This window comes from Bombyx mori, chromosome 6 (genome assembly GCF_030269925.1).
Source record: "Bombyx mori chromosome 6, ASM3026992v2".
NCBI lineage: Eukaryota > Metazoa > Arthropoda > Insecta > Lepidoptera > Bombycidae > Bombyx > Bombyx mori.
This window is the reverse complement of record NC_085112.1, coordinates 2,929,347-3,053,445: the sequence shown is the minus strand read 5'-3', so window position 1 is coordinate 3,053,445 and position 124,099 is coordinate 2,929,347. Positions and strand designations below refer to the sequence as shown.

The window sequence follows — 124,099 nt, the reverse complement described above, 5'->3', positions numbered from 1 at the left end:
CCGCACACACATAGACACCCTCCAATCCCTACAATCCCGCTTTTGCAGGTTAGCTGTCGGGGCTCCGTGGTTCGTGAGGAACGTTGACCTACACGACGACCTGGGCCTCGAATCAATTCGGAAATACATGAAGTCAGCGTCGGAACGATACTTCGATAAGGCTATGCGTCATGATAATCGCCTTATCGTTGCCGCCGCTGACTACTCCCCGAATCCTGATCATGCAGGAGCCAGTCACCGTCGACGCCCTAGACACGTCCTTACGGATCCATCAGATCCAATAACCTTTGCATTAGATGCCTTCAGCTCTAATACTAGGGGCAGGCTTAGGGACCCCGGTAACCGTACTCGTCGAACTCGACAAAGAGGTCGACGTGCAACCTAACCCATGCATCAGCCCGCTGAGTTTCTCGCCGGATCTTCTCAGCGGGTCGCGATTCCGATCCGGTAGTAGATTCATTCGCGAAACAATTGCTCTTGAGTTGTTAGGTCTCCTTCGGAGGCGCTCGGGCAGTTGTTAGCAAATCCCACCCCTCTTGGCTGAGCCTTTGCTCGCCCACCTGTCCTGGTGAAACTGGAAAGGCCTTCGGGCCACCAGTAAACTTTCAATCATAAAAAAAAAAAAAAAAAAAAAAAAAACAATGAAGAGAAATTAATCAATCTTACATAAAATAACATTGTTTTGGTTGGTATTATTGTTTCGTCTTTGTCTGGAGTATTTGATATCATTATAATAATATGATGATGGAGAGAAAAAATCTAGAAAAAACAACACCCTAACATTATGAGACAAGAACAAACGTACCCAGACTCCGAATGCCAAATAAACTTTAACAAACATATTATTAACTTTGAACAGAAGGCATTGGATTCAAATTTGATTAGCTGCTAAAGTCGAAGTAAGCCATAAAACGACATTATTCCAATTCAAGCGCTTTACGCTTTTCAAAATCCACCGGAGACCGGCAACGAAAACGTGGCCGGGATAAAAAGAAAGACATTTTACAAACGCTACATTATCCATAAACAAGAATTCACAATTTTAGATACTTAATTAAAACCAATTTAAACCAATGTTGCGGTTCAATCTAGTGTTTTTTAAATGTCAATATATTGTTACGGACGTTTCGATTACTTTAGAGTTTTCATGGTCACTAAGGTGTTTGTTATACGTCGACGTTTGATTATAGAGTTAGCTACGTTCAATTTTCTATATAAATTATTTACAGATTTTTCGAACAGTAAAAGTGGTATAGGTACAAGTAATTTTGACACGAAATCGGGATTTTCGTTTGAAAGAGTGAGACAAGCGATATACGATGCTATTGATATTTCGAACTCAATGTCTCAAGGTAGGTTTTCAAGTTGTGCTGTTGACGTGTTCCGGTAACTGCTGAACACTAGGTGGGGCGTAAAATCACCCACCTAAAGCCACAGAAAAAAGGACATTGTTAATGTATTTAATACTGTCCCAATTCCACCAGCAAATACTGGGGGTATGATGGCCACTTGCCCTCATCCTTAAAGTCTTCTTCTCGATGCAACTTAAGTTCTGTGATCAGTCCTTCGGCAAATACCATGTACTAGGTTGAGTATTATTGAACATGAGTATCTATTGTATGCTCATCTTCCATGGAAAGCAATAAAAACATAACGGGCACGTAGTCGCAGTAGCTGAAGTAGCTATAGTCAGCTAGCCATTTTTAAGGCAAAGATTTTATGGGATGGTTAGTTAATAGAGGATTAGAATCAAGAAGTGCCCTTTTTTCACAACTACTCCCATTATCATCTACTTTTCTCGTGTATTCGATCTCCATTTTAGAAGTCCTACCCAGAAAAGTACATTATATAAATATTGCCATCGCGCCAATCCGATTTCGAAGAGCCAAAATGGGAGCTAAAAATATATAGGAGATATCTAAAAAGGAATTCACGCCTAAAACAACAAAAAGCTTCTATTCTATGTGATATCTCGAAGGCATATGTACTTTTCTATCCTTGTATCGAAGTGTTTTTGAAAGGCAACTTCAAACGACAATAGATATTCAGAAGCGCTTGTGGGTTGATTTTCTTTTGCTAGTTATTGAATGCGAATATTTAAATGAAATAAATATGACTGTATTACAATTCTAAATTCTTGTGTTTCTCTTTCATTGTTTATTTTAATAAACTGTATTTTAATGATTATTTTAATGATAAATTATATTTCACAGCTTTTAGTTTTAGACGATGAGACTTATCATTATCATTCTTTAGTCTAGTCGCGGAAATCCTATTATAATAATATATCATGGTTCATTTCTACAACTGAGCGGAATCTGATGACCTTTCATTTATATATTTATTTGTGACGCAAAATCTTTATACCCCTTTTACGAAAATTAAAGTATGACATTTCCCACATCTATAGATAATATACATAAGGATTGCAGAAAGCTATTTTTTTATATTGGCATAAAAAATACCTTAAATCAATAAAAAAAACATTTCACACACTACCATGTATTTGACACACACACGCTTAAATACTCTTTTGTTTATTGTCAAACTTTTCTTATTGTTTAAAGTCTGTGATCAAATTCAGAATCTTTAGTGTAGTCTTGGCAAAATTTGTGATTATAGAAGTATAATAAATAGTGTTTGATTATAGAATTATAGTAATGTTCAAACTTATAATTTCAATTAATTATAGTCGAACTTTGACTACTGGGGGACCACTGGTGTGTTAAAAACCGTCAAAAGCAGTCAAACATGCTAAAGTATTATATATACATGTATGTAGTACATACGCTCGAAATAACTTACCCATTTTTTTTAAGGGATTTTATGACCTGGTAACTGCGACCTTTAAGTCAAATATTATTTTAATTTATATTCATATTTTTAAGAAAAATTATATTATGGAGTGAAATGAAATGAAGATGATTAATTTGAGACATTAATCAACTGGGATGAAATGAAATGAAATGAGATGATATGGTATGAAATATAATCTCAGTAAAATGGTGGTCATTTACTAAGATTTTTTCAGTGGTCTTTTTGGAGGATCCCGAGAAGTTACGTCCAGCGGCTTTGTTTCATTTTCCCACATTTGTGCACTTTCACAGATATTAAACAGTTAATAAACCACCATTATTACACATTTAAACCCGAAGAAACACTAAATAGACAAAATAAAACAAATCACACAACTTCACTCCTCGCCTTCCCGCCAAAAAGTCCAATAACTTACCCACATTTATCAGTCGGGTAAGAACCATTTGTTAAATAAATTCTAATCGAAAACAACAATTTTGTTCAGTACTGCTTTGTTTAGCAATTCTACTTAACGTGACAGCAGTTAGATTATAAGTTTGCGTGATACAAAGCATTGAAAATATTCAATTAGATTTTTTTTTTTTTTTTTTTTTTTTTTTTTTATTGCTTAGATGGGTGGATGAGCTCACAGCCCACCTGGTGTTAAGTGGTTACTGGAGCCCATAGACATCTACAACGTAAATGCGCCACCCACCTTGAGATATAAGTTCTAAGGTCTCAGTATAGTGACAACGGCTACCCCACCCTTCGAACCGAAACGCATTACTGCTTCACGGCGGAAATAGGCGGGGTGGTGGTACCTACCCGTGCGGACTCCCAAGAGGTCCTACCACCAGTGATTACGCAAATTATAATTTTGCGGGTTTGATTTTTATTACACGATGTTATTCCTTCACCGTGGAAGTCAATCGTGAACATTTGTTGAGTACGTATTTCATTAGAAAAATTGGTACCCGCCTGCGGGATTCGAACACCGGTGCATCGCTACACACGAATGCACCGGACGTCTTATCCTTTAGGCCACGACGACTTTAAACGAATTGTTGCTGTAATACCAAGCAAAAATTCTAAATTTATTAAAGGAAAGAAAAAAGAAAGAAAAAACATTGGCATATCTTATAGTCTTATAGCGAACATTTGTTTTGAAAGGTTTCCCGAAGCGTCGCAAATATCTATTTGAAGTTAGTCCTTTCACTCTATCTACGGATTTAATCAAAGCAAATTGGGGTTTGTACTATGCTCCCGTGTTCCCCGCTGTACAGAGTCGACCCGACGAATTTAATCCTTGAAGAAAATGTTATCTATGTGTGATAAGAACGTTTTAGGATATTTATTTAGGGGAGTGTCGGGCAACATTAAGCAAAAGACTTTTGGACCATTAAGCCGTATTACTGTTGTATGAGTGTAAAAGTAGCTAAGCTACGTTGTTCGATTTATGTGGGTGTCTATTGAAGCGATATTATTTTGCACTACCATGTACCAGCGACGAAGTCATGAAGAGTTGCTGAACAGAAAAAAAACTTTTTTTTCTTGTGGCTGTCGCAAAATATCTACTCTTGGGACGGCCCGAGGTATTTCGATAATATTCGTTCAACTACCTCCAGGGGGTATTAACCCTGACGTTTCATAGTGAAGGAAGAGGACTACGGGCGCAACTGCTGCGTTCTTCATGCCACTTTGCCACATCGACCCGTGACCAGAAGTTAGGACCCAGCATTGCGTAAGATCTTCCTATAGTTGACTTTTAGCGGTTCTCGAACTTCAAGGAATAAAAAGTTATATATTTAGTGGATAAAAATAACCTTTTTTGGGATTTTGTTGAGTACTATTACAAGAATGAAGCCAGCGAAGACATGAAGTTAGCCAACGTTAGTCATATATCTTATAGTTAAAAGTCACGCTTTACCTTAGACTTGACTAATGACTATTTTAATTTACGTATGATAGGAGGCATTCTGAATAATATTTTAACTTCTGGATTCATCAGTCAAATAAAAATTAAAAGTTATAATTACCCTCGTTTCACGTAAAAGATAAAATCGGGGAACTAAATGCGAATCCACTAATACGATAATAATGAATAACGTACGAAATGCAAAAATTTGAACAGGACCTACACAAGTCATTGGAGGTTTACAAACGTGCCTCGAGTTTGGCACGCCGGATGGATGAATAGCCGACCGTCGGAACCCAAATCCATGTTTATTGCCACTGTAAAGGGCCTCTTCACATGGGAATAAAAAAGGCAGTTTAAATTTTGCAATTTCTTCAAAAATATTTTGCTTAATTTACATTATAAGCTCAGTTAAAAAGACTGGAATGTTTTGATATGACGCATTGAAATGACTACTTAGGTCGTTGTATACGGTAAGCGTGAAAAGGTGAGCCAGTGAGCTTATGCCAACTATCCGCCCATTTGGACCAATAACACATTGGAAGTTTTTTGACTACAGTATTACGACTATTTTTACCTTTAGCCTTTTTTTATTTCTTTTTTCGGGCCGTTCTTCCTACGAGGTGTCCGCGCCTAAAGGGCACGCGTAACTTAATATCCTTACACTCACTTAGGTGCTTGAGGAGTCCTATGTCCAGTAGTAGACATCTGTGGACTAGTAGTGACTAGTGGTCCCGCAGTAGTCGAAATTCGACTGTAATTAATTAGAATTGTAAGTTTGAACACTATTATTATTGTATTTTATACTTCTATAATCACAAATTTCGCCAAGACTACACTATAAAAAATATTATAATTTTTTTTTTTTTTATTCCTACCTATGCTGATGGCCTTGAGAGGCTATTTCAGCTTCACCCTAACGTTAGTAGGTGAGCTCGCGGGGCTCAACCGGAGAGTTGCTAACACTGACCCTAGCAAGAGCAGTGCTTCGCAGAATCTACTACCGGATCGGAAACGCGACCCACTGAGAAGATCCGGCGAGAAACTCAGTGGGCTGTGTCTATGGGTTAGTTCGCTCGTCGAGCCCTTCGTCGCAAGCGACGGGTTCGACGAGGACGGTGACCGGTGCTTGTGGTGCCTAAAAGCACCGTTAATGGATCAGGAGGATCCGTAATGACGTGCTTTGGGCGACGTCGACGGTTTACCATTCGGTCTACTGGGTCGGGTATGTAATTTCCAGCGGCTACGATGAGAGGGTTCTCATGTCGTGCCGCCTTCTCAAAATGGCGCAGCGATGCCGACTGCAGATACTTACTAACTGAATCGAGCTCCAGGTCATCGTGGAGATCCACGTTCCTAAGGAACCACGGCGCTCCGACGGCTATCCTGCAGAATCGTGATTGAATAACCTGAAGGGATTTCAAGTGGGTACGGGCTGCGTGAGCGAACACTACGCTTGCATACGTCATGACGGGGCGTATACAAGTTTTGTAGAGAGTTACCTTATTACGGAGGGACAGTTTGCTTCGACTACAAAGCATTGGATAGAGTCGTCCTAGAATAAATGCGGCGCGGTCGCGTACCGTTTTTATATGGGGACGGAATGTCATCCCTCTGTCGAGGGTGACGCCTAGATATTTGACCTTCGAGACCCACGGTATGGGCTGGCCGAAGAGAGTGATGGGACTAACGGCGGAGGTGTTTGCGCGCCTACTACGGAGTGGGATGCTCGAAGTGATAAAAATATTAACAAAGACAAACAATATTTAATCTATTCTCAATTTGACAACAGACGTGAAGAACAAAAGTTTTACAATAAATAGTATGCATGCGTGTGTGCGTCAAATACATGGTATGTAGTGTGTGTAATGTTTTCTTTATTGATTTAATGTATCTTTTATGCATTATTTTAAAAAAATATTAACATTGTGCACTTCTTCTCTATATTCTCTATAAGTGTGGAAAATTTCATACTCCTCCGTCCACGCAATTTTCGTAAAAATGGATACAAAGTTTTTGCTTCACGTATTAATATATAGATAGTATCAAATCTAAAGCGGAGTAACTTTTAATCTAAGTTACACAATAATAATGAATAATAAATAAGACCGTATATTATTATATTTAGAACATAATCGTTGTTCATTAAATTATGGTCATGTAAACTATTTTAAAACCGGATGATACGTATCGTGAGAACCGAATCTACAAAAAGTACCGAACAATCTGTTTTCACCCTGTATTTTGTTGCAGCATTCGTCACACAGCTGCCGCCAATAAAACTGCCACGTTAAAAAAATTGCAATAATTAATTTTAGACGTTAACGATGCGAAAACGACGTCCCTTGTGAATGAGCCGTAACGCAGACTCGGAACGGAATGAGGGAACGGAACAAAACAAAAAAAAATAACGAAGGTAAGTAAGTACACCGAAATCGGTAGTGCTCAAGCAGAGAACAACTTTAAGTACAGGTAATTAGACAAAAATTTAAATACATGTAGTTAGAATTCTTTTGAAATTCGATAGAGATTATTTCGTTTTGGTTCTATAAAACATATTTAAAGAAAATGAAGTGATTATAATTATAAAATTAATTAAATACTTCTAGTCTAGAGTTAGGCCTAAATATTTTATTGGAATTGTTTTAAGTTTTCGGTACTATCCACATTAAAAATAATATATTTAATGGGCTTAAAGTACGCTCTGTTGAAAAGAGCGTGAAAATATTGGGAGATTTTTAACATTTAAAATTTAGGAATCTGTTTGAAAAAGTTTTTATTATGTTAGAGACAGGTTTTATATTGAGAATCCTGTTAAAAAGCCTACTCAACTCAAGCTTGTTACTTGTGCGAGTGAAGCTCGAAAGGATCTTGGGCCACAGCAATCCATCCGTTTCAAAAATCTCATATTTTTTTGGCACTGAACTTTCGAAGAAGTAATATACCCATTAAAATTTTTGTTCAAATTTAACATTACCAACCATAATTTCGTCTAATGTATTTTAGATATGGGCCCATCTTAAAAGAATATTACTCTAAACAATGGCCATAATATATTATTATGTGTTCTAGAGAAGCAGAAGATTTTGTAATTTTATAATTATTATAAATAAAATGTTTAAATGTTAAAATCAGAATAAAGAATACCACGATGTGTATTTGTTGTGTTATTTGCAAAGTTTTTTGAAGTAAAAACTTCTTTAGAATCGTTGTGATTTCAAACCGGATGCAACGGAAAAAACGACAGGTAAGAGACACAAATACAAAAATGTGTAGGATGAAGCCAGCAAAGAATGAGACAGAAATATACATACTATTTAATACAGCGCCATCTGTGAGATTTTTTAATACTAACGTGTGTATGAAAGCTCTTGTAGTGAATTTTAATTTAGGATTATACGTGAAATTAAAATATCAATTCACAGAGGGCGCTACCTTACAATTATTTACTAATGACAAAATTTTATATATATTTAAGACGTTTATGATAATTGTATTTTAATTTTGGAAGGTTTCACTTCTACCATGTGTGAATTGCACACATTTTGTTTTTTTTTATGTAAAATATTTGATTCAATAACCAACTAATGTTTGCTGTTAGGATTAATGTACACAGCAGAGGAACTTAAACGATTTTACATATTCATTTCCTGTTTCCTTGGTAAGCGAGCAATGGAAAACACTCACGCAACACCCGCCCTGGAATCTGCAATTTTGCCTTTCCACAATAGTACATTTAAAATGAATGCAGGTATTTCGCGGCACAGCCCTCTCTCCTTTTCATTGATGAGGTGCTGCGAATTTGGGTCGCAGTATGTAATTTTGCCAGATTGAATAACAAAACCCCCAGTGTTTTGTTCAGTAAATTGCATCTATTTCAATGATATCTTGCACAATTTTTTCCTTGATGCCAACCCTTAGACACAGCCCACTGAGTTTCTCACCGGATCTTCTCAGTGGGTCGCGTTTCCGATCCGGTGGTAGATTCTGCGAAGCACGGCTCTTGCTAGGGTTCGTGTTAGCAACGTCGACAGGTTTGAGCCCCGTGAGCTCACCTACTAGTTAAGGTTACGCTGGAATAGTCTCTCAAGGCTACCAGCATAGGTAGGAAAAAAAAAACCTTGATGTGAAAAAACTGGACTAAAATGTTGTGTTTGGCTAAAATAAACAAAGTCTATTTAAATTTGTTTATTTTGAAATCACTGACTGCTGACTATGTAATTTACAAGTTGAAGAAGTGAAATTTATGACAAGAGAAAAAAAAGAAAAGATCTTTGAAATTGCTATGTAACGCAGACTTTGTGTGTATGGAATAAATAGGAAAGCTTTTTGATTCAATACAATTAAAGCTACTATGATATATCATATAGTACTAGAGGTCCCGCAGTAGTCGAAATTCGACGATAATTAATTGGAATTGTAAGTTTGTACACTATTATGATTGTATTTTATACTTCTATAATCTCAAATTTCGCCAAGGCTACACTATAAAAAAATATTAATAAAGACAAACAATATTTAATCTATTCTCAATTTGACCACAGACGTCAAGAACAAAAGTTTGACAATAAATACTGCTTCACGGTAGAAATACCTATGCGTGTATGGTATGCGTGTGTGCGTCAAATACATGGTATGTAGTGTGTGTAATGTTTTCTTTATTGATTTAATGTACTTTTTATGCATTACTTTAAAAAAATATTAGAATTGTGCACTTCTTCTCTATATTCTGTATAAGTGTGGAAAATTTCATACTCCTCCGTCCACGCAATTTTCGTAAAAAGGGATAAAAAGTTTTTGCTTCACGTATTAATATATAGATAATATAATAGGACCAATAATTATAGTTATTGCGAGATTTATGTATCGTATAGTATGACGAATTCTATTTATTTTCAGATTTATGGATTTTTTTTATTATTTTTTATTGCTTAGATGGTGGACGAGCTCACAGCCCACCTGGTGTTAAGTGGTCACTGGAGCCCATAGACATCCCCAACGTAAATGCGCCACCCACGAAGTAAACAAGTAGAAGTACACAAACTTACGAGGGAGGCTATCAAGCTGTGCCCTCTTCTGTAAACTTCTCAGTCACTGTGCGTGCTTTAATTCAGATATTTCGTTGCTTGTATAGCCTGAGCTACATAGCCTTCGTCAGGATTTTATGACCCATAAAAATAGTTTAGTAGCTCCAACACACAGCCTTAAATTAGATAGAACGATAAACGTATATATCATAAACATATATCACTGGTGGTAGGATCTCTCGTGAGTCCGCACGGGTAGGTACCGCCGCCCTGCCTATTTCTGCCGTGAAGCAGTAATGCGTTTCGGTTTGAAAGATGGGGCAGCCCTTGTAGCTATACTGATTGATACCTTAGGACTTTTATCTCAAGGTGGGTGCCATATTTTCGTTGTAGATGTCTATGGGCTCCAGTAATCACTTAACACTAGGTATTTTGATCTAAAACGTCGATTTCGCGTCTACCGTCGCGCGGTCAGCATCCTTTTTGCTTTGCTCCGTGTATTTAATTAGTTTTTTAGTGATTAATTACGATATTTTCCATTAGGACTTGTACAAAACCTGTGGCTTACTACCATAAATGCAGTGCAGTGTTCCAAATACTCTGGATTAAGTGTTTTCAAGCAGTAATTTCCTTTAAAAATTACAACATCGTACAATACAATACTGATACATCAAAACAAGCGCATAAACGCTGCTTTTTGTATGGTGCTTCCGACCTTTTAGACGAAACGGCGAAGGAAAAAGTTTACCAGTGATTGTGAGCTGTAGCTGCGCTGGATTTGTGAGCCAACTGAGTTCTCAATTGAATGGACATTGAGCTTGTTTACTTGAGCAGCTGTTTGCAATGAATAAGTCAAAATGCGCAGGTTGTCCTAATATTTTGAAAGGAGTGTCATTTATGCATTGTTCTCGCTGTGAGGACAAATACCACTATACCTGCATTAATTTTAGTAGGCAAGATTACACCGCCTTATCTAAAGAGTTGAGGGAAACGTGGGTGTGTCCATCATGTAAGTGCAAGGAGCCGAAGTCCAGTGATAATACAAACACACCGGTCCGCTGCACCGGAACCTCGACCCAAAGGCAGGACTCGGGAGTGGAGCATCAACCACAGCGCGACGCCCCGGGATTCGAGTTCGAGAACGTTACCTTACGCACGCGACCGCACAGCGGCTGCACCTGTGTCTCTGCTGAAAGTATTCGCGAAATAATAAGACAGGAACTCGATAGAAAGCTCAACTCTCGGTTGGATGCAATTCAGGCGAAACTTATAGGCTTCGAGGAATCTCTTGTCGCGAATCACACACAGAACGATTTACTCAGGAAAGAAAACGAGTCACACAGGGCTTTAATTACAGTGCTTCAAAAAGACAACGAGAAACTCCGAACTACGTCCCAAGATCTGTCTCTTCGCCTGCACGTGCTGGAAAATCTTTCGCGCTCTAACAATTTGGAAGTGCAGTGTGTACCGGAACACAAGGGTGAAAATTTACAGAACACCATTCAACAGTTGGGTAGAATTATCAGCTGCCCAGTGACCGATCCTGATATTCAGTACTGCTCTAGAATTGCCAAACTTAACAACAAAAGTCCTCGACCTAGGTCGATCATAGTGAAATTTGGTAGCAGGCGTCTGCGTGACAATTTTTTGGCGTCGGTAATCAAGTACAACCGTAACAGCCCTAAAGATAAGCTCAACACTAGCCATCTTGGTATCGGAGGCAATAAGAAGGATCCCATCTACGTAACTGAGCACCTCACGCCAGAAACTAAACGGCTTCATGCCGCGGCCCGGCGCGTGGCGCACCAACTGAATTATAAATTCGTCTGGGTCCGGGACGGGAAGGTCTTCCTCAGAAAGAGTGAAACTACGGGGTACGTGCATGCTCGCAGTGAGGAAACTTTGAAGTCGCTAACTTAATGATCAATCGCTTGGCTTCCAGCTCAGCTTTGTTTAATAGTTTTGTGTTTAATAATTTCTTAATTCCCAATTTATTTTATACTTTTTTATTTTGAGTTATATTGATTTGTCACTTATTTAATCCTTTTTTTTACTTTTTTTTGCATTCGAGTTTATTATACATACATATTATTATATTATATTATATATTTTAATGATACAAATTTACTACCAAAATGTACGTGGATTGAGAACCAAAACTTCTGACTTTTTTAGCAGGGTTGCTTGTGATAATTACGACATTGTCGTGATTACTGAGACATGGTGTGACAGCAGCGTCTTCGATTCTGAGTTGTTCGATGACAGATATGTAGTTTACAGACGCGATGGGGAGTCTAGCAATATTCATGGTAAGAGTGATGGGGGTGGGGTGGCTGTGGCTGTGTCCAAATGCTACATCTCCAGCCGGCTTCGAGAATTGGAATCGAACTGTGAAGACATCTGGCTACGAATCAAAAGCTTTAATGAGAGAGGTCAGCAAATGCACTTCTACCTATGCTCAGTTTACCTCCGCTCACCCCTTAGGCAGGATGTTCTTGACGACTTTTTGGTTAAATCCAATAGAGTCTTGGAACAAAATAAAATTGAAAACGTCATATTTGTCGGTGATTTTAATCTGTCTTGCATAACCTGGAATGTAACTAATAACATGCAGTCTCTTAACTGTAAGTCTAGTAATCACCTATTGCCTAATATGCTTCTTGATTTTTGCTCGATGAATAAATTACAGCAATATAACCACACGCTCAACAGTGACGGCAAGGTCTTGGATTTAGTGCTCAGTAACAGAACCAATATTATCAATTTATGTACAAGCAGCGATCCACTTTCGAAGGTTGACCGTTACCACCCACCTTTTGTTTTCAACATATCTGATGGTGGTAGGAAAAATTGTAACAACAATTTGATTCCGGACAACAATAACCGTCTCTATTTTTATAAAGCAGATTACGACAACGTCATCAGAGATTTAATAAACGTCGACTGGGACACCGAACTGGAAGTTTGTCCGTCTGTCGATGATATGCTTTTGGTATTCTATAAACATATTCGCATGGTTATCGAGAAACATGTGCCGAAGCGTTCACCAAGAAGCAAGAAGTACCCTCCGTGGTTTTCTTGCGACTTAATTAAACTTCTTAAGGAAAAACTGAAATATAGGAACAAGCTTAAAAAATTCAATAAAAACCCTTTGGATAAATTATCTTTCGAGTTGGCTAAAAAGCGAGCCCAACACCTTATGGTTACATGCTACAAAGACTACATTGCTCGTCTCGAATCAAGCTTACGATACAACCCCAAATTGTTTTGGTCTTTTATCAAGAACAAAAGAAGGAACGGTAGCCTCTTCCCTGCACTGATGACTCTGGAGGACAAGAGTGCCTCGAACGGCAATGATATTTGCAATCTCTTTGCCCATAGCTTCTCTTCTGTATACAACAGTAGTTCTTTACCCTCCTCGGCCCCTCACGTTGCAAAATTATTAAATAATTACTTGTCGGTTATCCAATTTGATGACGCACAGGTACTTAAAGCTTTAAAAAAACTAGATCTGAATAAGGGAGCTGGTTCGGATGGCCTTCCTGCAGTATTTGTTTCTAGATGCGCTACAGTACTTGCTCACCCGTTGCGTCTTATATACAACAAATCGTTAATAACCGGTGTTTTCCCAAGCGATTGGAAGCTGGCGTTGATTGTTCCTTTGCATAAGGACGGCCCGAAGGATCTTATCAGGAACTACCGACCTATTTCAATTCTTGCTGTATTTGCAAAGATTTTCGAGCAACTTCTCCACCCGATTTTGGCTTGGCATTTCAAAAATCTAATCAGCCCTCATCAGCACGGTTTCACGAAGTCTAGATCTACGTCAACAAACCTGACATCTTTCATTAACGAAATTGCCGTTGAGGTCGACAGGCGCTCGGCTGTTGATGCTGTGTACACCGATTTTAGCAAAGCGTTTGATCGCGTGAATCACAGAATCCTTTTGCAGAAGCTCTCTGATAACGGCATCGCTGAGCCATTGCTGAGCTGGTGTTCATCGTATCTCTCGACCCGCCAATCAATGGTCGTAGCATCGGGTTTTTTTTCTGACCCTTTCTCGACACCCTCTGGCGTGCCACAGGGATCCCATCTCGGTCCTCTATTTTTTAATATATTTATAAATGACATTGGTGATTGCTTTCACCACTGCAGACATTATCTGTTTGCGGATGATTTGAAGATTTTCAGGGTTGTAAATTGTGCGTCGGATGTGATATTCCTGCAGAACGACATTGACCGCCTGGTTTCATGGTGTTCACGCAACAATATGGACCTCAATCCGGCCAAATGCTATTCAATTCATTTTTCCAGAAGAAAAACTAGATCTCACTACAACTACACTATAAACCATAGCATCATAAAAGAGGTCGATAGTATTAGGGATCTCGGCGTAGAAGTTGACCGAGAATTAAGATTTCACGTCCATATTGAGAAGATCTGCTCGAAGGCTTTCAAGTCCCTCGGCTTTGTTTTGCGGAACAGCAGGGACTTTACTAGACCGGAAACAAAAATATTACTATACAACTCTTACGTTCGTAGCACTCTGGAGTACTGCAGTGTCACTTGGAACCCTTTTTACGACGTGTACAAAAAGAAGTTAGAGAGGGTCCAGAAGCGTTTTCTGTGGCACCTTGCTTTCTCCTGCAATGTTGCTAAAACCATTCAGAGCTACCCGGCTAGGTTAAAGTATTTCCACATGAGCTCTCTTTCGGAGCGGAGACGCACTCTCGATCTATTGTTCCTGCATAAACTTGTTAACGGAGAATACGATGCCCCTGATCTCTTATCTCTTCTGAACTTTAACGTGCCGCTGACGTCGACAAGGGCCTCGAAGTTGATGGTGTTCAGGGTTCCCAGATTCTACACCAACCTAGGTAAGAACGCGCCTCTCAGCAGACTAGTTGGGGAATTAAATAATTTGCATAACAAGTATTCTCTGGACGTTTTTGCTGGCACTGTTGACAGTTTTAGACGAGAAGTCTACAGCCTTGCTCAATGAGTTTTTTCAATAAGTAATAGCGTATTTGGTAGTAAATGTGTATTAATGTAGGGTCTTCATGTAATGTTATATATAGTTTTTCTTTGTTTTTTATATAATGAACCGCTTTTTTTTTTATGCATGCAGTCGGTACCTGTAATTGTGTTAGCATTTAGTGTGAAATCAATGTATATGATACCTGTAATGTTCTGTGCTGATGTATAACATGTTGGTACCCAATAAATAAAATAAAATAAAAATAAAAAAACGTGTTTTTTTTTGTAGTTTTATCATAATGTCATATTGTAGTTTTGCCTATATCGCTTCTAGTAGCTTAAAATAGATTAGACGAAAGTATTTTGCTCTAATTGTAGTATGAATTTTTTACACCAATGTCAGTTTTAATGCATGTAAAATGTATAAATAAATTTTCACTTTTCATTCATTAATCGATTTCAGTAAATGAAAATAAACAGGACCCATAACGTCCGGCTGAGGTAAATTTCAATTTGAATTTGTGCAAATTTTACCGTGTAGATATAATAAATCAATTTTATTTATTTATATATATTTTATTTTACGAAGAAATCATTAAATATTGATGTCGCCGTTTCCGCATTCGTATTGATTGAAGAGGTGTTCGAATCCTGCATGTAGGTATTAATAGTTCTTTTTTTTTCCCTGAATATGCTGATAGCCTTGAGAGGCCAACTTCTCCTTGACGTGTAGGTGAGCTCACGGGGCTTAAATCGGAGTATTGCTATCATTGGCCCTAGCAAGAGCAGTGCTTCGCAGAATCTACCACCGGATCGGAAACTCGATCCACTGAGAAGATACGGCGAGAAACTTAGTGGGCTGTGTCTATAGGTTAATTTACTCGTCTAGCCCTTCGTTGCAAGCGACGGGTTCGACGAGGACGGTGACCGGTGCTTGAGGTACCTAAAAGCACCGCTAACGGATCGGGAGGATCTGTAAGGGCCTGGCCACAGCTACTGGCGGTGCGTTTTGCGGTGCGTTGCGAGGCGCGGCGGGCGGCGTGATTTGCGGGGGTATGCCACAGCTAGACTAGTTGCGACGGCGGCGGCGTCAGAGGTGCACGTATTTAGAAAGCCCTATCAAATTTCCCTTTCAAAAGTGGCACGATATTACCTTGAAATAAGTGCGTTCTTAGCTGAAGATATTATTCAATTAAGAATAGGCACCCAGTTAGAAAAAGAGAGGACTTGGCGAATTTCACCCTATTTATTAGGTATTCTATTAGGAATATTAGGAATATAAGAACTATCCCGATAAATAGATTATTAATAGATTCAACCTTCAAATCTCAATTTACCATACGTGTTAATTGTTGATAAAGCCTATGCTCTTAAAAATTATTTGATGCGCCCATATCCACCGGGTAGTTTAAATGCGGAACAAATAATTTTCGACAAAATATTATCCCGGGCAAGTGTCACAATTCAGTACGCGTTTGGTATTCTAACTAATAAATTTCGTATTTTTACGAAAAGTGTAAAGGCAAACAAAAAGCACGCGATATTGATTATAAAGGTTTCGTGCCTTAAAAGAAAGTGATGGAGACAGAGATGCAGATTTTCAGCAGTTTGTTTCCCAGTTTGGAGACTCCAATATTCACAATAGCGTACGCAGATCAAGACGGAATAATCGAGCAACGGTTCAAGCATCTAGAATACGAAATCAATTCAAATTTCAAATTTTATTTCAATAATCCTATCCAAGAGTATCTAGGAAACCATTAGTACCAGAAAATTGTTGTTTTATTTCGTCCCACATTTTTTTTATAACATGCCTATATTTATGATGTGGATGTTTTAACATCCATATTTCTGGTCTACTCAGTATTTCACTAATGAATTGTTCCACATCCATTATATTTTATTAGCTCAACGCGCGGTAAAAACAAAATGATTTGTTTCGGTCGCGCGATGCCTCAATGCGTCCACCGACACCGCCGCGCGCGCCGCTCTGAACTGTGGCCGCCTCCATATTGTCTAGTACATTTGTTTCACTCGCACATGGCGCAGCTCGTCGCCGCCAGATGTCACGCGCCTCTCACCGCTCCTCGCAACGCACCGCAAAACGCACCGCCAGTAGCTGTGGCATACTTCATAGGTTGTCTACCATTTGTTTTCGCCGCTCCCGCTTGCCGCGCCTCACGACGCACCGCAATTCGCACCGCTCTCGGCTGTGGCCAAGGGGTAAAGACGTGTTTAGGGCGACTGTTAAAATGTTCTAATGAAATACGTACGTAACAAATGTTCACGATTGCTTCCACAGTGAAGGAATAACATTGTATCATAAAAAATAAAACGAGCAGCAACCATAACTTTCGTAAATACGTAGGGGGTCTTGTGATCTCGCACGGGTAGGTGTGGTATCTATCTATTTCTGACCACCATACCTATTTCTGACGTGAAGCAGTAATATGTTTCGGTTGAATGTGAGGCAGCCGTTGTACCGTGAAAACTGAGACAGAACTCATGTCTCAAGATTGATGGTGGCATTTACGTCTATGGGCTTCGGCTACCATTTAACACTAGGCTGGCCGTGAATTCGTCCACCCATCTAAGCAATAAAAAAAACATACATAGTTTTTGGAATAATCCTTTATTTATATTTTAAGCATTACAATTTAATTACAATGAAACGAAGTATGATCATGGAATTTTACGTTATGAATAATACACAATAAAGTGAAACCGTATTTTTAAAACACTTTGAGTCTACCTAACACCTGTCTCAGAATATTACGTACACTTCGTTCGATCCTGTCTTCATCAATACACGCTAAAGTCCCATTAAATGTTTCTTCTCCGAATGCCTTGAGTGCGTTGAGAACGTTTTCCAGCTTCGGCTGATGAGGAACTCTGGTGAAGACGACTACTTCACCATTCTCACAGTCCCTCATTAGAAGAAGATTCTGAAAGACCATCCATTGGTCCGGACTTTGTTCAATCACGACCGGTGTAGAGTTCCCTAAAGGATTTGCGAGAATAAATAAAATTTGTCCAGGAACATAAAATGAATATGATTACTAGAGATGAGTAAAAAGATTTTAAGAATATGTTATTCAGAAAACGGTATGTTATCATTTAAAAACTTTCCATTGTTTTCCTAAAATTGTTCAGATAACATTTTGCTTATGCGAACTATGTGTTACAAGTTACATTGTCACAATTCTGTAACGTTCATAAGTGCGTATTTAAATTATTTACTTATAATATCATTATAGTCGACTGTTAATATTAATTATTTGTAGAATTATTATGTAGGTAAAGCTACTTATAAATAGAAAATCTGTGCTAGCTCACCGCCAGTTGGCAGCGTTCCCAGAAGGCTGGCAGCATTTCCACGCTGGATAGCAATGCTAATTATTTGTTTAACTGTTAGTTACATGTTTATTGGTTAATAAAATTATAATTTAGTATTTTCAACATGCTCCTTACCTCCGAGGTTATCGTCGACAAGTATAATATTTTCAAAGACACCTTGATCAATGTTCTTGGTTTGTAAGTAATGTTTTCTTCCAATATTATCGTTGGCGTCATCTGTTTTAATTTCTAAAAGACAGCTTTCCCAATTTATCCTTCCATTAGAATCATTATACTTTTGGGCGATCGTTTTCAGATCCTATAAATATGGGATAAACTTACTATATGATAGGAAGAGATCATTAAATGCAATCAAAATTCTGGCTTTGTTTATCTTTTAATATAAATAATTTAATTAAATCTTTTTCACTCGTAAACTATTTAACATAGGCTGGCACGTATAGATAGGCTGGCACGGGCTAGTTATTGTTATGACTAATTCTGGCCCAAAATAATCAACTTCAAACATACCCGTTTGAAGGTTAGGAAGTAAATGGCCGTTTTTCGTGTAGTTCTGTAATTTCAACTTCGCATTTTAAGATAATATAGCTACGTTATGTGTATGATTTTTTTTATTGCTTAGATGGGTGGACAAGCTCACAGCCCACCTGGTGTTAAGTGGTTACTGGAGCCCATAGAAATCTACAACGTAAATGCGACACCAACCTTGAGATATAAGTTCTAAGGTCTCAGTATAGTTACAACGGCTGCTCCCCCATTCAAACCGAAACGCATTACTGCTTCACGGCAGAAATAGGCGGGGTGGTGGTACCTACCCATGCGGACTCACAAGAGGTTCTACCACCAGTATGAGTATTAGTTAGCTATTTAACACCAAGTTGGTTGTGAATACATCAAACGATTTAGGGTTCACAGTACTAGATAAACAGTAAAATGAACAACCGCAAATACCTTAGCAGATGTTTTCTTGATGTGTATTTTGAAGCACGACAATCGCTCGCTAGTTCTGTAATAAGCTGTCCGCCACACATCAGTGATGTCATCCAAATCAATTTTTTTACCGTTTGTCAAGAACAAACACTCTTCGCCTTCGTTATCTTCGGTTACGTTGTACTGCACATCGAATTCCGGTTTCATAATGAAATTTAATGATTCATTTGCTTGATGCTGTTCATCAAAACTATTTTTTATTTCATTGATGATCATGTTTTCTGGCGTCACATCATCACTTGCATTGAATTTATGACTTGCAACATTATCGTCTCCTTTCTTGAGTTTCATTAAAATAATATTCGGTTCTGTCGTTTGAGTTACTTCAATATCTCTTTTCTCTATATTATTATCTTCAGTATTGATAGTTTTTGGATTGCAACTACAACATAATGTTAAATCAATGATCAAAAGTATATAAAAGACTCGTTCTATAAATAGATTCATAATGCTTTTTTTCTATTAGCGTCTAAAGCGAATTTTAGGTGCACTGACAAAATACGTTTTGATGCTTGGCTTATAAGAGCAATCTTGTTGGTTGCATTTTACGATTTATTATGTCATCTATTGTTAGTGGACAATTGAATTAGTCATTGTTTGTTTTGTTCTAATTTAAACAAATAATTGTAGTAATACAAGCAATAGTTATGGGGTAGCCGCATAATTACAAGTCTTTTTTGAACGAATGTTTCGCGGCTTGTGCCTTGCCGATTCGCTACGACGTATAGGCGAGATTATTTCAAGTAGGTGCTTTTCGTTATTATCAACATTACCAAAAAGCGACCGACATAGCCCTAAAGATTAGCAAGCTGAAGTGGCAATGGGCCGTATATATGTGTCGTAGGACCGATGGCTGATGGAGCATACTTGTTCTACACTGGAGACCACGCACCGATAAGCGCAGCGTTGGGCGTCCCCGTGCCCGGTGGACGGATGAAATGCGGTGATATACTGGAGAAGATTAGATGCGGAAAGGGACCGTTTATTCTGATGGACTATGGGAAAGGCCTACATCTAGCAGTAGAGGTAGAGGCTGATGATATTTATGAACGTTACATAAAAATTGGATTTTCTAGTTTTGTATAGTGTGTACATATGCGAGGTAAATACAAATGCATTCAGATCACGATACGTAACACTTCTTTTTTCTTTATACTTGATTAATGTTCCTATAAAAATAGATCATTTTCTTTTACTCGATATGATCTTCTACTACCTCTGATAGTTACCCAACCCTTTGTTGAAGAAGAATTAAGAACCACCCCTAGAAGAACGAAGCTGCCAAACCCTTGGGTCACAACACTTGTTACCCCAGTATCTATCGTTCTTATCCTAAAAGAAAGCTTAGAGGGAGAGCAAAATCGAAGAAATTGAAGTTACTTAAATCATTTTATCAATAGCTTCACTGGAATGCTCTTATAAAATTCCTTGGTATTCCTCTCAACATGATGTAGTTATTTGAAATGACATACAGTAACAACACGTACGGTGTGCTTCATTAGAAAACCCAGATAACAGATGAAGAATGAAACAAACACCTGAAACCCCAAGGCAAATTGACATTTATCTTTAATGCACGAAGGTCCTCCTGGATGGTTACAAGAATCGTATCAGAGGTTATCGACCGGCGCCAAAACTCCTAGAGCCTAGGGCTCTATATAAATTATGTGGGTCCACAATCTAGGGAACATAATTTTTTACGATGTTTGGAAGGTTACATCTAATATGGCTTCATGAGATGAAGGCTATATTATAGAGATACAGTGTTTAACATTGATCAGCTGACATAGTGTAGAGTTTTTCCAATGAAATACGTATTCGATAAATAAATACGTTTTCGGTTGACTTTTAGGATGAATTAATAACATGTAGTAATAAAAATCAAAGCACCGATACTTAAAATTTGCGTTATTATTATTATTCAATTGAGACAGACATTAAGTCTCAAGTTGGGTGGCGGTTCACGTTATTATGTCTATAATCTTTGGTAGCCACTTAATACCAGATAGGTCGTGAGCTCGTTCAGACGCCCTAGGAAAATACTATTATACTTATCTATATATTTAATAATGTTCATGAGTTTGATAAGATATTAAAAACAAAATGATTATTTTATCTTACTAAATTACTTTTTATGCCTTATTTAGCAATAATCATTCGAAGCATCGGTGGTTCAGTGGTAGAATGCTCGCCTGCCACGCGGGCGGCCCGGGTTCGATTCCCGGCCGATGCAATCTTTTTGCGTTTTTATTCTAAGTCAAAATTGTTATACTCGTATTACTTTCATATTTCAATCGTACACTATCCAATGAAACACACAAGGTACATAGTTTTTCCAAATACATTTCTTTACTCAACCAAGTGCTTGCTCTTAATAGTAATTTGCTTACTATTGGACTTTGAGAGCGCGTGGTCAATCATCATCATTCTCCTGCCCTTCTCCCAGTCACCTGGGGTCGGCGCAACATGTTTTTTCTATTATATATCACTTCTTTTTATTCCTTCTCATGTTGCTCTAAGTTTTGGCAAAAAAAATTATGACCGGCCGCCTGCCAGACGTCAATCCTCCTTGGGAATGCTTTTGTTGACCTTGGGCCGAGGCTTTATTGGCTTTGGTCTTTCTTTGGCTCTTAGTCGCCTTCTACGACAACCATGAGCTAAGTTTGGGTTGGGGGTATTCTGAGGCGCCCACCACATCTTGGTACTAAATCAAATAAAAACTGAGGCCTTAGAACTTGTAAACATAAACTTGAATTATGATTAACGATTAGTAGGTAAAACATCGAATTGCTGATGATAATACCAAAAAAAACGGACCTTTTTTTTTTCACCCTTTTTTTTTTCCCACCCTTTTTTTTTTTCCTACCTAAGCTGGTAGCCTAGAGAGGCTATTCCAGCGTAACCGTAACTAGTAGATGAGCTCACGGGGCTCAAACCTGACGACGATGCTAACACGAACCCTAGCAAGAGCCGTGCTTCGCAGAATCTACCACCGGATCGGAAACGCGACCCACTGAGAAGATCCGGCGAGAAACTCAGTGGGCTGTGTCTGAGAGTTAATTTAGTCGTCGAGCCCTTCGTCGCAAGCGACGGGTTCGACGAGAACGGTGACCGGTGCTTAAAGTACCTAGAAGCACCGTTAGTGGATCGGGAGGATCGTAGTGCCTCAATCTATAAATAAAATATCTAAACTTTTGTATAAAATAAACTTAAAACAAACAAAAGGAATCCGTTCGACGGGGGACACATCAAAGGACAAACAAAATTGTTATTTTTATTTAATTCCGAGCATTTTCATATTTATCTATCTTTTAAACCTTCTCTGGACTTCCATAAATAATTCAAGACCAAAATTAGCCAAATCGGTCCAGCCGTTCTCGAGTTTTAGCGAGACTAACGAACAGCAATTCATTTTTATATAATAATATATAGATAGAAGAAGAAGATAGAACCTAACCTTCTTTCGTCTGACGTAGTTTAATAAAAATACAGAAGTATATTTTGTTCACAGCGCTCCACTAATCAACAATCTCCGGTGTTCCGAACTATACGACCGGCACGGCGTCATAAAACGTTCAAGCATACTTTTACAGCCACGTGTATTCCGAATTGTAGCCAGTAAACCAAGTTAAAATAGCGCTGCTTCGAAACAAGGGAACGTAAAACAGAGAGAGAGTAGCTAAGGAAATGCAATTTTACAAAATGCTGCTACGAAGGTTTAAGGTCCGTAATTTAATGGTACCTCGTGAACATTGTTCCTGAATTGCTCACGGCATTGGTAACAGCATGATAAACCTAACTGTGATTCCGATATAAAGTTAATAAACCCATATACCCCGATATCCGTTCTAGTTTTACTACATTAATTAATTAATTCGATATCAAAAATAACACTAGGAGAATGCAGAAGTTGAAAAGTAAGTATATGCTTTAATAACAAACTGAACCAAAAAATTTAACATAAATTTATTGACTGCCGAAGAGGGTAGGTTTTTTTGTAAATAACTTATTTTCCGGGCATTACGGTCGGTACGTTTGTGTGTCTAATTTCAAAATATTATGGGCCATTAGATTCGTCTCAGTTTTCCTCATTTAAAACCGAATAACTAAAAACTGTGAAATATTTACTTTATTTTAGACCGAACATAAAAAAAAAAACGATTGCATCAATAAAAAGAGCAAACAACTTATGTTAATAAAGGTATTGCAGGCGGAGTTTATGGGGTTGTTCACAACGAGTTATCGGAGGTTTATGCGTCCGTTATCAGAATACTACCAGAAATTGGTACTTATGTTACATGAAATACAAATAAAATGAGATTATTGGGCGTTGCAGTAATATGAAATTATAATACTGTGAATAATGTTTAAGTTAACACATTCGTATTCATCATCATCAGCCTTTATCTGCCCACTGCTGGACATAGGCCTTCCCCAATGCCTTCCACATAATGCGGTCCTCCGCCTTCCGCATCCAACGACTTCCAGCCGTGCGCACTAAGTCGTCAGTCCACCTGGTTGGAGGACGTGCCACGCTCCTGGTGCCCATCCGTGGCCTCAATTCGAGGACTTTCCTCTTCCACCTAGCGTCGCTGGCTCGACAGATGTGACCGGCCCATTGCCACTTTAGCCTTCTAACTTTGAGAGCTATGTCGTCGACTTTGGTTCTCCGTCGAATTTCTTCGTTCCGGATTTTGTCCCTTAGAGAAATACCGAGCATAGCTCTCTCGATCGCCCGCTTTTATTATTTCTTATTCGTTTCTTTAAATGTATCATCATGATGAATTATCAGTTTTCTAATTGTTCTTAAAACTTTCAAAAGCCTAATTAAAACAACCTTGACGGTTTTTTTTGCGTTTTTTATTGTCATTATGTTATTTACTGGTTCTTTACTGGTGGTAGGACCTCTTGTGAGTCCGCACGGGTAGGTACCACCACCCTGCCTATTTCTGCCGTGAAGCAGTAATGCGTTTCGGTTTGAAGGGTGGGGCAGCCGTTGTAACTATACTTGAGACCTTACAACTTATATCTCAAGGTGGGTGGCGCATTTACATTGTAGATGTCTATGGGCTCCAGTAACCACTTAACATCAGGTGGGCTGTGAGCTCGTCCACTCATCTAAGCAATAAAAAAAAAAAAATTACGACGTTTCAAATACTTGATAGTCTTCGTGGTTACCATAGATTATACACTTGAGATGTGGCGGGAAGCCATTATACAACACAAGATATTTGACAGATGCCTGAATCTCGCTTACGACATACTGGCCTAAAGGATAAGACGTCCAGTGCATTCGTGTTGAGCGATGCACCGGTATTCGATTCTCAGGTGGGTACCAATTTTTCTAATGAAATACGTACTCAATAACTGTTCACGATTGACTTTCACGGTGAAGGAATAACATCTATACTAATATTATAAAGAGGAAAGATTTGTTTGTTTGTTTGTTTCGAATAGGCTCCGAAACTACTGGACCGATTTGAAAAATTCTTTTTCCATTAGAAGCCGACATTGTCCCTGATGAACATAGGCTACTTTTTTTAATAATTTTTTTATATTTTTTTTTTTGGTTTCATATGTGTTTTAATGTTTCCGAAGCGAAGCGAGGGCGGGTCGCTAGTCGTGTAATAAAAATTAAACCCGCAAAATTATAATTTGCGTAATTACTGGTGGTAGGACCTCTTGTGAGTCCGCATGGGTAGGTACCACCGCCCTGTCTGTTTCTGCCGTGAAGCAGTAAACAGTTCACTAATATCAAGATCTGAGTTAAGTTTATTGAACTTACACGTATAATGAAATAAGCTTTTAAATGCAAGCCGCAAGCCGTTCGCTACGTAATGAACAAGTGTTATAAAAGCGTGGTTTCCCTGGAGCAAGAAGCTTTTAGAATTTTCGTGGCGAGCTTAGCGAGCTTTTTTCGTTTTGCGCTGCCCTGTAGCTCTTACATCAGCTTTCGGCTTTGAAATACGAAGAAATTCTGTCCGGTTATAAGGTTGATATTTTTGTGAAAATGGATTTAAATTTTTACCGGATTCTTATTATCTTAGTTTATCTACTGCTCTCTATTGTAACGTACATAATATTTAAATCGTTAAGCAGTCCTACAGGTCTTTAAAAAATTACTAGACTGATGTGCTAGAAGTGGGAGTTTTTTTTTATTGATTAGATGGGTGGACGAGCTCACAGCCCACCTTGTGTTAAGTGGTTACTGGAGCCCATCCACAACGTAAATGCGCCACCCACTTTATACATACAGCGTACATATTTTTCTTTGTTTTATTACCATAGAGATAACAACACATCAGATTATTAAGTTAAAAGTAGCATTTTAAAAACGCAAAAAGTTTTGTCAGTCGTTTAAATCCTTTTTAGTTCACGTTCGCATGAAACAAACAACACAGATGGTGCGTAAAAAAACAACAAATAAAATGCGATGTGCGGTTTTATCGTAGCCACGGTTTTCCGTATTTATCTGTAGCTCGAACCACGGGCATGTACCCATTAAATACTATTCGACACTGTTAATTCTGATCTCTTTCTAACTGTAATTTAATTTGCTTATCTTTTCTTTTTTTTGCTTAGATGGGTGGACGAGCTCACAGCCCACCTGGTGTTAAGTGGTTACTGGAGCCCATGGACATCTACAACGTAAATGCGCCACCCACCTCGAGATATAAGTTCTAAGATCTCAGTATAGTTACAACGGCTACCCCACCCTTCGAACCGAAACGCATTATTGCTTCACGGCAGAAATAGACGGGGTGGTCGTAACTACCCGCGCGAACTCACAAGAGGTCCTACCACCAGTAAAACGTATTTATCTATAGCTCGAACTACGGGCATGTACCCATTAAATACTTTTAGACACTGTTAGCTCTGATCTCTTTGTAACTGTAATTCAATTTGCTTATCAATATATTTATACGTTAAGCAAAAACTTTGTATCCCTTTTTATGAAAATTGCGCGGACGGAGGAGTATGAAATTTACCATACTTGTAGAGAACTAGCTGTACCCGTCCGCTTCGTTGGGCATTTAAAATTAACATTATTATTTCTCACCCCCACAAAGATTCTCATCATTAACGCCCCCGCAATTGGTGTTGGGAATCCAACACTCATATAAATATTAGCCGTAAAAACCATTGTAGATTTATATATTAGTATAGCTATATAGAGAAGGACTGCAGAATGTAATTTTTTTTTTTGCCTAAAAAATACATTCAATCGATAAAAACAAACATTGCGCACACTACTATGTATTTGACACACACACGCATGCATATTACATATTTGTTTATTGTTAAACTTTTCTTATTGCTTTAAAGTCTGTGGTCTAATTGAGAATACATTAAATATTGTTTGTCTTTATTAATATTTGTCTAAAGTGTAGTCTTGGCGAAATCTGTGATTATAGAAGTATAATAATAGTCTTTGACAATAGAATCATAATAGTGTATAAACTTTTAATTTCAATTAATTACTGGTGGCAGGATCTCTTGTGAGTCCGCGAGGTTAGGTACCACCACCCTGCCTATTTCTGCCGTGCAGCAGTAATGTGTTTAGGCTTGAAGGGTGGGGCAGCCGTTGTAACTAAACTGAGACCTTAGAACTTATATCTTAAGGTGGGTGGCGCGTTTACGTTGTAGATGTCTATGGGCTCCAGTAACCACTTAACACCAGATGGGCTGTGAGCTCGTCCACCCGTCTAAGCAATAAAAAAAAGTGTATAAATAATACACTTAGGGGCCACTTACAAACGCATTAAATATAGAAAACCATAGACAATGACCAGGCTTTAGCAGCAGTGTTGATAGTGTTGTAGTTGATAGACTTAGGGACATCTTGAAATTGGTCATTCAATTATTCATAACGACTATATCTTCATTTTCCGTAAACATATTTTATATATAGACGAACTTCGTTTGCAATTTGACTGGACTTTTTTTGTGTTGTACATAAACTCAAATACCTAGTACGGGAATCGTTCTTGAAGTTGAAACAGTGATCGATTAGTGAGGTAACGACTTGAGAAGGAGGAAAAGAACTCTCCTAAGTATCTCAACAGCGTAAGCTATACGATATCTCACGTTTAGTATTGGTTTAGTTTTAGCAATCTGTGGTAAATTCGGTAGAATAATATATCTATATCTATACTCTATACTAATATTATAAAGAGGAAAGATTTGTTTGTTTGTTTGTTTCGAATAGGCTCCGAAACTACTGGACCGATTTGAACAATTCTTTTTCCATTAGAAGCCGACATTGTCCCTGATGAACATAGGCTACTTTTTTTTAAATTTTTTTATTTTATTTTTTTGGTTTCATGTGTGTTTTAATGTTTCCGAAGCGAAGCGAGGGCGGGTCGCTAGTATATATATATAAATAAAAATGAATTGCTGTTCGTTAGTCTCGGTAAAACTCGAGAACGGCTGGACCGATTTGGCTAATTTTGGTCTTGAATTATTCGTGGAAGTCCAGAGAAGGTTTAAAAGGTAGATAAATACGAAAATGCTCGGAATTAAATAAAAATAACAATTTTGTTTTTCCTTTGATGTGTCCCTCGTCAGACGGATTCCTTTTGTTTGTTATAAGTTTATTTTATATAAAAGTTTAGGTCTTTTATTTATCGATTGAGGTACTACGAAGTTTGCCGGGTCAGCTAGTATATTAAATAAAACAATAGGCTTTACTTGAAAGAATTGTTTTTGTTTTAAACAGTACAGTGTGTTGACAGTTTCTTTTTATTTTATTTTTTATTTTACGTATTTTAAATCTGTTCAGAAACGAAGAAATTATAATCGTTCATATCAGTTCATGTTCGAGATGTGAATTCTATATCGATCTCGCTATGTGTGCATGAGACAGAATTTTGCTTATATCTTAAAAATAATGAGATATTTATTTTACTACAAAAACAACGGTTAAGCCCATTCTTCAATTAATGTATTGGTTTAAATTGTAAATCGCAAATGCAAAATATCAAGTTAATCGGAAATATTCAAGTAAGAGAAAATTATGTTTACATATTCCATTAAACACATAGTCAATAGAAGCTAAGAAATGGCTAATAATAATAGTGATAGATAATAATAATAATGCACACAGTGTACGACTTAAATTTGTAATAACGTACAAAAAATAACATATTTTTCTATCATTCATTGACCACGATCTCAGAGCGTTCGTTTGCGCAATACACTAACTCTTATGCAAACAGCCGTGAATGAAGTGTACCACAATAAGTTCGTACGTTACTGAATAACCGTGGGTTTATTTTCTTTATACCTCGAATAGAACTTAATTTTTTATTTATTTATAATAAGGAACTTCGTTCCTATCCGGTGTCCCACGACACCACACATATTTTTTTTTTATCAATAGAATCAGGGATGTTGCTGTGTACATATACCAAAGTAACTCCGATAGTACGAAGCGTTTCATTAGGGAGCAACCACACGTTTCTGAAAGTGGAAACTTGTGAACATTCTGGCACCATCCGGGTCGGATCCCGCCCCTACAGCCCGCAGTTATGTTACTTATTACTTGTTGTGAACTCCGAACGATCTATGTTCAGAGTACTCGGATATATATATGTGTTTGGTTAATTTACCATTGAAATTCACAAGTATTTAGGAAATTTGGGAGGAAGGATAATGGGAGGAAGACTTGGGTTTTTTTGGGGCTCATGGTTTTTGAGACATGCTTTTGAAGTCTCAACGTTAATACAATCTTTTGTGGCAGCTAGTCGACATATTGATGAAGTAATTGCAACAACAAAATATTTCAAAATTAAATTATTGAAATCCAAACCAAACTACAATGTTATAAATTCGAAATTGTATTTATTTATGACGCATTCACGCCTTAACTACTGGACTTATCGTTATGAAACTTTGTATACATAATAAATAATAAATAATAATAAATAATAAATAAATATTTACTAACAATCACGCCACGTTAATTGGTCCCGTGATAAGTTCGTAAAGAACTTGTGTTACAGGTACCAGATAACGGATATAAATGTAAGATTTTTATTATACACATACATATATTTAATAGACATCCATAACCCTGGAAAAGACATTTATATTTATCATACAAATATCTTCCCTTGGCGAGATTCGAACCCGCGACCCCCTTGTGTAGTGACCATGTCACTTACCACTACACCAGACGGCCGTTAAGTAATACATATTGTTAAGGATACCGAAAATGAAATAAGGTAATTTCATTGAAGTCGTCTAGGCCTCAAGGTAAGACGTCCGGTGCATTCGTATCTAGCGATGCAACGGTGTTCGAATCCCGCAGGCGGGTAGCAATTTTTCTAATGAAATACGTACTTAACAAATTAATGTTCATGATTGACATCCACGGTGTAATAAAAATCAAACCTGCAAAGTTATAATTTACGTAATTACTGATGGTAGGAACTCTTGTGAATTCGCACGGGTAGGTACTATCGCCCTTGAATGCCCAAGTTCAAGATGGCCCCAAGTCCGTTTTCTTAAGTTACAGAAATGGCGGCGAGAAAGTTTTATGAACTCTCTGAAACTATACCAAAATACTTTATAGTTTAATTTATGGTAAAAAAATATAACTTAGATGTCTTTTCAATTTGAACAGTAATAGAGTAAAACGATATAAATGATTTGACCTAAGTATCTTAAGCTTTTGGACTTTTTTTTTTTTTTTTTTTTTTTTTTTTTTTTTTTTTTTTTTTTTTTTTTTTTTTTTTTTTTTTCCACAGGAGAAAATCGCCGGATCCCCACCCGCACGGCAGGTGGGGTATGTGGGAGTCGAACCTCACTAAAAACTCCTGCCGCTCACAGCCGGCGCCCTACCCCGGACCGGGTGGGAACCCAGTCGGAGTTATTGAGACGGCGGGACAGGGTTTACGCAAAGCACATTACATCCATCCCGCCGTCCCCCAGACGCCGGACCGGCGGCCGCCAGCAACATGACCGCCGGTTCCCTCGGTCGACGGGCCAAGAGCCCGATTGATAGCGCCGCGCTACACCTTCCCCCGGAGCGGTCGGGGGAACGCGACCTACCACGCTGCCCCACGCCTAAGCTCCTCCCCGCACAAAGCGGGTGGAGCCCGAAGCTCTTAGGGGGCCGGGTTACGGACGGGACCCCGGTCCCGACCCCCTGCTCGGCGGCGGCGGGTTTCTGCGTAGTGAGGAGAGCTTTGCCTCACTCGCCCCGCCGCCTCCTTCTGCGAGATGGTGCACTCGCAGAAGTCGAGCATAGCCTTCCAAGACTCGTCGCCGCCAAGCATCGACGCCACGACGCCAGGCAGCGACAAGTCTGGTCCTATCTTTGCGACAAGGACACGGCGCTGCACCTCCCAAGCGGGGCAGACAGCGAGCGTATGCTCCGCCGTGTCCAGGTCGTGTCCACAATGGTGGCACCTCGTCGTCGGCTCAGCTCCTATCCGGTGCAGGTACTTTCCAAAGCATCCGTGCCCAGTCAGCACCTGCACCAGACGGAAGGTGAGGCGTCCTCGGCCACGATTCACCCAGTCATAAAAGACCGGGTAAACCGCCTCGACGGTCCGTAGACCCCACGTGGGGTTGGCCAACCGCCTCGACCACGATTCGAGCACGGACCGCCGAGAATGGGCCTTCCGCGCCCGCAGCTCACTTTTGGAGGGACGCGCCACGCCCAGAGCACGAAGCTCACTGCGCCACCGATAGTCGGCAGCGAGCGACTCCGCCTCCAGCTCCCATGGCGGCGTCCCCGCCAACACACACGCCGCCTCGAATGAGACGGTGCGATATCCACGGATGACCCTGATAGCAACGGTGCGCTGCGGCCGGCGCAGGAACCGAGCCATAGTAGCCCGATTGCGCGGCTCAGCCCATACAGGCGCACCGTACAGGGCCATCGATCGCACCACCCCAGCGTAGAGGCGGCGTACAACCTGATCCGGCCCCCCGATATTCGGGAGCAGTCGGTTCAAAGAACCGGCTGTCCTCATTAATCGAGGGACCAGCTCCGCAAAGTGAGCACGAAAAGCCCACCGGCCGTCCAACACGAGGCCGAGGTACCTTAACTGCACCCCGACCCCTATCCGGACGCCCCCAACCACGATGTGGGCGTCGACAGGTGGCGCTCTCCGCGGCCCGTGAAACCACAAGGCCTCGGATTTACTGAGCGCCACGTCGAGGCCCAGTCTCTTGATCCTCCCGACGACGAGGGCCACTCCCGCTGTGGCGAGACGGGCAGACTCTCTATAATCATCCCCCCGGGCCACGACCAACGTGTCGTCCGCGTAACAAATAACGCGGAGACCCGGGAGGAGGGCACCCCTCAGCACCCAGTCGTACCCGATGTTCCACAAGAGGGGTCCGAGAACCGACCCCTGCGGAACACCACGCACGACCGGAAAACGGTGAAGGGTCCCACCGTACCCGGTACATTCGACCGACCTGGCCTCCAAATAGGAGCCAACCAGCCGGCGGAGGTAGAGGGGCACCCCATGCCTCTCCAGTGCCCCCCCTATCACAGACCAGGGCAGGGTGTTAAATGCGTTGGCGATGTCAAGAGACACCGCCAGGGCCACCCCACCCCGTGAGACAGCCTCGTCCGAGAGGGCCCGCACGCGAAGAATTGCATCCACGGTCGAACGGCCCTCCCGGAAGCCGAACTGCTCCGCCGACAGGTCAGGTCCAACCCCGACCAGGTGCTGAACGATGCGGGCAGCCAGAATACGCTCCAGCAATTTTCCCGCCTCGTCCAGCAGTACGATAGGACGATACCCGGCGGCTGTATCCACCGGGCGCCCCTCCTTTTTCAACAGCACAAGTCTGCCCGTCCGCCAGAGCAACGGAAACCGTCCCGACTCCAGGCAACCATTAAATAGCTCCAGGAGCCGGTCCCCTAGGGCATCGAGGGCCAAGGCCAGCACCCGACCATGGACTCCGTCCGGGCCGGGGGCCGTGTCCTTTGCAGTCATCCTGACAACGGCCACACGGAGCTCTGCCCCAGTAATATGGGGCACCTCAGCAGGGGCTTCGCCGTCGATGGCGTCCGACGGCTCACCCATAGCGGGGGGAACAAAACCCTCCCGCTCCTGCGGGAACAACGCCGAAACGATGTCCCGCAGCTGTTGAGGCTGAAGTCGCTCAGTCAAAGGGGGGGCCCACGGGCGCAGTTTACCGGGCACCAGCCTGTACGGGCTCCCCCATGGATCCGCTTCGAGCGCCTCCAAGAGTCTCTCCATGTTCTGCTCCTTGGCCCGCCTGATGGCCAGCCGCAGGGCGTCCTTCGCAGCGCGATATTCGCCGTGCAGCCGGGTCTCCTCCTCTGCGAACGCGACGGGGTCGTCGCGCCGCAGGTGACGGCGACGGCGGTGTCTAGCACACTGGCGGCTCGCCCGAATGGAGACTGTACGCAATCTCGCAATTTCAGGCGACCACCAGGGCGACTGCCGCCGTCCGCAATGCCGAGGGCCGACCCGGGGCATCGAGGCATCGCATATGCGGTGCATCGCGCCGCGGAACCATTCGGCCTCAGCCTCCACATCGAAAGGGTGTGGGCGCATGGGCGTCCACGCCGCCACCATAGAGGCCTCCACCAGGAGCTCCTTCTTCAGGAGCTTCAATGCCCACCTAGGGAATGACCGGGATGCACTCCGCGGGGGGTTAACCCCGCGAGCGCCTGCGGCCGGTGTTGGCGTGGGAGCGGAAAGATCGAACCGGATATACCGATGATCCGACAACGATTCCGCCCCCACCACCACGCCCCAGCCGAGGATGCGCTGTGCGATGGACGAGCTCGCGAACGTCAAGTCCACGATAGACTCTCCCGTCCACCGCACGCATGTCGCGACCGAGCCCCTGTTAACGATACAGAGATCGGCCGCGACCGCCCACTCCTCCAACAGCCTACCACGAGCGTCCGTGGATGGGGAACCCCAAGCGACAGACTTCGCATTGAAGTCCCCCGCCAGTATTACCGAACGGGGAGAGAGGTGACGAGCGATCACCTCTAGCCCGTCCAGAAACCGCTCGAACTCGACGGTAGGCCGATTTGGAGAGAAGTACACCCCGATCACGACGGTATTTTCTAATTGTACCGCGACGATCCCGGGGCCCCTGGTCACCATCGCCAGGGGAGGAATCATCGCGGATCTTCTTATATGTATGGCCGCCAAGCCATCAACGTCCCCAAACCAGCAGTCGTCCGCTGGGGGAACGAAGTACGGCTCGGCGACCACAGCCACGTCAATTGACCACTCCGCCATAGTCTGGAGCAGCATGTCCTGAGCTCCGGCGGAGTGGTTCAAATTTCCTTGGAGGAAGCGATAGGTGTGATCCATTAAACCTGGACCACATCCATCGCCCCCTCCCCTACTCTATTGTCCCCGCTATCGGGCTCGAACGCCTCAGCGGGGGCCAAAGTGCCAGCCGGTGCTCCCCCGGCCGACCGCTTCTTTTGGAAGCTTTTGGACTTAGGGACTTTAAAGTGAATTTAGGGATTTTAATACATAAAATTTTGGACTTAGGGTCCAATTTTGAAACAAAATACGAAAGTATTATTCTTTTAATCATATCATTAGTCTTAAATCAACACTATACTACAAAATATATTGAAATTTTTGTTTCCAAAATGACAGTTTTTGTCAACTTAATGACATTACGGTAAAAAATCATGGAATATGGGACTTTGAACTGTAATTATAGGACATAGGCTCAAAAGTTTACTGGTGGTAGGACCTCTTGTGAGTCCGCAGGGGTAGGTACCACCACCCTGCCTATTTCTGCCGTGAAGCAGTAATGCGTTTCGGTTTGAAGGGTAGGGTAGCTATTGTAACTATACCGAGACCTTAGAACTTATACCTCAAGATGGGTAGCGCATTTACGTTGTAGTTGTCTATGGGCTCCAGTAACCACTTAACACCGGGTGGGCTCTGAGCTCGTACACCCATCTAAGCAATAAAAAAAAACGACCCGAAACAAAATTCTGTTCCCTGGAAATATATTTCCTACATTGATCGTAGTGCGACCGCGTGTAGCAAATTAGATAATTTTCATTACATATCAGAGAATCATTGATATTATTGCAAGCCATTAAAAAATATAACTGAGCTTCTGTAGAATGTTCCAGTACACTGTTCAAATTATAAAATTCCACTAGGTAATTGAATATAAAAATGTTTTACTGATTTTCAATCCTGCGGATATCGTGGCTTCAAACTTTTTTCATTAGCTGTCCGTGCGTTCTAACGAATAATAAAAGTTTGGCGTTCGTGTTTTATTGAAACAATATTGATATAATAAAGCTATTTTCATATTTTTTTTCATTTAAGAATTTTCAAATTTAGTTATTTTGATCAATATGGATACGGACGACCTGCTTCCCGCGAAGCGCATTGCGGTCCAGTTTTAAGGATTGGACGGCTGGTATAGAATAGAGACTTCCACTGTTCACATTTCAATACCAACCGAATATTAAACCAGGGAAGACGCACAAGAGAATAACGATACGTCTAAAGTATAATGAATATTGTTCCGCTGGTAAGAATAACGCCATCTATCGCCAAATAGTCGAAAGAATATCGAAGGATCTAGTAGCACCTAGAACGTTCGAGAAGTACAACGCCATCTATTGTCAGATAGCGGAAATGACTACTAGAGATGTGTGGAATATTTTCGATAATTTTAGGGATGAGGTATCGGCTAGAAAAGCGTTGTAGAGATGGCACGCAGTCAGCCGGTAATCGGAACTACTCGAAGCGACATAGCAAACGGATCACCTGAAGCTAAGCGGAAGAAGCGAATTGAGGATTTTAAGGTGTTTTTGAAGTGCTTAAGTGTTCTAAGTGTTGAATACAGTTTTTAGTTGTACTTTGGTGAAATTTTATTTATTCCGAACCCCAGCGCGTAACAATATTAAGAGAATTAGCTTAGAGTTCCGCCTTAGCTTGCTAAATTATATTGTCGAAATTGAAACAACAATACGATATATAAAATTGATGATGTCATCACAACAAATATAGTTACGTCATAATTTTATAAAGAACTACGTGAATTCATAACAATAGCACAATTTATAAGCAAACAAACCAAATGCTGATGTAACAGTCGCCTGCAGACTCTGTGTAACAGCTGACTCGTTACAGTTCCCCAGAATTTTAGGGAAATTAACATTATTTTTTCTTTAATTTTAGAGATTCAAATTTTCTTCGGTTTGTTGCCCCAGATAGATGGATCGATCAGGCCAATGAACTAGAAAATGTAGATATAATATTAATTCATTCGGAATCAATCACAATAAATGATAATTTTTTTTTTAAGTGAACCGACATGGACATAGTCAAATTAAAATCGTCATAAATTTACTACCGACTAAGAATGAAGATTCAGAACTGAGAAGAATCGACAAAGACTTTAGAACCTTCTCTTTTTCTTTATGAGTTATGAATAAAAATTATCAAGTTATTTAAGGTGAGCATTAGAATTAGAACAGGTATGTTTAGGTACATCGCGAATGTATCTCTTCAATAATATCTTTGACCAATGTATCTCTTCAATAATCTTCTGAGTGAACATTTAAAACTTAGGCGGTTTTCTCATTTACGTAGTGAGTGTGTATTTATAATTTAAAAACTGCTATAGCTAAAATTCAAAGTAGATTTTCGAATTTTGATGTAATAAAATGTGATCCTAGTGTGTGTGTGAATCCTAATGTTCGTCAAACCTATGTTATTTTATGTATCGTATAAGCTTAAATTTACTAGCGATCCGCCCTCGCTTCGCTTCGGAAACATTAAATTTTATTATTGATAGGCGAGTCCCGTCATGTTGCGCGCGCTACGACAATAACTGCGGGTGACGCCGTGGGACGAAGCTAGTCTAAAAAAAGTAGCCTAAGTTACTCCTAATATCATCAACTACCAACCTATTAGTGAAAGTCTCATTAAAATCGGTCCAGCCCTTTCAGGGATTAGCCTGAACAAACAGACAGACAGACAGACAAAAAATGTAAAAATGTTATTTTGGTGTATGTACCGAATATATTTATATTCATATGCATGTAGTAAAAAGAGGCTATTTCAATATTACAAACAGACATTCAAATTTTATTTATAGGTATAGACTAAATCGCACCTTTAGAATTGAAGTGGCTTAATTAAATAATAATGACTTCTGTACTTCGCCCGACTTATAAACACGTATTCTGTTAGTTTATAAAATTAAAGTTTCTTTTTGTTGAGAAAGGAAAAAGTAATCTTTCCGCCTATTCTAAATCAAACGCGTTCTTTAAAGTTTTAAAATTCGGAAACTAAAATATTTCAATTCTTCAATTACACCTTTCGCAGACCCTCGAACAGAGAGAGATGGTGGGACATCGTGAGACGCATCAAACCTGCTCCGTCCAACACTACATGACGATCACGACCACGACGTCAAGAGTGGTGACACTTTTGGCGTTTACCAAAAATCAAGAATTTTTTGATTAAGCCACTTTAATTCTAAGGTGTGAATCTTATTTTCCACAAAATTAATTTAACACGGCTGTGAATACAAACATCTTTAAAAATCTGACAATGTGAACATCGTAAGATGCGTCAAAACATTCAGTGATTAGTGGGAGTTTTATAAGCCCACGCGTGTAGGCGCCATGCTGCCTGTTTCCTTCGCGAATAACTGTAAATTAATAATAGAAAAATAATAGTTTAAAAAATCAGTTATATATATTTTATGAACAGATAATAATATGAGTAGAAGGGCTATTTTGATAATATTCTGAAAAGCACCCCACGCTTTTTTTCTAATTTTTAGTTGGATTTTCTATAAAAGCGTATTTTTTTAGTTTTTTTAAACTATTATTTATTTTTCATTCAGTAGTTGAATTTCAATTTTTAATTATTTTTTTCTAGTTGAATTGTCATCGGTCCTTAATAAGTATGCCAAATTTCGAGTTAATCCGACGTTTTGAAGGGGGTCAAAATCATGTTTAAAGATTCCGTTACATACTGAAGCTAATAAAAGCGTATTAAAAAAAATGATAAATTTCATGGACGTGTATAGGGTATTATAATTAAATGTTGCCGAAATTCACATTGAAAACTTTCATAACGTTATATGGGTGGTCCACTAAACTAATCGGGTTACAACGTACAAAAGCAATTGGGTATATTATTATAATACCCAGACTTTGCGTAGAGATACGTGGTAAGCTCGTGAAAGTTCGGTAACAAGGATGGAAGCCATTCAAACTTTTATACGTGATTGTTGCGTAATCTAAAATGTTCAGCCTCCACTAATTGACTCTACGAATAGTATGAATTAATGAAACAATGTAAACGACAGACCAAAAGCCCTTTTGCTGTCTGACTTTGGAAACGTAATATAACTAGTCAGGTCATAAGTATTGTCAAACAGTAAAAACTTTTCTTTTAGAATGCTGGCCACAAAAAAGTTTATTGAATTCGAATTTCGAATTGTTCATGAAAATAAAAATGTATACTTTTAGAATTTTACTCATTTTTAAATATGGAGTGGACGCTTAAAGAAGACCGTGTTGCAGTTATTGCGTTGCATCGTTGCGGTTACGCGCCAATTCAAATTTTTAACATACTGAAAAATTTGAATATAACCAAAAGATTCGTTTATCGTACCATCAAACGATACAATGAAGACTCTAGTGTAGATGACAGGTCAAGAAGTGGTCGCCCTCGGTCTGTTAGGACTCCAGCAGTGATAAAAGCTGTGAAGGCGCGAATTCAAAGAAATCCCAAACGTAAGCAGAAACTGTTGGCCCTTCAGATAGGGTTAAGCAGAACCACCGTGAAAAGGGTGTTAAATGAAGACTTAGGCTTCGGGCATATCGAAGAAAAACAGGACATCGTTTGAATGCTCGTCTAATGGACCTGAGACTGAAGAGATGCCGCGCTTTGTTGAAGCGGTACGCGGGAAAAAAATGTCGGGAAATTCTTTTTTCGGATGAAAAAATTTTTACCGTAGAAGAGAGCTACAACAAACAAAATGATAAGGTGTACGCACACAGTAGTGAAGCAGCGAGCAACCGTATTCCGCGTGTCCAACGAGGTCATTTTCCATCCTCGCTCATGGTATGGTTGGGAGTTTCTTATTGGGGCTTAACAGAGGTACATTTTTGTGAGAAAGGTGTAAAAACGAATGCAGTTGTGTATCAAAATACAGTCCTGACGAACCTTGTGGAACCTGTTTCTCATACCATGTTCAATAACAGACACTGGGTATTCCAACAAGATTCGGCGCCAGCTCATAGAGCGAAGAGCACACAAGACTGGCTGGCGGCGTGTGAAATCGACTTCATCCGGCACGAAGACTGGCCCTCCTCCAGTCCAGATTTGAATCCGTTAGATTACAAGATATGGCAACACTTGGAGGAAAAGGCGTGCTCAAAGCCTCATCCCAATTTGGAGTCACTCAAGACATCCTTGATTAAGGCAGCCGCCGATATTGACATGAACCTCGTTCGTGCTGCGATAGACGACTGGCCGCGCAGATTGAAGGCCTGTATTCAAAATCACGGAGGTCATTTTGAATAAACTTTATTGTCATAAGAATCTATGTTTTGTTAAGTTCATTTTGGTATATGAATGGTTACATAATGAATAAACTTGTTTCAATTATTTTACATTAAACATGTGACAGAATTTATGACCTGACTAGGTACAAATATATGTTCGGTATTTTTTTATTGCTTAGATGGGTGGACGAGCTCACAGCCCATCTGGTGTTAAGTGGTTACTGGAGCCCATAGACATCTACCTGAGATAGGAGTTCTAAGGTCTTAGTATAGTTACAACGGCTGCCCCGCCCTTCAAACTGAAACGCATTACTGTTTCATGGCAAAAATAGGCAGGGTGGTGGTACCTACCAGTAAAATGACATAAAATAATAATACCAGTAAGATAATAATGTAAAATTATGAATAAAAATAAACTTTTACTGATTAGTTTACAGTTCAAGCCGGAAGACGTACATTGCTTTTTCACAATAACGGATCCTGAGCTTTCATCATTTAAGAGATTCCTACATTCTACAACATTCCTAAGTTTATACATTAAAATTTCTAACTTAATGAATCAAGGGCTGACGAGCCTTCCTGGAAGAACCATGAATGTATTTTTACCCACTATAGTTTCCAACGGACTGTGTTAATTGTAACACTAATTGTTGTCTTACGAAATGCGATTAATAAAAAAAATACATGTCCCTTAAATAGGTTTTATCAGCACACATATTTAGCGCAATTTAATTTCACAACTAACACCATCTATTTGGGACGTTCAAATAAATTCACCACTAATAAATACCACCGAGAAATAGTGCCTTGAAATTCTAGACTTCGAGTAGTTGGATAATAAGCGGTGGGGAACACGACGAGCGCTATTGACTTGCAAATCATTCCCGATGCACGATTCGTGCAAGCTTCTCGAACACTAATCGAAGTAATAGACAAATCGTTCTACTGCTAGCAACCGCAGCAAATTTAAACAAGCTTTATCGAATACGCAAAGGAATTAAAAAAAAAAAGAACTAACGCGAGCAGCAAACCTTATTCATTTTTCACTTCGGAAACTGTAATTTATTATTGATTGCTCCACTATTTAATGGATGTTATTATACATATAAACCTACCTCTTTAATTACTCTATCTATTAAAAAAAACCGCATCAAAATCCGTTGCGTAGTTTTAAAGATTTAAGCATAAAATACAAAAATGAATTTCTGTTCGTTAGTCTCGCTAAAACTCGAGAACGGCTGAACCGATTTGGCTAATTTTGGCCTTTATTATTTGTGGAAGTCCAGAGAAGGTTTAAAAAGTTAATAAAAATGAAAACGCTTGGAATTGAATAAAAATAACAATTTTGTTTTTCCTTTGATGTGTCCCCCGTCGGACGGATTTCTTTTGTTTGTTTTAAGTTTATTTTATACAAAAGTTTAGGTCTTTTATTTCTCGATTGAGAAAATTTCAACCTCACATATTAACTATATTTCTTCCAAAGCTGCTTTTCCACAGTAATACATATATTTATTTGATCGTATGATATTATAATATGCCAACAGTAAAAAATACATTTTTAATAGAAAATTAATATCGTCTTATAGCATATTTCAGCTTGGTTTAATAGTTCGTCCTCAAATTGAATCCGCTGCAGTCCGTAGCACCTTCATTGACTTGCTAATAACCGCTTTATTTATACAACGACTCTCAAACTATCGAATACTAATTGCTATATTCTAAATCAATGTTTTTACAAGAAATTCAATGGATTTTATTTCCTACTAAACTAAAAATAAATTCTTTGGTAGTATTGGTGATTTTCGTTGGATTGTCTTTAACCGGCATGATGTCGTCCATAAGGCACATAAATCTATTATTATCAAATACTATTAGACCTTGATATCGAGATCCTTGTATTGGCAGGCATGGACTCTTAATATATGTCACTGGCACTTCGACAAAAGTTTTTCGACCGCCCTTCAATTCCTACTGCCGCTTTTTTATTACTTTGAAATAATTGACTTGGTACATAGGTATGTTGGTATCAATGCTCCGTGGCCTAAAAGATAAGAAGGCTGGTGCATTCATATCGAGCGATGCGAATATGTCGGTGTTCGAATCCCAGGCAGGTAGCTAGGAATTTTTCTAATAAATACGTATTTAACGAAGGAATAAAATCGGACATAAAAATCAAACCTGCAAAAATTTTCCTAATTATTGGAGGGAGGACGTAATTTTGCTGTCTTAAATTAAACTTAGAACTGTGGCTGAACGTCATAGCCTCCGACCAAATAAATTTTATTTATCAGTAACTTTAGATATTTTAAACGTATAAGCATTCATAGCATCGTTTCATTACGCCTTAAAGTTTAATTTAACTTTTAGCGTTAATTAAGTCACCTTCGATGATTTTTCTTAGTTTTCCATTACTTGAAGATTCCATTAGCTTCAGTTTTAATAAGATCCAATCGTCACCCACTAATTGCTGAGATATGAAAAGATAATATTAGTTTTCAGAACTAATGACAATGCTATATTTAAATTCTATTTACGAAGGGCTATAAAAATATCTAATTTGCATTATAAGTATTTAACAGAGCGGAAAATTTGACAGAAATTGTGAAGTTCATGCCGATAAAAAGAAAAGCGCTTAACGGTATCCTCTGATTAAGATATTTGGCTTAGATAATAATAGTCTTTTAATTTCATCGGACCTTAGTACGTGTTCAAATTTTTATGTTAATCAGATGTCTTGAAGTCAGTGATAATTACGTTAAAATATACTAGCTGATCCGGCAGACTTCGTAGTGCCTCAATCGATAACTAAAAGACACATTAAGGGGACACATCAAAGGAAAAACAAAATTGTTTGTTTTTATATAATTCCGAGCTTTTTTATATTTTTTCACCTTTTAAACCTTCCCTGGACTTCCACGAATAATTCAAGACTAAAATTAGCCAAATCGGTCAAGCCGTTTTCAAGTTATGTCGTGACAACGGAAAACGGGTTTCATTTTTATATATATAGATTATATCGATAGATGGACTGGTTAAGCTAAAGAAAGCGTGCTAATTATAAATAGCAGTTACTATAAAGCAGCCAATCCCTATAGAATAAAATTTCATTTGAACACTCTTACCAACCGAAATAAAATTGTGCGTGGCTTTACCGTGTAACGGTCCAACTGTTAGCGAAAATGATAAAAGGAAAGGTTTCACCTTGAATGAACGATAAAAAATATTGTATTTCAGTAATCCGGGATAATTTCGTTGCAAACAGATCTCTGTTCGTTCAGGTATGAAATTCTCGCTTTGATATTTCAGTTCTTTGTAACGTTTTTTTGCGATAAACAAAATTATGTACAAAACAGTTCGGAAATATAAATCGTCTGTAATCTTTTTATAATTACTAGAGGTTCCGCAGTAGTCGAAATTCGACTATAATTAATTGGAATTCTAAGTTTGTACACTATTATAATTGTATTTTATACTTCTATAATCACAAATTTTGCCAAGGGTACACTATAAAAAATATTAATAAAGACAAACAATATTTAATGTATTCTCAATTTGACCACAGACGTCAAGAACAAAAGTTTGACAATAAATAGTATGCATGCGTGTGTGCGTCAAATACATGGTAGTGTGTGTAATGTTTTCTTTATTGATTTAAAGTATCTAATATGCATTACTTAAAAAAATATTAGCATTGTGCACTTCTTCGCTATATTCTCTATAAGTGTGGAAAATTTCGTTCTCCTCCGTCTGCGCAATTTTCGTAAAAAAAGATACAAAGTTTTTGCTTCACATATTAATATATAGATGTAGTATAATGTTGCAGGTTTTCTTGGTAATCAATTTGAAGCGTATTGACCAAGTGTTCGTTTTAACCAATTTTTGTATTAAGTTTAATTTATTAGAATAATAACCGATTCACTAATAAGGCTTGAAGCATATTGTATATACCATACGCTTTATATGTTTAAAAGCACCATTTCAAAATGCCATTAATATTTTTTGACACGAAACTATTGGTCCTAACTTAAAAGTGTACAAATGCTCAATACTTTTAAATAAAAAAATAACAACATCATAATAGAAAAAGTGAAAAAACTTAGTATCAGAAAATATCTTTGTTTGACACTTAAAACTTTTAGTACATATTCTGTACTAAAGCTTAGTGCCTTTTCAGTATGATGCCTACAGTAGACCGCTATAACATCACGATGTCAGGTTTCCCGTAAGACAGTTCTTGATTGCATAGGTTAGGTATATTTCCCACTGGAAGCTACATATCGTAGTCATTTATTGGAAATACAAATACGACGAATTCTAGCCACGCTATGACTATCTTGAAATGTCTCTCTATCTCTTCCTAGCTATTCACCTCATATGGTAGTGTTGTAAGCTTTCCTTAATTTTCCCTTCCACTTCACTCTATCTTCAACGTCATCGTCTATAGCAGGGCTTCCCAAACTTATTTTGTCTACTGCCCACTTTGAGAATAAATTATTTTTTAGTGCCCCCATTTTATAACCTACTCAAAGACCACTATAGCGAGAGCTCAGTTGGTATCTAAGAGTCCTCTTATATAAAATTACAAATTGCCTCCCAAGCTCTACACAGTGCCTCCAATTTATTTCTGGGTCTCTTACCGCCCCCCTTTAGGCCTGCAGCGTCCACAAGGGGTCGTTATCGCCCACTTTGGGAAATGCTGGTCTATAGCTAACTATTTCTAAATGTACGAAAAACATAACATTTCAATTCCTTCTTCGACCTATTATTATCAATAAGAATATGAATTCAAAAATTTTACCCTGAAATTGACACCTTATCATTATTTCTGAATATAATTGAATTTTAATAAAATTACATGCGTGCTTTCAGTATTATAAGATATGCGTTTGTACGGTTGCTTTAGCAAGAGTAAAGAGTAAACTGCCCTTTACTAATGAAACAAGTTGATTGCAATTTTAACTCCGTATCTTCACCAGTGTCTGCCGTGTCGGGTGGGCTATGTACGACTGACCAAATGCATGCGATGCACAAACTTGCATACGCTGCTAAATGTGTCCCTACAGCGTTCATTTCTACCTACCTTTTGCCTATTCAATGATTTCATCACACTTACCGAGTAAGCTCCAGAATTAAAACGCATATTTTTATCAGTCTAAGACGTCACTGCCTTAACGATCGATGACATAAAACATTCAAGCAAATCGCATAAGCGTTTCCATCGAGAATGTTATTCAAATTACGATCATTATTTATTTTCTAATGGCTCGGTAAAAATGTAATCTTGCCTAAGAGTCCCTCGGCGTTCCCCAAAGTGAATTTCCTTTTCTTTTTACTCTTGCAAATGGTTTGTTCATACGCCACGTCATCTTGCCCCTTTTTAATACGCTTTTTATTAGCTTCAGACGTATGTATGTTTGTAACGGAATATTTGAACATGATTTGACCTCCTTCAAAACTTCGGATTAACTCGAAATTTGGTATACTTATTAAGGACCGATGACAATTCAGATTAGAAAAAAATATATTGAAAAAATTGAAATTCAAGATATTATCAAAATAACCCTTCTACTCATATCTGTTCATAAAATATTTATAACTACTTATACCATGCACCCCACGCTTTTTTAAACTATTATTTATTTTTCATTTTTTAGTTGAATTTCAATTTTTTCAATATCTTTTTTTAATATTGAATTTTCATCGGTCCTTAATAAGTATACCAAATTTCGAGCGAACCCAACGTTTTGAAGGGGGTCAAAATCGTGTTCAAAGATTCCGTTACATATTAACATATATACGTCTGAAGCTAATAAAAGCGTATTAAAAAAAAAAAACTATACGAGTGAATGTGAACAGACCTGTGTTAGGGATACAGAACGATCTCCAATCAGACTTTCAGGAAGGAGAGACATAAAGCCTGAAATTACTTCATACAGAACTTGAAACTTTTTTCGTCTATATTCTGTGCAAAAGTCGTTTTTATCTCGCTTCTGCGGAGATCTCTTTTCTTAATACGAAACTTTTAAGGTACATAATTATGCTGCTTGATTCTTTTGAAGCTTTGATGTCGAAACTTTGGAGCAGCTTAAGTTTCGGATAATATCCTTTAGGGATAGTTGAAAAGATGATACCTATAAAATTTTAACTAGTAGTCGTCGCAATTAGGGCGAGAAAAGTTATAATGGCGAAGACGTCTTCAGAGTTGATTAAAAATACTCTAAAACATTATTAGAGAAAAACCTAAATACTTAATTTAACGTTTTATTTATTTATTACATTTCATGTAACATTTACATTGTTAGACTTAATGTCTAAGGCGTTAGCTAACAGTCAACCAAAGGTAGTCCAAAGTAAATAGTTACTGCTAGATGCATTAATATTTAAATTAAGTTACAAATACATACATACCACACAAAAGTGTAAATATTATAATACACATACATAAATTGTATATAAATATATAGCTCGGTTTAATCTCGCGTTTCATATTTTCGTTTCATAATTTCGGATTTTATAGTCATTTGTGACCACAACACCTGTAAAAGTAATGGAAGCGTCAGAATTCGAACCACGAAAATATTAAACGCAAAATTAAACCTTATAATATGCGATTTTATTTTTATCTGCGACTCATAAAATCAGCTGTAAATGCTTTAAAAAATACTTAATTTTATAAGCTAAAGACAGCTAGCTATAGCTAGCTATATATAGACAAAGAACATTTAAGTAGGTACAATATTCTTGTTTTTTTTTTAAGTGAAACTTCATTAGGCGCATGGGGGAAAAATTTTTACAGAACGTCACGCAGGTATGCAACGGAAGTAACATCAAACTACTATTGAAATTAAGTACTTGTCAAATGTCAGTAGTAGTAGTTGTTGTATTTTCCCAACTGGAAAGGCAAATGTATCATACCATACAGCCTACCTAATATTTTATAATTTTTTTGTGAAAAATGTTAATAGAAATTGAAATGAAATGAAAACAATTTGGAACATTAATCAAATAGCATGAAATTAAATTACTCAACTCAATTGGCAAAATATTAGTCATTTACAATTTAGAAATTTAAACATAATGTGACTGTCAACACTGAGGTTTGAGATTGACATTTGACAGACTTTTGGCGGGAACATATCTTCCTTTTTCCCTTCCTCTTCTAAGTCTCGGAAATCTAAAGTTTTAGATTTGTATAAATATAAGCAAGACTTATAAATTAGTTCGCCAAAAAAGTTTCACTTCTGACATGTGTACTTTGTACGCACGCACTTTTTTTTTATGTTGAATGTCGGGTTTATTTTCGTTAACAACAAATTGGAAATACGAACATCGATTTGATTTACCGAATTGACAATAATTAATGAGAGAGTATTATACTCGTACTTAATATGTAACATAAAATGAATCTAAATCTTGATAGAAATAAACTTTACTGTGGTTTTTATTTAGGGAGAAATGCAACAAATCTTGAGCATACATAGTAAAGAGTTCTGAACTCGTGACCTAAATGATAAGACCAATTATTATTATTATTTTATTATTGCTTAGATGGGTTGACGAGCTCACGGCCTACCTGATGTTAAGTAGTTACCGGAACCCATAGACATCTACAAGGTATAACCTCCCTTGAGATATGAGTTCTAAGGTCTCGAGATATAAGGTCTTAGGTCTCAGTATAGTTACAACGGCTGCCCCACCCTTGAAACCGAAACGCATTACTGCTTCACGGCAGAAATAGGCAGGGTGGTGGTACCTGCCCGTGCGGGCTCGCAAGAGGTCGTACCACCAGTAATTACGCAAATTATAATTTTGCGGGTTTTTTTATTTTTATTGCACGATGTTATTCCTTCAGCGTGGAAGTCAATCGTGAACATTAGTTGAGTACGTATTTCATAAGAAAAAGTACTGGTACTTCGATTTCATATCATAGAGACTTATATATGTCGGAGATGGTCATTAGTTTGGTAGCAAAATGAAGCATAGCACGATTCACGACGACAACACGATCGTAATGTCGTCGGAGAGCGGCTAACTTCGTGCTATGACAAAGCCTAGCCGATGGAGGCGCGCATAGACGCCATACACTCTTACCAACCAGCCTTCTTGAAGAGCGGTGCCTCCATCCTAAGAACTATCATTCGTTTTCGTTTGGTAATGTCAAGAGAAGATTTCTAAATTGTTCTAAGATAACAAACGTGTTTTGCGTACTCAATATTTCTCTTAACTCGATCACCCTATTCCCTCTACGTTATCTGACGATGGTGTTTTATGTGTATTATCTATGGGTGCTAATAATGCGGTACCCCCAACATATATATAACATAAGTCAAATTTGTATAACAAAAATATTTACAATATTCTTTTGGACAGAATGCGTGATGCACGGCCTATAATCTGTCAACGAAATTAGGGTTGACCCGAGCGCCGTAGCTGTATAAATCTTACGACAATTTTCGTCTTATAGTGTGTACCTGACGTTATTTTTATGAGGCGAGGGGTAACGAATATTAGTTTCCTTCGGAAAGAAAAGTTTTTGTATGCCACTCATTCTTTTCGTACGTGTGTGAATTACGGAATTTAGATGTACAGATAGCCCTGGTCGCTTTTCTTTTACCTCAAGGTTTCAGCGTTTGTTAAAACATCGTAACAGATTTTGAATTTTTCATGTATTTTATATTAACTCTTAAGGAATCGCACCACTAGCAATTATAAATTGATGCAATGATAATAATGGAACACATCTATTATCTTCATTTTTTGCTGACCATCTAACGTACCTAGTTTAGTCTGTTATAAATGTATCGCTGGTCAAAAGATATGAAGAAAATTGACTTAGCCCTATTTTATTTTAACACGCTTTCATTAGATTCATGTATGTAACGGAAATTTTGAATATGATTTTGACCCCCTTCAAAACTTCGGATAGACTCGAAATTTGGTATACTTATCAAGGACTGATAACAAATCAACATAAAATTAAATTCAATACGGAGTAAAAGGATTCTTATTTTGGTAATATTTAAAAAAACATCCCACGCTTTTTTTACAATACATTTATTTTGTATTTTTAGTTGGATTTTCTATAATAACTATTATTTATTATTCGGCCGTTGCGAATACAATTCCCGGTTTCGTGGGCCATGGTACAGTAAGCTCTAGATTGTAAAAGTCTGCGATACTTGAAAAATAATTGGAGCAGCTGCGCTTGGTAAAAGTAATTTTAATTACTTCTACGACTCTTGAAAACTCGAAAGGAGGGAAACAGTTTATTGTTATTTATTTAAAAAGCTTATTTTCCACAATAATTTAGTAATCAAACCGAAAAAAGAGTCAACAATTTTCCACAAACATCATTATTCCCGTTTTTGTTATTGAACGCATTGTAATGTTATGTAGGATGCATTATAGTCGACGAAACCATCAGTGTATCACATAAAATTATGTTAATTTCGGGATCCCATAACAGAAAACCAATGCTTATCATTTTTACGATCATAAGCGACTAGCGCGGACGTTTTTGATATTGATGTTCGTAAGCTATTTTTATTCGGGCTCGTCACGAGCGAAGCCTTTCTTCGCATAAACGAAGTATCCGTTTATAATTTAAATGTACGATTGGAAACTAATCTATATATTATTAACTAGCGACCCGCCCTCGCTTCGCTTCGGAAACATTAAAACACACATGAACCAAAAAAAATAAAATAAAAAAAAATAAAAAAAAAGTAGCCTATGTTCATCAGGGACAATGTCGGCTTCTAATGGAAAAAGAATTTTTCAAATCGGTCCAGTAGTTTCGGAGCCTATTCGAAACAAACAATCAAACAAATCTTTCCTCTTTATAATATTAGTATAGATAATACGTGAAGCAAAAACTTTGTACCCCTTTTTACGAAGACTGCGTGGACGGAGGAGTATGAAATTTCCCACACTATAGAAAATATAGCGAAGCAGTGCAGAAAGCTAATACTTTTTTTTAATTATGCATTGAAAATACATTAAATCAATAAAGAAAACATTACACACACTACCATGTATTTGACACACACATATACACTCTTTGTTAAATGTCAAACTTTTGTTATTGCTTAAAGTCTGTGATCAAATTGAGAATAGGGTAATATTGTTTATCTTTATTAATTTTTGTCTATAGTCTAGTTTTGGTGAAATCTGTGACTATAGTAGAAGTATTAGACAATAGAACCATAATAATGTTCAAACTTATAATTTCAATTAATTATAGTCGAATTTCGACTACTGCGGGACCACTAGTACATTTGAATTCCATATAGCTAGTGACGAACTGATTGATTCATTCGGTGATGTCTGATTGGACTGAGTGATTGTGACGGGCAAGGTGGAAGGAAAGAGACCTAGTGGCCCATCACCTAGCCGCTGGTGTGACCAAATAACCACCTTAACTGGGCTGCCAGTCGCCGAAGCTGAAGGCTGAATGAGGAGGAAGCCACTCACGAGACAAGCCACGATCAAGGTTAAGAAGACGACCTTCAGTAATGAAGAACGCGACGAAGAAGAAGTGACGAACTAAGCAGATCAATATGGCCGCATCAGTTGACACTACAATCATGTCTATTTACGTTGGCATTCAAATCTCATGTCTTCATGCTGTAATCACTTAGAAAAATTACAGAAAAATAGTTCTTCTACGATCTAAACGGTGAAAAAGGTACACCTAGAAATATCCTTCGGTTTTTCCTTACGGCCTGGCCACGGGGATCGGCGGTGCGAACAGCGAAGCGGTGGGCGAGGCGACCATTCGCGCAGCACCGTTTGCAGGCCACGGGTACTCACGTTCGCCGCCGCGACTAGTAAGGAAGTCCGACAGCGAAATGTCTATATCGAAATTATCTCGATATTGCTTACAAATTAATAGTTTTTTGGTTCAGGACCTATTATTTGGAAAAGATTGTGAAGTACATGATTTGAATAAGAATCGGAGTATACCTATAGATGGAGAATTCCACAAGAAGTACGAGAAATACTTTGGGTGGCTAGACTTCCAAATAGCTGGTCTAGCTAGTATTTCAGCTATTTTATTTTTTTATTGCTTAGATGGGTGGACGAGCTCACAGCCCACCTTGTGTTAAGTGGTTACTGGAGCCCATAGACATCCACAACGTAAATGCGCCACCCACCTTGAGATATAAGTTCTAAGGTCTCAAGTATAGTTATAATGGCTGCCTCACCCTTCAAACCGAAACGCATTACTACTTCACGGCAGAAATAGGCAGGGTGGTAGTACCCACCCGTGTAGACTCACAAGAGGTCCTACCACCAGTAATTACGCAAATTATTATTTTGAAGATTTCATTTTTATCACACGATGTTATTCCTTCACCGTGGAAATCAATCGTGAACGTTGAGTGTTGTTGAGTACGTATTTCATTACAAAAATTGGTACCCGCCTGATATTCGAACACCGGTGCATCGCTCAACACGATTGCACCGGACGTCCGTTAGGCCACGACGACTTTAAAAATATAAAATAAAAAATAAATAAAAAATATAAAAATTTCGGCGTTAATTTTTCGCGGCGAAAACAACTAAACTCATTTAATCACTGCACTATTCGCCGCGACTACCGCTCGACTCCGTGGCTCGCGCCGTCCGTATTCATGCATTTGTTTTGCTCGCCCGCCGCATCGCGCGATTCGCTCGGTACATTTCGCCGGTCGCTTCGCCGGTCGCCGGTGCGCGTGGCTTGTTAGGTACATTTCTATGCGCTTGTTTTAGTCGCTAGACGCTTCGCCGTTCGCACCGCGCGAATATTCGCATCGGCGAATGTCCCGTGGCCAGGCTGTTAGGCTTGAACTCCAGATATCCACAATAGTATGACATCACTTGTTTTTAACAATGTCTAAGCGGATTCGAGGTAGATAATGGCTTGTCCGTGTTTTTGGCACTGATCCAATGCCTAGTTCGCCTTTCTTTACTGGCACAAATAAAAGATAATTTGAAGGGTCTGATTTTTTACTCGTTCGTTTGTGAGTTTATCTTTAAAGTTGGTAAAAAGTGTGTTCAGAGACTTTTGCCTTTATACGTACTGTTACGAGATAAGATATAGATGAAATTGTTGAAGATTTTTGTATTGGCTCAGCAATTCAATTTTCCATATTTTTTTTGGAAATGCTTTAGTACGCAGCCAACTATAGAGTGCACCTGAGGGTAATGAGTGGGTACCGTCGCTTATAAATCTCAGCAATGCCAGAAACATTGTCAAGTCAGTATTCACTGGGAAGTGCCTTCGCATACAGCAGCCTCTCAAAACCGTAGCGACGTAGTACGTTGCGATCTTTATGGGTTTCGATAGCCGCTTAAAATGGGGCGGGTCTTTAGCTTACCTATTCATCTATTGCAAAAACATTACAAATATAATTAGTACCCAAATTCCATTAACCTCATACCATTAACCGAACAAATAAATTTCCTCTTCAAATAATGAAGCACGATCTAAAATTGAGATGCTGTAGTATTTGTGATCAAAAGATTATACGTTGCTTTCCGAACGCTACTCCGTAATTAAGATGTTTAGTAATAAACTTTTGGTGTTCGAATCTTTTAATTAGAATCTTCTATCAGCGTTCCATCTTTTACAATTTAAACTAGGTATCTTAACGTTGAATTTGAAAAGTTTTAAATTTAGGCCGATAGTATCGCGAAGAAGACAATGAAATCTTTCAAAAATTAAATTATCAATAACGAAACAGTGTACTTTATTTATATCGTGTGCGGATGAATAGTATTTAAGCTGTTTTTCTTCATTTTCTAATTCTTCTTCACCATTGGAGGTTGAAGATTAGTTATAGTAAGTATAGTTCTATAGAAACTATATAGAACTATATATTATATAAGTATATAGTTCCAATCACGTACGCCATAAGTTTTCTCCTTCTTAAGCTTCAATCAATTTTCGCGATAAATAAATACATTAGTAATCCCTTTCTTGATTTCCCGATACAAGGATGTCGATAAGAATATCGACGAAGAAAGCATCAAGATTTACAGACTTTTTTATTAGAAAATTGTTTTTGTCAAACCATCGACAACAGACAGCCAGCTGTATTTTTTTTTTTCTACCTATGCTGATAGCTATGAGAGGCTATATCAGCTTCGCCCTAATGTGTAGGTGAGCTCACGAAGCTCAAACTGGAGTGTTGCTAACACTGGCTCTAGCAAGCGCAGTGCTTTGCAGAATCTACCACCAGATCGGAAACGCGACCCACTGAGAAGATCTGGCGAGAAACTCAATCGGCTGTTTGTGGGTTAATTCGCTCGTCGAGCCCTTCGTCGCAAGCGACGGGTTCGACGAGGACGGTGATCGGTGCTTGTGGTACCTAAAAGCACCGTTAATGGATAGGGGGGATCCGTAATGACGTGTTTTGGGCAACGTCGACTGTTTACCATTCGGTCTACAGGATCGAATTTTACATGCATCGCAAAATGCATTACAAAAATGTAGTGTCATATATTAATATGGTTGGAATAATTTTGCTAGATGCGGGCTGCGTTGGACCGGTCATTGCGGCGAGCCTTGGGGGATACATAGGGCCTATGTCTAGGAGTGACGACAGTGGGCTGATGAAGTTTTATTTTTATAATGACGATTTTAACACAGACGAAACCGACTGATGTATTTAAATGTATTAAAATATATTTATATATATATATATATTTTAAATAGTAATTAGCATTTATATATATTTTGGTGTTACCAATTTCCTCCTGATATTTTGTATCAATGTAGCTCTCACATACTGTACAATTAATAACCGTTTACTAGAATCAGGGCTCGCTGTTGAGCCGAATGAGAAAAGTCATTACGGTCAAAATAATATTTGTATCAGAAAACTATAAGGAATATGAAGGTTTTTTTTCTCTAATTATACTTGTTGTTTTCTTGTACACGTTATTACGAAGAGCAGCTTTTGTATTTATTTCTTCTGTATATTGTTTTTGTAAAAGCCTGAATATTAAGCTTCTTTCCGCAAAGTACTTTTGTGATAGATCCACACAGATTAATAAATTTATAATAAATATAAAGTAGACCTGTTACAAGTGTATTAATAATGTTTTTTTTATGGTAAGCTGGTAATTGATCTGATTTTTAGAATTGGAATATGTTATTTTTTCGGCAGGTGCAATCGGGAAGGAGATACAAAGAGATATGGAGGGATACTTAATTAGTAGGAATAGATGCGATAAATATAAAAATGAACAAGACATTTCAGTTAATCTACACAATCATTGTTTGTATCCTATGAAACTATATGACCTCACAGCATTTTATAAGAAATGCTTTATGACCCGATTTTGTACTCTGATGATGCTTGTGTGCTAATTATATGTAAATATTAGAATTTTTTTATACATGAAAAACATTGGAATTCTATTGAAATCTTAGTGTAATTTACATAGCACTTCACAGATTCATCTCTGGTTTCGTATCCTTCAAAATTTCCCACCTTCGTATTTAAATGTAGTTTTCCGTTCAAAAGTATATAAATTGTAAGTAGGCTATTCCAGCTACGCGCGCTGGGGTAGGTGAGGCTGGGTAGGGCTGAGGCAGGTCTGGTTTTTTATTTAGTCTGAATATCCTAGAAATTAAAACTGATTCATTACATGAAAACTGATTCTCTTCTTCGTGAGATTTTTTTTTGATAATAAGCTTTACAGTTTACACTGATGTGTCTTCTGCGGGTTCCATTACTAGTGTGATGACCACCGCCGATCAAAGAGACTGGCAAAATGTATCTCTTCCAAAGAATTAGTTAGTGGTTACCGGAGCCCATTGACATCTATAACGTAAATACCACCACCCACCTAGAGATATGAAGTCTAAGGTCTCAGTATAGTTACAACGGCTGCCCCACCCTTCAAACTGAAACGTATTACTGCTTCAGGGCAGAAATAGGCAGGGTGGTGGTACCTACCTGTGCGGACTAAAAAGAGGTCCTACCACCAGTAATTACGCAAATTATAATTATGCTGGTTTGATTTTTTATTACACGATCCTGCACCGTGGAAGTAATTCGTGAACATTTGTCAAGTGCGTATTTCGTTAGAAAAATTGGTACCTGCCTACGGGATTCGAACACCAACACAGTCGCATCACTCGACACGAATGCACTGGACGTCTTATCCTTTAGGCCACGACGACTTCGAGCGTATCAGTTATGATGCCATTAGTATCCATGGACATCGAATTCCACTTCTATCAAGATTCCCCTTAGAACTAAGTAAAGCGAAGGGATTAATTAAACAATTCCACATGCGCCCTCGTTTCATTCTTCCTTTCTTTATCTGTTTCTTTGCAAATGGAGACAAACAGTTTGCGTTGAGAAATAAAGCATGTGAAACATGTGTTTACGAGATAAGTAAGAAATACGGCGAGCCAAAGGAAGCTCTGTATAAATAAAATAAGATTCAATTTGTATTTTTTTTTTTAATAGTTTTTTTATTGTTTTTTTTTGTTGTTGTTGTTTTGTATAACAATATTTAAGGTTCAACAATAATTAAGGAAGTTCGGTTTTCGGTCAAAGCATCTTTAGAAGGTATCCGGTCACCGACCTCGCTGAACCCGTCGCTTGCGACGAAGGGTTCTTCGAGTAAATTAACCCATAGACACAGCCCACTGAGTTTCTCGCCGGATCTTCTCAGTGGGTCTCGTTTCCGATCCGGTGACAGATTCTGTGAAGCACTGCTCCTGGTAGGACCAGTGTTAGCAACACTCCCGGTTTAAGCCCCGTGAGCTCACCTACTTGTTCGATGAATCTAGAATAATCCCTCGAGGTTACTAGGATAAATAGAAAAATAAATTGAAATTAACATTCGCGAAATTGCCAATGATTTTTGCCAAATTGAAATGGAAAATGTATTTATTACAAAAGGCAAGGCCGGAGGAAAGCGTGAACGGGCTTCTTCGGATTCTTGACAAAATTTGGACACAATGGTCCTAAAGCAACGGTGTGCATTATTGCAAGGTCAAAATTACGTGGCTTGGATTTGTAAAAAATACAAACAAACAAACAACAAGAAACTGCTTCCAGCATTCTTCTGAACGAATGTGTAATAAAACCATCGTTGTCGGGTAATAAATTTAAAGTCCTCAATGCTCGTTGTTATCGCTTTATCGCTTTAACCCTGTGTCGTAAGAGCCTTGACATAATGGGCCACAAAAAACGTCCACAGGGGCGCTTTGACGTGTAGAATTGTAAACTCTAGTTTGTTTTGCATTATACAACTGAATATCATTGGATGAAAGGATGGTATTATTTTTCAGCATTGTTAATTCACAAATCCATTTGATCTAGCTCAAAATTTCTATTTATGTACATTAATGTACGCATGTATTAAATACTAGCCGCACTCGCCCGTTTCGCTGGGCATTTAAAATTAACATTATTATTTATTGTCATTATTATTAGGGAGTCCAACACTCATATAAATATTAGCCTATCCATTAAGTACATATATTTTCTACACGGACACCAAGTTTCAAGTCAATCGGATGTATGGTTCAGTAGTTATAACGGAACATCCGTAAAACCATTGTAGATTTATATATTAGTATAGATATAGATGTCAACACCAATTATATATTTATTTATAACCAATTTGCAGAGATTAATTTGAATGGTTTTTGATGATTATTTTGCAAAGATAATTGATGATAATTGCTTAATGATAAATTCATTTTTTATTTATTTATTTATTTATGTACACACAGAAAACAAGACACAGTACAGAGTAATAGGAAAATTATGTACAAAGGCACATAGGCATGTTTCATTTTTAAAAACAACAAAAATATGTTTAGAATGTTTAAAATTTTTCATTTTGAAAATATGAAACTACTGCATCTAAGAACCATTTTAATTTCTTGTTATTTATTCATTTATATGTCTAATGTTAGTTTATTTTTTAATTAACTATGTTATATACTCGCTTCTTTCACTAAATACGCATCATTCCGTAGTTCTTTCAAGGTTTAGAATAAAGTCCTTGTAACGACCGCAAGTTCAACCATTAGCAGCGCACTTGACTTTGCATGAAGTTTACCTTCCGGCCTGGACCAAGTTTTTTATTTATTTATTTTTTATTGCTTTGGTGGATGGGCGAGCTTTTTTTTTTTTTTTTTCCTACCTATGCTGATAGCCAGAGGCTATTTCAGCTTCACCCTAACGTTTGTAGGTGAGCTCGCGGGGCTCAACCGGAGAGTTGCTAACACTGACCCTAGCAAGAGCAGTGCTTCGCAGAATCTACCACCGGATCGGAAACGCGACCCACTGAGAAGATCCGGCGAGAAACTCAGTGGGCTGTGTCTATGGGTTAGTTCGCTCGTCGAGCCCTTCGTCGCAAGCGACGGGTTCGACGAGGACGGTGACCGGTGCTTGTGGTGCCTAAGAGCACCGTTAATGGATCAGGAGGATCCGTAATGACGTGCTTTGGGCGACGTCGACGGTTTACCATTCGGTCTACTGGGTCGGGTATGTAATTTCCAGCGGCTACGATGAGAGGGTTCTCATGTCGTGCCGCCTTCTCAAAATGGCGCAGCGATGCCGACTGTAGATACTTACTGACAGAGTCAAGCTCCAGGTCATCGTGGAGATCCACGTTCCTCAGGAACCATGGTGCTCCGACGGCTATCCTGCAGAATCGGGATTGAATAACCTGAAGGGGCTTCAAGTTGGTGCGGGCTGCGTGAGCGAACACTACGCTTGCATACGTCATAACGGGGCGTATGCAAGTTTTGTAGAGAGATGGGCGAGCTCACAGCCCACCTGGTGTTAAGTGGTTTCTGGAGCCCATAGACATCCACAACGTAAATGTGCCACCCACCTTGAGATATAAGTTCTAAGGTCTCAGTATAGTTACAACGGCTGCCCCGCCCTTCAAACCGAAGCGCATTAATGCTTCACGGCAGAAATAGGCAGAAATAGGTGGTGGTACCCACCCGCGCGGACTCACAAGAGGTACTACCACCAGTATTTACGCAAATTATAATTTTGCGGGTTTCATTTTTATTACACGATGTTATTCCTTCACCGTGAAAATCAATCGTGAACGACACTGTCTGACCAATACGTGCGGTATTAGGTTTCCTTCCTTCCAACTTGCCAATGAGTATTATTTTATACCACAGTTTACTTATATACGGACCGTAAAACATTACATACATTTAAAGCTACATGCGAATGTGCGTGTGTTTCCGGTATTTTTTATTCGACTCGATTTCCATGGCTGCCGCGATGTAATTAAATTTTTGATTACTTAACAAAGCTAACTCGGTACTCCACTTAATTTTACGTGGCACCAAGGTCGATAGAAAGATTAATTAAAACCTTCACTCCTTCGGAAAGCATTGGATAATTTAAGCATTTTCCTGAAGTGTTTTTGGGAATTTCTAACTTTATTTCATTGAATGGGCGTAGTAAATCGTCATCATATTGTTTGGCCTATCAGTTATAAAACTTATTATGGAACTTCTTTCTAGAAAGTTTCACAACATATTGCGTGAGATTCCGATGTCTATTGGCTCTGGTACCTTTGTGATTTATCGTGGACTTCGTCTATAAGTTTACAAAGTAGATAAACTTACTTATGCATATCAGCACGAACCCAATTCCCGTAGAAGTTCTCCGGAGAATTTGAAAGTGAAATATGTCAAAATAACTTAACACCCCAAACCATTGAATAGCAAATAAAGGAAGGTACAAGCCCTCGGAAGTCAAGCGCAGTCAAATCTCGCGGAAAGGTTATCTGAGCTATTGAAAAGGGGGTAGCAATAAAAGTTGACAAATGACGTTTGGTGCGAGCCGGCGGGACGAATGGGAATTGGGAGGATAAATCATTTCGCACATTTGTCCAATGTATCTTGAGCGAGCGTAGTGCTTGGTATGAAAAGAAATGTTTCCTTATACTATTTTTTGTGTATTTTTCTTTATTGTATAGGACATATGTCTTTGGAATAGGAAGAGAGACTTGAAAGAGATTTTAGAGTTATTAGTGAAAGAAAAAGAAAACCCAACCATGGCGTAATTGAGTAAGACGCCTGTTGTATTTAATCGAGCGATACAAATACGCACGCCTTCTACATACTGGTGGTAGGACCTCTTGTGAGTCCGTACGGGTAGGTACCACCGCCCTGCGTATATCTGCCGTGAAGCAGTAATGCGTTTCGGTTTGAAGGGTGGGGCAGCCGTTGTGACTATACTGAGACCTTAGAACTATATCTCAAGGTGTGTGGCGCATTTACGTTGTAGATGTCTATGAGCTTCAGTAACCACTTAACACCAGGTGGGCTGTGAGCTCGTCCACACATCAAAGCAATAAATAAATAAAAACATACCTGGAATCACACTAATGATATTTTCAAGATTATTTTCCTAATAGAGAGAGAAAGAGAGTAACCCGTCGCTTGCGACGAAGGGCTCGACGAGTAAATTAACCCACAGATACAGCCCACTGAGTTTCTCGCCGGATTTTCTCAGGGGGTCGCGTTTCCGATTCGGTTATGGATTTTGGAAAGCACTACTCTTGCTAAGGCCAGTGCTAGCAACTCCTCCGGTTTGAGCCCCGAGAGCTGACCTACACGCTAGGGTAAAGCTGAATAGCCTCTCAAGGCTATCAGCATAGGCTAAAAAAAGAATAAGCGAATTGCGTAAAAAAATACAATCTCAGTAAAAACTGTATGATAGAAAGGCGTATTCTCCATATTGGGAACTTTGCTAGCCACTCCTCTTGCTAGGGCTACTGTTAGCGAATTCTCTCAGGTTGAGTCCGTGAGCTCACCTACCCGTCCATGCGTAGATGGAATAACCCTTTAGACTACCAGCAATTAGGTAGGAGAAAAAAGCGGTGAAGTACCAATAGTGACCAATAAGCCTGAAGCAGACGTATTACAAATGATAAATATGTACCTTTTTTTTTATTGCTTAGAAGGGTGGACGAGCTCACAGCCCACCTGGTCTTAAGTGGTTACTGGAGCCCATAGACATCTACAACGTAAATGCGCCACCCACCTTGAGATATAAGTTCCAAGGTCTCAGTTTAGTTACAACGGCTGTACCACGGCGGAAATAGGCAGGGCGGTGGTACCTACCCGCGCGGACTCACAAGAGGTCCTACCACCAGTACTCAAATTAAGTTGTTTTCATTATCATTATGTTACGTTACGAATGATTTTCAGTCGTCAGTCACGAATAGGTATTTAAAATCATTAATCATCACGTTCATTTAATCCCTGAATGATGATTGATGCGCGGTTATTTGCCGAAAATGACTTTTATATGGTTTTGTGACGGAAGTGTTGTCGTAATGAAAATTATTTTTTCTACGTTGTCAGGTTGAAGGGTTGATTTATGATTGAATGAAACGTCATTTTCGTTTCTCTGTTCATTTCGATCACCTAATTCGGTTTCTATTCACGATCGGAGTTAATAGTATTTGTTGAACACATTTGAGATTCGCATTTGAATATTCTCGTCTATAAATACTTTTTTACAGAGGACGGAATTTCATTTTGAGGCCGCTGAATGAACTAGTTATTGGCTTATCTATGATTTTAAATTGAAAACGGACCAACTGGTGACATTAACAGCGTAAATGACACCACCCATTTTGACACATGAGTTCTGAGTCTCGGTTTTACAGTATAACGGCTGCCGCACCCTTCAAACCGAAACGAATTACTGCTTCACGCCAGAAATAAGCAGGTTGATCTACTCTACTCGTGCGGGCTCACAAGACAAGCTAAAAAAATTATTCAAGTTTTTACTAGATAGCCTTATTACACTTTTTTTTATTTCTGTGATAGGTAACAAAAATAAACTGATTTAATTTATTATTTATAGCCACTGCTGCATTCGCTTTAAATAACAATAAGCCAATTAATAATTCTGGTATATTAAATGTTAATAAATGGATGCAAAATCTGAAGTAAATGAAATAAAAATCTCTATATATATAAATGAATTGCTGTTCGTTAGTCTCGCTAAAACTCGAGAACGGCTGGACCGATTTGGCTAATTCTGGTATTGAATTATTTGTGGAAGTCCAGAGAAGGTTTAAAAGGTAGATGAATAAAAATAACAATTTTGTATTTCCTTTCATGTGTCCCCCGTCCGTCGGATTCCTTTTGTTTGATTCAAGTTTATTTTATGCAAAAGTGTAGGTCTTTTGTTTATCGTTTGAGGCACTACGAAGTCTGCCAGATCAGCTAGTAATAAATAATAAACACACACTCATGATAAATAGGGCAAGCATGTATGTATATAACATATCAGTAAGCATGATAGTAATTGTGCCTACACATGCCCTTACTCATTTCCTGTTGTCGAAATTAGAAGCCGCCTTGCAAGTCATGGCTACATAGATGTAACAGGCGGTGCGGAATCGATTTGACTAATAGTTCTGTCCTCATTTATACAGTAATTGACGTTTATAAGGCATTTATTTACACAACATTTCCGATTTTCCTTTCGCAAATCATATACTTACGCTAATAATTCAAAATTAACTGTTGCTATAGCAGCTTCTTCTAATTATATATTTGTAAGCTTGAGGGTAGACATTATCTTGTTGAACACCAAGTAAAACGATGTCACTTTTTGGTTCCTGATTTAATCAACAATATGTTATCTTAACAATTCACTTTAACACTTGTCCAACTTTAACCAGTACGTACAACAGTCACTGAATCACACAACGTAACAAGGATATAGTAAGTGCACCAGGCAAGCGCAGTCCAACGAATGTTTCTTGCAAGGCACGCACCGCCTTTTTATACTAGCCGGCGCAGCTGGCTTATGAGTCACTTCTGTTGCACGAGTGGAACGACACGGCCGGCGCACCCGGCTTGTGTGAGTCACGCCTGTTGCACGTGATGTTTATTAGAAATATTGTTAACGCCGTCACGGCCATACTGACATGCGCTCGTCCTCGTGCGCCTTTTTATGGTTGTTCTGTAGACAATAAGCGTATTCGTTCATCCTGACATTAACGGATGCAACTTAAAACGTGGTCTATGATATTAACAATCTAGTACGGTTCGGTTCGCATAATTCTTCAGAAAATCCTATACTGGCTATAAATAACCTTCAGACTGCTTACATACCTGGGCCAGTTCATTTAAAACTCTTCAGGTCTGTAAGTATGTCCCTTTTAACTTAGACCGGAATTGTTATCCCTTCAGTTTTTCGAACTGGACCGGATAATGCTAGACCGAATCGCAATCCCTGTAGCTAATTGTTGTGGCTAATCTGGATGAAAATCCCTATAGCCAAGCCATTGGACCGGACAAACCCTTCAATGACTTCACACTTTCTTTTTTTTTTTTCTCTTTTTTTTTTTTTGCTAGTCCGGATTAACATCTCTCTAGCCACATACAATTCTCTTTTTTTTTTTTTTTTATCTGCGTGTACGGTAGCGTTTGTTGTTAAAACATTTCTTAAACCAGAACATTTATACGGAATTTCTTCAGAAATAGTGCGAGACCGACCATCGTTTTCTACATTTCCAACACCTGCACCTGAGGTGCCTGAGCTTACAGACATTGTATCACTACCCACAGACTATGTTTGCTGTATCGCTATTTGCGGACAAAAATGTCGCTTCTATTGTCAGTGATAGAGTCGTCATCATTAAGATGAGTTTCATGAACAAGATTAATTAACCCATCTGTGTACGCCGTCACGTCATCGTCACTATAATTTTCAGAAATTTCTAGTAGGCCTGACGGGCCTCGAGGTATTTCACGTAAGTTTTCATGGGGAAATTTGTACACTCTATTAGAACTATTTACATGTCTCAATTTATACCTATCGTTTTCCAAAACTGCAGTAATGTTGAAGGGACCTTTACATTTTCGGTCAACTTACGAAAACAAAATCCCCAGCGGAAAAGAGTTTGACTTTAGCTTTGCCTCGACTAAACCAAGTGAACTACCCTGAACGGCAAACGTCTATTCTATTGGAGTAAACCCTGTTACTCGACAACGTGCACTATTAAGGGCGAGTTGAATATCCCCTAAGTGCTCTTGCCATCATGATTGGTCTAAGTTACTTTCAGATCAAAGAGTGACTTGTTCATGAAACCGCTTACCATTGAATAAATTACTATGACTTTGTTTTATAAGACTACATTCTGACCCTGAATGGAACATAAAGGGGAAGCCAAAACCACTTATCTGTAACACACTGAAGCTCTGGAACACACGTTGACGTCTCTGGTTGGACCTGCCACAGCACCTGGAGCAGTGTCGTTTTTCTTCTTGTAGCGCATGGAACACCCAGAAGCTACATGGCTCGCATCACCGCACACGTAACAGCCGACTTGCAGGCGAGAGCCGGGCGCCCACGGATGAGGAGGTTGTTCAGGTTTTGCAGGCTGTATTTTTGTGAGGCAAGTAGTAGCTCGAGCCTTAAGCGAATGTGTGAGAGTCAAAATTAAATCGACACCATCCAATACTTCAACTACTTTAAACGGCCCTTTAAACTTCGTATCTAATTTCGTTTGATTATGCTCTTAGCATTAATGTGTGGACGAGCTCACAGCCCACCTTGTGTTAAGTGGTTACTGGAACCCATAGACATCCACAGCGCAAACGCACCACACACCTTGAGATAGAAGTTCTAAGGTCTCAGTATAGTTACAACCGCTGCCCCACCCTTCAAACCGAAATACACCACTGCTTCACGGCAGAAATAGGCAGGGTGATGGTACCCGTGCGGTCGATGGCACTATACGGAGCACCCGTCTGGTGCCACGTCCTTACCCACGAGAACGTCGCCGCGCTGCGACGCCGGCAGCGCGCGATCGCAGTTATTCAATGATACCTCACAGTCTCCTAAGAGGCGGCGCGCCCTAGCGCAAGTGCAGCCGGAGCGCGGGGGCTCCAATATCGGCAGTCCGTGCTGGAGGCGTGGTCTCGTCGTTTGGCGGACCCGTCAGCCGGCCTCCGTACCGTCGAGGCGATCTGCCCGGTTCTCGCGGACTGGGTGGGCGGCGACCGCGGAAGTCTCACCTCCGGCTACCTGTGCAGACTCACAAGACATTTTACCACCATGCAGACTTCTTACCGCAACAAATCTTACCAGCCACCACGCAAACTACAATTTTACGGGTTCCACCTCTTTTACACGATGTTACTCCCACACTGAGGAAGCCAACCGCGAACACTTGTCAAGCACGCACAAGCACGCACTTCACCGGAAAAGCCTGCATCCGCCAGCGGAACCCGAACACCGCCGCATCGCCAGACACGAACGCACCGGACGTCTTATCTTACAGGTCACGACTTCAGATGTGTCAATTTTTCTTCCCCACGGAAACTTGCTTGCTTTCTTGTTTGCTTGCTTGCTGGAGCCCGAAGTCATCGAACGTGTAGTGTTATTGGTATTGAATCGAGTAGATTCTAAAATTTCAGCGACAATTCACAGTCTCATGTCCTGGTTTACTGTACTAGTGCCATGTAACTCTAGCAGTAGTCATTGGCTTAAAAACGATTCGTGTCGGAACTACCCACTCGTCATGACAGATCCATTATTGCGATCGAAGTTTCACTTGAGATTTGCACTTGCCTTAATTTCTTGCAATAGCTTGATACGTGTTGTATTTCCGTTAGTAAACGCCATGTGATGACGTCGACAGTCAAACTGGGCAACATGAGCCAGAACGTAAGATGTGACGATTTCTTCGTGGCTCAGATCTTCCATCGAGGTAACAGAGACGTTATTACACGACTTACGTATGCTGCATTCACGCTCTTGTGGCGTACCACTACTAGTATTCTGATCTGCATCATGTTTTTTTTGCTGTACTTCGAACATGTTCAAACACGTCACGCCAGTGAGAGTAGAGTCCTGATCTCACTTCTGATGTAAGCTTGAGGGTAGACATTATCTTGTTGAACACCAAGTAAAACGATGTCACTTTTTGGTTCCTGATTTAATCAACAATATGTTATCTTAACAATTCACTTTAACACTTGTCCAACTTTAACCAGTACGTACAACAGTCACTGAATCACACAACGTAACAAGGATATAGTAAGTGCACCAGGCAAGCGCAGTCCAACGAATGTTTCTTGCAAGGCACGCACCGCCTTTTTATACTAGCCGGCGCAGCTGGCTTATGAGTCACTTCTGTTGCACGAGTGGAACGACACGGCCGGCGCACCCGGCTTGTGTGAGTCACGCCTGTTGCACGTGATGTTTATTAGAAATATTGTTAACGCCGTCATATTCATAATCGCAGACACGTAAGCTTTCTTCTTTATCTTAAAATATTGAAAAAATTTGGCGAACAAGATGACTAACAGTCATTTGTATTGGGTATAACATAAAAGTGGTATTCTATAATCCGAATGCTAAATTAAAATTATTTGGGGCTTGAGGGGAAAGACTTAAGGGGAGGGAAGGGGAAGACTTAATACGGTCCCTAAGTTAAGGAGCTAAGGTAGCCAGCTAGTAAGATGACATCGATAATGCTCAAATTTTTGTTATGCTGCTTTTGGCTTGTGATAGGCTTTCTATATTAGGTAGTTATAGACAGTAAACCCCAGCTCTAGTACCTATGTCTTTCGCGCACGAAGACAAATGACCCCCAATTCGTTATGGAAAGGCGGCAAGAAAAGCTTTTTATTTCCTTGTATAGCTATCCAAATTCAAAGGCCTACGATTCCTATGAGGACCGATGTGAAGAAAGGGTCTCCTGAAATTTGTTGTTGTGCTTAAGACGTATTGCAGGTGTGTTAGGACTGGTAATTTTATCGGCAGTATTATTTCGGGTTTGGTTATTTTTTTTGTGCTATTTATGATTCTTTGTTTTTAGAGCGCGTTTTTTTTCTTTCTTTAAAATCGAGCTTATTACTATCTTAATGCAAATGGTTAGGGTAATAATGGTATTAGTACTGGTAGATTAACAACTCTGGAACCTGGTCCCAAAATTTTCTAATTTTTCGTGATTTATAATATATCCTGTAACCGGTATTAACCGTATCTTTAATAATTTTCTATTTGATATTGCTATATTATTTCTGAACTTATGCGTAAATATTATTAATAGTTAAACGTAAATCCGGACAGAAAATGAAAAAAAGTCGTTCAACCCTAACAATGCGATATCCACAGTAGCGTCTAATCAATATCCGGTCCGCGTACAGTTACCCGGAGATTATCGTATCATAAAAGCCCTCAACGACGTTACGATGTGCTTTTGTTTATGTAAATTTTTATACCACGCATATAAAGTAGGCTTTACCCTATTCTTATCACCAAACACACAAGTTATTGAGAATTAAATTTCGTTCAATATTGAAAAGGGAATCTTCGGCGACTTTTCTTGGGACTTTGCAGGAGCTTATTGTATATATGTATATGTCATTAGACTTTTTTATTTTTTATTGTTTACTTATCAGGTTTATATGAGGTTTGTGTGCTAATTCGCTTGAACTTTTTTCAACCTTTGATAACCTTACAGTATTATTGGTCACAGATGACTGGGCAGACTTGTTGATAAGCGTTGAGTGACTATTTCTAGTTGATACAGTGTTTTGTTTTTTCTGACGATTTTAAAGTTGGCTATGATAAAAATAACGCTGTGTGAGTATTCCTATGTCGGTCCTCTTAAAGCCTTTTAAATAACATGACTTGACGTAATATTATATGGATCATTTGTCTTTTGCAGAGCCAGTCAGCTCTTGTTAAAGTTTCCACATAAGTATATCTGATATTGGACGAAAATCTTGCGGGTGAAATTGAAGATCCAAATTGATTTAGATTTAAATATACATCTTGTGCCAACCTTGATTAGGATTGGGGTAAAAAGAAGAGTTAATTGTAGTTCCATCTGCATTCATTTAAAAATATTAAGTTTTTCCAATTGGAGGATAAAAACGAAGAATCACTGTGTGCATGGTACTTCTGTTTTAATTATGTCCAATTTTTTTTTTGTTGCCCTTGTAGGCAGACGAGCATACGGCCCACCTGATGGTGAGTGGTTACCGTCGCCCATGGACTTCAGCAATGCCAGGGGCAGAGCCAAGCCGCTGCCTACCGACCAAGCCGCTGCCTACCAATTGAAGAATAAAAACGAAGAACTACTTTGTGCATGGTAGTTTCGTTTTTTAATTATGTGGGTATATTTGAACTGTCATACACAATACTTCTAAGCAACGATATAAGAATACTTCTAAGCAACGAGATAAGAAATAAAGGATGACTCAAAATGTTTGAATATGGATTATAATTTTTTTTTTTTTTTTTAACATCACGCCACGTTATCGGCCCCGTGATAAGTTCGTAAAGAACTTGTGTTACAGGTACCAGTTATCGGATATAAATGTAAGATTTTTATTATACACATACATATATTTAATATACATCCGTAACCCTGGAAAAGACATTTATATTTATCATACAAATATCTTCCCTTGGCGGGATTCGAACCCGCGACCCCCTTGTGTAGTGACCATGTCACTTACCACTACACCAGACGGCCGTTAAAAAATTATACGGGAAGCATAAAGACAAATCACTTCTGTACAGATTAGCGTGTGATATTTACGTTATTTAATTATTTTTTTTAACAAATGATCACATAGATAAGCAAGGTACTTTATAAACAAATAGATTTAAATTTTTTTAAATTTAAATATGAGAAAATCATATTCTATCTTAAATATCTTTAAGAAAATATATTTTGGTATGAAATTCAAGTAATGGCGTCCTGGTATTGACAGCACGCCCTAACTAGCTGTGTAGCAGTAGATTTGGGGCGTTGTTAGTGTCATAAACCTTCCTCACTTTGTCTTATATTTTCTGTCGAAGTTTATTATAGCTGCAATATTAATGATTACGATAGATTAATTATTGGGAATGATTTACAAATGGCCGACCTTGACATAATCTGTGATGTCATGAAGATCATGTTTAGTTATTTTAAAATGATTATGATTATAATAGGTAACGGTGTCAGGATTCACAGTAAAACGAACAGTTCCATTCATGACCATTTAATTGATTTATATTATTTAGTATAGCGATGTAATAAGAATCTAGAGAAATCCCGCCAGGATAAGAGAGATATAAATTTAAAAAAAATCACACAACCATAACGAAATAATGGTAACTAGATAACAATTAACATAGTAAACAACATTAAAGAGTAACACACGCATTCGTCATTTTAAATTATACATTATTTAAATCAACATAAGACTGATACTCAAGTGAATCGAACAAAAAATACATTATTTAGAAAACACCTTAAATAATTGAGACTTAATTCGGAAAGACAATAATTTAAGAATTAAATTCTAAAGAGATTCATAAATACTTTACGTTGATGACGTTAAGATTAGTTCTAAATGACGAATTCCACTTCCACTTTAGAATTGATGTCTTATCATAGTCAAATGTCAAACGATGACAGCAAATTGACAGTCGTGGGGCGCGTCTGGAAGCACAGTCTACAGCAACTAATTGAGTTTGAGCCTTAATTATGAGAATTAGATTTGATAAGTGTATCCATTATAAGAGAGAAACTTTAAGATATAGGTTATTTATTTATCATGAACACATATATCTAAAAGAATGATAGGTGTGCCGCATTGTCGTTGCATTAACGCTGTGAACGCAATCGGCTAGTTAAGATTAGAAGCATCGCCCGTCACATTTCAAGAAACATCTAAATTAGTTGGAATGTTATGAGACTCTCTGTCTTCGTTTAAATTTCGAAAGTTTTAGCTTGGATTTTAAAAAGTAGTTCTTCCGAAGATGAAGTTCCCGGCCGCATTAGGATCCTCAGTAGAGAAGTACTCCTTCCATAGTTCCTGGAACTCCTCCCAGGACACGTTGTGCTTGCCCTAGATTAAATAAACGAGTTACAAAACTTAAATTCTCGGTGCAACATAAACGGTTATAAAAAAGGCATCGAATATTGCAATAATAAATGTACCATAATACCGACAAACTTTTTGGAACATCGAGAAGTAAAATCACAAGGCTATTAACCTTGATTTAGTACTTCATAATCATCCCTGCCCTTCTCCTAGTCATCTGGGGTCGGCGCAATATGTTTTCTCCTTCCACAGTACTCTATTATATACAATTTCTTTGCTCACTCATCTCTTACACATATCGTCTTTTACGCAATCCATCCATTGCTTCTTAGGTCTACCTCTTCCTCTATATATTTAACATTCATAGTTAACACTCTCTTACCAACCTCATTTTCATTTCGTCTCATCACATGTACATGTAGACATATAAGTTTTGCTACATACGATTGGCACTTCTATTGTCTACCTGTGGATGGGTGCACTAAATTTGGAGACAGGCTCCAGTAGCCACTTGACAAGTCAATGATGACCTAACCATTTTGAACGATTAGAGAAAGCAGCTCTTGATAAAATTTGTAAAACCAATAATAATATTAATACAGCTATCGAAAAAATTAAAATTGACCTTGGCCATCTTGCTGAAAGCCATCTTGCATTCGTTGGGGTCGATTCCGTACGAGGAGCAAACAGTGGTGAATTCGTCACAGTCGATAGTCCCATCGGCGCTAGCGTCTTCCAGTTGAAACATGAATTGGCAGTAGAGTTGCTGCCATTTCAGAGCTGCGGATGGGTTCTGAGCGTAGTCATTCCACATAGATACCCACTCTTCTACGGAAACCTAGAGAATGTAGTTTATTAGAAGAAGGGCTTACAAGAAGAAAAACCAGATAAAAGGAAATTTTGAGGTGCATTGTGGTGGTAGGACCTCTTGTGAGTCCGTGCGGGTAGGTACCACCACCCTGCCTATTTCTGCCGTGATGCAGTAATGCGTTTCGGTTTGAAGGATGGGGCAGCCACTGTAACTATACTTGAGACTTTAGAACTTACTAGACGATGACCGAGCTTTGCTCGGTTTTTTTTTGATAACGCCATCTTGGTTAGTTGCCCTCAATTAAGAAAAATAGTATTATTATTCACCAATAGATGTCGGGAAGAGTTGATTATTGAAAAACCAAATAAAACAACATTTTCTGAAAAGAAATTGTAGCTAGATCGATTTATCGCCCCCAAAATCCCCTGTATACTAAATTTTATGAAAATCGTTGGAGCCGTTTGCGAGATTCAGATTATATACATATATATTAGTATACAAGAATTGCTCTTTAAAGGTATAAGATATCTCAAGGTAGGTGGCGCACGTGGTGGGTTACGTCGTAAATGTCTATGGGCTCCAGTAACCACTTAACACCACGTGGGTTTTGAGCTCGTCCACCCATCTAAGCAATAATAATATATAATTCATATAAAATTCTCAGACCGTAACAGGAGAGAGGATGTTTGTCATATATTAGTGGTGTGTTCAGAACGAATCTAAGAGACAAGAGTTTGCGACTAAAAGCAATATTCTGTTCCTATTCTTCAGGAGTTTGTAGCGATATCCATACTGGTTGATATCGTGTCGTTCGTGGCAAAATTAATGAGGCTATTGGCTATAATCGGTTGTTGAAATAGACATATAAGATTTAATTAGAACTACTTTCACGACTTAATATCCTTTTTGTTGTCATTATATTATTTCAGTAGTTTCCAGGCGTCCTGTTATCGTGAAGATGAAAACTCAAGTCATACAAACTGTCAAAACTCAACATTTTATTAGTTTGTTCTGTTAGAAATTAAATTTAAGGTTCTACAATCCTATAAGGTATATATAAAGGAAAGTCGTGTTAGTTACACTATTTATAACTCAAGAACGGCTGAACTGATTTGGCTGAAAATTGGTGGGGAGGTAGCTTAGGATCAGGAGAAGGACATAGGATACTTTTTATTACGTTTCTGTGGGATGTGACATAAAATGTGGTATAACAAAACGCAACAGATATGGAATAACAAAACGCAACTGACAGCTAAACGTAATGTAGTTTATGGTTAATTATAGTAGAATTTTGAAGTTGACCGGTTGATGTGTTTGTTTCGAGTTTCTATTAGCTTATTGTGCCGAGATAGGTAATCATTAAGAAAGCCATGTCGGGACCAACACGATCAAATCTTTCCCGACGAAACCGTAATGCAACTAGGATTCGAAACTTTGCGAGTGAAAGGACTGAAGAAGAACAAGAAAATATAATAATAATAACTAACATGGCCAATAAAGAATCATTAAAATACTTGCTTTTTTAATTTACATTAATTATCCAAATAAAAAATTGACCTTGATCTAAAGACTGCCCATTTATTGCCTCTAAGGTGGAACAAAGTTCGCCGGGTTCGCTAGTATGAAATATACGAGTACAAAAATGGCCGGTTAGCACAATATTCAAATTTTTCGGTAGCGAAATTTTCAATTTTTCTCGGAGGCAAAAAAAAAACACGGAACCAGTTGATTCAATCATCCGGTTTTCTGAAAAAAATTCAATCAAAAACGGTTTTGTGTCGACGGCGAAAAGCCTTATTTTATTCGCCTATCTAACTATACAAACGCGGCCGTTCACACAGGTAGGTAAATTCCAAAATTAACGAACACACTGGAATATGAGCTGAGACCAAAATTAATCCAAAACCGTATTATTAAATTGTTCCGCGCCAATGCCATATTTTCGCAAACCACACGTGTCATTATCCAAAAAGGATAATACATTTATCAAAGTATATTTGTTGCGTCCTTCATAAAAGGGCGTACGATAATGAAATTACTCGGCAAAAAGACGTAATGAAGGTCACACAGGCAATTTATTTCTGAACAATGAACTGGAAACAGTATCGCACAATTAGGGAGGGTGTCCGTATTTTTTTAACATTAACCAAAGGATACAAGGGTACTGAATTAATGAGAAATATTGTCTACGTGGTTTGAGATAATTACGTTGGATACAAATGAACGCCTAAATTATCCCTTAATTTTTGGAACGAAGTTCCTTGGCTTGGAGGAGACAGGGATTTTGCTGCGCGACCGAACTGAAAAAAATGTGATAGGAAAACCGTAAGAAAAAGTGCGTGGAATAAAACCGTTAAATGAGACGTGCGCAGGCGCGACAGTCGTATGTATACACAAGCGAGTACCTTTCTCTTTCTCCTTCTTTCTTTTCGTTCTCTCATCCCTTCTCTCTCTATTTTGTAATTATTTCTATTTCTATGTAATTTTATGTTGTCAAACAAAAGTAAAGAGACATATTTTGTTATTTTAATTGATAATTTGAATTAACTTTTTTTTTTTATTTTACGTAATTTATTATTTCCCAAAAAAAATCTGAATTTCCTAAGTACTTTCCTGTACTTAAATAAAAACTAATCAGCAAAATTTAAAAGAAAAATCAAGAAAACCTACATAAAATTGAGCACAATTTTTGTTTTTGCAAATTGTGTCGATTCTACATTAGCCGAAGAAACTTCGTTCCTACCTGGTGTCCCACGACACCACTTTTTTTTTATAATAAAGCTACAGAATTATTATATTTGGTCTTTGCAAAGTTTTTTTTTAATTGGTCGCGTAGATGAGCAATCGAGTTCACCTTCCACATCGTATTAAACAGTTACTATAAGCAGTCCACGGACAAAACATCCTGCACGTTACACCCACCTAGTTATAAAATAAATTGGATTTATCTGTGCGAGTTCACAACATGCTCTACCAAACTTCAATGTTATGTCTCACGATGGACGGTATGCAGACTGTGGTCAATATTTTTTGGGTCGTTTCAGGTTGTTGAACAATTAAAAAGTAGGTAATTAAAAATTATTCCGTATAGTTATGGTTGTTATAGCTACCTGCCCATCCTTGTTGGAGTCAGCTCGTTTCCTCAGTCCATCCCATATCTTGATCATGATCTCATGAGTCTCAGTGTTCTTCTGATCTCCGGGCTTCCATCCACGGAGACTGCAAATTTTCTGTAACAAATTTATAATATAAAAATATATTTGCTATTGGCAAACAAGTTCACGACTCACATAAATTTAATGGTTCATGAGCTCTAATAAATTATTAATACCAAGTCGGCCATTTACAAGATATCTTAGCTAACAAAAAAAGCCAAAATTTGAGTAACGAACAATTTACAATCAATATGTAAATTAATCTAAAAGATCACTTATATGCACTTAAACAAATTAATTTGAAACAATAAAAACATGAAAGGAAATTTAATTTGAACTAAAAACAATATGTTCTTAAAATAAGATCTTTCTAGACTAGATTACTGTGACAGCGTCAATTTCAAAGAAACACAAAACAAAGAATTTAATAAAGTTACAACGGTACAATCCAATGGGAATGCCAATAGAACCGCAATAAAATTACATAATAATATACATACGTAATAAAAAATTTACTGGTGGACCTCTCGTGAGTCCGCACGGGTAAGTATCACCACCCCGCCTATTTCTGCCGTGAAGCAGTAATGCGTTTCGGTTTGAAGGGTGGGGTAACCATTGTAACTATACTGAGACCTTAGAACGTATATCTCAAGTTAGGTGGCGCATTTTCATTGTACATGTCTATGGGCTCCAGTAACCACTTAACACCAGGTGGGCTGAGAGCTCATATGCCCATCTAAGCAATAAATAAATAAAAAACATAAAATATGAAGCGGACACAAAAGCATGACAATGTCATGAAATATTCTTGACAATAAGTACACTCCACTATACATTTTTTTTATATGTATTATTGCCGTATAGGCAGACGAGCATACGGCCCACCTGATGGTGAGTGGTTACCATCGCTCATGGACGTCAGCAATGCCAGGGGCAGAGCCAAGCCGCTGCCTACCGTTAAATTTTAAATAGGTAGAGATTTGTTTGTTGTTTTTTTTCCTTCTGATTCCATTGCTAATTTAATATTGCCAAATCTAGTCTTATAACTATAAATAGTATCTTATTCCATCTAATAGATTTGTGTTCTGCTAAGCGTAGTCGTAGCTATAATAAAAACATGTTAGAATTGGAAGTTAAATTTTTTAATATTTTTTCTAGACTGCTTAAGCAGGAGCAGCGAGGAGATTGTTTGTTTAAGTAAGTGAAATATTGGCATTCTTAACATTTATAGCGATCCCTTTTCAGGCCAAAGTTCTTAATTATTAAAAGAAAATAAGCTGTCCAAACTTCACAGAATTAATATGTTTGTAGCAAGTCAGGCTAAATAGAGGCCAGTGATAGAGACACATAACTGAAAGACTTAAAAATTGACGTAATAGCTTAAATATAATTCTTAATATCTTGCGAAAGAAAAAGCGGAAAAGATTTTATACCTCAATCGCCAACTCGAAATCTTTCCTCTCAATGGTTCCGCTCTGGTTGACGTCTGCGAAAAAAGATGGAAAGTAAATTGAAAAATAACTTTTTCAATGAAAATAATAAATTAGATCCAAAACTTTGACAACTCACCGAAGAACACGTTGAACACGTACAGAAGCTTCTTCCTTCTGAATTCGGAGACGGACATTTTCGAATCTGGCAACACAAAAAATACTTTACTTTAATTTGCCACATTATTTTTATTTGGCCCCAAAAAAGACGTGTCTCTTGAACAAAATTTCCGGATTCATTGTATAGCATAAGTGCTTGTTCTTATGCGTTCACTGTTTATTGAAAACTGACATTGAAATTTTGAGCATGTAGTTTCCTTGAAAATGAGAATAGTTTTCTTATAAATTAAAGTCGTCGTGGCCTAAAGGATAACGGTGCATTCGTATGTAGCGAATGCACGATTGACTTCCGCGGTGAAGGAATAACATCGTGTAATGAAAATCAAACCCGTAAAAATTATAATTTGCGTAATTACTGGTGGTAGGACGTCTTGTGCGTCCGCATGGGTAGGTACCACCGCCCTGCCTATTTCTGCCGTGAAGCAGTAATGCGTTTCGGTTTCGGTTTGAAGGGCGGGGCAGCCGTTGTATTGTTAAAAGTGAGACCTTACAACTCATGTCTCAAGGTTGGTGGCTGCATTTACGTTGTAGATGTTTATGGGCTCAGGTAACCACTTAACACCAGGTGGGCTGTGAGATAGTCCACCCATCCAAGCAATAAAAAAATAAATAAGAATAATACCAAGATAATTGTGTAATTTTTAAGTGAGAACTTCTATCACACTTTGGTCACAATTTCCTTGTCTAATTCTGCCTCAAAGCAATCACTGCATCTCATTTAAGGGCTATAATAGACCATTAATCCAATGCAAATAGTTTATCGATTTTAATGTAACCAAAAAGGAAAGTCTCGTTTATTATTTATCGTATAGCCACAAAAAATAAAATTCGTACAACTAACATTAAAATTTATTTGGCTAAATTAATTGTTAAAGTAACAATTCACACATTCAATGAACGGCTGACAAATAGTGTTGGCGTTACAGTTCGATTGGCTGAAATATTTAATTTTTATCGATTGGTGACCTGCCAACAAAAAATTGGATTTAAAAATCGTTCATGGAAATTGGCAACGCAAGCGGCCCAATGCTTCTCAAACTTCTTTGATGAATGTCATAACTTGACAGGACGTACGTAGGACATAACACATCTTGACACGTATTTGATAAGAGCAGATAACTAAATTGGAATCGAGTAACGGTTTCAGTAGCGAGAGAAGGTGCGATCATGATGATGCGGATACATTCAAAATGAACTTTCAGAGCATTCTTCACGGAATCTAACTTAAAAAACACAGAGAGAACCTAAATGTGCCTGTTTTCTGAAATTTCTAAGCGATTCGTGGATCTCTCTGTCGAGGCGTAAATTTTAAAGTCAGCAAAAAAGTCTAGAGTAGTGATCTTCTCTCTTAGATCTTTTTAGTACTATGACACTATATACGATATGGCTATGTGATTGTCTTCAACGAGGCCAAAAGATAAAAGGAGTACCATTTTGAAATTGTAGACGTCTCTGAAGTACCCTTTTTCAAAAACCATGTAAAGTTCAGGTCAAACGAAGAAAACTGTGGTCAATCAATTGCTTGACACCGAACTTTTCGATAGCACTAATTGTTAATTTATTTATTTTATGCAACAATTATTACAGCGACACAAAATATCGGGAAACACATTTAATAAAGTAACCTTTCCCCAAAACTGACACGACATTTTTATTTAAAAAAAAAATGGCGACCGTTTCCGTAACGCCTGGACGCATACGAGTCACGGGCGGAAGCCATAATTTCAAAATTTACATATTTACTTCAGTGAAATCCGTTGAGATTAATTTAGTTGTTTATTTATGCGAAAATATTGGAATAAATTTGCATGTTACAAAAAAAAAAGAACTGGAACAAAAATTTCATTTGTAAAAATAGGAATAAGGCAATGATACTCGTAGAACTAGGAGATAATTATACTTTTTTAAATTAACTAATAAGTATCAAATTTCTTATTACTCCCCATTTTCATACATTGTTAATCAATTTTATAGGTACTAGTGGCCCCGCAGTAGTCGAAATTCGACTATAACTAAATGAAATTATAACTTTAAACATTATTATGGTTCTATTGTCAAACACTATTATAATTCGATAATGTAATCACAGTATTCGCCAAAACTGCACTATAGCTCAATATTATTAAAGACAAACAATATTAATCTATTTTCAATTCGACCACACACTTTAAGCAATAACAAAAGTTTCCCAATTGACAGTAAACAAAGAGTATATGTTTATGTATGTGTTGTGGCAAATACATGGTAGTGTGTGTAATGTTTTATTGATTTAAAGTATCTTTTATGCATTATTTAAAAAAAATTGCATTGTGCACTCCTTCTCTATATTCTCTATAAGTGTGAGAAATTTCATACTCCTTCGTCCGCGCAATTTTCCTAAAAAAGGGTACAAAGTTTTTGCTTCACGTATTAATATACAGATGTTCTAGATTCAGAAAACTTTATTTAATCAGAATTAGTTAAAAATTCTATATAATGATCGTCGAAACAAATACATACCTTTCTATGTAATGAAACGTTTTGAATAAGTAAGTGTATTTGTTATCTCGATAGATTGAAGTACATCCTGCCCGGATCACTACTATTGACCTCCGCTTTATCTTGTTAAGGAAAGGGTCCGCCTTTTCTGGGTAACGGCACCACTTTTCTTTATGGCTTCGAACACCTGACACACGGAAATTTGTCCAAAGCCTACTGTGAATTTATCATGGCTTATTTTGACTAAAGAACAATCTCACTATTTTCGTATGTAGGCACTCAAATAGTTATATTGAGACCCAATTTTATTTTGGTTAGCTAATTTTGAGCTAGTTAAATCTAGATAAAGGCCTTTTATAAGTGTTTAGCTTCAATAATTTGGGCACTATTCATCGCTTATCTAAAGCTTACTATAGAGCTTTGGACACGGACATTTCAACGTAAACGCTGAAACAATTAGTCCTTAGAACCGGAAAGCACAATCATTTCGCGGCCGGAAGGTCCTAGACATTCAAAATGTGCCCATTAGTACGTAAATATAGAAATAAAGGAATTAGTTTGAGAATTATTATCATTATAGATCGTTAGAATCTTTTAAATAATGGCTGGCCGTACGATTATTATGTCATTTTCGTTGGACATCTCTGGTCAGCCGTTTTCTAGCACTTTCCATTGCAGGAAATTTCAAAAAAATTTTCAATTTCAATTAGAAAAAGCAAATTTTCCGAGATCATAATTGCCACATTCTATCATACTTTTTTTTGGGATTCCCTTGTCCGTGATTCGTCAGCGTTGTGACATTATGCGTTTCCATTCTTTAAAATTTATTCACGTTAAGTTTATGTTCATTACAACTCAAAACTGGCTGTTTATAATAAATAAAAACGTCTTAGGTAACATCACTAACTACTACCGGCAATGTAATTAAACTAAAGAAAGGTATGAGTACATTAAGAGCACCTGCCTCGTGTCTAAAGGCATTACTGGGTGACTTATCAAAACTGACTTTAACATAGCGTTAGTTTAACCACTTAATGGCAGTCGTGTGTGTTGGTATAATTGGACGGGCTTATATGCAATGATGTGCCAAGGTTTTGAAATTTCACGGTTCACGATGAAAGGTTGTGCTTTGTGTATGGGAGGATGAGTGAGCTGTTTTTCCAGGTAATTTAACATTTCCTTATTTTTTGGGAATGCTATTTTTATGCATATGGCCATTCGTGTGGTCATAGAGTACATGCTCCTGTAACCACTTACTACTAGGTAAGAGTGGACTCGTGTTCTAATATACAGTAAATCCATCGTCATTTTTGCGTTCATATCGATAAAATTGTACGTTATTATTGGCCTTTTGTGGAAGGTTTCTGGTGTCAGTGGTACGGACTTTTATTTTTACACTAGCCCGATGAGCTAAAAATCCAACAGCTATTAAGGAGTAACTAGTATCCATAGTAGACAGCGTTGTAATGAGAATGCCACCGTCCGAATTAAAACATTAAAATTCTTTATCAAATCCAAAGCTTAGTTGCGTTTTAGCTTTATTGCTTTCGATTTACTTTCTAAGACTTTCTTCGAAGTTTCGAGAATAATAAAAATCTCATTTAGGTATACGTTTCACGAATTCAAATATCAGCACAGCATTTCTATGGAAGGGGTTTACAGACATTAATCCGAACACGTCCCGCGTTATGACTGTTAGTAACTCCTTATCTTTATGTTAAGTGGTGAATAACTCAGAAGCCAAATTCCTGAGACGATAGAGCTCCCTAAATTAATTGTCTTCGTGTTTATGGAATCTTGATTAGAAACGGACCGAAATGCAGAGTTCGATATTTGATTAAAAAAATTATACTCTATTTCAAGAAACACAAGTGTTAGATTAGCAGAAAACACATGAATACCGCTTAACGGCTAGACTCTTAGTTTTTACGGTCTCACAATACTTGTATTTAGTTTCTATGGATTTCTTGAGATGCCCTTTTCTATTTTGTTGCCAAATATATGAATCAACCTACATTCAGCCTGACTAAACTTTTGAAATACATCTCTTAGAAATTGTGTTTGTAAAATTCTTGCCTCAGCTGTCTTGGGGACTGTTAGCCGGAAAAGCCGCAATGCAGCGAAGTTGTTCCACTGAAGATAGCAATAGTGCAAGGACGCGTTAACTCACAACAGCACATTTTTTAAGGCGGAATAGTTTCAAGTAGCTAAATATATTTAGTAGCATTGTTTTTATCATAAAATATTATGATTATCTTATCATTCAAGTTCTACCTTAGCTGTGTCTTTCTTCATCAAAATACGTTTTATTTGTATCCTAAAATGAAACTATTTGAGTTTGATGCAGGATGTGAATGGCCAAACTTTTATTTTCAGACTCAGACATACTACATACATACCTGTAGCCTGTAGACATACTACAGGCTAGTTCGGTTTGGGTTTTAGAAATTGAAAAGCCTTATGTTGGAAAGCCTATTGATCCTATAGATAAAAAGTATCGTGATACCATTGCGTTTAAACAAGCGTAAATATATTTTAATTGGAACGCCCAAGTCAAACTTGCAAATATAATGATTTTGGAAATATAGTGACATTTGTTATAGAACTTTTGTGATTACTTTCGAGTCCCACGAGGTCTTCGAACAATCAGAACCAGCAAAAAAATATCTGTCTGTTTCAATAAAAATCCATAGTATAAAATTTCAATATTTCGTTTTCCCTTCCGTTGAGTTTCCCCTCCGAATGAATCTGCAAGTCGTATTGTTATATAGCTAGACCCATTTTTTACTTCACTGAAAAGGTTTTGTTCCTTCGGTTATCGATGCTCTGAAAATATCTATATTCCACCCTTTGCAGGTGAATATGAAAAGCGTACGAATGAAGCATCAAATATTTAAACAAGAAGTTATACGTTCCTCGTTCGTTTGGCGAAAATTTTCTACGTAATGTATTTGGTGAGGGTTTCGATCTTTTGTTAACTCTTTATACTCTGTGTTTTGTTTCTTGGGGCTCTTTTGATGTACATTAATGAATTTTCGGTGAACATGATTTAAGCTTATTTGAAATTAACTCCACGAAAATATTTTAGTGTAGCTAAATTTATAATTCAGAGGGATTACGAGAATAATCATATAATTGATCAGGATCATAAATTTGTTTAGGAATTGTTGCGATTAGGATTAATGAGAGCTATAAATTTGCATATTGAATTTTTTTTGAAAAAATCTCCGATTTTAGTATTTATAATTTCCTACTAGTTACCGGAGAACGTAAACATCACAAAGTAAATACTGCCCAGTTCGGAACATAAGGGTGGTTTCTCAATCTAATTCCAAGAAAGCCGTTCTCTAAAAATCAATAAGCAAATTTCGCGACAGAAATATCTACCCGTAGAGACATAAAATACGTCCAAACAACAATACTGACGCTAATACATAAGTTTGGCGGGTTTTAGTTTTGTTACACGATGTTATTTCTTACATCGTAGGAATCATTCATGACCTTTTTTCAGGTACGTAAGTTGGTAGCTACGTCTACGGGATATGAAGGTCGGTACAGTTGCATCGCTCGATAAGGGTGTGCTACCGCGAAATTTTGCTTGTATATATACTGCAATAGAAAAATCAGAGACTTTCCCGGGAGTTGCACCGCTCGAACCTTGGACGACCACTTAAGTTCCCTTGAGAACCGTGTACTTTGTCAATATCTTCAAAATCTTAATAATGATAATGTACGTTTGCAGCTGAAAATGCGAATTGTGTATAAAATGAAGTCATAAATTCAAGTCTCTAGGCCTTATAAGCTACTGGTACATCTCTATTTTCTAGTAGACCACTACTTTGTATAAGACAATATTCTCAGCTAATTGGTCTACCCACCTCGTTTAAGTTGTATCTATGGAGCTTCAGAGGACATTTCTACTTGTTACTGTCGTAAATTTGAAATGTATAAAATGTTAAACAATGCACGTATACTTAAAAAATAACATTGCTTACAGTTTAAGATGTGTTTTATTAAATAATGAATTTGTAAGAAACATCGTATCTATTTTTTTTTTAAATCAACTGTACTTGAGAGCAGCACAAAAGATTTGGCTGAATTTTTTTTCTTCGTAATTATTGTCACGATATGGTTTATCTGTAAGATTTTCTTTAAAGGTCTCTTTAAATAAATAAAAAAAACGGTAAAACGCTGTTCCTAATTTACAATTTAAATGTTCTTGATGAATTTCCTAAATAATTGGTTTCTCGGCTATTATTTTCTATACTGATTGAAGTCGACCCTGTAATTTCGAATTGTTATCGAGCTCCATTAAATTTGAACGATGTGAAATTAATTCCTGACGAAAAGCTACGAAGTAAATATACATTTTTAAACAGGCAATTTTATTCTAGAAATTTAAATTTAATTATTTTGAAGGTACGTAGGACTTTACATCAGGTAGGTATTCGATGTAAGGGCTGTCGGGCCTGTTTGCCAGCGCTGGCCATAAAAAAAATTAAGAGAAAAAAGAATTGCTAATTAGAGCCAATTATTTTGTCTCTAATTAGCGAATCTTTTATCATCATGTGCAAATACTTTATAAGATTAAGTATTGGGGCCCATACATATTTCATCTTTAATTTATTAGCTTCAGCTATCAGCTACCAGCTATCATTGATCAGCTTTTCGTCTATTGCTGTAAAGAAACAACTATTGATTCGGTATCACCTCAGTAACTACTTTAAGGTTCAAACACCCGACGACCATAGGGCCCTCTCTTCTTACCTCCGTAAGGAGCGTATAAGTTTCCATACGTATACGCTCCAGGAGGAGCGCGAACTCCGCGTTGTAATACGCGGAATCCCTAAAGAGTTAGATGTAGAGCTCGTAAAAGCCGACCTGTTAGAACAAGGCCTACCAGTGAATTCTGTGCACCGTATGCACACCGGTCGCGGTAGGGAGCCATATAATATGGTTCTAGTCGCTCTCCAGCCTACCCCCGAGGGTAAGAAAATCTTTAACACACAGACCGTCTGTAGGCTCTCTGGTATCGCTGTCGAAGCCCCCCATAAAAAAGGCACTCCTAGCCAGTGCCATAACTGTCAATTGTACGGGCACTCTTCCCGTAACTGTCACGCGCGTCCCCGATGTGTTAAGTGTTTGGGCGATCACGCCACGGCCCTCTGCGCTCGCGACCAAAAAACCGCGACGGAACCGCCTAGCTGCGTCCTGTGTCGAACACAGGGTCACCCCGCGAATTACCGTGGTTGCCCCCGAGCCCCTAAAATAAATCGCCGCGTCGCCCGCCAAAACCGCCTCCGAGCTTCCGGCCCAGACATCAAAGCCTCGGCACCCTCTGCGTCGCAGGCTAAGCCAGCGTTCGTTCCGGCGGCGGTGCCCAGTGTCTCGGCCTGGGCAAATCCGTTGCCGTACACGAACACGGCTACAACTCCCTCCTCCGCGATTCGTCCCGCCCCCGCGACTCGTCCCTCTCCCGCGACTTGCCCTCCGACCGCGTCCGAAAATCTCGCTTTAGCGATCGACTTCTTTCAGTCGATCAACTTTGAGCGCGTTAACGCTTTGGGCGACGCCATTCGCGCTGCCTCCACTGCACAACACTTTATCGCCGTTGTGCAGGAATACGCCGACGTATACGCGTCATTAAATACGTACGTCCTCCCCTCACTCCGCCGGTAATCAATGGCGTATATAAGTAGAATAAAGCCCCTATCCGTAACGATAGGATTTTTTAACGCTTACGGTCTCGCAAATCAACGTGATCAGGTTTCTGACTTTTTGCGTGACCATCAAATTGATATCTTTTTAGTGCAGGAGACCCTACTTAAGCCCGCGCGCCGTGACCCTAAAATCGCGAACTATAACATGGTCAGGAACGACAGGCTCTCTGCCCGTGGTGGTGGTACCGTCATTTACTATAGAAGAGCCCTGCATTGCGTCCCGCTCGATCCTCCCGCGCTCGCTAATATCGAAGCATCAGTGTGCCGAATCTCACTGACGGGACACGCGCCGATCGTTATCGCGTCCGTTTATCTTCCACCGGATAAGATCGTTCTAAGCAGTGATATCGAGGCGCTGCTCGGTATGGGGAGCTCTGTCATTCTGGCGGGCGACCTAAATTGTAAACACATCAGGTGGAACTCACACACCACAACCCCGAATGGCAGGCGGCTTGACGCGCTAGTCGATGATCTCGCCTTCGATATCGTCGCTCCGCTAACCCCGACTCACTACCCGCTAAATATCGCGCATCGCCCGGATATACTCGACATAGCGTTATTAAAAAACGTAACTCTGCGCTTACACTCGATTGAAGTAGTTTCAGAGTTAGATTCAGACCACCGTCCCGTCGTTATGAAGCTCGGTCGCGCTCCCGATTCCGTTCCCGTCACGAGGACTGTGGTGGATTGGCACACGCTGGGCATCAGCCTGGCTGAATCTGATCCACCATCGCTCCCGTTTAACCCGGACTCTACCCCGTCTCCTCAGGATACCGCTGAAGCCATAGACATCTTAACATCACACATCACCTCGACATTAGATAGGTCATCGAAACAAGTTGTAGCGGAGGACTTCCTTCACCGCTTCAAATTGTCCGACGATATTAGGGAACTCCTTAGAGCTAAGAACGCCTCGATACGCGCCTACGACAGGTATCCTACCGCGGAAAATCGTATTCGAATGCGTGCCCTACAACGCGACGTAAAGTCTCGCATCGCCGAAGTCCGAGATGCCAGATGGTCTGATTTCTTAGAAGGACTCGCGCCCTCCCAAAGGTCTTACTACCGCCTAGCTCGTACTCTCAAATCGGATACGGTAGTAACTATGCCCCCCCTCGTAGGCCCCTCAGGCCGACTCGCGGCGTTCGATGATGACGAAAAAGCAGAGCTACTGGCCGATACATTGCAAACCCAGTGCACGCCCAGTACTCAATCCGTGGACCCTGTTCATGTAGAATTAGTAGACAGTGAGGTAGAACGCAGAGCCTCCTTGCCACCCTCGGATGCGTTACCACCCGTCACCCCGATGGAAGTTAAAGACTTGATCAAAGACCTACGTCCTCGCAAGGCTCCCGGTTCCGACGGTATATCTAACCGCGTTATTAAACTTCTACCCGTCCAACTCATCGTGATGTTGGCATCTATTTTCAATGCCGCTATGGCGAACTGTATCTTTCCCGCGGTGTGGAAAGAAGCGGACGTTATCGGCATACATAAACCCGGTAAACCAAAAAATCATCCGACGAGCTACCGCCCGATTAGCCTCCTCATGTCTCTAGGCAAACTGTATGAGCGTCTGCTCTACAAGCGCCTCAGAGATTTCGTCTCATCCAAGGGCATTCTCATCGATGAACAATTCGGATTTCGTACAAATCACTCATGCGTTCAACAGGTGCACCGCCTCACGGAGCACATTCTTGTGGGGCTTAATCGACCAAAACCGTTATACACGGGAGCTCTCTTCTTCGACGTCGCAAAAGCGTTCGACAAAGTCTGGCACAATGGTTTGATTTTCAAACTATTCAACATGGGCGTGCCGGATAGTCTCGTGCTCATCATACGGGACTTCTTGTCGAACCGCTCTTTTCGATATCGAGTCGAGGGAACCCGCTCCTCCCCACGACCTCTCACAGCTGGAGTCCCGCAAGGCTCTGTCCTCTCACCCCTCCTATTTAGCTTATTCGTCAACGATATTCCCCGGTCGCCGCCGACCCATTTAGCTTTATTCGCCGACGACACGACTGTTTACTATTCTAGTAGAAATAAGTCCCTAATCGCGAAGAAGCTTCAGAGCGCAGCCCTAGCCCTAGGACAGTGGTTCCGAAAATGGCGCATAGACATCAACCCAGCGAAAAGTACTGCGGTGCTATTTCAGAGGGGAAACTCCACACGGATTTCCTCCCGGATTAGGAGGAGGAATCTCACACCCCCGATTACTCTCTTTAGACAACCCATACCCTGGGCCAGGAAGGTCAAGTACCTGGGCGTTACCCTGGATGCATCGATGACATTCCGCCCGCATATAAAATCAGTCCGTGACCGTGCCGCATTTATTCTCGGTAGACTCTACCCCATGATCTGTAAGCGGAGTAAAATGTCCCTTCGGAACAAGGTGACACTTTACAAAACTTGCATAAGGCCCGTCATGACTTACGCGAGTGTGGTGTTCGCTCACGCGGCCCGCACACACATAGACACCCTCCAATCCCTACAATCCCGCTTTTGCAGGTTAGCTGTCGGGGCTCCGTGGTTCGTGAGGAACGTTGACCTACACGACGACCTGGGTCTCGAATCAATTCGGAAATACATGAAGTCAGCGTCGGAACGATACTTCGATAAGGCTATGCGTCATGATAATCGCCTTATCGTTGCCGCCGCTGACTACTCCCCGAATCCTGATCATGCAGGAGCCAGTCACCGTCGACGCCCTAGACACGTCCTTACGGATCCATCAGATCCAATAACCTTTGCATTAGATGCCTTCAGCTCTAATACTAGGGGCAGGCTTAGGGACCCCGGTAACCGTACTCGTCGAACTCGACAAAGAGGTCGACGTGCAACCTAACCCATGCATCAGCCCGCTGAGTTTCTCGCCGGATCTTCTCAGCGGGTCGCGATTCCGATCCGGTAGTAGATTCATTCGCGAAACAATTGCTCTTGAGTTGTTAGGTCTCCTTCGGAGGCGCTCGGGCAGTTGTTAGCAAATCCCACCCCTCTTGGCTGAGTCTTTGCTCGCCCACCTGTCCTGGTGAAACTGGAAAGGCCTTCGGGCCACCAGTAAACTTTCAAACATAAAAAAAAAAAAAAAAAGTAACTACTTAATCTTTATGATCATGAGTTTTTCAATCCACCTACAGTGCAATAATAAAACTGAAAGAGACATCATGAATGGTTTCATAATAATATCATAGTCTATTATTTTGTACGACGTATTAATGGATTTCTTATTAGTCAATTTTTTCAAAGTAAGCCAAAATACAGGTGATTTATTATCAATTTAATAAAATTAAATAAATAAATAAAAAGCCTTTTATTTCGTACAAGTGACATAAAAAGTGACAGAAGCAAAAAATTAATCCATCCAAATTCATCTCTGGTCCTGAAGACGTGCAACATGTCCAGCCCATTGCCATTTTAAAGTTAAGGCTTGAACATAATAAAACTAACTATTGCAAATTAGCTGATTAAATCATTATCATCGTTATCTCATACATATTCAGACATAGACATAAGGCTCACCGGATTTACGCTACTGAGTCCAGTTTTTAACTTTCCTCATCTATAACCCTACAAGTCGTTTTTCTTATATCATAAATCTTGCAAGTACTAAAGTAGTTCACTGAAAATTCGGGTATCAATTTGAATAACAACCTTACATTTTCATTGCTTTTGAATGACTACACAGTACTACACAGTACACTCTTTGTATACGAGCTTCAAATATCAACCGAAAACTAAGGTGTCAGCGCCACGTTTGAAACACTTACGGACAAGAAGTACTCCATAAAATATGACCCGGAGTTTGACAAATCTGAGAGTTGCCTGCTGTCATAAGTTAGTCCCAAGGGAAGCTGCGTAGAGAAAACCTGTACATTTAGAGTGCCTTTGACGACTTCGTTTGGGTTTTCTTCCAAAATAATACTTAATTATGATTCCATTTTACTTCTTGCTTGTCAATTGTTTTTAACTGTATTACGTTGCAGGTATTAAATAACAAAAAAAACGTTTTTTTATAGTTTAAAAAGCAGCTCCAATGTACCCAGTGGGACAGTTGTTATATAATCGAGATTTGGACCTCATGTCTTAAACTGGACGGCAGCAATGACGTAGTGAGCTCCAAAATCACCGTTCTATACAAAAAATATACAGCTTTGGGCTCCCACTTTTAGCTATACTAGTATGCAACAGCAATAATAACTTAAGTCGGTAATTGCGTCCGTTGACGATTAAGTGATTTATATTTGATTGTCCAATTAAACCATTTTTACCATTACCATTAAACCATTTATTTTGCCTTGATTTTGTGGAAAAATTGCTTTTTTACGGACGGACAAACATTTCTTTTGTTCACGAGTGCCTTTCCAGCTTGGAGATTTAAATTGTCCAATTATATTTAAGGCCCCGTTCGCTTGTTTCCGCTTCGCATTGATAATAGTCGTCGTTCTGTGTTTGTATATTTTAACAGTCAGTTAACAGGAGCCCGTTCAAGGTTTTTCTGTGTGTATTTTAAACATTTACTAATTTCAAAAACCGATTTAATGGTTTATTGTTTTTGAATGTGATTATACTTGGCGTGATAAAGCTGTTTTGAAATGATTCGAGATTGTAGAATGATATCGGTTTTGTTAAGATGCCTTTTCACGATGGACAGATTTCAGCGGCGCGTAATGAAAAGTGTATGAAAAGTATACGTAATGAAAAGCCTTTAGATACCACAAAGTTGACGTGCCACTTTGACATGTAATATAAAAGGAGTGTCATTAATGCGACAGCCGTTTTACGCTTCCGAGTTTACAGAGACGTGAATGGGAAATATTTTAATAATTTCTTAATTACATACAGTACTAACTCAATAAGTCAATTATAATATTCGATATAGATATAACTTCTTTTACTGATTCTGACGTAAACCCAACTTAGTTTAAGTAACTATTTGTTTCTATTCGTCAGTACCGCTTTATGCTTTATTAAATGCATATATATAATTTTTAAAGTCCCCAAAAATCAAATCAAATGTTTATTGTAAGTTAAAAACTTATAGTGAGTATATACCAGATGACATTTTTCAAAAACGTAAACTGTCATCCAAATAACTACTTCTAATCCTCCTTTCGAAATCTACTGGGAACTAATTCTAGAAATACCGATAGTGACCATAAGCAATTCAGTGCCTATCCGACCCTCGTCTGGTTATATTAGGGGCAACTATTGACGTTGATTGTACAAACAGCAATTTCTCGATATTTTATTCCATCCACTCATGGTCGTCCAAAAACAAAGGGACTAATTTGAAATAGTTGTGCAACATACCCGCCGCATATATTTTAGGGTATTGGATTCATAAATCATGTAAGAATATGACGCTCCACAAAGATTATTGGATCTAGGATTGCTGCAATATTTGTTTTTTCGAGACACGCCGAGAATATAGCTTCCCTTAAAACATACCCACTATTGTATTAGACCAAATCTCAATGAACAAACATAACTAATAAATATTAGATAAATTTCCATCTAAATTCCTCTTATATAAACTCATTAAAGTCATGAATTTAGCATAAAAATAATTAGAAGAAACTTTTCAGCATAAAAATGGGCCAAGCATTCAGATCATTATGTCGAATCCAAAGATTTATATGAAAGGAATTTACGTCACGAAGTTGTTTATAAATAATTTCAGCGCTCTAGATGTAAATCAATCATACACTTGATTAAGTGTAAAGTTATAGTTAGTTGTATTATTTAGCATTTGTTTTGCTTGTTAATTCGAATTAAATGTCTAAGTACAAAGCCACAATTGCTACCGATTGCATAAATTTTAATTTATCTCTGAAGGTCTTGGGACTCATTTGAAATGTTAATCTCTAGTTACCGCAGATATTAAGGCCGAAGGGTCCGTTTGATTTATTTAGCGTTTAATTCACTGTGTCAACGATGTTGGCTTATGATTATACTGGGTCAATTTGGGAGTCGGGATTCGTAGTAGGACTAAGGTGAATTTAGGTTTGAATCGAAATGACTGACTGAATTTCAATTATCATTATTTGGTTGTATGTGCTTAAATTTGTACCTATGTTAAAAATTCTATAACCAACTTTTGATTAAAATTTTATGTTCCAAATTTGTTTATATACTTATTGATCGGTTGTTATTGTCGTAAAAGTAATATTGTTAATTATGTTTAAAAGAGTGCCCAAAATTCGTTGGCTTAGCAAGAAATTATTCCTGATCACAATTTAGTATTCGATGATATGCTCTTTGCGGGAACACTCTGTATGACGGTAAATTATTTATTCCTAGAATACGAACACTGATTGCCTATAGATGGAATTTGAATCTGTAATTGAAACTTTGTAATCTAGTAGTATTAACTAAACGGTCTTATGCAAATCTGTCCACTAATCTTGAACATAATAATCCACCATGCCATGGACAATGTTAATGATGAAATTTCAAGAAGTTGCTAGTCTTTAATAAATAAATTTAGTATAATTTTTTGAAAGCACGAATCTAATTTTTGTGTTAATCTGTAATTTTCTTATTGCAGTTTCTGATAGAATAGTTTGTGTTTTAAGGCCGCTTTCGTATCATGACCTTGTACATTTGGAAGAAATTATGGCTCCCGTTTTGAATAATATGACTATTATTCAAATGCTAGAGTGTAATTTTATTCATTATACACAAACCAAGCCGGTTAACGAAAACAATGATTATATAAGGTGTTTTATTAAGTAAGTAATCTGTTATTTTATGACATATCATTCTACAAAGGTATGGCATTAGTATCACGTCAATCCGCCTGCCTAACGCCAACCCTTCTTGGGAATGCTATTATATATTGGCCTAAAATGCTATCTAAAAGACATCCTTCGCCACCTGCGACACCCATGAGATCATATGGGTCGACCCAATTCTAAGCCGGCAATCATTTAGAACTAATTAACAGAATTAAAAAGATTACGATCGGGAAAACAAAATGTCCATTTGGAGCTCATCTCTAACGTCGACGATGTGTGTACAGTAGCGCGGAAAACGTTTATCATCTCCCTTTTGTTGAAAGCGGATTTATATCGAAACAAAGGGAATCGGGAATTAAAGATAAGCCTTTTGTTTTGCTTTTATTTTGGCGGTGTTAAGAATCACCGGAAGTTCTTTGTTCTGAATTATCTATGATTAAGCAATTTCGTTTGCGGAATTCGGAAGAAACGTTAATGAACTGTCCATAAGATGCCCGCTGTTTTCGAATTTAGCGGTTCAACTGGATGGGTAAATATTTTTGATTAAATATCTTAAATCAATCAGGATTGTTTTTCATATGGAAGCAATAATCATACTATGATGTAATGAAGAATTAAACAATAAACAGCCCACGCTGGAATCCTCTCCTAATACCTGCTACTAAGTTTAATCTTCGATTCTTCTCATTCTCTGCTTACCGACTGCCTTTTGCAAGTCATCGCTTCATTTGGTCAAGAGAGTCCCATAGTAAGTTTGGCGATTCGCGATCTCCACTCACATAAATTGCATAACAAAGATGGAGCGTAGGGTGATTTTATAATTTATTCATTTATTGGCAAGAGGGATGGACCGGAACCCATAGACATTAACCACGTTAATGACATCGGTTCGAAGTGTTCGTTTTTCATTTTTTAAATAATAAAAAAAGGTTCCTTTATCTGCGTTCTATAAAGTTTGTGGGACGATGTAAAAACAGGAAAAACAGTTTGGTTACTTATCGTTTAATGCATTTCATTCAAAATTAACTCTCTCTTTCTTTAGTCAAATTTGAGTATAACGCGACAAATGCTCCGAATTAATGTCGTGTTTCAGTGAAACGGTATTGCATAAGTTATGTCTCGGAAATGGGACGCGGTTTTTTGGTGCCTTCTTGAATAATTCCCTTTACGGGTTCAAGTGACATTTGGTAAATAGAGATGTCTTATTATATCGCACGGTTTTTTAACACAAAACTAGTTTAATGTTGTTAGATAACTACAGTAAGATTACAATGTGGTATGAGACTAGAGGCATTGTTATGTATTATAGATGGGTGAACTGACAGTGGACCTGGTATTAAACGTTTATCAGAGTCCATGGACAAGACAACGTCAGTCCCACCACTCACATTGAGGTCCAAGTCTAATTTTATTGTATAACGGCTATCCTATCCCTCAAGTCCGAAAGGATGTTCGCTTCGCTGCAGAAATAGTTGCAACGATGGTACTTTCCCATGCGGGTAGATAATGCCCATGGTCAATGTTTAAATTTCACAATAAAAATCTTCATTCTCCCAATCCCTTTTCATTCATGGTCCCTTGGAAGAGATCTGTTGATTATAGCTCACACTATGATTTTAATAATACGATTCAATAAGCACGTAAGTTTCTGTAAGTTTGCTCGTTGGACATTATATTCACAAATTACATTTGAATTTCAATTCCCTTCAGAAACAATAATGGCAGTTCCGTATCCATTATAAACACTATTTTAGAGAAGTCGAAAGGGTTTCATTTTCTTGGGCAATTAATTATGCAGGGCTCCCGGGATTTTAATTAATTAATACTGTAGGGTCCACAGAGAAGATAGCGATTGTACATTTCTGTCGAGATTTAAGCCGATTAACGTATCCATTATTAAAGTGGATAGTAAATAAAATCGACAGTAGCGATTAGACTAATTTATGAACATTATTTTGACATATTTTTAAGCATGATATATGGGAAACTTTCCAATATATCGACGCTGTTACAATTCGACGTTGTAGAATAGACGGAAATAGTGCATTTAATATAGATAAGCAAATTCGCAATTGATGACCGTACTTTTGGTCTTCTTCAACATGTTTGTCTTCAATTGTTATATATGACAGTTTCACTTTGTAAATTGGTAGGATGGTGAAATTCTACTACTGGTGGTAGGACCTCTTGAGAGTCCGCGCGGGTAGGTACCACCGCCCTGCCTATTTCTGCCGTGAAGCAGTAATGCGTTTCGGTTTGAATGGTAGGGCAGCCGTTGTTACTATACTTGAGACCTTAGAACTTATGTCTCAAAGTGGGTGGCGCATTTACGTTATAGATGTCTATGGGCTCCAGTAACCACTTAACACCAGGTGGACTGTGAGCTCGTTCACCCACATAAGCAATAAAAAAAATATCTTTTTTTTTGCTCTGACCGTTGATCGATCATACGATCTATTTGGTGTTAAGTGTTTACCAGATTTCACACATATCACAGCGTGAATAACGCCACCCATCTTGATTTTTGACGTGTATTCCTCGATCGTTTTGTAATTACGCATGTTACAATATTCGTGGATGTAATGGTAATTCACTATGGAAATATTTCGTGAATCACATGTTGAGTACTTCTTTCTTCAGAAAATACCTAGATTTATGATTTACTGTTGTTGCAGTTATTGTTGTTATTCTAAGCTCAGATAATGATTGGTTGGTCTGATGCTGGTGTGCGCGTCACTCCGCAGGTGCTGGCGGAAGATCAGCGCCGCAGCACCGATTGTCTCGGTACTGTTAGGCATTGCTGAGCCGGTAACCCTTTCCAAGCCTCATTATTTTTCTTTTAATTTATATTTCCATTTTTGTAAATTTATGTTTGGAATAAATGATGATTATTATTATTATTATTTTGTATTGTGTTTCTCGAAATACTTAAGATATTTCGGTATAATGAAGATCACGGGCCTAAGCCAAGTGAGCTTCATTTTCTACTTGCAGAATATTTAGGTCTTCCTGCAAGAATTGACGGACTATACGGCATGTGTTTAATATTGCGGCTTTTTGCATGGTCATGTACGTGTTCTCTGCTATGTCTAATATTTTTAAAGATTGGAGTAGGTGTTTAGGTATAACGCCTGTACTGGATAGCACCATTATTATTATTATTAATATTATTTCTGCCTGCGGCTTCCACAATTATTTAATAATAATGTGTAAAACAAAATTAAGTCCACATAAAATGGTAAAATTCCTAAATAACTAGTAACCGTATCTTTAGCTCGCACTGCTCAAATTTTAGTTAATAGAGATAATATTCAGTTTCATAATAAACAAAACAAGAGCCGACTAGCACTAACCAGTTAGACATATGAATAGCTACTTTGAAAAATAAAACCCGAAAAACCAAACTTCTATCAAAAACACACCTTACGAATAACATCCATAAAAGGCAGATGTAGACAATTTCAAACTGTGATTCTGAAAATAGTTTAATTCGAATGGCTAATACAATTGTGCTAAAAACTGGTAGTAAAGGACCTCCCTGAGCTCATCAGTCCTCAAAGCGGCCGCTGAAGTGGAAATCGTATCGTTACAACTTCATTCTCGTACGTTTTGAGAATGAAAATGACTTTTAAATACTGTTATTAAGCAATTCGAAGTACTTGTGGGCTTTGTTGGGAATAACGACAACTTTTTGCACTAGACGGGTACATGAAACTCAGTGTTGGACTAAAGTTAACTGGTTATCGCGTTTTGCAAACTGTTGGCGAGGAAGAGGAGGCAAACAGTGGTGTACAAAGAAATGATTGTTTTATTTTTCCTTCCAAATTATATTTGAAACTAGCTGACCCGGCAGACTTCGTAGTGCCTCAATCGATAAATAAAAGACCTAAACTTTTGCATAAAATAAACTTAAAACAAACAAAAAAATCGGTCCGACGGGGGACACATCAAAGGAAAAACAAAATTGTTATTTTTATTTCATTCCGAGCATTTTCATATTTATCTACCTTTTAAACCTTCTCTGGACTTCCACAAGTAATTCAAGACCAAAATTAGCCAAATCGGTCCAGCCGTTCTCGAGTTTTAGCGAGACTAACGAACAGCAATTCATTTTTATATACATGGATAATCCGTCCGTGACGATATACAGGTGCACAGGTGTTATGCGTAAGGTTGTTGCAAGAGAGAAGTGTCGGGTGTGGTTGCAGTAGTGCTCGTTGACCGATGTTGTTGTTTTTTTTGTTTTTTGGTAGTGTTGTGCGCATAAACACAGACGTCACAATGTGAGGTCTCTAAGTTACAATTGTACGTAAGGTGAGGTTTAATGTGAGGTTTAATGTGAGGTCTCTAAGTTCACTGGTGGTAGGACCTCTTGTGAGTCCGCGCGGGTAGGTACCACCGCCCTGCCTATTTCTGCCGTGAAGCAGTAATGCGTTTCGGTTTGAAGGGTGGGGCAGCCGTTGTAACTATACTGATATCTTAGAACTTATATCTCAAGGTGGGTGGCGCATTTACGTTGTAGATGTCCATGGGCTCCGGTAGCCACTTAACACCAGGTGGGCTGTGAGCTCGTCCATCCATCTAAGCCATAAAAAAAAACTATCCTGCCATGCCATGCCATGCCATGCCATGCATAAGTAGAACGGGAGGACTTTTACCCTACCTAATCGTTGGAAGCTTAAGGGGCTATTTTAACTACGCGCGACTAGGTACCTCACGGGGTTCAACTTCGGAGGACTTGTTAGTACTCCCACTGGAACGGAATACGGCTAGTTCGCACATCAGACTCTCATTCGACAAGTTCGACGAGAACGATGACAGGTTATTGGAGTGGGAGACTATTCCGGAGCGACAGACAAAAAACTGTGGTATTATATATGAAGTTTTCATTAGGAATATCGAATGAAATGTAATTTTAGATCAAGTTTTCAACTCAACAGCGTCTCAAATTAAGTTAAATTATTTAATTATTTATAATTATTGTACACAAAAAAGAAAATACAATAAAAACAGATTTAAAAGAATGCCTAAATACTATGTACAAAGGCGAGCTTAACTCATTAAAAAATTATTAATATTATAGCCCTCGGTCAAAAATACCTTTACTATAATATCCACGGATCCTTCGTCCAGCCTTCATAGCTTATAGCAACGATACTTTATCATGTTTCAAATACAAAGCATGTTTATGATATAGACTGTACTTATGATATGTGATAATACTATATTAAAGTAATTTGTTTCATTGAAGATTTTACGAGTCTTCATCTCTTTGAAGTGAACAGAGGTCTATCTGTGCTAAACTAAATACCATTAACAATTTTATCACTACTAAAATACTAAACACATCATATTTAACATTTAAAAAATATATTTGGAAATCCAACTTTAAAATTTTATTGTTTTAATCCCGTACAAAGCAGTTACCGTAATAACAAGCCTGTAGTCATTGTTGTTGAATGTGAAACAAACTGGAGCTCATTAAGTGGATTGTGTCGTAGGTACGTGTTGAAAATACCGATCTCTTTATGTGTATATTGTAATTACATATTTAGTAATAATGTGTAAATTCAGTACAATACAGCACAATATTTTGTTGTCGAGTGAGGATACCGTTATTACCATATATTTTTTTTAGTTAATGCTAAATTAACTTAAAGAATCTTTAAATTATGTTTGGTTTTTTTTGGCCCGGATAATGACACTTTCTTTTTATTCAATCCTCAGACGTCTACAGTTAGTAGACTCTTCCAAGAATAGGTGTCTTCCAAGATTCGCCACAATAACTGGTACTACGCAGCCTGCATCTAGTTCATGATTTCATTCCAATAACACTAGTTTTAAAGTAGTAGACTTTACTTTTTTTAAATAATCAGTAATCGTTTCTAACACAAAGGTGAAAACGGTGCTCGACTGTTTTGGCTTCTATATATAATTTATAGATTGTATTATTTGTGTAGTAATTAAATTAGATTTCCTTGATGGAGCTATAGAGCCAATGCGTTAATGTTATCTAAGTCTGCGTGAATGATTTATAAACAATTCTTGTCATGCTTTAGATGGTGTTTATGACCAAACAATTGTTGTCATCTTCATCACTGTTTTATATCACATGAAGTAATCTGTACTTAAAATCAACAGCGAATTGTCCTATGGAACATTTGAGAAGGTCTTTAGCGAGTTGGCTGATGTAATTTTCATTGTGTTTATAATTTTTATTGTCCTTGTATGCAGACGAGCATACGGCCCACCTGATAACGAGTGGGTAACGTCGCCCATGGACATCAGCAATGCCGAGGGCAGAGCCAAGCCGCTGCCTACCGTTAAGTATTCTCCACAAGCCTCATTTGAAGAAGGATATGTCGTAGCGCTCGGGAAACACCGTGGAGGGATGAATTGTCAGTTTCATGTTATTTTAATTAATTAAATCAATGACAGTCACAGCGAAGCGTGCGCTGGTAATCTTATTGATAAACTTAACTGATATTTTCAAGAAACAATTTAATAATTCCAACTACATATTTTGGAAAATTACTCTCCGCTGTAAACCTTATAACAAAATTGACTAATAATACCTCGAAATTTAATTATTAATTGGATATTAAAACCGACTTTTAAGCAGCCTGAGGTTCCACCTGAAGCCTTTCATTTTAATTAATTTAAGAGCCAGAGTATCTGAGGACGGTTGTTCTGAGATAAATTTATACTTGGGGCAAAGCGTGTAGTGAGCTCACATTTGTCGATCCCGCGGATGGACTTACGGATTTTTTTTATTGTTTAGATGTATGGACGAGTTCACAGCCCACCTGGTGTTAAGTGGTTACTGGAGCCCATAGACATCTACAACGTAAATGCGCCACACACCTTGAGATATAGTTATAAGGTCTCAGTATAGTCACAACGGCTGCCCCACCCTTCAATCCGAAACGCATTACTGCTTCACGGCTGAAATAGGCAGGGAGGTGGTACCTACCCGTGCGGACTCACAAGAGGTCCTACCACCAGTAATTACGCAAATAAGAATTTTTGCGGGTTTGATTTTTATTACACGATGCTATTCCTTCACCGTGGAAGTCAATCGTGAACATTTGTTAAGTATGTATTTTATTAGAGAAATTCGTACCCGCCTGCGGGATTCGAACACCGTTGCATCGCTATATACGAATGCACCGGACGTCCTATCCTTTAGGCCACGACGACTTTAAAATTTGTCCACATTAGCTGAAAGTGGAATATAGCAGTTTTTCAAAATAAATGAGAAGTTCCCTTTGCGGCGTCCATTGGTTTTATTACCACAAAGTAAACTGTAAATTAGTTCGTCTACATATTATGTAAAATAAAAAACAAATGATTCTGATTTTACATGAAAAATCTGAACGTTATTTATTTTCTCTATAAAATTAGTTTAAATCTATAAAATTGAAATTTACATGTATTTTTGGGTATTAGCGAATTACCAAACTCCACCATTATTACCAACGATTCGGAACTTATTACAATCGTTGTCTAAAAGTCACCGCGTGCGATTAATGTTAATTAATCATTAATATTAGACTAGAGGTCCCGCAGTAGTCGAAATTCGACTATAATTAATTGGAATTGTAAGTTTGTACACTATTATGATTGTATTTTATACTTCTATAATCACAAATTTCACCAAGACTACACTGTAAAAAATATTAACAACAATATTTAATCTATTCTCAATTTGACATCAGACGTCAAGAACAAAAGTTTGACAATAAATAGTATGCATGCGTATGTGCGTCAAATACATGGTATGTAGTGTGTGTAATGTTTTCTTTATTGATTTAATGTACCTTTTATGCATTATTTTGAAAAAATATTAGCATTGTGCACTTCTTCTCTATATTCTCTATAAGTGTGCAAAATTTCATACTCCTCCGTCCGCGCAATTTCCGTAAAAAGGGATACAAAGTTTTTGCTTCACGTATTAATATATAGATTATTGTAACCTAAGTCCTAGTTGAATTTCTTGACTTAGGGACAATTTGTGCTTTGGAATGAAATAACGAACGTATTTGGTACCACTATCTATTTTCAGGCTTTGATAGTTATCTGGTTGAAGGCAAAGAAGTAAGCGATCATTACACAGCTGAGGTTACAAACTAACTTAAAAAAAACTCATACACCCCAGTTGAAGAGTTTTTGCTGGTGGTAGGACCTCTAGGTACCATCACCCCGCCTATTTCTGCCGTGAAGCGGTAATGCGTTTCGGTTTGAAGGGTGGGGCAGCCGTTGTAACTATACTGAGACCTTAGAACTTATATTTCAAGGTGGGTGGCGCATTTACGTTGTAGATGTCTATGGGCTCCAGTAACCACTTAACACCAGGTGGGCTGTGAGCTCATCCACCCATCTAAGCAATAAACAAAAAACTTTTAAAAACAACTAATATTTTGTTCAGCAAAACGACGTAATAAAATAAATACCAGTATGAAATTTAGCAACAATTTTCAAATTAAATTATTTCAAGCCCGCTTTGAGTTAATTGAAAACAAACAAAATTCGAACTTACCTCGGGTCTGATTTTCGTTCAGCGACGGAAGTACCTGCAAGAAAAATACTTAAATTATTTGAAAGCTCTTTCGCGGAAGCTTCGCGCAGCTGCGAGACGAATCGTCGGCGACTAATTGGATTGTCGAATTAAATAGAATCTTGTTGGTGCAGAACTATTTTATAGTATATATTTATAAATGTGAGCGTTTATACGAAATGTAATTAATTGGAGAAGTTTGTGTATTTGATCTTTTTCTACAGATATGAAGGATACGTTTTTCGATTAATTTTTTATGATTGGAAAATTACTGGTGGCCCGGAGGCCTTTCCAGTTTCACCAGAACAGGTGAGCGAGCAAAGGCTGAGCCAAGAGGGATGGGATTTGCTAACAGCTGCCCGAGCGCCTCCGAAGAAGAGCTATCAACTCAAGAGCAATTGCTTCACGAATGAATCTACTATCGGATCGGAATCGCGACCTGCTGAGAAGATCTGGCGAGAAACTCAGCGGGCTGATGTACGGGTTAGGTTTCACGTCGACCTCTTTGTCGAGTTCGACAAGAACGGTTACCGGGGTTTCTAAGCCTACTCCTAGTGTTAAAGCTGCATACGTCTAATGCAAAGGTTATTGAATCTGATGAATCCGTAAGGACGTGTCTAGGGCGTCGACGGTGACTGGCTCCTGCGTGATCAGGATTCGGGGAGAGTCAGCGGCGGCAACGATAAGGCGATTATCATGACGCATAGCTTACTCTTCTGCTCTCGAATAGAGAACGAAAATGACAAGAAGTTCTGACCTGTAATACCTATATAAACAACGGATTGATTCGGTGGTGCAGTAGTTAGCGACTCTGACTGTTGCGCCGAGGGTCGCGGGATAAATTCCCACATCAGGCAAACATTGGTTTGTTAGCACTTTGTCTGGATGTTTATTATCTACATATATATGTACATATTTCAACATATATATACATAAGCTAATACTTAAACCTAATTTGTGGCCAGATGACCGTACGATTTGTTCCCAATTATTTATTAGTATTTATTTATATTATAAATACCCATCAATCGAAATTTGTATAGTTTCCAAGTCGAATAAGCTTAGACCGTTTTAAATGATTTATCAAAAAATAGTGCAACTAGGACACGCTCCGCCTACTACGCCTTCTTTCTTGGAATAATCTTAAACTTGTCTTCCGTTTATGATACTGTAATAGACACCTCCTTTGGAGTGCCAACAACAAATTGGATAAATTTCATCGCAATCGGACGAATAGCTTAGGTTACGCATTAAGAACCAGATTTTGATAAAATATATATAGATGATTTTAGAAATACTTTTGCTTTGAGTTTGTTTCATCGATAAAATATTTACTGCACGTCTGAGAAGAAGTGAAAAAAAAAATTCTTAATTTTTAATTTCATTTGACAATTTGAAATCATGATTATAATGACAGAGAGACACATTTTTAAAATTAACTTCACAATGACTATTCAATGTATCCAGATAATCACAAAAATCATTTCTAATGTTAATTCTTTTGTCTAATGGTCTTTCTGGTGTCAATAATTAACGTAAGGTTAATTAGGAAGGTGGTTCGAAAGATAAACAATACACTGTGTTTTAGAATAAACAAAATTTTAGTAAAACAAAGAAGGAAGCCAGCCAAAAGGATTCCTGTAGACAGCTGATTTGTGAGAGATGCCAAGAAATTTGTTACTTCACATTTTGTCAGGGCTTATCGTGGGCTCGCTGGGAGCTTGGTTAAAATAAATTATTTGGACAGGAAAATAAATTATATAAGCTGTATCTGAGTTTAAATGTTTACAGGTTTAACTTGCTGAAGTTAACATTCGTAAGATGATATATAGATGACGTGCTGATCGTATTTTGTAAAAGATAATTTCATTATCTGGTACGAGTAGCAATAAATCCTGATTTTTTCAAATTTTATTTTATTTTTAATTTATTTTATTAGGCTCACAATACACATCACAAGCTAAAAAGATACATAAAAAACACAAGTAAAAAGAAACAAAATCTAGCTTGCAACATAAGTTATGTGCGCACGACAAAACAAGACGTATAGTGCTGAATTTGTACAATAATGTTCCTTACAATTACGACAAAACAACACGATAACGAAAACTAATCTAACGTATATAGTAAGGAAAAAAAAAATCACAATATAATACATTAAACAATTACATTAACCTACCTATTAATAACGTGGAAGATGCCCTTAAAACTATGGAATTGGACTCTCCCCAACACAGAGATACTTTAAGTCCAGATGATTTAAAAAAGTATATTAACTATAATTACTTAAGGAATACACAAGGATTACACATACCTGAATAATTTCTAATCAGAAATGATTTATTTGGATTACAATAATTGATGACTAACGTGAGACTAGAAATTATTTAGGTAACGCTAATATCTTTCCAGAAATTCACGGTTCGGAAATTGAATATACTAATAAGACTCAACTAGACGTGTTTGCATTTCCACATTACGCGACGCTGCTACAAGCCGCAGTAGAGCGCTACGAATGATTTTGAATTTTCGTTAATTGAATTGCTTCTACGACCTTAGCTTACTATTGGTTCACTTTGGTTTGATTTCTCTTAATCACAATGGCGTCAGAACATCAATTATCCTTTAATAACAGAAAGCATTATGGCTTCATAGTTATTCAGATTTCAGATATCCCCCATGCCGCAATCAAATAACAGTCTTTTCCAACGTATTTTTTAAATCAATATCCCTAGAAATTGACGTTACATGAGCGCTTATCCTACTGCAAATGATTAATAGCGCCAAAGAAAATAAAGGCCAAACACAAAGGCTTTCTAACAATCTTCGTTTCGAGATAAATCCCCTCTCAATGACGTAAAGGATATAAGATCTTTTGTTATGTGTTAGTAAGATGCTTTACAAGTAAATCGCTGTTGTATTATTTGACAAAAGTGACATCATAATGATGAGAAACTAAAGTTATATATATTTTTCGGGTAATTATAGGAAACTAATCGAATAAAGAGAAATTTACTATTTCGACATTACTCAATAAAATTTTTGAGTTTTTGCTTGGTAGTACCTGTTTTTGTTACATTGCTACGACTGAGTTTTCGGTTTGTCTGGCGATGACGTCGCCAATACTAAGATACAATATTGAAGAGTAATCTGCAATGTCAACATCAGGGAACACATATTTGTTTTATATCCGAGCTTAATAACTAAAGCGACGACCTTGTTCATTTTCTTTTCAAAAAGAATACGGAATAAGGCTTTGTATAAATAAAGATTGCCTCGCTGAGTTTTTTGGCCGGTTTTTCTCAAGGATTGGGTTTTTAAAGCAATTGTACACACTACTCGTTTCAATATTCAATAAGCCTATGTTGATGACGTTGAAGAAGAAATAAATAAATTTAATTTGCATTTGTTTGGGACATATATTCATGACAACTGACAGTAAATCTAGTCATTAAAAATGACTTCTAAATTTCTCGTATCATGAACGATGTTAGAAAGGATCAATAAATCTAAATATTAAACAATTTAAAAAGACTGACCAGAAATGAGACCTTGTCTAAATGTTAAATTAAATGATAAAAAGGATTCATAGAAGAATTTCAACACCTGTATTCTAGATGTTGATTCTCGAATGCCTACAGTAGACCAATAATGAACTTTAAGAAGTGCTTAGTGTAGTATAAACTGACCTTCTCAAAATAGAACTGGACCGGTTACAGGATAACTATTACAAGATAACTTCCACCGACGGCTACGCACTGACTGACGACCTCTAACCCTAGGGAATTCCTTCAATGCAGTCATCAAGCTTGGCATCGGGCCAAAGTCAAATGACCAATTTGTCCCATATTACCCTTTATGTCACATTCCTAGATCATTCATCATGCCGGACCATCATTCAGACCGCTCATTATAGAGATTGCATCAAGCTAAGGCACAGTATTATAACGAAGTCATAAATGATGGTAAGCTCAGTTGGAAAGCTAAATAATTTTTGAGATATTTGAGATGACGCACTGCTGGTGTTCTCAACATCGATTTCACGCAACATAATTTACTGGTTTTTTTTTTTAAATAGACTAGAAAACTAGAACAGGGAATTTAATACAGATTTTTTCACTTCGTAAATTCGACCGTAGAAAGTTCAATTTAATAAAATATAATTATACCCCTCAAATAAAACGCGAGTTATATTTAGTTCTAAACCATCTTCCTACCTTCTTGGATAGCATTAGTGAAAATATTGTACAAAACGACTTATGTTATGTTTGGTAACAGTTTTGAACGTGGGAACACCCCTATCGAACCGTCCAGGTTCTGACTCTGGGCGGAGATCGAACGTTGGATGAGACAGTGCAAGGTTAGTTGTTTGGTGGTAGTCTGCTCCCTCTGACCTTCAAGATAGACATACCTCGCGCGCAACCTAGGCGAGCCTAGATAAGGTTCGTCTCCCTGTCCAAAAAATAAAGGTTTCTCTCCGTTCGGGATTGCTTGACAAGGAATACAGCAAGATCCCTCCTTTTATTCTGTAAATTTATTTCTTTTTATTCAACGTGGACGAGGACAACCGGCGAGCGTGTTCGGGGACAACCTTAGTGTAAAGTTACCAGATCGAGCTTGAAACATGACAAATCTTAAATTGTATTAAACTACAGGTGTCCCCCCTACCCTTCAAACTGGACCATACTTAGACCACACTTCTTTATAGACTAACACTCAAATTCTTACTGAGTATTTTTCTTCGATAAAGTTATCTGTTCACACGATCCGCTAATAGCAATTCTGATTGCTACATACGCAGACACGTAACATTGTTCCTTGCTCCAGAAAACATCACACACACACACAGACAAGGAAAAACAAACAATTTTTCTCGCAAGTTCATTTTTGGTTTGGTCCACGTAATCTAGCAACGCACCTTTGGGTATAATTTATCTATTTTCGCGTGTCTTAGCAGAAAATATTCTGGGATGGTATTACACAACGTCAAAGCTTTCGACATTTCAATTGCTGAACACTCGATATTTAGTTAGCAACGTTTACTTGAAAACTGATTTCAATCATAAAACTTACTTTGTATTTTCTGTTATCTATATATTAATACGTGAAGCAAAAACTTTGTATCCCTTTTTACGAAAATTGCGCGGACGGAGGAGTATGAAATTTTCCACACTTTTAGAGAATATAGAGAAGAAGTGCACAATGCTAATATTTTTTTAAAATAATGCATAAAAGATACATTAAATCAATCAAGAAAACATTACACACACTACATACCATGTATTTGACGCATACACGCATGCATACTATTTATTGTCAAACTTTTGTTCTTAACGTCTGTTGTCAAATTGAGAATAGAATAAATATTGTTTGTCTTTGTTAATATTTTTTATAGTGTAGTCTTGGCGAAATTTGTGATTATAGAAGTATAAAATACAATCATAATAGGGTACAAACTTACAATTCCAATTAATTATAGTCGAATTTCGACTACTGTGGGACCTCTAGTTGAAATAATTTCGAGAGCGAACGATGAGAAAAGACTTCATGATAACAAACAAGATGCAATACATTAACAGAAATTATCTGTTTGCTTGAAACCGTAATATCCGATTCGTTTTGTATCAATGAAGAGATTAATATTAAACGTAGCACCTGATCTTAAATGTAAACAGGAGTTAATGGCCAGCACAACGTGGCATCTACTATTTACCTTGACACGTGGATTTGAGGGCTCAATAATATTGGTACAATGCCTGTGCCGCCCTTCAAAGGATAACGCTTAGCAGAAATAGGCAGGATGTTGTGCCTACCCTTTAAGGTTCAGAATAGGCCAAATTTGCACTCATGATCATCATCATTATCCTGCCCTTCTCCCAGTCACCTGGGGTCGGCGCAACATGTTTTCTCCTTCCATACTCTTCTATCATATACCATTTCTTCGCTCAGTCCCCTCCTACCCATATCGTCTTTCACACAATCCATCCATTTCTTCTTAGGTCTACCTCTTCCTCTAAATCCTTCCACATTCATAGTTAACACTCTCTTAACAACCTCATTTTCATTTCGTCTCATCACATGTCCATACCATCCCAAACGTGCACTCCTCAGCTTCTCTGTCACAGGTGCACTTTCAGACTTCCTCTAACATATTCATTCCGTATTCTATCCATTCTCGTTACTCCACACATCCATCGCAACATTCGCATCTCTGCTGCATGCAGGCCAAATTTGCACTATGGTAACTAAATCAGACATTTTACAACAAATTTATACGAACTGTTAAATCGATACTTTTACTTTGTTAGCACATTCTTATTCAGGACTTGCCCTTCCATATCTTTCCCCGGCGGGTTCTTGCGTAACTCAAATTTACATACATTTTGATGCAGTATTCTTTTCCCTTTGAATTTTTCTTCCCAGAATAATTTCGCATTATATACCTCAGCGAGGCTCTTCTCGGAAAATATGGACTAAGGATTCAGAAGTCACATTAGATTTATATTATATTTTTTCGTAATAGACTTGGAATTTATGTGTATCTTGTTCTGAATAACTACCACCTAAGTTAAAGTAGAGTCAAGGATATTCTTTGCGTAGCGGCAAATTAAAGAATTTCATTAATTTCTTTAACAAACTAATCACCTCCAACTATTATACCTCGAAAAAAATTTCATTATAAGTCTCCTTCGTCAAGAGCAGTAGCAGCAGTAGTCTTATACCAATCGATCCAGGTTTGTAGCCCAGTTGCCCTCTGTATCTATACTGAAGTATTCGATATTGGGATTCTGGATATAGTTGCTTTTTTATTGCTTAGATGGGTGGAGGAGCTCACAGCCCACCTGATGTTAAGTGGTTAGTGGAGCCCATAGACATCTACAACGTAAATACGCCACTCACCTTGAGGTATAAGTCCAAGGTCTCAAGTATAGTTACAACGGCTGCCCCACCCTTCAAACCGAAACGCATTACTGCTTCACGGCAGAAATAGGCAGGGTGGTGGTACCTACCTGCGCGGACTAACAAGAGGTCCTATCACCTCTTGCATATGTCTATTTTCCGTGACAAGAGAGAAGATTCCAGTACGAGGACTTTGAATTTGTCAATTCTAACGTTCAATACTCAATTGGGTCGGGCAAAACTTTTTAATAGTTTTACAATTAGTAATAGTACATTTTCGAACCAACAATCTCAACTACATTTAGTATCTATACTAATATTATAAGCTGAATAATCTCAGGAACTACTGGGCCGATTTGAAACATTCTTTCAGTGTTAAATAGTCCATTTATTGAGAAAGGCTATATAGGCTATATAACATCACTTTAAGACCAATACCGCAGCACCTTAAAGAACGTTTCAAAATATTTTCACTTTCTACGTAAAAGAAGTAGAGGGTAAAATTTAGCGTTATGCCAAAGTAGCTATTCCACGCGGACGGAGTCCCGGGCAAAAGCTAGTCAAACTATAAAGGCTAACGAGAAAGTACCTTATCAACCATCGACGAAAGCCAAATTTTAAACTAAACAAGGACTAATTAATTCGAAAAAACGACCACATTAAAAAGATTTTAAACACGCGACGAAGATTCTTATCTTTTCATGACGTTACTGTACTTACTATTAAATATGTGATTTTTATTAAAAATCCTACCTTAATATCCAGTTTACCTTTTTTATATTTTTTACTTTTGTGTATTCGTACAAGATTAAATAGCTGATGTTACGTTAAAAGGTAATCGAGTCTATAGACACAACGTAATGCTCAGAATACCCGCATGGCTCATGTAAATGAAGCACATTTTTTTATTATATATCGTAGAAAGAATTTTACATTTGGAAGAATAAATCATTTGCGGAATGTTGTATGTTCCCGTACATATATAAAACACACCTTACTATTCTGTTTCTTGTCTGAATAATATCATTATGAAAAAAAAGGGCGCTTACGTTGTTTCTATACGAAATTAATCCCTTAAAGAATTAGCGTTAATAAAGACGCCGTTTACAAAAGTTTTACATTTTCGGTCGATCATTTCTATTTTAGCGGAATGTACCAATAATACGAAGCTTCTGTTTCAAACAGCCCTTTCCAATGAAACTACATACATTTGAATTTAGAATAATATATATTATTATGTAATCTAGTATATAAAATTCTCGTGTCACGATGTGCGTGATTGAACTCCTCTGAAACGGCTTGACCGATTTTCGTGAATCTTAGCGGGCATATTGGCCAGGATAGAAAATCGGACAATATCAATTTTTCATCCCCCTAAATTTTAAGGGTTACCCCTAAATTTATTTATTTATTTTTTAGACAAAAAAATTTGTTTTTATTTTTTTATGATACAGCATACAAAAATACATACAACCCTAAATTTTTACCCCTCTATGATCAACCCTTATTTTTTATTTGTTAATTAAATCTAATATATAAAAATTTTCGTGTCAAAATGTTAGTTACCATGCTCCTCTGAAACGGTTCGACCGATTTTTTATGAAATTTTATATGCATGTTAGTAGGTCTGAGAATCGGCTACTATCTATTTTTCATACCTCTAAGTGATAAGGGTTGTCCACCCCTAACATTAACTATTTTTTTGGAACGAAGTTCCTTATGGGACGATGCGGAGGGGTACCCTAACCGGGAAAAAACGTCCGTTACGGAAGATTTTTATTAGTAATGCACACAGTCTACGACTTAACTTTGTAATAACTTAGAAAAAATTGCATATTTTTTTATCATTCATTGACCACGATCTCAGATCGTTCGCTTGCGCAATACACTAACTCTTATGCAAGCAACCGTGAATGAAGTGTATCACAATAAGTTCGCACGTTACCGAATGACTGTGGGTTGTTGCGAAACCTCCAGTTTTATTTTCTTTATACCTCGAATAGATCTTAAAATTAATATTTTTATTATAACGAACTTCGTTCCTATCCGGTGTCCCACGACACCACACATCTTTTTTTTGTTATAATGAGGCATTATGTGGTTGAATGAGGTTTTGATATTTTTATATTCCCTCATCGTTCACAGCACTACATACCTCTTTCACTCATTTACCACATCCTTACACACTTACAATAAGATAGTTTTTTTTTTCTACACTATACATTACCTACAAATCCTTTAAATGGCAAAACATAATTGTTTCCTTAAGACAACGAATTTTCTGATATTTATTAAATGGAGGGCTACTTCTTTGCTATTCCTATGAGTATTTATTCTTATGATATTAATACAAGCTAAGCAGATACTGCTCAGTATACTAGTAAGGTAAGCTGATTTAAAAAAAAAAAACGATCATTTTAAAAATGCCTTCCGTGTACACCTAAAAAAGCAATCCGTAAGTTTTCCGTACAAAAGTTATATTGGGTTTCTCTTCGAATTTATGCGAACTCATAAATCTTGGGCTGGCCAAATTGCCCGTTACAGATACAAGGAGATGATTTAAACGTTATCTTTTGTACTTTTTAGATTCTTTCAAATAAAACTTTACCCCGTTTTATCTTGGACGGACTATGCATCATAGAATGTTGGCCGCATATTAATGCGAATGCCTAATAGAGGTAAACCACCTATAACACGGGACTTTTCTTCTAGACTTTCTAATCTCTTAGAAGCCAGTACAAAAAGAAGAATAATTTTTCTGAATGAAACATCTGAACTATGTTTGTATGAACTATTTTTCTACCAATTATACATAAAAAATTACCAGTAAAATTTCGGATATATCCATACACTTTGTGTTCGTAGTGCATAATGTAATTTTCTAGAAAAAATCAAACAAAAATTTCGTTATCGTGCTATAGAAGTACCGTGTTATAAGAGGGTTTTGGGAAATCTGTTTTCGTATAAAGTGGAACCGTGTTGTAACAAACCGTGTAATAAGAGGGTTACCCGTACAACATTGTAATTATCTCTGCTTTAGTCTGTCTCAGCTGCATTGATACTGTGGTGGGTAGCCATCATACTACGCAAGATAATTGACAGATGCCTGAATCTCGCTTACGACATTTTCAAGATAAAGCGCATATATACAAGTTCCGAACAACAACATTCGGACCGTCGGTCTACCGAGCAATATCACCCGCTAGGTGGAAGATCTTCCCTGTGTCGTATATTCCTACAATACAATTGCTGTCCTATTCTCTATTAAGATTAACCAGAATGCACGATTCACTGAAATTACAGGGACAATTAGCACGATTGGGTCTGGATTGGATAATCTACAACACCACCGAACCAGTGAATTCGTTTCTTTAAAGCCCAAAGGTATGTCGTATATTTTCTTATGGATTATATGGATATATAATGTCTCTTATATACATATAATTGTGGGATGAGGTAAAGGCGGTTATGAAGGAGAATAAACTCCCCCAAAAGGATGCCGAAAACCGGGTAAAGTGGAGGAGTTTAAGTAAGAAAGCGAACCCGGGCACAAGACCGGAAAAACGCTAGAAAGAAGAAAAAGAATGTCTCTTAAATACAAACTAAACTTTAAAAACGTCTTAAGCAAAATATAGTAATTATGAAACTTAGACAATTATAAAGTAGACAAGCAAGGACCGAATATGAGGAGTACAATAATTATGACAAAATTGATATTATGATTGTTCCTATCAACAGCAAATATACTGTTTTTATTGTGTTTTTACTGTATTGCGTATACATTAGGATATACCATTGAATATTTGATATTGGAATAAAAACGATATTGCTGATTATTAACATAAGTACTAATGTGTGAGCAGTGGAAGAAAGAGAAACGATACAAATTATTCCAAAGGTCTAATAGTCGGGCAACTAACTATTTGTACAGCTCCTAACAGATTTAGATAAATTAAGATCGAGAGAATTGATCCATACAGCTTATTTTTAATTCGTGAAATATTGTGTGAAAATGTTTGTTTGCCCTTTAGATCGTCAAAAGTAAAACATATACTAAGTTATATCAATCGACAAGGTCGGCTGTTAAAGCTATTATCAAACTGTCTCTGGTTTAAAATAAATATACTATTAAAATAATGTTTTTTCCTTATTTTTTATTTATTTATATATTTACGTAATTACTGGTGATAGAGCCACAATGTAAGCCCATATAGGTAATTACTACTGTCCGGATTATTTCAGTTAAAACCGATCCAAGGAGTGTAATAGTAGGCAATTGAGATTTATTTTTATTTTTATTTGATTTTCTCAATACGAGATGTGATATAATATTAGGTAGGATTTGTGCGACATACGTATTTAGACAAAATTAATATTTATTTAATTATTCTTTATTGATATTTTAGGGAGACGAGCAAACGGCCCATTGCTACTGGGTCCATTGCGAGTGGACCCATTGCTAGTGGACCCATTGCTAGTTGGCCCATTGCTAGTGGGCCCATTGCTAGCTACCAAACGAATGGTTACCATCAGTCATGGACGTCAGCAATGCCAGGGGTAGAGTCAAGCCCCGCCTACCGCTGAGTACTCTGCGTAAAACTCGATTGAAGAAGGATATGTCATAGCGCTCAAAAAACACCGTGTAGAGAAGCTCATTTCAAAGCCGGATGGTAGGTAACAGAAAATATCTTTGAAAACGCAACATTCACAGGGATGAATGCAGTGGTTTTAAATAGTATGGATGAATTCTGCTCTGGTGGCGGGTGGTGTGATGGTAAAAATGAGATGATGGGATCATCTCAAACAATTCCTTAGAGCACTTCCCATGGAACGATACAAAACACAAAGAGAACCAAACTCCCTCCGTAAGCCCAAAGATTCCAAAAAATCCGTGAGAACGGGATTATCGACATTGGTAAATTTGGTTAATATGATAAATCATATCTAATGTACAATAATCCAACAAATTACATGCGAAATTACATGTTTATTAAATAAATAAATAAATGAAATGTTACTTGTTCGATTGAGTTCAAATTTGGTGTAGTAATTACTAATAAGCTTTCAAGAAAAGCTTTTTGGATGCATCGGTAAATTTTAAATAGATGGCCCTGACAATTTACTTTAAGCAGAAATTTCAGAGCATGGCCAGTATCGAATCAACCATCTTATCGATTACTAAAATAGCCGGCACACAATTAAGTGACTAATACTATAAAATATGTATAGGAAATTGATAATTGGTGTCGTCGTATCGCGCGATATTGGATCGCTTCTTTGTTAAAATAATCATTGTTATAACATTACTTTATAAATTTACTAGCTGACCCGGCAGACTTTGTAGTGCCTCAACTGATAAATAAAAGACCTAAACTTTTGTATAAAATAAACTTAAAACAAACAAAAGGAATCCGTCCGACGGGGGACACATCAAAGGGAAAACAAAATTATTATTTTTATTTAATTTCGAGCATTTTCATATTTATCTATCTTTTAAACCTTCCCTGGTCTTCCACAAATAATTCAAGACCAAAATTAGCCAAATCGGTCCAGCCGTTCTCGAGTTTTAGCGAGACTAATGAACAGCAATTCCTTTTTATATATATAGATAGATTAATTCCCGTGACACATTAATTTCACACATTAAAATAAAGCTTTTAATACATTTTTTTGCTTTTAGTTTGATTAAATAGGAATAAATATTGATCTTATAAAATTATTTTTAAATATGCCGTAAAATTACACGGTTTTTGTTTAATTTTTGAATATTAAAAAAATTCTTCATCATTTACTATCATTTAACCATTTAAATATATTTTGTTTCAATAAATCAAAGAAACTTAAAAACCATTTTTGAATTCCGATTTCGAATGTAACGGAAATCGGCGCATAAAAGTTTTAAGCCTAGTTAACTTAAAGATTTAAGTTGGAAAATTTAAAATAATTTTTGTTATAGAAAAAAAAAGGCAGTGTACCTATTTATTCTACAGTGTTATTCTAAAATTTATCTTAAATAAAGATTATGAAAGTCTGGATTAGTTCTTACCTTAGCGAGGCGGCAGGCTGCTTCGATGAGGGTGCGGAGTCGAATGCCGCACGGCGGGTCGCACCGCCAGTACCACAGTACGCTGCACACAGTATCCGCAAAGAACCTAAGGACCGATTGATCGAGTACCAGCCCCCGGGAACCGAGCCGTAATAGTTTCAATTTACGCACGAAATTGACTCACTTTGAAGTTTTAAAATGTGTTGTTCATCTCATTTTATGAGGACAAAATATAATCTAACTATCCCGTTGAAAAATAAAGACAATTTTTTTTATCGTTGTATTTTTTTGCAAATACACAAATTGTTGGTAATTTAAATTAATTCTAAATTTTTGCCCTAACTTTTTTTATCATAAAAATAATATTTGAAAGTATTGTAAAGGATTAGGGAATATGAGCGTAGCAACTATTGTCAAACATACAAACTGAACGAAAAAATTGACGTCTACAGTCAGATGTAGTCATAGTTTGAGAGTTGAAATTGAATTTCAAATATCTACTTTTTAAACTCAAATCAATAAATCTCTAAGTAAATTTTATGAAAGTCAAAATATAAATAAGAATTATAAATCTTTTTTTTATATATTCAGAGTACATTAACAATGTCTTTTTGTTAAAGATTATGTTTTTCCATAATTGAGACGAGTTAGTAAAATAAAATCAAAATAGCATATGTTCATTTTCTGTGACTTACTCCTTTACTGTTTCCTATTCATTAATTACTACTGCTAACTAATTGTGATGCATAAATTCATTTTAACCGATCAATAATTTACAAGCTGAAACTTCAAGTTATAACCCTTTCAAATTCAGTTTAGCACTAAAAGGTCTTTTAAGGTTTTTTTTTCTCAATATGTTTGTAGCTTTTATTGAATGCATTTATTTGACAATCATTTCATTGTGAATGTAAGGTATTATAAAATTTGGTTTACTGTCTTTTGAAACAAAAAAGAGCAGACGAGCACTTGCTTTTAAGTTTTTATCAGAGCCCATAGAAATGAAAATCGAATAAAAAGAGATACTTTAAAAAAAATTACTTTGTTTGTCTATGGACGTACTATAGCTATTGCTAAACTTCAGAAGAAAACATAGCCCGAAGGATTGCGAGATTGAGATGGCCGTGGGCAGAGCATTTTGCTCGTAGAAGACACGGCTGCTTGGGCCAAAAATATCCCGAGTGGCACCGCGCGTGGGTAGGCTTCCCACGATGCGGCAAATCTTTGGGGATCTTTGGGCCTATGTCCAGCAGAAAAAAATGCCATAATTAAAATCCTTTGACAAATCATTTATTTTCTCTATTTCCAATTTACGAACATACTAGCTATCCAGGAAAAGTGTCAGCGCAACTTCCCCTGGGAATGAGATTTTTTTTCGAGATAAAAGGTAGCATGTCAATCCTCTCCTAACCTAAAACTATCATTAAAAAAATCACGTCAGTCCGTTCCTTTGGTTCGACAAAAAAAGCACAAAAAAAACACATAAATAAACTTTGAAAATTTAGTTTAAAAACAAAAGACATCTTTTAATAGCAAACCGAAATCTTATTCCTGACGATTGTGTTGGAATATTAGACAAAGTAGTCAAATTATTGCATTTTTGTATTTGCTTCTTATTCCGTACGCGTATTTTCAAGTTAATCGGATATCTTAAGGTTGATGAGTATTACCTTCAAAGATTTTGCCTTCTTTATAAATATATGACAGCTAATAAAACCGTGTTAATTAAAAATAAAAACATATCGATGTATTAATAATACACTCCCTGGGCAATTTCGCGTATGATTATAACAATATGGTGCAAATTAACTCTCTTGCCGGCTCGGGTTAATTGGACTATTATGGACTTTTATACTTTCGTCTTAACGTCGCTGTTTCAAAAGCAGAGACGTGCCTTTCGTTTAATCGATAAAGTTTTTAGACGACGATAAAACATATTTCCGACTTCCCGTAGACACCATAACAGGAATGTAGCTACGCGCCCTGAGACCTAAGGTCAGAATGTGGCGGTAGCTATCATTAGAACATAAGACATTTGACAGATAATACAAGCTCTTTAAAGACATTCGTCAAGACAACTTTGCATATATAGCAGTTCCGAACAATAATATTCGGATCGTTGGTCTACCGAGCTATTAAGCCCGCTCGGTGGAAGATTTGGATGTCGTATACCCTCAAGAAAGTATCAATATTTATTTTACTGGCGGTAGGACCTCTTGTGAGTCCGTGCGGGTAGGTACCACCACCCTGCCTATTTCTGCCGTGAAGCAGTAATGTGTTTCGGTTTGAAGGGTGGGGCAGCCGTTGTAACTATGCTTGAGACCTTAGAACTTATATCTCAAGGTGGGTGGCGCATTTACGTCGTAATTTCTATGGGCTTCAGTAACCGCTTAACAGGTGGGTTGTGAGCTCGTCCACACATATAAGTAATAAACAAAAAATCTACAGTACCTGACGATAAATACTGCAAATCGTCCGTTACAAAGAGATAGTCTGCTAATTTCAGATTCACAGAGCGTTATCATAAAGCGTACCATGGTCTCTCACGAAGTGGACCGTTGAATCCACTGGATGCAGGTTGCGCAAGACTGGTTATTGTGGCGAACCTTGGACAAGACCTACGTTTAGTAGTGGACATGCCTGAGCTCATAAAAAAGAGTGCTATCTCTGTCGTCAATATATTAAAGTGAAATTTATTTCAAACAGGACTTTTAATAAATAACGCGTAAGACTTTTCAATAACAAAGAAGACGGCCTGAATATTCTAAGCGTATTTGAAGTCGATATATGATTTCATTTACACAATTGTTATGCTTCGTTTGAAGTTGAATTTCTAACGCTTTCATAATTAGCATGTAAACAACTGGCGTAATTACGTATAGGGGATTGCGTCGAAGTGTATTCAGATCAAATACACTTGAGGATGTGAGTGGATGAAGGGCATACTATAGAAATTAAAGATATTGCTTAAAATGGAACTAAAGTTTTTTGTATCCACATTACCTTGGGCCCCTAAGATGGGTACCACTATCATGGCTATTTCATACTTGAAGGATAGGATAGTGTCCCTATGCAATACAATCCAGAATTCCACTGAATTCTAAAAAGCGGGTGGTGGTGTTCTGTTCTAAAGGTTTCAGTAACTACACGAGAATAGGCTAGCTGTGAGCTCGTCTGCCTATTCACAGCAATTACTAAAATATACTTCTTGTTTGTGCATATTTTGATTTTGATATTTGAGTCCAGATATTAGTTGGTTCAGATATTACCCAGTCAAAATCTCGGTCAGGGTGCCGCAATTAAATTATATGATAAAATTTAAACCATCATAAGAAAATACCAATTCAAAATTTCGTGACTGTACCAAAAAAAACCAACCAGTCAACCAAAGGTAGTGCAGAGTAAATAGTAATTTATATTAAGTTACAAATTTACACAAAAAAAAGTATACATATACAATTGTACATATATACACAATCACATATACATATACATGCATACATAATGCACAATATACATATATCTTCAACCTGAATATCGCGACTTATGTCATGCTTACCATAAAAATAATGGTCGTTGAAATCGAAAACCAACTCCGTAGGCTAAAAGAGCAAGTGAATCTAGTTTACCTTGCAATATTTAATCGAAACAAATATAGAAATATTGGAAATTTATAAAATCATTTAAAATTATTACTGATCATTGAAAAGACCACACGTAACTCCTTCTTCCGACTACGTCTTCAATTAAGTCTACACATAAAAGGAACAATCAATAGTGTACAACTGAAGCGTTCGCACGATACAATTACAAGGTTCATTAGACTTGTCATGAACATAACGTGGCTTCGGGCTTTAATTATATTCATATTTGATTGTCGGAAGAATTGTAGCGGTGACATCGTTTGTTTTCAGTAGCCTTTCATGAAATGACCATTAATCAGAAACCACTTTGAGAAGGCGGCACGACATGAGAACCCTCTTGTCGTAGCCGCTGGAAACTACATACCCGACCCTGTAGACCGAATAGTAAACAGTCGACGTCGCCCAAAACACGTCATTACCGGTGCTTTTAGGTACCACAAACACCGGTCACCGTCCTCGTCGAACCCGTCGCTTGCGACGAAGGGCTCGACTTAACCCACAGACACAGCCCACTGAGTTTCTCGCCGGATCTTCTCAGTAGGTCGCGTTTCCGGCGGTAGATTCTGCGAAGCACTGCTCTTGCTAGGGTCAGTGTTAGCATCACTCCGGTTTGAGCCCCGTGAGCTCACCTACTAGCTAGGGTTACGCTGAAATAGCCTCTCAAGGCTATCAGCTTAAGTAAGAAAAAAAATTTGAAAATTCAGCAGAAGAAATTTCAGCTTTAGGAGTCCACAGACATCAGAAAGAAAAACCACTACCCACTTTGAGACGTGGGTCGAATTGTTCGACGGCTTCTCCACCATTCGAATCAGATTACATGGCTTCGCGACATAAATATTTATGTATGATATATCAATAATAGATACCTACCCTTAAAACATCAAGAAACAAATTTTGAATACCAAACATTAAATCCTTTTTACTCAATGTTGCTACTTACATCTACAAGTCAATACGATCTATAGAGGCTTCGAAGCAATCCCATGTATGTAATTACGCATGTTGTTTACATGTTAATTATGGAAGCGTTGGAAATTAAATTTCAAACGAAGCGTAAGAATTGTGTAAATAAAATCAAACGCATACACATACATAGATATGTAACGAAATATATATTCTCATATTCATACTTTAAACGGCCGTCTGGTGTAGTGGTAAGTGACATGGTCACTACACAAGGGGGTCGCGGGTTCGAATCCCGCCAAGGGGAGATATTTGTATGATAAATATAAATGTCTTTTCCAGGGTTATGGATGTATATTAAATATATGTATGTGTATAATAAAAAATCTTACATTTATTTCCGTTATCTGGTACCTGTAACACAAGTTCTTTACGAACTTATCACGGGACCAGTTAACGTGGCGTGATTGTTAGTAAATATTTATTATTTATTATATTATATTGAAACTAAAAAATCGTATTAAACGAGTATTATGTACTATACTGATTATTTCATATATTTACTCAACTGTAACAGTCGATGAACGAGTATCTAAAGATAGAAAGTTCGATTTATAAAAACGACATCACGCCATAATTCTCAATTAATACTGGTGGTAGGACATCTTGTGAGTCCGCACGGGTAGGTACCACCACCGTAGCAGTAATGCGTTTCGATGTTGAAGGCTGGGGCAGCTGTTATACTGTAAAAATTGAGACCTTAGAACTCATGTCTCGCGGTAGGTACTACCACCCTGCCTGTTTCTGCCGTGAAGCGGTAATGCGTTTCGGTTTGAAGGGCGGGGCACCCGCTGTAACTATACTAAAACCATATAACTCATGTCTCAAGGTGGGTGGCGCATTTGCGTTGTAGATGTCTATGGGCTCCTGGAACCACTTAAAACCAGGTGGACCGGGAGCTCGTACACCCATCTAAGCAATAAAAAATAAAAAAAAAATTCATAATTAAAGCGATTCTTAATCCATCGACATTGTCCCACCACTAGCTGTTCAGTTTAGGAACTCTCTGTGTCGATAAAGAGGCAATTAGCGGTAACACTTCGCAGCCACTGCCGCTTCACAACGGTATCGTAAATCTTTTTAGCGCCTCGGCTGAGATGCGATTTTTAACAGCCCACCCAAATATACGGCTTATACCGCCACGTCGGAATGATAGCAAATTTCCTCGCTTCTAAATAATAATAAAAACGGTTATTTTAAAAGCGGGTAATAATTTTTAAGATATTCGAAATGGTTAAGGTAGAGAATTTGTTGCAGCCATTATCATCTTGTTTTAAATCTTACCACGTAAATAAGTCACAAATTTTGTTCACCGAATCTGGTCTGTACAGAAAAGCCTACACATGGAAAATCACGAAAGACAGCCATGAATAAATACGTCGTCTCTGTTATTTATGTTAAACTGTTGGAGCACTTGAACGCGATGCCTCTTTAGAGATTAATACGCACCTCTGAAATTTTGATGAGAAATAAGATTAACGTGTTTGTCTTAAAGCACTAAATTGTCTAAGACTGTTTTGGATTACGTAAGTAAATAGTGTGTAATCTAAAGCCCTCTACTCACTCAATTATTATTAACTAGGTGGGGATGATCTTCAATTGTCCTGTTAAAAACTTTAATTATCTTAAATCCGGGGAAAACATCGTAAAACCTTTAAAAGAGATATTGTAATATACGTTATTACATCTCATCATCGCACTGATTGGCTAGACGAGCGGAAGGTCCACTTGACAATAAATAGTTATCGAGTATTATTATTTGTACATGCTTAATAGTATAAATGTCATTAAAATCTATCTGCTACTTTTAAATCAACAATTTTTAATGTTTTTTCCCTCTTTGTTGGTGTACTTTTAAAGTATTTATAAGGAAGAGTTAAGCTCGTGTTTTCCTTTAAGCTTATTAACCTCGGCCCCTCCCCCAATTTCCACGATGAAGAAGTGGCATCATGTTCGAAATATTAGACACAATCATTTAATTTTTGGTAATTATTTAGCGGTAGAACGTATTTTAAGTCCTCGTCGTACATTTGCAGTACCGGTCGCGGCTTCGGGGTGACTATTGAGGGACATAATATATGGAGCACCATCATAATGTTACGCCGATAAGTGTAACACGCCATCTATTGCCGAATAGCAGAAACGAATATCAAAGGAACTAGAAACATCGAGAGCGCTCGAGAAGTACATCGCCATCTATTGTCAGATAGCGGAAGCACACATCGAAGTTATTCGACTTGCCCAGAATGTTCTCGACTAATATAGGGATGTCTCGTTTTTTTATATTGCTCGAGCAGGTAGAAGACGAGCATACGGCCTACCTGATGGTAACTGGTTACCGTCGCTCATGGACGTCAGCAATGCCAGGGGCAGAGCTAGTCAGTAATTGGATCTACTCGAACCGAAACAGCGAACGGATCACCTGAAGCGAAGCGGAAGAAGCAAATTGAGAATTTAAAGTGTTTGTTAGTGTGTTTTTATTTAAATTACTTGTAATTTCTACTTCGGTAGAATTTTTATTTATCCCGAACCCTAACGCATAAGAGTAATAATATTCCAAGGGATTTTGGAGAAGCGGCCTCAGAAGGCACGACCGCCTGCTCTCTCATTGGGCACAACTATTGTTACTACTTCGACAGATATTGTTTATTAAGCCATGCACTGTATGTTACTGATGATCGATCAAAACCGTGCACACTTTCTCAGCATCTCACATACATTCTGGATACATTCTGGTTACAAATATGAAGCTGCAATAAGCATTCTGAGTATTTCACTAGCAAAGCGGTAATGCATTCCAATTTTTAATGACGTATTGTACTGCTGTAAGACTGATTCGGTTGTGGTATAGTTAGCACCTCTGACTGCTTGGCTGAGGGACGTGAGTTCGACTCCCACAGGGGACCTGTCCCCAGTTATTATATACTACAGCTGTAGTACAATAGACATTACGGTCTTATGCTTTGACTCATATAACACCATGCGGCCGTGAGTTTGTCCGTGCGTCGTTTCATCATCATCATCAGCCCACAGTAATCCACTGCTGGACATAGGCCACTCCTAATCCACACCACTGAGCCCGGTATTGGGCTTTCCTCATTCACCACTTTCCGGCCACCGTTCGGAGGTCATATCTATACTAATATATAAATCTACAGTGGTTTTTACGAATATTCCGTTATAACTACTGAACCATGCATCCGATTGATTTGAAACTTGGTATCCATGTAGAAAATACATGTACTTAATGGATAAGCTAATGTTTATATGAGTGTTGTACTCCCTACACCAGTTGCAGGGGCGTTAATGATGAGAATCTTTGTGGGGGCGAGAAATAATAATGTTAATTTTACGAAGCGGACGGGTACAGGTATAAATTAATAAAAACTCAACTACAATATGAAACATTCGCGAACGAAACAATTACATTAAGAAATTGAAAACCTGACAATTCTGCGTGAGGAATAACAGATTAAATTTCCCCGGAAACGCTCGTTTTAGCTTTCGAAAAAAAAAGCTTCTAAACATTTCGTTTCCCTTTCAGGAAAACAAAAACAGAAAGCAACGTCTATTGAATACTATCAGCTAACGGTAGGAAAGCTCATCACGTAGCAGCCGTATTTATTACTCTCCACAAAGATAGAGAATTTTTACAGCAACATATTGGCCTTTGAAGATATTTTCTTTTTGAAAATTACACAGCGGTTGACAGTGGCCGTTCTTATAATGGGCAAAAGATTTAGCGGCGAATACAATTGTTTTTATAGACATGGCAATCTGAAAGCCGCCCACCTTGAGACATGAGGTCTAAGTGTACTGTACAATGGCTTTACCCGTGACCTCTGTCAGAAATAGACATAATAATATAAATGTGTGAGCCTATAATACGCCTCACAACGCCAGTAAAAGCCGGTTGGCGATCGCAGTACGCTGTTGATGGTAGTCAGAGAATCCCAGTCTAAGGGAAGAGATGGAATGATGATCTAGTCTGACACCACCCAAGCCAAATTTTTTTTATTGCTTAGATGAGTGGATGAGCTCATCACAGCCACCTGGTGTTAAGTGGTTACTGAAGCCTATAGACATCTACGACGTAAATGCGCCACCCACCTTGAGACATCAGTTCTAAGGTCTCAGTATAGTTACAACGGCAGCCCCGTCCTTCAAACCGAAACGCATTACTGCTTCACGGCAGAAATAGGCAAGGTGGTGGTACCTACCCGCGCGGACTTACAAGAGGTCCTACCACCAGTAAAGTACACTATAGTAATAAACAGTACATAATACAGTTAATAAACGCAACACAAGAAATAGGACAACATTGTACAGTGACGTCAATGTTCAAGGGCGTCCTACGAATTATCTTTGCATGAAACAAATAACGCATACGTCAATAATGATGGTTTCCTTTTAAGACTGTACTGATTCATGACGCAAAAAGAAGACCTTGTAAGGTATTGAACGAGTAGTTTTACTAGCACGGTCTGAATGTTATTGAATGAGCGAAGTTTCATGAAATTGTTGCCAACAGTATTGAGATTTTTACCTCATTTTCAATTCTCCGTAAAACAAATTTACTATTCAGAAATTTTATACTATGCTACTTACCCTCCTCGACTATTGTTTTTCTTCTTCTTCTTCGTCGCTTTCTTCTTTGCTGAAGGTCGTGTCCCTGAAACCTGACCATGGCCTGTCTCGTGAGCTGTTTCCACCTCGTCCGGTCCTCAGCTTCTCGAATGGCGGTTTTATTTTTATTTAATTTTAATTATCCTTAAATGGGCAAAGCCTGTCTTCTGCTGTGGTAGTATACGGGTTCGTAATCAGTAGTCGTTCTTTTATCTTATTTTCCTACCATCTTAGTATTTATCTAATATCGAAGACCGGTTAAGCTAAGTGAAGTAAGTATGGCTAAATTGTATGATAACATACACCTAGGTACATCTAGGATTTTCTTCGATTTTGCAAGTCGTTGACTTAATTAAATATCTTTTTACGGTTCAAACTCATCTTTTTTATTGTCTATATTACTGTAGTTGTATTTCTGATGTTTCGGGATAGTTTCCGTGACGTCACACACAAAGCTATACTATATAAATGGTTTTAATCAGGCACATCTAGTCTTTGAATTTTTATAGCCACAATTTCTCGATCGATGTCAACATGAAAAGCAACTTTGTCGACTTATACAATACGTGGCCAGCGGAAATCGGCACAATTCTGAATTTTTATATTTTTTGTATAACGTGAGCCTTTTGACTATTAAAACCGATTTTGTTAATACGATTTGGTTTAATCGGTAAGTGATAGCTTTGGAGCGCATTAGAGATCAATTGTTAAGAAATGTAATATTAATTTTAATTGAAAAATCATCCAATAAAATAACTAATTGAAGTAAATCTCATTTTTAAGAATTCCGGAATGATGATGGTGGAAAGATCCAAAATAGAATTCGTATAATTTCGTTTAGTCATTCGTTTTTCTTTATTGACAGAATTTTAGTTTAAATTAAAATTAAAAGTCAGGTTTATTTTATAAAGTTTTCGTGGCATTGCTGAATCCATGGGCGACGGTAACGTAACCACTCACCATCAGGTTGGGCCGTACGTTCGTCTGCCTACAAGGGCAATAAAAAAAAATGCAATAGAGAAAAAATCAGGGGTGGCACTCCACATGTTTTAATTCATCATCAGCCTGTATCTCTCCACTGCTGGATGTAGGCCTCTCCCATAATCCGCCACAATGAACGATCCTCCAATTTCCGCATCCAATCTCTCCCAGCATATCGCCGCAAGTCATCGGTCCAACGGTGTTTTAATTAATTGCCAAAAATTCACACGGAGACAAATTTCTTACAGGACTACAGTTTTCAGCAGTACATATGAAACAAAATGGACAGAAATATTAAAATCTAATAAAATCTCGCAATTTAAAATATCTCGCCTGAAATCAGATATCAGCCCTTATTAAAGAGACGTGCCTGGATTCTGATAATTTACATATCACGCAGATTGTATCTCAAAAGGCCCAGAGAAATATTACGAATAGAAAGAAATAGGTACTTGTATTTTTCCTTTGCTAACTTTTCCTTTACATAAAAGACCGAACAAGAATGTATTATTCAAGAATAGGCCTACAGCCTACCCCTGGGGGCTTTAAAAATGGAATTTAAAACTTTTATTACTAAAGTCTCCTGGTAGGTAATTAGATTAAATAAAACTCGTAGTAATAATCGATTTTTGTTTGTATTTATCGACATAGCTGCTATCGTTTGACGTGGAAAATCGTCGTAAAAACCTGTTTAATTTTACCGGATATCCGGATTTATGAAATACAGTAAAAGCTTCTAAAACTCGCGGGGTATATGTTCGGTAATTATGCCGCGAATACAGAAGCCGTGAATATGGTAAAGTGCGTTTACAAAGGATATTAGATTGGATGAACTGATGATACTGAAAGCTTTTTTATTATAATAATAATATGCATGTACCGACATATTGATTAGATCCGCGAATAAAGAAGGATTTAGCCGCGAATATAGGAATTGGGTTGCATTTTTTTTTAAATCCGCGAATAGTGATAACGAGAATGAAAGAGCTTTTACTGTATTTGTATTAATATCTTACTGAAAGTTACAACTTGATAATTTTACATTGGATTATCATAAATCGAAATGCCATATATATTTCTCTCTGTTTTTTTGATCCTGTTAAAAATTTATTCTATAGATCTGTCGTTGGAATTTCTCGTTCATTTTATTTCGAAGTCATATTTAAAAAGTTGAAAAACGTTCTTTATCGGTATTTTAGAATGTTATTGAGCACCTTAGTGAGGACTTGAAATGCGTTCAGTTTGTACAAGTCTCTTTAGGAGCGCTTACGTAAGCTTTTGCCTATACGTCTGGCCTGGAATCAACAAAAATGGTACTTGTAGGAACGCTCCCTGAGGCTTCGTGATACCCAAGGTAAACATGTTGCATAGATAAAATGTATTAAGATTACTATTTACGTTTTTTCGGGATATAGGACATGACGGTTTTTATATGAACAAAATAAATAATAAAATAGTAATAAAAAGCCTTTTATTTTCTCTCAAAATATACAGTAAACAAAATAGTAAATAGTTAAGCATTTCATGTACATTAATGTTTTGCTGGAAACCATAAAATATGGTGAAGGCCTCCTCCAAGTCGTCATCATCATCATCATCATCATCAGTCGTTCCATTTGGTTCTATTTTGGGCTAAATGTATCCATTGATACATGTAGAAGAAAATAAATATATTGTTTTAAACTACGGGTTCTTACTACGAATTCCACATACACTTAGGTTCAACATAATACTGGAGGTAGACCGTCTTGTGAACCCACTTGGATAAGTACCATGATTTTGCCTATTTCTGCCGAGAAAAAGTGCGTTACGGTTTGAAGGGTGGGGCAGTGTACTGTAAAACTGAGACTCAGAACTCATTTAATGTGTGTGTGGTGGCATTTACGTTGTTAATATCCATTGGCTCCGGTAACCACTTAACAATATCTGGGCCATGAGCTCTTCAACCTATTTAAGCTATAAAGGCCTAGTCGTCGCCCCAAATCCTGCCCACGCAGGAGGCGGTCATCTTTGACGCCCTAGATACGGCCTTACGGATCCATCAGAACCAATAACTCTTCCATTTTTTTTATTGCCCTTGTAGGCAGCCGAGCACATGGCCCACCTGATGGTGAGTGGTTACTGTCGCCCATGGACTTCAGCAATGCCAGGAGCAGAGCCAAACCGCTGCCTACCGCCGATCGCATTAGATTTCTATAGCTCTAGCACTTGGAGTAGGCCTAGGGACTCTGGTAACCGTACTTGTCGAACTCGGGAAAGAGTTCGACGTGCAACCTGATCCATGCATCAGCCTGCTGAGTTTCTCGTCATGTCTTCTCAGCGGGTCGCGTTTCCGATCAGATAGTAAATGCATTTGCGACCCGATAACAGGATTTTTTGTAATACAGGCACCAAAACTGATATCCATACTCATATACGTTGATGTATACATATGTAGATAATGAACACCCAGAAAAGACCATATTTTTTTTTGTTATTGCTTAGTTGGGTGGACGAGCTCACAGCCCATCGGGTTGGCCCACGGTTACCGGAGCCCATAGACATCTACATCGTAAATGCCGTCACCCACATTAAAATATAAGTTCTAAGGTCTCAGTATAGTTACAACGGCTGCCCCACCCTTCAAACCGAAACATATTACTGTTTTACGGCTGAAACGGGCAGGGTGGTGGTACCTACCCGTGCGGACTCACATGACGTCCTACCACCAGTAATATATAAGAATGGTAATGGTAACAGATAAAATTTGTTTATACTACGAATGTTTTGCTGATTTGGGAATCGATCCAATGACGAGCCCCGCAGTCAGTGGTGCTAACTATTGCACCATCGAGAAACGTCAGTCGAATATACCCACTTAATGCATGTTGACGTGCGAATTCACGGTTAAGGAATATTGAGCTATAATAAAAAAGTCACATTTACAATTTTGTCGTATGGTTACAGTGTGATAGTAGGGCCTATTAAGATTGGCGGGGATTAGTACGGATGCTAAAGGCTTTTTTGCCACGAAGCAATTGGGTTCCACTTCGAGAAATGAAACAGACGATAAGACTTCTAGCTGATGTCTTTACTGACCACGACGAGTGGCATCTATCTCATTGTGACGTTGTCTTAGCCACAGCCTACGCAAATATGTGAACCAAACCGAAGAAAGCGAACTGAAAACTATTTAGAATGCTACAGATATAAATAAATAAATTGTCTTTATTGAATTTTGAATGAAAACACACTGGATACAAAGTCATTATACTGAAAATTTTTGTATCGTAATTTCTATTCGTAAATCGACTCGGCTTCAGGTATGCACCTTTTAATCGATAAAACAAATAGCAAAAAAAAATCGTTTGAAAATGACATTTTATAAAACGATAAAAGCTTTTGATTGGAAACTGTAGATTGAAAATAGAAAATGAACGAACCGGTAGAACTACGGATTTGTTCGTTTTCAAAGCTGACACTTTTAGGGTATTACTTCGACAAATTGAAAGCTTTTAGTCGATTTTTAGAGCTCCGTAAACAAATCGAGAAAAACAAAAAAAAAAAACGGAGACGCACTGGCATATAAGTGGTCATTCAAGTATACGAGTATAGACATAGCAGCGTGAATGCTACCTACTTTAACTCTATTGGTCATACCACCCTTAAAACCGGAACGTATCATTGTTTAGCGGCAGTAAAAATACTGTGCTGTATTTGTCCGTGTCAATCGATATAGTGTCCCATCACTAGTAAAACGCAGGTTGATTTATACTGATACTATATATATTTAGGTTCTTCAACATAGATTATACTAATCTAATACATTCGGAAGTTATGCATCTCCAATGACGGGAGACAAATACATATATAAAAGAAATTTATAAAAGGGACTAACTATCAAGAAACGTCGTTGTTCATTCTCCAGGGAATCCCTTTTTTTCCGCGTGGCAGATGGGGTATGTGGGAGTTGAACATCACTTAAAACTCCTGCCGCTCACAGTCGGCGCCCTACCCCAGACGGGGCCGGAGCCCAGTCGGGGCTATTGAGACGGCGGGACAGGCCTGACGCAGAGTATATTACTACCATCCTGCCATCCCACAGACGCCGGATCGGTGGCCGCCAGTGTCACGAGCCGAGAGCCCGCATTGATGGCGCCGCACTGCACCTTTCCCCGATGCGGTCGGAGGAACGCGGTCTACCATCACCCGGCTTCCCACAGCGGCGAGTGTGCAAAGCACGCCGACCCTCGTCCTGTTCCGTCCGCGAACAAAGCTGGTGGGACTCCGAGCTCTTAGGTGCTGGGCACGGATGCGACCACGGCCCCGACCCCTGCTCGGTAGCCGCGGATTTTTGCGTAGTGAGGGAAGCTTTGCCTCACTCGACCCGCCGCCTCCTTCTGCGAGATGGTGCACTCACAGAAGTCGAGCATAGCCTTCCAGG

The 124,099-nt window shown here is 38.1% G+C and overlaps 2 protein-coding genes and 1 non-coding gene across 3 annotated transcripts; 1 reads left to right on the top strand and 2 right to left on the bottom strand.

The window, feature by feature from the left end:
* Window positions 1-17,333: 17,333 nt before the first annotated feature.
* Window positions 17,334-19,852, bottom strand: LOC110385968 (uncharacterized). The gene is made up of 4 exons (XM_038011767.2): window positions 19,836-19,852; window positions 19,024-19,444; window positions 18,187-18,370; window positions 17,334-17,716 (listed from the first exon to the last, which is right to left on the bottom strand). Exons 1-4 carry the CDS (start codon window positions 19,850-19,852, stop codon window positions 17,448-17,450), a joined length of 891 nt encoding a protein of 296 aa, XP_037867695.2. The 3' UTR covers window positions 17,334-17,447.
* A 1,372-nt stretch (window positions 19,853-21,224) lies between these two features.
* Window positions 21,225-21,295, top strand: TRNAG-GCC (transfer RNA glycine (anticodon GCC)). Its single transcript has one exon. It is a non-coding gene; the product is annotated as a tRNA-Gly (tRNA).
* Window positions 21,296-66,607: 45,312 nt separating this feature from the next.
* LOC101735481 (calexcitin-1) lies at window positions 66,608-109,583 on the bottom strand. Its single transcript, XM_038011787.2, has 7 exons — window positions 109,466-109,583; window positions 96,502-96,535; window positions 72,987-73,052; window positions 72,851-72,903; window positions 71,373-71,492; window positions 68,077-68,289; window positions 66,608-67,475 (listed from the first exon to the last, which is right to left on the bottom strand). Exons 3-7 carry the CDS (start codon window positions 73,042-73,044, stop codon window positions 67,365-67,367), a joined length of 555 nt encoding a protein of 184 aa, XP_037867715.1. The 5' UTR covers window positions 73,045-73,052; window positions 96,502-96,535; window positions 109,466-109,583; the 3' UTR covers window positions 66,608-67,364.
* Window positions 109,584-124,099: the final 14,516 nt, after the last annotated feature.

Bases quoted from the DNA above. Each gene is read 5' to 3' on its own strand.
- LOC110385968 (XM_038011767.2), bottom strand. The intron at 18,371-19,023 runs GTATTTGCGGTT...CCATATTTATAG, and splicing joins TCAAGAAAACATCTGCTAAG to GATCTGAAAACGATCGCCCA. The intron at 17,717-18,186 runs GTAAGGAGCATG...CAAATCCTTTAG, and splicing joins TGTCGACGATAACCTCGGAG to GGAACTCTACACCGGTCGTG.
- LOC101735481 (XM_038011787.2), bottom strand. From the start codon at position 73,044: ATGTCCGTCTCCGAATTCAGAAGGAAGAAGCTTCTGTACGTGTTCAAC. The intron at 71,493-72,850 runs GTATAAAATCTT...AATTTGTTACAG, and splicing joins ATTTCGAGTTGGCGATTGAG to AAAATTTGCAGTCTCCGTGG. The intron at 68,290-71,372 runs GTAGCTATAACA...TACATTCTCTAG, and splicing joins ACTCCAACAAGGATGGGCAG to GTTTCCGTAGAAGAGTGGGT.